The sequence below is a fragment of the Silene latifolia genome, chromosome 7 (genome assembly GCF_048544455.1).
Source record: "Silene latifolia isolate original U9 population chromosome 7, ASM4854445v1, whole genome shotgun sequence".
Classification (NCBI taxonomy): domain Eukaryota; kingdom Viridiplantae; phylum Streptophyta; class Magnoliopsida; order Caryophyllales; family Caryophyllaceae; genus Silene; species Silene latifolia.
This window is the reverse complement of record NC_133532.1, coordinates 15582029-15709373: the sequence shown is the minus strand read 5'-3', so window position 1 is coordinate 15709373 and position 127345 is coordinate 15582029. Positions and strand designations below refer to the sequence as shown.

The 127345-nt window shown below is 41.4% G+C and overlaps 4 protein-coding genes, 24 non-coding genes and 1 pseudogene across 29 annotated transcripts; 2 read left to right on the top strand and 27 right to left on the bottom strand.

The window, feature by feature from the left end:
- Positions 1 to 43549: 43549 nt before the first annotated feature.
- Positions 43550 to 43656, bottom strand: LOC141593380 (small nucleolar RNA R71). The gene has a single exon (XR_012521468.1). It is a non-coding gene; the product is annotated as a small nucleolar RNA R71 (small nucleolar RNA).
- A 12712-nt stretch (positions 43657 to 56368) lies between these two features.
- On the top strand, positions 56369 to 63402 carry LOC141591840 (protein PHR1-LIKE 1-like). 2 transcript variants are annotated; one of them, XM_074412323.1, is made up of 8 exons: positions 56369 to 56539; positions 58696 to 59382; positions 59676 to 59886; positions 59984 to 60060; positions 60174 to 60213; positions 61346 to 61403; positions 62189 to 62258; positions 62775 to 63402. In XM_074412323.1, the coding sequence occupies exons 2-8, from the start codon at positions 58735 to 58737 to the stop codon at positions 63123 to 63125; spliced, it is 1455 nt and encodes a 484-aa protein (XP_074268424.1). In that variant the 5' UTR covers positions 56369 to 56539; positions 58696 to 58734; the 3' UTR covers positions 63126 to 63402. The 2 variants fall into 2 exon arrangements, with proteins under 2 accessions (XP_074268424.1, XP_074268425.1); XM_074412324.1 differs by having other exon boundaries at positions 58691 to 59382.
- An 846-nt stretch (positions 63403 to 64248) lies between these two features.
- LOC141591839 (cellulose synthase A catalytic subunit 4 [UDP-forming]-like) lies at positions 64249 to 69459 on the top strand. The gene is made up of 12 exons (XM_074412322.1): positions 64249 to 64344; positions 64535 to 64733; positions 64829 to 64932; positions 65011 to 65068; positions 65338 to 65509; positions 65947 to 66559; positions 66653 to 66790; positions 66913 to 67038; positions 67301 to 67513; positions 67629 to 68144; positions 68241 to 68591; positions 68698 to 69459. Exons 1-12 carry the CDS (start codon positions 64315 to 64317, stop codon positions 69277 to 69279), a joined length of 3102 nt encoding a protein of 1033 aa, XP_074268423.1. The 5' UTR covers positions 64249 to 64314; the 3' UTR covers positions 69280 to 69459.
- Positions 69460 to 69866: 407 nt separating this feature from the next.
- LOC141589777 (uncharacterized) lies at positions 69867 to 73755 on the bottom strand. The gene is made up of 2 exons (XM_074410401.1): positions 70536 to 73755; positions 69867 to 70291 (listed from the first exon to the last, which is right to left on the bottom strand). Exons 1-2 carry the CDS (start codon positions 73753 to 73755, stop codon positions 69867 to 69869), a joined length of 3645 nt encoding a protein of 1214 aa, XP_074266502.1.
- A 3050-nt stretch (positions 73756 to 76805) lies between these two features.
- Positions 76806 to 77024, bottom strand: LOC141593421 (small nucleolar RNA U3). The gene has a single exon (XR_012521504.1). It is a non-coding gene; the product is annotated as a small nucleolar RNA U3 (small nucleolar RNA).
- Positions 77025 to 81427: 4403 nt separating this feature from the next.
- Positions 81428 to 81623, bottom strand: LOC141593670 (U2 spliceosomal RNA). Its single transcript, XR_012521741.1, has one exon. It is a non-coding gene; the product is annotated as a U2 spliceosomal RNA (small nuclear RNA).
- A 1469-nt stretch (positions 81624 to 83092) lies between these two features.
- Positions 83093 to 83288, bottom strand: LOC141593634 (U2 spliceosomal RNA). The gene has a single exon (XR_012521708.1). It is a non-coding gene; the product is annotated as a U2 spliceosomal RNA (small nuclear RNA).
- Positions 83289 to 84802: 1514 nt separating this feature from the next.
- LOC141593870 (U2 spliceosomal RNA) lies at positions 84803 to 84996 on the bottom strand. Its single transcript, XR_012521928.1, has one exon. It is a non-coding gene; the product is annotated as a U2 spliceosomal RNA (small nuclear RNA).
- Positions 84997 to 85593: 597 nt separating this feature from the next.
- On the bottom strand, positions 85594 to 85759 carry LOC141593823 (U2 spliceosomal RNA; annotated as a pseudogene).
- A 1382-nt stretch (positions 85760 to 87141) lies between these two features.
- LOC141593847 (U2 spliceosomal RNA) lies at positions 87142 to 87336 on the bottom strand. Its single transcript, XR_012521906.1, has one exon. It is a non-coding gene; the product is annotated as a U2 spliceosomal RNA (small nuclear RNA).
- A 1518-nt stretch (positions 87337 to 88854) lies between these two features.
- LOC141593622 (U2 spliceosomal RNA) lies at positions 88855 to 89050 on the bottom strand. Its single transcript, XR_012521697.1, has one exon. It is a non-coding gene; the product is annotated as a U2 spliceosomal RNA (small nuclear RNA).
- Positions 89051 to 90579: 1529 nt separating this feature from the next.
- LOC141593740 (U2 spliceosomal RNA) lies at positions 90580 to 90778 on the bottom strand. Its single transcript, XR_012521808.1, has one exon. It is a non-coding gene; the product is annotated as a U2 spliceosomal RNA (small nuclear RNA).
- A 1521-nt stretch (positions 90779 to 92299) lies between these two features.
- LOC141593728 (U2 spliceosomal RNA) lies at positions 92300 to 92495 on the bottom strand. Its single transcript, XR_012521797.1, has one exon. It is a non-coding gene; the product is annotated as a U2 spliceosomal RNA (small nuclear RNA).
- Positions 92496 to 94023: 1528 nt separating this feature from the next.
- LOC141593657 (U2 spliceosomal RNA) lies at positions 94024 to 94219 on the bottom strand. The gene has a single exon (XR_012521730.1). It is a non-coding gene; the product is annotated as a U2 spliceosomal RNA (small nuclear RNA).
- A 1524-nt stretch (positions 94220 to 95743) lies between these two features.
- LOC141593705 (U2 spliceosomal RNA) lies at positions 95744 to 95939 on the bottom strand. The gene has a single exon (XR_012521774.1). It is a non-coding gene; the product is annotated as a U2 spliceosomal RNA (small nuclear RNA).
- Positions 95940 to 97468: 1529 nt separating this feature from the next.
- On the bottom strand, positions 97469 to 97664 carry LOC141593610 (U2 spliceosomal RNA). The gene has a single exon (XR_012521685.1). It is a non-coding gene; the product is annotated as a U2 spliceosomal RNA (small nuclear RNA).
- Positions 97665 to 99186: 1522 nt separating this feature from the next.
- Positions 99187 to 99382, bottom strand: LOC141593645 (U2 spliceosomal RNA). The gene has a single exon (XR_012521719.1). It is a non-coding gene; the product is annotated as a U2 spliceosomal RNA (small nuclear RNA).
- Positions 99383 to 100907: 1525 nt separating this feature from the next.
- LOC141593788 (U2 spliceosomal RNA) lies at positions 100908 to 101101 on the bottom strand. The gene has a single exon (XR_012521852.1). It is a non-coding gene; the product is annotated as a U2 spliceosomal RNA (small nuclear RNA).
- A 1532-nt stretch (positions 101102 to 102633) lies between these two features.
- LOC141593598 (U2 spliceosomal RNA) lies at positions 102634 to 102829 on the bottom strand. Its single transcript, XR_012521672.1, has one exon. It is a non-coding gene; the product is annotated as a U2 spliceosomal RNA (small nuclear RNA).
- Positions 102830 to 104347: 1518 nt separating this feature from the next.
- LOC141593835 (U2 spliceosomal RNA) lies at positions 104348 to 104540 on the bottom strand. The gene has a single exon (XR_012521895.1). It is a non-coding gene; the product is annotated as a U2 spliceosomal RNA (small nuclear RNA).
- Positions 104541 to 106059: 1519 nt separating this feature from the next.
- On the bottom strand, positions 106060 to 106251 carry LOC141593800 (U2 spliceosomal RNA). The gene has a single exon (XR_012521862.1). It is a non-coding gene; the product is annotated as a U2 spliceosomal RNA (small nuclear RNA).
- Positions 106252 to 107770: 1519 nt separating this feature from the next.
- Positions 107771 to 107959, bottom strand: LOC141593858 (U2 spliceosomal RNA). The gene has a single exon (XR_012521917.1). It is a non-coding gene; the product is annotated as a U2 spliceosomal RNA (small nuclear RNA).
- Positions 107960 to 109471: 1512 nt separating this feature from the next.
- Positions 109472 to 109667, bottom strand: LOC141593587 (U2 spliceosomal RNA). Its single transcript, XR_012521661.1, has one exon. It is a non-coding gene; the product is annotated as a U2 spliceosomal RNA (small nuclear RNA).
- Positions 109668 to 111198: 1531 nt separating this feature from the next.
- On the bottom strand, positions 111199 to 111392 carry LOC141593776 (U2 spliceosomal RNA). The gene has a single exon (XR_012521841.1). It is a non-coding gene; the product is annotated as a U2 spliceosomal RNA (small nuclear RNA).
- A 1527-nt stretch (positions 111393 to 112919) lies between these two features.
- Positions 112920 to 113115, bottom strand: LOC141593693 (U2 spliceosomal RNA). The gene has a single exon (XR_012521763.1). It is a non-coding gene; the product is annotated as a U2 spliceosomal RNA (small nuclear RNA).
- A 1516-nt stretch (positions 113116 to 114631) lies between these two features.
- Positions 114632 to 114825, bottom strand: LOC141593764 (U2 spliceosomal RNA). Its single transcript, XR_012521830.1, has one exon. It is a non-coding gene; the product is annotated as a U2 spliceosomal RNA (small nuclear RNA).
- A 1528-nt stretch (positions 114826 to 116353) lies between these two features.
- Positions 116354 to 116546, bottom strand: LOC141593812 (U2 spliceosomal RNA). The gene has a single exon (XR_012521873.1). It is a non-coding gene; the product is annotated as a U2 spliceosomal RNA (small nuclear RNA).
- A 1470-nt stretch (positions 116547 to 118016) lies between these two features.
- On the bottom strand, positions 118017 to 118208 carry LOC141593752 (U2 spliceosomal RNA). Its single transcript, XR_012521819.1, has one exon. It is a non-coding gene; the product is annotated as a U2 spliceosomal RNA (small nuclear RNA).
- Positions 118209 to 121925: 3717 nt separating this feature from the next.
- Positions 121926 to 124991, bottom strand: LOC141591838 (heterogeneous nuclear ribonucleoprotein 1-like). Its single transcript, XM_074412321.1, has 2 exons — positions 124618 to 124991; positions 121926 to 123192 (listed from the first exon to the last, which is right to left on the bottom strand). Exons 1-2 carry the CDS (start codon positions 124837 to 124839, stop codon positions 122224 to 122226), a joined length of 1191 nt encoding a protein of 396 aa, XP_074268422.1. The 5' UTR covers positions 124840 to 124991; the 3' UTR covers positions 121926 to 122223.
- Positions 124992 to 127345: the final 2354 nt, after the last annotated feature.

The window sequence follows — 127345 nt, the reverse complement described above, 5'->3', positions numbered from 1 at the left end:
GTTCACGGAGATCTGGAGTAAGGGGTGAGGGTACGTATTAGGAAGCTCTTTTGATCGAACACCTAATCCCGCCCGCCTCGATAGCGGCCTCTACTAATGATTAGGGAAGTTATTCGTACTTGATATATCGTCGGCTATATGCATGCAATGCAACATCCAAGTTTTAATCCTAACATGTGAAGATTTAACTAAGTCGGTGGACAATTAGTTATCATACAATTGGGTCGAAGTAGGATTTAATGCTCAATTACATGTGAAAACATTCAAACAATAAAAGAAATATAATAATTATAAATTACAATAATGAAAATTACAATAATTACATTGGATTAGGCGATTTATGTCGAAAATACCTTTAAAACGGATAATTTGAGAAAAAGAATAAAAAAGTTAACGAACAGGAATTAGGGCGATAATACGATTAGTAGTTAATTAATACGTAAACTAAATAACTAAGTCAAAGCAACAACGGAGTTCAGGGACAGAAATAAACCAGGAACAGGCGCAGCAGAGCTGCGTCTCTTGGAAGAGGCGCAGCAGTTGTTGCGTCTGTTCCTTGGCTCAGTTCTAGCTGTGAAGCCGGAATTGCAAGTTGTTAATATTCGTTGGTTAATTTAACGATGGATTTAAATTATTTAATCGGATGAAAGTGATTAATAGGTTATTTACATGTGATTAATGGGTCATGAAAACAGCAAAACATGGATGAGACGGAATTAAGATGGATTAATTACAGGAGTGAACAATATTAACAAACTAAACAAATTAATTGGATGAAACATGATGAATTAATGAATAAAATATGATGATAAACAGATACAAATATACCAATGATGAATTCCAGAAACTCAATATGAACAAATCGAATTTCTACAACCCGGATTGCATTTAATGACGAAAACCCGCAAATATGAGATTATTAGGTATTTAAGTCGGATTTAAAGACGAATTAAACGTGTTAATGATGATAAATAATATACATGTGAGATTATTATGCTATCATGCCAAAGAATTAACAAGAAACAAACGAAACAAATAAAAATTGAACGAATTACAGAGGACGAAGGAAGAAGAAAGGAAACAGGAACTGCGGCAGCCTCACGAAGAGGCGCAGCAGGAACTGCGCTCCTTCGAAGAGGCGCAGCAGTTGCTGCGTCCTTTCTCGACGTTTGCCTACTGAAAATCCGTAAAAAAGGTTTTGAACGTGGTTTTAGAAATCGGTTTTAATGAGGTATTTTCGACATAAACCTTACAATTGATGATACAATAATTAAATACAATAAATAAAAGAGAGATTTACACCCTCAGACTTACATGTTTGACGAAACGAGAAGGACTAAGATATCGATTAGTGATGCTCGACGCGAATGCAAAGAAAGTGCCCTCGTAAGAGGAAAACGATTAGATTAATTAAGTTGATTGATGTGGAGTTGGTCAAATTGGTCGGTCATGCAAACGAGGCTGGTACTCAGAAGGATCCGAGCTTACGTGGTCGAATGTTCAAGCACGTAGACGCCAAAAAGTAAGAACAAAGGTCTCGAATGCAAAGAGAGAAGAGAAGGGCGGACACTCGCGTGAGAAATATGAGGAGCGAAGGCTCCTATTTATACTAATCACGTGAAGGAATTAGGGTTTTAGAGACTCTTTGGAAGTGAATCTCGGAAAGATATGAAAAAGATACGAAAATGACGCAGAAAAGGACCTGGGAAGAGGCGCATCAGCCACTGCGTCTCTTGGAAGAGGCGCAGCACCTGCTGCGTCTGTTCCCAAGGGGTTTCCTCCTGCGGAAGAAAGATTTCCGTGTTTAAGTTATGGTAGGACGGAATAATTTGATTTTCCTTAATATCTTATGTGAATATTACGGGAAATTGTTTACCAAAGAATAAAAATTATGAAATATGGAATAGAAATATCCGGAACATTCCAGAATATTCTGACTCGGGATTTAACGGTTATCAGAAAATGGAGACGGTTTTAGGTCCGGACTCCAAATGTACTCTAATTACTGTCAAAACGACCGTATCGGCACGTAGATGACAACTAAGAGGTAGACATTAATGTTTGAGCAATCACTTGACGATAATGTTACGAATTGTCACAAATCGTTCCGCATAGCAAACATGCGGCCCAATCATCACCGGGTGGTTTGCGGGAGGTGCAGAAATGAGGTATCTATAGAGCCCCCACTTTGACTGAGGCTTGGACAAGGCGAAAGTCAAAGTATAGCCATCAGGTCAATCGAAGATTACAACCTGACGACTATGGCGACGCGAGGCGGCTCAAGGGGTCTGAGCCAAGGACCTGTCGTCGGGAACATTTTAGAGTCTGTCGACTATCGGGGAGGGTGCGTAGGAGCTAAGGTTGAGCATGGGAGCTAAGGTTGAGCATGAGAGCTAAGGTTAAGACCTAAAAGATATATAAGGATTGTGCTAGGGTGTGGGGTCCTAAAGGAAAGCATCGACGGGAAGGAGGCCAAATATAAATTCAACTTAAGGAATAACTAAAGCTTGGGTATAGGAACTCTATTGGTTTGGGAACTTCTGGAGAACGACACCTTTGTCGAACTCCGCGGGGAAACACGAAATATTGTGAGTAGCAGGACACAGGCGGGAACTGCTGAGGGAAAACTGCTTGGGTAGTCTTCGAGAAATAATTGCGAGTAGCAGGACACATGCGGGAACTGCTGAGGGGAAATCTGCTTAGGTAGATGTCAATCCTCATGTCTTGAGAAGGACAGTACATCCGCTTACTCTCGCTGGAGACATGATTGGGAATTATTCTTCGTGTCATGAGAGGGAAAGTATATCCGCTTACTCTCGCTGGAGACATAATGAAGGCGTGTCGAATTCTGTGAAGGAATAAATGCTCGTTGCGACAAGCAAAAGGTCTTGGAAGAAATAAATAACGTGCGACAGTCTGCTGCTGGCTTGGAAATGCGGGCCGGAACGAAAGAAAATCGTCAAACGGACCAAAAGGATAAAATAGCATCGGGGAAGAGGCGCACCAAAAATGGGCCCACAAATAACGAATTCATAACGAATTTTTGAAAATCCGTATGGAGGGAACACAAGGAAGAGGCGCAGCAAGAGCTACGTCTCTTGGAAGAGGCGCAGCGCCTGCTGCGTCTATTCCCCAAAGTGTTATTTCTGCGTAAAAACGCGATAATCAGAAACTTATGTTCATTATTTCGAAACACAAATTACACAATTTCTCTCTCAAATCTTCACCATTTCCACCAAGGTTTGATCCAAAAAATTGCATTAATCATGACTAATCGAGGTATGTGTCTCATTCTCGCATTAATCGTCTATATTTGTCCAATTTTGAGCCGAAAAATTAGGGTTTATGACCTATTTGATCGAAAATTTGGGCATTTTCCCCCAAATGCATTTGCCTTGTCAATTTGACATTAGAAATGGATAATAGGTAATATTAGGAACATAACCATGTATTTTTCTCGAATTTTCGTTGAGTTTTGAGCCTTTGAATGAATTTTGAGACGGTTTCACAGCTAAACCGTAAATTGCTTCGAAAATAGCCTTAGGATTGCCCATTTGCGATGAAACTTGATATTTGGAATCCTCGAAGGATGGGTAAACCTTCTACCATCTCATAATTTTGGTTTGTGACAGCTTTTTCAGGACACTTTTCTAGGGCACAATCGCTGTCATAACGAAATGCGGCCGAAATTTTGACTCGAACCCGGAACTAGGCTTCAGATTAGGCTTGACTTGACCCAAATTACCACATGAGTGATCGGGTTGGTGAAAATAGGGCCGAAGATGGCGAGAAAAGAGCGATTTCAGGGCTTCCGAAGGCTCGAAAATCCCTTAACCAAGGCTTGTCGTCACGTGACGCGACCTAAATTTGCTTTAATGTTGCAGGTGATGAGGCTTCTACTTCTGAGAGAGCTCCCATGGAGATAGATGTCTACTCATGAGAGAGGCTTTAGAGCAGGCCTTCACCGCTGCGGTGATGGCTGTTGGGGACGAGGTTCACGAGGAGGAGGCTGTCGAGGAGGAGGAGGCCCCGAGACGGGCCAACGTTGGGCGAGGAGGTCGTCAGCTGAGAGGAACTCCTGCGTGGGCTGAGACTTGGGAGAGCAGGCACCTGATGTGGGCTGCAGAGGGTCACCTGTATTACAAGACGGTGAAGAGTTTGGTAAATAGGAATTCACTACTCATTACTCATCCTATTTCATTCATTTGTTCAAATTCCTTCAAATTTTATTCAAAACTAAAGATAGCTTTCGTTTCAAATTACAATAGGAGGCCGGGAACATCAGGTCGTTCTCGGGTTACACGACAGCGATGGAGCACTACGAGCGGCTGTCGGCGGAGGAGCGGGCCATGATCGAGCGTGGCGCGTTCGGTCCTTTGGTGGAGGTCTGGAGAGACATCGCGAAGAGGAAGCTGCGGGCTAACCTTAGCTTGGTCCGCACTTTCTTGGACCGATTCTGGGATACGACTTCCACGTTCCACATGCCTTTCAGTGAGGTGGGAGTCACTCTGGAGGACTACGGCATGATCTCTGGTCTACCGTGTGGGGCCAGGGAGGTGGAGTGGCCGAGAGAGCGCCATGAGGGTGGACTCGGCCGAGGCGAGGAGATTGATCGGGTGGAACTTGTCGCCGAAGGCTGTCACAATGCTTGGGTTTGATACCCGCTCCTACGTTTGAGATTACTTTGCGGGAAAGATCCGGCGGCGGTGACGATTGACGGGAGGGAGACGGCTCCTTCTCCTGTCTGTGAGCGGAGAGGGCTCGTTTGTGGCTCGTGGTTTCGTCTTCGATTTACCTCGGAGACAAGGGCGAGAGGTCGTCGACGAAGCTTCTTCCCTTCCTTTCGACTGAGTTCCCTAGGGCGTTGGGACCGGGTCACTTTGGGTTTTGCGGTCCTCATCCGCTTCATGAGGGCCATGGTTCGTCCGGAGTTGATGGAGAAGGGGACTTCTCCTGGTGCTGTCGGGCCTGGACTACTGCTGGAGGTATGAACCTTCCTTTAGACCAAAGTAAATTCCTTTCTTTATCAAATCATGAAATATCGTTATGGATTATTTTTACAGGCGTGGGTGTACTCCTACTTCCCGAGCCTCGCGCCTAAGAGGACGGAGCCGCTGGAGAAGGCATATCCCGTGGTGAGGGATTGCGTGATGTGCAGGACGAAGAGCAAGCGTTCTTCTCACAGTGTCTACCGGCGGGACGTGAACGCTCTTCAGTTGGGCAGCGTAAGCATCTTACTTATGTTCATGTGCTTCTTATATTGTCTTTTAATTGATTATAGGAATGATCCTTGTTCGTTTTATCACAGTGGGTGCCAAGACCTTGGGAGGAGTACGCTTGAGCGCCTCCTTTCGTGGCTGAGGTCCTTCGACCCAGGAGCTCGAGCCGTCTGCTGTTGAGGACGTCGATGGGTCCTGTGTGGTACTTGGGCGAGCGCTTGGCTCGTCAGTGCTCTCGGGACGTGTTGACGGTTCCCGTCGATCCTCCCAGGACGATGTTTAGGGAGCCTTCTGAGGCTGAGAGGGAGGCGGACTTGGCGGGTGCCAGTGGTGACGCCCTTCTTCTTCCTGGCGAGGACTACTCGGCGTTTCTTTACGGGAGGTTGGCGTACTGGCCGGTAGTGGTGAGCATCTTTTATTTTTCCTCTTGATTTGATTTTGAGAATTATGATGAAAGATCATCGATTAATGAGAACCATTTGTCTTTGCAGGAGGTCGAGGCGGCGGGCATCGAGCCCCCAAAGTACCCCGAGACCCTCGAGTACACTGACGCGACCAGGAGGACGATGATCTCCGAGTTGCGTGACTTTGACGTAGCTGTGACGGATGCTGGCCCGGACGTTTGGCAGCATCTGATTCGGAGGGTGAGCCTCTAACTTGTATAACTTTTGTGTAAGAACACATTTGATTGAGTTTGTTCAATTGTTGAGAATTTCTTTTTGAAAATGCAGGTTGTGCCGTCTCGGTTTGTGGCGTTGTGGAGGGTGGCCAACCGGCTGCGAGCTACTGCCGTCGAGGCACTTGTCGGCGGTCGAGGTCGTCAGGTATGAACCTTGCGCCTATTTCATTTTTGATTTTTGATTTTCCGGTTTTGCTTGAAACGATTGACATGAGCCAATTTTGTTGTTTACAGGGTGACCGCGAGCTGGAGCGAGAGTTGACCCAGTCTCGAGAGGAGACAGTTCGCTTGTTGAGGGAGCTCGAGGTTCGGGACGCCGAGATCGCCGTTCTTGCGGCAAGAGTTGCAGAGTTGGAGGGCGACCAACAGTAGTCTTGTGTAGCTTTTGTAGACTTGCACATTTGGACGTTGATTTTGAACATTTTTGGACTTTGTTTGGGGCGAGAGCCCCCAGTTTGTTGTACATTTCCCTTTCTGGTTGGTATATATGACGGCCTGAGTGTCTTTGCTGCTGGGTTGTGTTGCTTGTATCTGCAGGTTAGCTTTGAACAGGTTTGGTAGATGACGGTTTACGCCGTCATGCTGCCTAAATTTACATAGAAAACACGCAAAGCACGCATTTATATATACATATGGCCTTAATTAGCGCAAAATGAGAGACTCAAAAGAATGCAAAAAATGCAAAAATTTTGCCGGAAATGACCGGACGGTAGGGAGGGTTACCCCCTAAAAAAAGAAAAAACAGAAATCTATAAGTTAGAAATGCAGAAATGAAATTAAGAAATTAAAAAAATTAATATATACGTTGAAATTCGGTAGATTGCGAATCATCTTCTAAAATAAATGAATTAAATTAAGAAATGTAAAATTAAAATGAAAATTATTCCCTAAAATGACGAATTAAAATGAAAATTACTTCCTAAAATGAAAATGTACAAGTGTGATAAAAATGGCGAAAATGTCGATGTCGCCTCGAAATGCGTGCCCGCGAAATTAGGAAACCTGAAACATGGTACTCTTCACGTATTTGCCAAAATAATAACCCGTAGGAATAGGAAATTATTCGTCATGGAATTAGGAAAGATCCAACGCGGAAAATCACAGAAGTGAGGTGAGGAAGAGGCGCAACATGAGTGCGTCCTTTGAAGAGGTGCGGCGGGTCTTTGCGCCTTTGTTCCCAAGGTGTTACTCTCGACGGATTTTTGGAAACAGAAATTAGTATAAATAGAAACGTCGATGGAGCTTTTATTCACATAATTCTTCCGTCTCTTCTTCGTCTAATTTCATAGAATTCTCAAAACAAATTTTCATCATGAATACTTTGGAGATCCGCTTGAAGGAATGGACCAACGAATTTTCGAATATGGAGAAACATGATATGGGCTCTTATAATTTTGGGTCATTGTTGAGTTTAAAACTTATCAAGGTTGTTAAACCGTTCTTGGATGCTTGCCTTGACTATTAGGACCCGAATTACCATGTTTTTGCGTTCCCTGGAGGTGATATTTGCCCATTTCCTGAAGAAATTGCTGCTGTTGGTGGGTGGGATCCCGAACACTTGCCTGCCATTCCTTCTACTTCGCAAGGGTACAAGAGCAAATTTAGAGACTTGCTTGGATTGACTAGACTTGAGGTGGACCGTCTAGTTACCTCGAAAGGCGTGAGAATGATGGACTTCATAGATCGATTCATCAATAGAGCCGACCCCACCGTTTCTCATGCTGCTAGGCGGAGGGCGTTTGGCTTTTGCTTGTTGCATGTGTATGTCTTCCAAGGGCATGTTGATGAAGACTTGAGAGGTGACCCCCGTCTTCTGGGCCTTGTTGAGCAAATGGAGCTGCGCAGGAGCCCAGCTTGCTTATGCTTAGGAGAGATGCTTTTGGGGTTGGATAATAGGAAATCCAACCGCGACCTACCGTATTTGGGAAGTCCCGTCATTCTGCAGGTAAAGACATTTTTCTTTTTGTTTTCTTCTTTTTTTGTTTTCGTTTTTTTTTTTTTTTTTTTTTTGTCTAATACCCGCTTTTGGTAGGTTTGGCTTATGGAACGGCTCCGATTGATCGAGCCCCAGTTCACGTGCTTTCCTATCATGCCCGCTCGATTGCGATGAGGACGAGGTTGTACATGGTGGACTTCACTCGGGTCTGTGATTACTGGAAGAACAAACTGAAGAGCGACGATGGTCCCTTGATTAGGTGGGTTGTACCGTGGTGGCACCTCAAATTTGTCACTGGAGTGTCTTCTTTGGATCCTACTAGGTTCGTGCGCATTCCTGGATTGGAGTTTATGGTGTGCATCTTCCCGGAAAGGCTGATGAGACAAGTTGGGCTAAAGCAGACAATCCCGAAACTTGATACCGTCCCGCAGACTGCTATGGCGCTTACTACGGAGAGCCGAAGAGAGTGGGCCATTAAATGGGCCCAAAGAAACATGTGGTACTTGAATTTCTCCGCCAATGCCTTGTGGGTGTCGGATTCTTATCTGAGATGGAGAAAGGCTACTACTCCGGAAGAGCGCGAGAGACTGAGGAAACGCGAGCCTATTGACTACAAGGTACACGAGGTAGAGAAAGAGAAAGAAAAGCATCTGACAGAGGGAGAAGAAGAAGTCGGGTTTCAAGTTGTTCATCCTTCGAAGAAACCAAAGACTACTCCTGTCGCGGAAATGGTGATTGGCAAGAATGGAAAAGCTAGGCCTCGAGAAAGACCGTTGGTGATTAGGTCTGAAGTGGTGCAAGAGCGTCTAGCTCGAGGTCGTGACAAGAAAATATGATAAGAATGACAAGGGCAAGGGGAAGATGGAGGAATAGCCCGAGTCTTTAATTATTATTTGATTATTGTTATTATTTATTGTTGTAATAAAAGGTGGGGTTTTTAGAATCCTAGCCTATTCTATTTTTATTATGTAGCGTACTATTATTATTAGAAAATGGATGAAATAAAAAAAGGTTGAATGGTTATGAAACCGTTGTGATTTTCTATTTATTATTCTTGTCGAATTCCAAATGCAATGCAAATGTCCTTCTATTTACATTTTAGGTATAACGGGTTGAATCCTGCGAAGGATTGCCTACGTATTCATTTTAAAAAAATGAAATCAAACCCTTGCGCGTAGTTCGAGTAAATGTAAAAGAATAATTGTTCTAACCAAGAGCTTGTAATGAACTTAGAAAATAAGCATGAGCTTTTTGCTTACTCCGAAGGTGCGAATTTAGTTTATTTGATGATACGAGGATGACAAATTTGTCAAAATGCAAGAGCACAGTGACATTAGCTTATTTCAGCTTGGCCAGGGGCCGTTTATTTAGTGCCACAAGAGCGACACGTGGGGTTACGCGAGGCGCGTTTTCGTTCCTATTCTAGGCATAGTACCGTTTTAGTTGGTCGAGGTTTGTTAGGGTTGGAAAACTCATTCCCATCTAGGTCCGTTATTCTAACCGCACCCCCTGGAAGTATGGATTTGACTAGAAATGGTCCGGCCCAATTAGGTTTAAATTTTCCCCGTGGGTCAACAGGTAAAAGAGCTCTAACCGATTTAAGTACTAAGTCTCCCTCTTTGATGTTTCTTGGCCTAACCCTTTTGTTGAAAGCTCGTTTGATAAGTTCTTGATATGTTTGGACATTATGCAAGGCGCGTAGCCTACGTTCATCCAGGAGGATGAGTTCTTTATATCTATCCCTCTTCCAATCGGCTTCCGGAATTTGGCTTTCGAGTAAAATACGCAGGGATGGTATTTCTAGCTCGACTGGTTGTACAGCTTCCATGCCGTAGGTCAAATAGAAAGGAGTAGCCCCGGTGGGCGTCCCTAACGATGTACGATACCCCCACAAAGCAAAGGGTATCTTGCTTGGCCAATCTCTATAGTTGTCAATCATTTTCTTGAGAATCGTGACAACATTCTTGTTTGCCGCCTCTACCGCGCCGTTAGTCTGTGGTCTATATGGCGAAGAGTGGTGATGCTTAATCTTGTATTTGGCTAGCAATTGCTCGGTCTCGGCTTGGAAATGTGATCCGTTATCGCTAATGATTTCATGTGGGCAACCATATCGACAGATGTTGTTTTGTATGAACTTTGCCACATTTTTAGCTGTAAAACTAGTGTAGGAAGCCGCTTCTACCCATTTGGTGAAATAGTCAATTGCTACTAGGATGAAACAGTGACCTCCTATTCCGGCTGGGGTTATCTTCCCGATTATGTCAATTCCCCATGCAGAAAATGGCCAAGGAGATGTCATTGTATAGAGCAATGAAGGAGGGACATGTTGTACATTCCCGAAGATTTGGCAATTATGGCAATGTCTTACGTATTTGATGCAATCGGATTCCATTGTGGTCCAATAATACCCCAAACGTGTGATTTTCTTTGCCATCATGGGCCCACTTATGTGAGGACCGCATTCTCCATCGTGGACTTCTTCCATCACCTTTCGTGCCTGTGAATGATCAAGGCAACGTAGGACTACACCAAGAGGTGTTCTTTTGTATAATTCTCCTTGCGTGAGAACGTATTGGGAAGCGAGCAGGCGTATAGCACGTTGTCCCCTCTTGTCCATATCCGGTGGATAGGTACCATTAAGCTTAAAATTCAGGATTGCTTGGAACCAGGGTTCCTGCGCGATTTCCACTTCATCGGTGATTTGGTGGAGATAAGCCGGCTCTGACCGTCGTTCGATGCACAAAGGCATTTCCACCATGTGATCCGGTATATTAATCAAAGATGCAAGTTTCGCAAGAGCGTCTGCAAATTGATTTTCTTCCCGAGGTAGGTGTAGGTAGGTTACGTGATCAAAGAATTGAGCGACTTGGTCTATTCAAGCCTGATAAGGTGCGAGGCTTTCGCTTTGGATTTTCCAAGATCCTGTAACTTGGTTGATAATCAGTGATGAATCCCCATGTACTCGGAGGTTTTTAATGCCTAAGCTCACTGCCGCTTGTAGTCCAATGAGACAAGCTTCGTATTCTGCAGCATTGTTTGTCACCTCGAAGTCGAGTTTGACAGCAATTGGTGTGTGCTCGCCTTTAGGAGAAGTGAGCAACACTCCTATTCCATATCCTCTTAAGTTTGATGCTCCATCAAAGTAAAGGTCCCAGGAGTCTACATCGGTTTGGAGTATATCCTTGTCTGGAAATGACCAAGTATCTATTGTTTGTGCGTCGTTGATGGGATTTTCTGCGAAAAACTCGGCGACGGCGCGACCTTTTATAAATTTCAGTGGCACATATTTGAGGTCAAATTCTGAGAGTATTAGGGTCCATCTTGCTAGGCGTCCGTTGAGGACGGGTTTCTCGAAGAGATATTTGACTGGATCCATTTTGGAGTATATCTTGACGGAGTAACTAAGCATGTAATGGCGTAGCTTCTTCGTTGCCCACACAAGAGCGAGGCATGTCTTTTCGAGTTGTAAGTATTTGCACTCGTACTCCAAGAACTTCTTACTAAGGTAGTAGATAGCCCTTTCTTCAATTCCTACAGTTTGAGCCAGCATGGCTCCCATGGCTGTTTCGGTTACTGTGAGATATAAACCAAGAGGTTCATCTCGTTGTGGTGGTATGAGCACTGGTGGTTTAGCCAATATCTCCTTGATTCGGTCAAATGCTTTTTGACAATCATCATCCCACATGGTGTGGTCCGTTTTCTTGAGTTTCTTGAAGATAGGCTCACAAATCATTGTAAGTTTCGATATGAATCGACTTATATACTGTACTTTTCCCAGAAATCCTCTGACTTCTTTTTCTGTTTGAGGTTGTGACATTTCGATCAGAGCTTTGATTTTGGAAGGATCTATTTCTATACCTCTTTGACTAACGACGTATCCCAGGAGTTTGCCAGATGTTACCCCGAATGTGCATTTCTGAGGATTGAGCCTCATGTTGTACTTTCGTAGCCTTGCGAAGAACTTGCGAAGGTTCGCAATATGTCCCTCTCTTTCCTTGGACTTGACAATCATGTCATCTACGTATACCTCAACTTCTTTGTGCATCATGTCATGTAAGAGTGTAGTTGTAGTGCGTTGATATGTAACTCCGGCGTTGATCAATCCAAACGGCATGACCGTATAACAATAGGTTCCCCATTGAGTGACAAAGGCGGTCTTATGCATATCTTCCATGGCCATTTTGATTTGATTATAACCCGCATATCCATCCATGAAGGATAGTAACGCGTGGTCAGCAGTATTGTCCACCAATATGTCGATGTGAGGTAGAGGGAAATCGTCTTTTGGACTTGCTTTGTTTAAGTCCCTAAAGTCAACACAAACACGGATTCTCCCATCCTTTTTGGGTACAGGTACTATGTTGGCTACCCAGTCAGAATACTCGGAAACTTTGATGAACCCGACTTTGAATTGCTTGTCCACTTCTTCCTTAATCTTTAGAGCCCATTCTGTCCTCATTCGTCGAAGCTTCTGTTTCACAGGTTTGAAACCTGGCTTAATTGGAATCCTATGTTCGGCGATATCCCTATCGATCCCTGACATGTCTTTGTAGGACCAAGCGAAAACGTCTTTGAATTCGTTTAGGAGGTCTATGAAATCGGCCCTTTCGGTAGAGCTCAAGGTAGTCCCTATCCTAAGTTCTTGGGGTTCTAGTTCGGTTCCTACATTGATGGGTTCGGTGTCCTCTATTACTGGTCCCCCTTCCCCTTCCTGTAGTATTTCTTTGGCTACGTAGGGAGGTATTTCGATCGAGTCTGGGTCTTGGTCATCCTCGGTATCATCGTAAACAGAATTGCACTCAAGATAACACAAAGAGTAAGCAGAACCTGATTTATTCATATTAAAATTTGAGTAAAGTTGAAACAAAGAAGCCAACTGATCCATGGTCAGTGGCGGCAAAGGGACAGTGGTTGGGGCATTTCCCAAACTACTGTGACTACTCAAGGCTAAGCTAGGAGAAACAAAGGGAGTGGGGATGACAACAGGAGTAGACTCTCTAATGACTTCTCTAGACTCCGACTCTGACTCCGACTCCGACTCGAACTCATCGTCTTCTGGTTCTCCTTTGAACATCTCTCCTTCTCCAGTGGTGAGCTTGAAGAGTCTTCCTTGATTGTTGGTCCACTTGATTGATTTTCTCCATCCTTTCTGCTGTCTTGCGTTTCTTCCTGCAGTCCCAAGCGTGGCAATGATCTCATCTATGATGCTTTCGGCGCTTTTGATTAAGGGAAGATCTTGGAGATAGACGTCCTCCTCACTATCCGTACATATCCCATTAATGACCTCTTATTTCGGGGAGATGAGATGCGAGCAATCTAAGGTAGATTCGTCACTTGTAATCACTAGAACTCCAAGAGGATTCTCAGTGTTGTTGGGTTTACCTCCTGGTGGTATTGGCAATCGACCATCTTCAATCATGTCTTGAAGCACGTTTTTAAACTTGTAGCACTTTTCTGTGTCATGCCCCTTGCCCCTATGGTATTCACAGTACGAGTTCTCGTCCCAAAATTTGGATTTCCTTTCGGGTTCGGGAGTAGGCCCAATGGGTTGGAGTTTACCTTGCTTCATTAACCGTTTTAGAGCGTTGGAGTAAGTGTCCCCAAGATTTGTGAATTTCCTTGGTGGGGTACTTTGCTTGGATGGCTCGAGAAGGTTAACTTCGTCGGTCTTGCTAGTAGAGCCGTATGAACGACTCGTTGAGCCTTGATATCCTCGACCTACCGTTTTGGACAAGAGTCCTTTACGGATGTCATCTTCAATCCTTGTTCCTAGCACTGTTAAGTCCTTGAAAGTCTTGATGTTTTGGTATCTCAAATGATTGGCATAGATGGGTTTGAGATTATCCACAAACTTCTCCACAAGGGTAGCCTCATCCGGGCGTTCAACTAGTTGGGTGCTAGTCTTCCTCCACCTACTTAGGAAGTCGGTGAATCCTTCTTTGTCATTTTGGGTAAGAACCTCTAAAGTGCGCATGTTAACTTGGATCTCGGCATTATCCGCATATTGTTTAGAAAACTCGATTGCAGCATCTTCCCAAGTAGCGACCTTCTTATGATCTAAGGAGTAGAACCATTGCTTTGGGATAGTGTCAAGAGATGAAGGAAAGATCCTTAAGAACATCTCAGGGTTGATGCCTTTGATAGACATGTAATCCTTGAAGGTATGGATGTGGTTCAAAGGGTTCTCATGCCCCTTGAATTTAGGGATATCCGTCATATTGAAGTTAGTTGGCAATTTGGAATTGACGGCCTCATACTTGCGATTGTTCTCCCTATAAATGTCATCCCCCTTAAGGTACATCAATTGCTCCTCTAAGTATTGGAGTCTTTTCTCAGCTACAGTCATTCCCATGAGAGGATTTTCATCCTTGGATTCATTATCAGAGTCACCCAGTACTTCACTTTCATGAGGAGGCAACATTCCCTCTACGACATAGATACGACCCTCGATGAGTTCAAGGCGGTCATAGACTTGGTCTTGGGTAACTTGCATTTGGGCTAGCGCGGCTAGGATTCGATCATTACCATCTTGAATTTGGTGGAGGTTTATTTCGCTGGATCCAGGCATCTTGAAGACTGGATAAGAGATCGGCGACGAATCAAAAACATGATCGATCATTCTAACACACTTGCTAAGAGAAGAAATGTTTTGACTCGTGAAGTGGGTGTGTGCCACTTGTGTTGAGTGAGCTTTGAAGAAAGACAAGGTTTTTGAAAATGTGTGTCCTAGTCAACTATAGTGTAGTTGTAGGAGTGGACTCGAAGTGAGGTTTTGAAATGGGCTTGTGGCCCGAATTTTGACATGACAAACGGACAGAGTTTTGACCGGATTTTGCGCTAATTGAAAGCCTATTTCGAAATTTTGTTTGAAAATGGGTTTTGATTTTTGAAAAAATCGTCATGGTTTTGTTTAGAAGTGGTGATCACGTAAGGTACAAACATTTATACAAGCATTATAACGGGATGCTGAGTGCATTTAAAAGGGTTTTGGTTTAAAGGGTGGGTTGCCATACCGAACCATCAAACCCGAAGTCTGTGGAGAGGCTCGTACCAAACAAGAGTAAGGCCGATTCCTAGTCCATTTCCTCAAGTAGTGAAGGCCCTTTATACAAACAAGAGTAAGCATCATGGTATGGATGACGTCAATCGCTATCCATCCTTAGGCCCAAATAAGAATTAGGACCGTTTAGACGGGACGATTGGTCGAATGGGATGGGTTGGGCCTAGGAAGGCCGAATAAAACGGTCTAGGAAGACCAAGTTATGAAAACCGACAATTGTCTTGTACAAACTATTCCCTAACCTTGTTCAAGTTTCACCCTTTCTACACGTAAGTGTATTATCCCCATCGGAGTCGCCAAACTGTGGACAGCGGGGGCCCACGGGGGCGCTTGGGAGGAAAAGAGAAACAAGCGTTTGCATTTTTGTATGGAGTCGCCACCAATTTTTATGGGAAATTGGAACCGTTCGAGTACCTCGTGTCATGTCAATACACAAAGTAGTGACATGAACACTAAGCAATCGTTACCCTTAGCATTCTATGTCTAGAATGACTCTCGTGGATGCCAATGAACACGGGTGTTCACGGAGATCTGGAGTAAGGGGTGAGGGTACGTATTAGGAAGCTCTTTTGATCGAACACCTAATCCCGCCCGCCTCGATAGCGGCCTCTACTAATGATTAGGGAAGTTATTGAGTTATTCGTACTTGATATATCGTCGGCTATATGCATGCAATGCAACATCCAAGTTTTAATCCTAGCATGTGAAGATTTAACTAAGTCGGTGGACAATTAGTTATCATACAATTGGGTCGAAGTAGGATTTAATGCTCAATTACATGTGAAAACATTCAAACAATAAAAGAAATATAATAATTATAAATTACAATAATGAAAATTACAATAATTACATTGGATTAGGCGATTTATGTCGAAAATACCTTTAAAACGGATAATTTGAGAAAAAGAATTAAAAAGTTAACGAACAGAAATTAGGGCGATAATACGATTAGTAGTTATTAATTAATACGTAAACTAAATAACTAAGTCAAAGCAACAACGGAGTTCAGGGACAGAAATCAACCAGGAACAGGCGCAGCAGAGTTGCCTCCCTTGGAAGAGGCGCAGCAGTTGTTGCGTCTGTTCCTTGGCTCAGTTCTAGCTGTGAAGCCGGAATTGCAAGTTGTTAATGTTCGTTGGTTAATTTAACGATGGATTTAAATTATTTACTCGGATGAAAGTGATTAATAGGTTATTTACATGTGATTAATGGGTCATGAAAACAACAAAACATGGATGAGACGGAATTAAGATGGATTAATTACAGGAGTGAACAATATTAACAAACTAAACAAATTAATTGGATGAAACATGATGAATTAATGAATAAAATATGATGATAAACAGATACAAATATACCAATGATGAATTCCAGAAACTCAATATGAACAAATCGAATTTCTACAACCCGGATTGCATTTAATGACGAAAACCCGCAAATATGAGATTATTAGGGATTTAAGTCGGATTTAAAGACGAATTAAACGTGTTAATGATGATAAATAATATACATGTGAGATTATTATGCTATCATGCCAAAGAGTTAACAAGAAACAAACGAAACAAATAAAAATTGAAAGAATTACAGAGGACGAAGGAAGAAGAAAGGAAACAGGAACTGCGGCAGCCTCACGAAGAGGCGCAGCAGGAACTGCGCTCCTTCGAAGAGGCGCAGCAGTTGCTGCGTCCTTTCTCGACGTTTGTCTACTGAAAATCCGTAAAAAAGGTTTTGAACGTGGTTTTAGAAATCGGTTTTAATGAGGTATTTTCGACATAAACCATACAATTGATGATACAATAATTAAATACAATAAATAAAAGATAGATTTACACCCTCAGACTTACATGTTTGACGAAACGAGAAGGACTAAGATATCGATTAGTGATGCTCAACGCGAATGCAAAGAAAGTGCCCTCGTAAGAGGAAAACGATTAGATTAATTAAGTTGATTGATGTGGAGTTGGTCAAATTGGTCGGTCATGCAAACGAGGCTGGTACTCAGAAGGATCCGAGCTTACGTGGTCAAATGTTCAAGCACGTAGATGCCAAAAAGTTAGAACAAAGGTCTAGAATGCAAAGAGAGAAGAGAAGGGCGGACACTCGCGTGAGAAATATGAGGAGCGAAGGCTCCTATTTATACTAATCACGTGAAGGAATTAGAGTTTCGGAGACTCTTTGGAAGTGAATCTCGGAAAGATATGAAAAAGATACGAAAATTACGCAGAAAAGGACCTGGGAAGAGGCGCATCAGCCACTGCGTCTCTTGGAAGAGGCGCAGCACCTGCTGCGTCTGTTCCCAAGGGGTTTCCTCCTGCGGAAGAAAGATTTCCGTGTTTAAGTTATGGTAGGACGGAATAATTTGATTTTCCTTAATATCTTATGTGAATATTACGGGAAATTGTTTACCAAAGAATAAAAATTATGAAATATGGAATAGAAATATCCGAAACATTCCAGAATATTCTGACTCGGGATTTAACGGTTATCAGAAAATGGAGACGGTTTTAGGCCCAGACTCCAAATGTACTCTAATTACTGTCAAAACGACCGTATCGGCACGTAGATGACAACTAAGAGGTAGACATTAATGTTTGAGAAATCACTTGACGATAATCTTACGAATTGTCACAAATCGTTCCGCATAGCAAACATGCGGCCCAATCATCACCGGGTGGTTTGCGGGAGGTGCAGAAATGAGGTATCTACAATTACTTGTATGAAAGATAAAATAATTTCATCCTCAAAACATGATATCTCATTCGCTCCAGGGAATGATTTGAATCGATTTGATATGATTCTGAATTTTCAAAAATGTCGCATAATTTGTAGACATCCATGTATAAACACCGAGTTCATTCTCAATATTGATACTCAAAATAATACTCACTAAATGAAATGTGAGAATTTATAAACACTGTAAACTTCAAGGCACGGTTTTAATATCTGCAAACATTATGAACTCTATGTCATAATTCAGTAGATGTAAACACTATGAACTTTCGACATAGTATGAATATCAAATTTTCAGCTCGTATATCATTTTTTTTCTTTTCTCATATTAAACTCTTGCATATACGAGTCTCATATTCTCATATGACTTTTTATGAGATATTTTCATTTCTTTCAATGAATAAATTTGGCTCAATAAAGTCATATCATTAAGCTCAATTAATGCCTCTTTACTTGGCTCATCAAATGCCACATTATTAGGCTCAATTAAGGCCGCAACATTACGCTTATCATAACGCCATATTCTCGATCTCTGCTACAGGCAGAGTCTTTATGAGATGTCACATTCACTTCAAGGAATGGATCAAATTTCATATCTCATTATATTGTTCAACTTCAGGTGAACAATAATCCATTCGTAAATAAATTTGCCTTTTATAAAGACCACTTTAAATTGAACAGCGGTTCATATACTCATAGAGTGGACTTCTGACCACTTACACTTATACAATATGAAAATATTGTACAGATGAGACGGTGTTAAATTACTACAGACCTTTAAAACTTTGAATTTTAGGCCAAAGTTATAATATTGACTTATATGCTCATCTTTATAAATAAATATTTTGGAACTTCAGGTCCAAAATTATATAATATGTCATTTTTCAAAACTTGTTGACAATAAAACAATATATTGACGGTTATTTATCAAAATTGATGTTATCTTATATCATGATAAGCAAAACACAAATTAGACATCACTTTAGTAATCGATCTAAGGTGGTAAGAGATCAAATTCATAAGTATGAGTCAAAGCAAGAGTAAGAATCATGATTACGCCACCATATTTAAAGCATATGTACGAACTAATGTTAGTGATGCCACGTCTATAATCACATGTCAACTATTAAAACCTAAACAAATTACATGGTAATAGATGAACCATATGTTGTCTACACTTTTCCATCTAATGATTAATTAGTTCATGTTAAAAATTCATAGTGGCGGGATTAGATTTAATGCTAACCGGATTAAAGCGTAAATATAGTGTCAAATTCAAGAAATAGTAAGAGATGCTTATAATCAACTACCATTTGAATTAAAGTTTATATACATGAATTGTTGCTTATTCAAGATCCAAAAACAACATTACCAATATTAAATAATTTATCTCCATGTAAACTGTCTTGACAAGTTTATATTTATTGCATATCATTAACAAATCCGTATACAGTATACCTTACCAAACAAAACTCAAACTATAAAGTTATAGCCAACAAAAAACAATTCTTAATAACAGGACATATCATACCACAAGATGTATGATCCAAGACATGTTAACATTTACCTGCTACAGAGTATATGGTTTATATACACATGTTCTCTTTAATTAATCAACTTAGTTGTTCTCATCTAACTATGATTTAAATCAAACCATGATTAAGGCATGTAAATACATAAAACAATAATTCAAGCATTCATAATTATCTCATACGTTCGTGTCAGTCATTTGACAAACATGTGTAGGACACTGATAATTTGAAAAATGAATAAAACATCATCATACTAGTTAATAAACTCATATATCATCATTAACCACTAAAACAACATAACAAGACTAATTTCAAATTCGGCTAAAATCAATACTTCATCATATATTCATATGTGTGTCTATCTCTTAATTTGTATTATACGCACTATCTTATGAATATAAATAATTGATTGATTCTTTTGAATTTAGTACAAATGACCATGTGTAGTTTAGAGGATTATATCAAGTACGGAGAATCATTTTGATATTTTCTCTTCGCTTCCCTGGAAACTTGATAGAGTCATTTTGATATTTTCTCTTCAACTTCCCCATTTACGCCAATAGTATATTAAATATTTAGGGATATTCTCTCGTATACCCCTGAACTTTTTCGTTTTCTAAGGTGTACCCCTCGTTTTTCACAAAAAAAAAACTTTGACTGACAATAATTCTCTGTTACGAGTTCATAAAACGGTGAATTTTTTTTAAACCTATTATTTAGTCAAGGCCTTAGAGTTGAAAAAAATTCACCGCTTTTTGAACTCGTAGCCGGTAGTTATGGTTGGTTAAAGTTTTTAAACGAATAAACATTGACCGACCATAATTCCCGACTACGAGTTGAGACGTCGATGAATTCTTTTTCAAACTGAAGACCTCTTAAAGACGGTCAATTTGAAAAAAAAAAGTTTATCCTATTTTGAACCTGTAGCCAAGAGTTATTGACGGTCAAAGTTTTTTTGCAAGAAAAGAGGGGTACATTTTAGAAAATGAAAAAGTTAAGGGGTACACGAGAGAATATTGATGAGTCATAATTATATACATATTTATGCCTCCCCTTAATTGCTTTTGATACGGTTTTCGTGCTAAATTATATTATTTATGTAATACCACGGTTTTCTAAGTCTGTTACTCGGCCGAGTGTGGACAGCGGGCCGCCCACGGGGGCGCTTGGTGAAAAACGAAACAAGCGTTTGCATTTTGTATGGAGTCGCCACCAATTTTTATGGGAAATTGGAACCGTTCGAATACCTCGTGTCATGTCAAGACACAAAGTAGTGACATGAACACTAAGCAATCGTTACCCTTAGCATTCTATGTCTAGAATGACTCTCGTGGATGCCAATGAACACGGGTGCTCACGGAGATCTGGAGTAAGGGGTGAGGGTACGTATTAGGAAGCTCTTTTGATCGAACACCTAATCCCGCCCGCCTCGATAGCGGCCTCTACTAATGATTAGGGAAGTTATTCGTACTCGATATATCGTCGGCTATATGCATGCAATGCAACATCCAAGTTTTAATCCTAACATGTGAGAATTAGACTAAGTCGGTTGACACGTAATTTATCATGTAATTAGGTCGAAGTTGGATTTAATGCTCATTTACATGTGAAAGCATACAAGAAATAAATAAAAGAAAATTACAATAATGAAAATTACAATAATTACAACGGATTAGGCGATTTATGTCGAAAATACCTTTAAAACGGATATTTTGAGAAAAAGAAATAAAAGAATAAAAGGGATAAAATTAATGAACAGGAATTAGCGATATTACGGATATTAGTTAATTAATATGTAAACTAATTAAACTACGTCAAAGCGTAAAAGGAGTTCGTAGGCGTAACTCATCCTCGAACAAAGCGCAGCAGATCGCGCCCTCTAGAAGAGGCGCGGCGATTCTTGCGCGTCTGTTCCAAGGGTGAATTCTCGGGCCGTTTGTGCCGAATCGCAAATCGTTAATGTCAATTGATGATTTTAATGGTTGATTGATAAAATTTACTCGGATGAAAGTGATTAGCATGTTAATTACATGTGAATGATGGTCATAAAAGCGATAAACATGAATGAGACGGAATTAAACGAATTAATTACATGAGATTAATTAATGATGAAAGATCGAATGATTAATTAGTGACATCGGTGAATGAAACAAACTAAACATGATAAATTAATGACAAATTAACGACGAACATGTGAATGAACAGATGAAAACTATATCAATGACGAATCCCAGAAACTCAATATGAACAAATTGAACCTCTAAAATCCGGGTTTGAATTTAATGACGAAAACCCGTAAATTTGGATTATTTAGGATTTAAGTCGGATTTGTGATGATTAAAACAGGTTAATGATGATGATTTATATACATGTGATTATTAAACTATCATGTGAAAGAATTAAAGAACAAACAAATACGAATCAAATACGAACAAGAACGAATTACAGAGGACGAAGAAGAAGAAAAGAAGCAGGAACTGCGGCAGCCTCACGAAGAGGCGCAGCAGGAACTGCGCTCTTTCGAAGAGGCGCAGCAGTTGCTGCGTCTTTTCTCGACTGTCAGTCTACTGGAAATCCGCAAAAACAGAGTTTTAAAGCACGGTTTTAGAAATCGATTTTAACGGTATTTTCGACATAAACCTTACAATGATGATACGATAAATAAAATACAATAAATAAAGAGAATTATACACCCTCAGACTTACATGTTGACGGAACGAGATGAACTAAGATATCGATTAGTGAATGCTCGACGCGAATGCAAAGAGAGTGCCCTCGTAAGAGGAAAACGATTGATTAATTAAGTTGATTATTGTGTAGTTGGTCAAATTGGTCGGTCATGCAACGGAGAGGCTGGTACCCGGAAAGATCCGAGCTTACGTGGTCGGAAGTCCAAGCACGTAGGCGCCGATTAGTAAGAACGAAGTCTAGAATGCAAAGGGAGAAGAGAAGGGCGGACACTCGCGTGAGAAATATGAGGAACGAAGGCTCCTATTTATACTAATCACACGACGGAATTATGGTAAGACTAGGATACGGAAGGAAAGATCCGGAAATAACCGACTTAGGTTAAAACACGGAAACTTGGACAAAAAGAAAGCCCTGGGAAAAGGCGCAGCAGAGCTGCGTCCCTTGGAAGAGGCGCGACTGCTTGCGTCCTTTCCCGGGTAGGTTCCTCTGCGCGTAGAAAACGCGTTTGACAGCCTGTCGTATTTTAGGCATAACTTTCTCTACAAGACTCGGATTAAGGTGATTTTGGTGGCGTTGGAAAGCTAAGAAAGAGATCTAGAACTTTCTATGAAATAGGCCTGACCCATAAAACACGTTATGACCTCGTAAAACGGGCCTAAAGGTTGGGCTGTCATTTTAACTAAATGAAATGCACATTTTGTAATGTAAACTTTTAGTTTAGCCTAATGAAGTGACATGAGACTCAAAATGAGATATAATCTCAACATTTTATGACATCCTAACCTTAGGTAGACAAGCACATTGCTTTGACTCGGGATTTGACGGTTTTAGGAAATGAAGACGGTTTTTGACCCGGACTCCAAATGTACTCTAATTACTGTCAAAACGACCGTATCGGCACGTAGATGACAACTAAGAGGTAGACATTAATATTTGAGCAATCACTTGACGATAAACTTACTTTAATCATGTCACAAATCGTTCCGCGTATCAAACATGCGGCCCAATCATCACCGGGTGGTTTGCGGGAGGTGCAGAAATGAGGTGTCTACAGAGCCCCCACTTTGACTGAGGCTTGGACAAGGCGAAAGTCAAAGTATAGCCATCAGGTCAATCGAAGATTACAACCTGACGACTATGGCGACGCGAGGCGCTCAAGGGGTCTGAGCCAAGGACCTGTCGTCGGGAACATTTTAGAGTCTGTCGACTATCGGGGAGGGTCGTTTAAAGTCCATTAGACCACGTAAGGAAGCTCGCCAGCCATAAGAAGAGACCATACCTGAGACTTCTTTCTTGAGATGCTTCCGGGAGTGCGTAGGAGCTAAGGGTAAGCGTAGGAGCTAAGGGTAAGACCTAAAGGATATATAAGGATTGGTGCTAGGGTGTGGGACCCTAAAGGAAAGCATCGACGGGAAGGAGGCCAAATATAAGTTCAACTTAAGGGGGTAATCAAGGTTTTGGTGTTGGAACTCTAAGAAAAGGTGATCCTAAAGGAATATGATCCTAAAGGGAAAAGGTGATCCTAAAGGAATATGATCCTAAAGGCTATAAGGTGATCCTAAAGGAATATAATCCTAAGGGGTATAAGGTGATCCTAAGGAATATGATCCTAAGGGTAGAAGTGTATGAACTCTATGGAGTTTGGGAACCTAAAGAGCTAGGCGTGTGAACCTGGGTGTACGAACCTAAAAGGACGGCTGGTATGGGAACTTAAGGGCTCATGAACCTAAAAGGAATGGGGATCCTAGGGTTAAGTTTAGGAACTATTGGGTTACTAATTCTTGTTTTAAACGCGTGCACTTAAGCTTTCTGAGGTATGAGAACTCCAAAAGAATTTATGGGTTTATGAACCTAAGGATGTTGGGATCTAAGAATCTAGGGGTAAGAATCCTAACTTTGGGTTTATGAACCTAAGGAAGGAGGCTTTGGTTTGGGAATTTCTGGAGAATGACACCTTTGCCGAACTCCGTGAGGAAACAATAATATCGAGGGTAGCAGGACGTCGGTAGAACCTGCTGGGGAATCTGCTTGCGTCGGTCTCAAGCGAACTCTGGCAAAAACTTGAGGTTGAATCTGCTTGCGTCGGTCTCAAGCAAACTCTTGTTGGGGAGTATATTGACGATTAGGAACATCTTGATCGCCATGGAAGAAATCTTGAGTGAGCAATCTTTGAAAATCTTTTTACTGGGGACAAATATTTTGACGACTAGGAACATCTTGATCGTCATGGAAGAAATCTTGAGTGAGCAATACTGCAAAATACTGTTGCGCTGGGGACAAATATTTTGACGACTAGGAACATCTTGATCATCATGGAAGAAATCTCGAATGAGCAATACTACAAAATACTGATGCGCTGGGGAGAATGAAGACTTGGGTGAAGCCTCCAGTCGTAGCGAGCACTGCTTCTGATACTTACCTGCATGGTTAGTAGCCACACAAGAATGCAATCTAATATATGCACGTAAGCGATTATCACATGGACCTGGAATAAGGAAACACATAGGTTTTGCAAATGTCGTTTCTTTTTAAAAGTCATTTAAAACTTGTTCAAAGAAGTTTGTCGTTTGTAATGCGTTATGCATATTCAATGGGCTTTAGACACGTGACTGACGCGGCGTAGACCTTATGCGGACGTGACGCGAAATGTAGACTTAGGTTTGACTGACGCGACATTAACTTAGATTTGACGTGACGCGGGGATAACTTTGACAGACTTTGCTTAAGTGTGCGCAACCCCTAGCCAAGTGTGGGTGATAATGCGTATCGGTTCCAAAGGTATAAGAATTGCAAGAATGATTGGGGCATATAAAAGCAAGGCATGAGACATAGATCAGTTGTCTACTAGGACATCTTTCGCCACCGTTTGCTGTAAAAGAGACCCCTCTTGAGGCACGACGACTTGGAGAATCGATCTAAGACCTTTGTTATTGTCCGGACCGAGTACTAGCTAGACCCAAATGAGAGAGGAATAAAGGAAGGGTGGCATCTTGGAAGAGAAGCCCCCAGGATGAGAAGATGACTCTGGACTTTGGTAAAAAAGAGGCTGGGCGACAATGAGGAGCCCCCAGTATTGGAAGGGATGTTAATTGAGATGGAAGGTTGAAAATTGGGATGGTTGATAGTTGAGGTGGTTGATAATTGAAAGTTGGAAGTAGGGATGGTTGTGTCCTTGAGGACTGCCTACGTATTCACGTGAAGTGAAATCAAACCAGATCGTAGTTCTGAGGTTTGGTTAATTTTGTTTGGGTGTTGTGGTTGTATCCTTCTTGTGTAAGAAAAGACTGCCTACGTATCCACCTGAAAAGGTGAAATCAAACCATGCTCGTAGTTCAGGTGTGTGCCTAAGCTAAGTTGTCAGGGCCTTAAAGTGCAGGGGTCACAAGGGTAATATTCCTTTGGTGACTCGAAGAATCGATTTGAGATAACTCCCTCTGATCATAGACCAAAGAGGTATAGTTAAGTTTGTAAAAATTTCCTTGTCATGTGAGCACACCTAAAAGTGGACCCTAAGGATGATATGGGTATGTACCGTTCTGGGTAGCAAAGTATTTGAAGACTCCGTGTCTGGGTCAAGGTGAAACTGGATTGGATGTTTGGAATGTGGAGCTCGGTAATAAGAGGCTTTGATGAAACAAAACTCTGGAGCTTTGATTTTTGTGGAGTTAAGGCTTGATGGCATTATGGCTTGTAATATGGCTTGGAAATGGAGTCTCTTGGCTTGATGTAGCCTGAGCACATAAAGGGTAGGTTAAAATGATGTGGGTTCAAGTTTCCGTGTCTTGGCCCTAAAGGATGGGTATATTTGACGAGCTTGAGGATTCTCAAAATTCCTAACTATCTCCCCGTAACGGTCTCGAGAAGGACTTAGGGTGTGTGATGTGTGAAAGGCTAAATGAGGGTGCTAGATGACCATCTTGATTGATGTCTTGATTCTATCTGGACTTCAGCAGTATTCCATACAGTATTTGATTCCATACTCGTTCTTGATTCAGACTCGGATTCTTGGTCTAGGGTATATCTTGGATTTCTGCTCAGATTCTTGATTTCGTTTTTTGAAGATAACTTTGTCTTTGGATATTGACTTTACTTGCTTGATTGAGCCTTCTTCTTTTGACTCATTTGTCTTGGATTACGCACATAACTGCGGCCTAGGAATATTGATCTTGGCCATTTATCTTGATTGAGCCTTTGTCTTTGATCATGGCTCGTATCGTCTTGGATTTTCTTGTTACCATGGATTTGGGTTAGACTAGCACCTTTGGTGTGAAACGGGTTGGTCTTTAGTAACATGGGTTGTTTATTGTGGGGAATGGGCTTGCCTTCCGTCATGGATTGTTAACAAGGGAGATGGTCTGGATTCGTCCTAGAATCTCTTGAGATATGCTCGTCCTAGACTAGGGTTATATTGTGGTTTCTATTGCCAGACATGGAATAGGTAAGAAAAGAACACGGAGTTTCAGGTCCTCTACAACTTGGAATGGAACATCATCTAAGTGTACTCACATTGACTGTCATATGTTGTTGTTGTTCATTTTAAAATGTCTCAAATCAATTCTTGTTGTCACAGGAAAAGGGTAGAGAAAGAGATATGATAGAATATGTGGATTGAAAAGTGTGCTTTTATTGAAATGGATAATAAATGTATTTAACATAGACTCGAGAAGACACGTGACTCATGGGACAGCCCCCAGGTTGCCACTAGAAATGGAAATGAACACAAAGAAAGATACTAGAAAAAAATATGAGATAGAAAGCCTAAGACTCGGACTCGGACTCGGACTTTGACTCGATCCTAGAACTAGACTCGTAATCATCGGCCCACGCTTGAACATTTTCTCTTCCAGCAATGGGCTTCGACATCCGGCTTTGAGCATTTACCCATTTGAGCACCCCGTCCTCATCATTGGGAACATTAGAAGGATAACAGTCGAGAAGAGTTTCTTGATAATTGGTATATCTATGAGGATTGCCTAAGCTACCTTGTGGGTTAAAGGTTGAGAGGGACAACCTCCCGCTTTCGATCATATCCTGAATGACATGTTTTAATTTGTAACATTTCTCTGTATCATGCCCTTTGCCTCTATGGTACTCGCAGTAGGCATTCTCATCCCAGAATTTAGATTTCCTCTCTGGGTCAGGTGTAGGACCGATTGGCTTCAACATTCGTCGCTCCATGAGTCTCTGAAGGGCGTCGGTGTATGTAATACCAATGTCGGTAAATTTTCTAGGAGGTGTGCCCTTATTTTCGGAAGCCTTTGTGGGTGACCTTACAGGGTTGTTAGGTTTCTTTGACGAAGGATCCATGAGGATGCCTTTATTGATTTTGATTCCTCGATGAGAAGAACTAAGAATGGATTGCCCACTTGTTGCTTTCTCCTTAGGACTGTCAAGTTGAGGGTTTGTCTGGACACTTTTCATCTTGAGAGGTTGGGCATCAAGCTTCTTACCCATTTCGGCGAACTGGTTTTCAATGTTGGAAAGCCGAGAGTTTAAGCTATCAATAGCTCCCTCTATTTTGGAGAATTTATTGTCGAAGGCTATGGAAAGCATGAGCATTCCATTTTGGATATCGTCGTCTTCAAGCATGTTGACATCTCCGTTGTCATGAGGATCGAGGAGATGAGAACAGTCTAGAGATGATTCTTCGTCATGTTTAATGATATTAGACCCAAGAGGGTCGATTTTCTTAGATTTCTTGACAGAAGGTGGCTCTGGAAGCATGCCCCCTTCGATCATATCTTGGATGGTGTGTTTCAAGAGAAAACACTCTTCAATATCATGACCTTTACCTTGGTGATATAAGCAATATTTGTTGCCCTTCCAGAGGTTCACCTGTTTCTCTAAAGGTGGATCCGGAGTCGGACCTATTGGATGTAGCTTGCCTTGGGCAGAAAGTCTCTTCAAAGCATCGGCATAAGACATGCCTAAATCGGTAAGCACCCTTTGATGCCTCCCCGGTTTCCTTTCAGCTGTTTTCGGCTTTCTAGAACGATTGTTATTACAAGAGGTAAGCTTTGGATGACCTAGACTAGAGGTTTCCCTAGTTGGGATGTTCTTTTCCACCATTCCATTCTCGAGGGTGAGGACGCAAATGCTCAAATTTTCCACTGTATCTTGCACTCGTAGGACCATGGCATAAACATCTTGGAGAGACACAGTGATTGTGGCTTGAACCGCTTCGTGACCTTGCTGATTGACAGAACTTGCTGGATTCCTACTCGACAGAAATGACGTGCATTACAACTCGATTCGACATGAGATCACGCATACTAAGGCAACAAACAAAGGAAGGGACAAGATGATACATCTTGACTCGTGAACTCGTGAAATGTCGTGAGCAACATCTCGTGTTTGGACTCATGGTGTTTTGACCTTGACCTTTAGACTCGAGTGTTGACTTTGACAGAGTGACATTTATACAGTTGACCTTATTGACAAGATTGATGACACGTGTTGATTCTAATTTGTGTGTTTAAGACAGACTTGACTCAAGGTTCGGGTATGCGTGTCCCGAACGGGTACTAGGAGAATTCAAGAAACGGATATGGGAATGACTCGATGTGTTAGCCTCGAGTGTGTGAGTCGAGGTGTGGAAATGTTTAGATCCTAACTGAATTGGGGTAGGGAGTCCAAAATAATGGCGTGACGCCTTAGGACTTGACTTGAACGTTGAAAAGACCAATGTAAAGGAAGACGGGTTTATGACTTGACAGAGTTCCGACTAGGACATAATCGGTTTGAATCTTGACTCTAACTTAGCCCAATTGAATTTACATATTTACATTTACATGTTTGAAAATATTTTGAATAAAACGTTTTTTTTCCTTTTTTTTTGTACTCTTTTTTGACGTTTTTTTTTTTCGTTTTTTTTTTTTGTTTTTACGTTTTTTTTGTATTTGGCTTTGAAATGGGTTTTAGGCCCGAAGTTTGACTCGACATACGGACAGAGTTTGGACTGGATTTTGCGCTAAATTTGGCCTTTTTCGAAAATTTACATTTTAAAAGAGGTTTTGATTTTTACCAATTTCGCCATGGTCTTGTTTAGAAAATGGTGATCACGTAAGGTACAAACATTTATACAAGCATTATAACGGGATGCAGAGTGCATTTAGAAGGGTTTTGGTTTAAAGGGTGGGTTGCCATACCGAACAATCAAACCCGAAGTCTGTGGAGAGGCTCGTACCAAACAAGAGTAAGGCCGATTCCTAGTCCATTTCCTCAAGTAGTGAAGGCCCTTGATACAAACAAGAGTAAGCATCATGGTATGGATGACGTCAATCGCTATCCATCCTTAGGCCCAAATAAGAATTAGGACCGTTTAGACGGGACGATTGGTCGAATGGGTTGGGTTGGGCCTAGGAAGGCCGAATAAAACGGTCTAGGAAGACCGAGTTATGAAAACCGACAATTGTCTTGTACAAACTATTCCCTAACCTTGTTCAAGTTTCACCCTTAGCTACACGTAAGTGTATTCCCCAGCGGAGTCGCCAAACTGTGGACAGCGGGCCGCCCACGGGGGCGCTTGGTGAAAAACGAAACAAGCGTTTGCATTTTGTATGGAGTCGCCACCAATTTTTATGGGAAATTGGAACCGTTCGAATACCTCGTGTCATGTCAAGACACAAAGTAGTGACATGAACACTAAGCAATCGTTACCCTTAGCATTCTATGTCTAGAATGACTCTCGTGGATGCCAATGAACACGGGTGCTCACGGAGATCTGGAGTAAGGGGTGAGGGTACGTATTAGGAAGCTCTTTTGATCGAACACCTAATCCCGCCCGCCTCGATAGCGGCCTCTACTAATGATTAGGGAAGTTATTCGTACTCGATATATCGTCGGCTATATGCATGCAATGCAACATCCAAGTTTTAATCCTAACATGTGAGAATTAGACTAAGTCGGTTGACACGTAATTTATCATGTAATTAGGTCGAAGTTGGATTTAATGCTCATTTACATGTGAAAGCATACAAGAAATAAATAAAAGAAAATTACAATAATGAAAATTACAATAATTACAACGGATTAGGCGATTTATGTCGAAAATACCTTTAAAACGGATATTTTGAGAAAAAGAAATAAAAGAATAAAAGGGATAAAATTAATGAACAGGAATTAGCGATATTACGGATACTAGTTAATTAATATGTAAACTAATTAAACTACGTCAAGGCAGAAAAGGAGTTCAGAGGCAGAACTCATCCTGGAACAGGCGCAGCAGGACTGCGCCCTCTAGAAGAGGCGCAGCAGTTGCTGCGTCTGTTCCAAGGGTGAATTCTGGCTGTGAAGCCGGAACTGCAAATCGTTAATGTCAATTGATGATTTTAATGGTTGATTGATAAAATTTACTCGGATGAAAGTGATTAGCATGTTAATTACATGTGAATGATGGTCATAAAAGCGATAAACATGAATGAGACGGAATTAAACGAATTAATTACATGAGATTAATTAATGATGAAAGATCGAATGATTAATTAGTGACATCGGTGAATGAAACAAACTAAACATGATAAATTAATGACAAATTAACGACGAACATGTGAATGAACAGATGAAAACTATATCAATGACGAATCCCAGAAACTCAATATGAACAAATTGAACCTCTAAAATCCGGGTTTGAATTTAATGACGAAAACCCGTAAATTTGGATTATTTAGGATTTAAGTCGGATTTGTGATGATTAAAACAGGTTAATGATGATGATTTATATACATGTGATTATTAAACTATCATGTGAAAGAATTAAAGAACAAACAAATACGAATCAAATACGAACAAGAACGAATTACAGAGGACGAAGAAGAAGAAAAGAAGCAGGAACTGCGGCAGCCTCACGAAGAGGCGCAGCAGGAACTGCGCTCTTTCGAAGAGGCGCAGCAGTTGCTGCGTCTTTTCTCGACTGTCAGTCTACTGGAAATCCGCAAAAACAGAGTTTTAAAGCACGGTTTTAGAAATCGATTTTAACGGTATTTTCGACATAAACCTTACAATGATGATACGATAAATAAAATACAATAAATAAAGAGAATTATACACCCTCAGACTTACATGTTGACGGAACGAGATGAACTAAGATATTGATTAGTGAATGCTCGACGCGAATGCAAAGAGAGTGCCCTCGTAAGAGGAAAACGATTGATTAATTAAGTTGATTATTGTGTAGTTGGTCAAATTGGTCGGTCATGCAACGGAGAGGCTGGTACCCGGAAAGATCCGAGCTTACGTGGTCGGAAGTCCAAGCACGTAGGCGCCGATTAGTAAGAACGAAGTCTAGAATGCAAAGGGAGAAGAGAAGGGCGGACACTCGCGTGAGAAATATGAGGAACGAAGGCTCCTATTTATACTAATCACACGACGGAATTATGGTAAGACTAGGATACGGAAGGAAAGATCCGGAAATAACCGACTTAGGTTAAAACACGGAAACTTGGACAAAAAGAAAGCCCTGGGAAAAGGCGCAGCGAGAGCTCGTCCCTTGAAGAGGCGCAAGACCGCTGCGTCCTTTCCCGGGTAGGTTCCTCTGCGCGTAGAAAACGCGTTTGACAGCCTGTCGTATTTTAGGCATAACTTTCTCTACAAGACTCGGATTAAGGTGATTTTGGTGGCGTTGGAAAGCTAAGAAAGAGATCTAGAACTTTCTATGAAATAGGCCTGACCCATAAAACACGTTATGACCTCGTAAAACGGGCCTAAAGGTTGGGCTGTCATTTTAACTAAATGAAATGCACATTTTGTAATGTAAACTTTTAGTTTAGCCTAATGAAGTGACATGAGACTCAAAATGAGATATAATCTCAACATTTTATGACATCCTAACCTTAGGTAGACAAGCACATTGCTTTGACTCGGGATTTGACGGTTTTAGGAAATGAAGACGGTTTTTGACCCAGACTCCAAATGTACTCTAATTACTGTCAAAACGACCGTATCGGCACGTAGATGACAACTAAGAGGTAGACATTAATATTTGAGCAATCACTTGACGATAAACTTACGAACTGTCACAAATCGTTCCGCGTATCAAACATGCGGCCCAATCATCACCGGGTGGTTTGCGGGAGGTGCAGAAATGAGGTGTCTACACCGAGTAAGGGTGTCGTGTGTTTCTGGACAGTTTACTGCCCAGGAATACTCGACCGAGTATGAGAATACTCGACCGAGTAGAGGATACTCGGCCGAGTATACTCTGTACTCGACCGAGTATCCGGTCTGACGGATATTATTTTCCGCGGTTTGATTTAGAAAGGATTAGAGTTATATTAAGACGTGTTTTACAGTTTCTAATCATTTTACAAAACCTAAACTACACAACGTAACTCTAATCCTCTCCAAATCTCTCTCTCAATTGCGTGGATCGTTTGTGAGTCTAGTTCATCTTTCCTTACGTCAATTGTGTCGGTAAGCCTCTGATGTCATAAGTTTCATTAATTTGTATTTTAGGGTTTTGCCCTAATTTGTGATTTGGGGGAAAGGGGTTTTGGCATGTGGTAATTGGAATTATGTGATTATTGTATGTAGGTGACGGTGTCATGGATTATTGCTATTGATTGCTTGTGTGTGTGCTTGGATTGCGGAAAGGTAGGGTTTTCCTACTCGGTTTACTGTTTAATTGATTTAAGATTATGTTTGTATTGTGTACGATTGATTATCTGTTGATCATTGTTGGAGCTGGTGTGGTTGTTGTGATGGTTGTTGATGATGTTCGCGAGGTGCGTCCTCGACTGAGTGGAGTCACTTGCGGGAGTGGCTTCACGCCCTAGTTTCACCCTCTGTGGAACCCACCACAGAAGGGAATGTGCACATTAATGAACAGGGTTATCGCTCGTTGATGAGCGAGGTTTAGGTGGGGATTGGCTGCGGTCCCGACTGGCGGTGAAGATTACCTGTTGCGATGGGTAATCTGCCAAGGCTACACACTTCTGTGTGTAGTCGGTTACTATGTGAGATCGGGAGTTTGGAGGTGGATGATGATCAGCTGGTTGCCTTTTTGTACTTGTCTTATTTTGATTATGCATTGAAATGACCCCGTTGTTGTTGTTTTGTAAACATGTGGTGATCCATTCGGGGATGGTGAGCAGATTGTGACAGGTGATGGGTGCCTTTAGCTACGGAGACGAGATGGGATGTCATCACTTCGAGTCTAGCTTCAGCTGTTACGAGTTTAGCTGTCTTTGATTTCAGTTGTATTGAGATCTTAATACTTTTCTTTTGAGTTGGTTTGAGATAATGTAATCGTTAACTCTGTACACTTTAATAAATGTTGTTTTGGAATAGTAACTTTGATATACTAACCTCGGGAAACCGAGATGGTGACAGTCTCTCATGCTAGGATGGTCCTGGTAAGGCACCTTGGTGATACCCGTCGTTGTGAGTACCAAAGATAAAATTTATATTTCCTATTAAGACTAACCTAGGCTAGTGGTAACAGGGTCGAACCACAAGGAGGCAGATGTAAATTTTAGTTGATTTATGTTCAGTCTGAGGTAACTATTGTGGGGGTTGGATTGAATTGGTCTACAGCTAAAAGTGAATAAAGGTAATGAACTAAATAAACGATTTAAACAGATAAAAGAAGGGTACTAGGATGTTCGGTTCATTATAGCTTCGACGGCAGCAAACTAAGTCGGTCTGAATCAAACACAGGTAAGGCGGGAGATAAAGAGGTCATCTCGGTCCACTCTTAACAAATAGCATCTTTCGATCTCGCTATAGGTCCCTAATGTCACTAATACTAAGTTTCGTCCTAAAAAGTGACTAACGGTCTAAACTATACCTATCTTTCGATCTTAGCACAGTTTAGTCGATTTAATTGATGGTCAAATAACTTTCCCTATCTTTCGATCTAATGGGTCAGTCATAAATTAGGTATCTAACTGGTCGCATGCATTCGATTCGTTAAATACAACATTAAAACAATTAAAACGAATATAAAACCCTACGAGGTCAGTCGATCGACCTACAGTGTCAGTCGATCGACCAACACGCGAGACAGTCCGTGTATGATCTATTGCCGCCTATGCCATAAATCGCCTACATCCTAGCACTATAGAATTAGCTACTCATGCTAAGGGTAAAAACAACAATAAAACTAATAACGATTACTGAATTCATGCTTAAAGTAAATAACAAATAGCGATAATACGATAATTGGCTTTTGGGATACTAACTAGCAAATCTATACTAATGATGAAAATAAAACAATAAACTGAAATTAGGGCAGAGAGAATACCGAGATTTCAGAGGAGAGATTAAGAACAAGAACAGAAATCCAATGCTAAAACGATGTTCCAAACCCTAATTACTCGAATGAACAAAAACTGAAAGTTACTGTATTGAAACTTAGATAAAAACTTCGATCCTAAACTGAATGTTTTATGTTACGTTATATAGCAAATACGTAACAATTATTATCGAAACCTAAAACTTAATGGGCTTCAAGATTCACGGTCTTTCAATTCACGTCTGGAATAGCAAACTAGTCGATCGACTGATAGGACTGGTCGATCGACTGCTCCTCAGCAAACAGTAGCTTCTGGAACCCGAACATTGGTCGATCGACTGAAGGTGATGGTCGATCGACCACTTGAGCTGCTACTTGACTTCTCAAAACACGTGGACTTGTCTTTTGGGCCTCGAATTGCGCACCAAGCTCGTTCCTTAAGTGATTCCTTTACGTCAAATGCAATGCAGATTACTCGGGGACGGATTTGGCTTGATTTCCCGTTGAATTCTTCACATTTCTGCAATAATGTACAAAATACGGAAGTAAACGGAAATAGGGAGAAATGTAGCATAAACTACAAGAATGAGCTCTGAAATGCGTGTAAAATGGGATGTAAAACATCATATAAAAGACACGCATCAAACTTCCCCAAACCGAATCCTTGCTTGTCCCCAAGCAAGAACTAGACTCGATCTAATGACCTAATGGAACGAGTTCAATCTCAGAGCGAAATGCAAACTGTTAAGCCTAAACCGAATTTAATGCACAACCAACAATCAACTAGCAAATGAATCATGCAAACGAGTTATGAAGCCGTCAAAAACTGCTGAACCGTCAACTGTAGAGACTTATCAAATTGGACTCTCACGGGTCGCTCAAATCACTCAATAAGTACGGGTGAATATTTATAAGATATAAAGAATTAATTTTGTAGTGACTCTCACCTAACTACGACCTATAAGAACATGCCAGCAATAAAATATGAAAATGATCTCTATGACCGTACATATGCATTCCAACCGAACAGATGACCAATGACACATGCCGAGATATATATGGGATATGTGAGGTATGGGTAAGAAGAGGCAAAACATTTCATGGTAAAGTGGAGGTACAGGTGATCAAGCTAGTACCAAACGGAACCAAGTGGCAACATCCAACTTCTTGCTCATAATCAAACGAAACAGTGCTATAGCAAGCACAAAACTCACAATCTCCAAACTAACAAATCAATAAACTCCCCATAGGATATAAATGAAACATGGGAGCAAAAATCGCCAAAAGTTAAGGATTGAATTATGCGAATTGACTTCTTCTCCGAATCTCAGTCGATCGACCAAAAGGGGCAGTCGATCGACTGCTATGAACAGTACATAACCTCTTTTTCTATCTTTTTCGAATCATTTTTTTCATTTTTTTCTCTTTTCTTATCTTTCCTTTCTTTCTTTTTTTTCCTTTCTTTTGTTTCTTTCTTTCTTCTCATTTTCCCAATAACGTCTCAACAGAGCATATGCCACCAAAAATGAGTAACAACCCCAAGAACACAGACTACTAGCTTGACAAAGGACAGGCTAAATGTAGGATGTAGTAAATGGGACAAAAAGGGATATTTTTGGCAGTGTGGAGCTTATGGGTAAAATGAAAAAAAAAGGAAACCTCTACCACATGTGTCAACAAACCACAGACCGAATGCATACAGGTATTAAGTAGATCGAATTCATATTTATGCACATTAAGGAAACATGTCTCATAAGGAGTACTACTCACATTCCTAGATAAACCGGTCATGAACGTCACCAGTTATAGGCTCTAATTCTCAGAATATATGATGTAGCTTGCCAATTTTCTAAGTCAAATCTCAAGTTCAGCAAGAATGTAACGAAAACTCGTAGATATGCATTTACGATTCTACTAATAACATGTTAATCTAGCAAGGCTCAGGCAAAACAGGTGCAAATGCAAAATCATCATGGAAATACTAACGTTCCGACTCAAACTATATGCTAAAATAAACGTGCATTTTATGGAAATTTTTGAAATTTTTTCTATTTTTTTTTTGATTTTTTTGTATAAAATGAAATGAACAATGCAAAATAGAATGTAAACGTGAATGCAAGCAAATGATATGCGACGCAAAACCCTTCCCCAAACCAAATCGCACAATGTCCCCATTGTGCAAAATCATGTAATGAAGAAAAGAGAAATGGGAATTTGCGAGAAATGAAATAAAAATATGACTTAAAGTAGACGCAAGGAACTCACAAGACTTTAAGCGCAGCAAAGGAAACCTCCCCAAACCAGCGTGAGCTAGGAGGTTTCAGTAGCCAGCAGTGCTACCATTAAGTACCTGAAAGACAGAAAATACCACGCATAAGATTGAGAAAACAATTTTGAAGCGGTAAAATTGTGCGTAAATGAGAGAACAGAAGAAATAAGTAATATGACGGAAAGTAAAGCGGAGTAGAAAACTCCCTTAAGTCCGCATATCGACCAAACATAGCAGGAGAGAGGTCGTGAACAAATACAGCAGCAACAGCGGTCGATCGACCACGAAGATCAGTCGATCGACCAAGTGAGCGTGAACAGTAGCTCCTGTAAACCCGCAGATCAGTCGATCGACCAAGTAGGTCGGTCGATCGACTGAAAATACTGCTGCAAAGTCTTATTTCTTCGTATTAGCTCAATAACTCGAGCTACCAAGGTCTAAAAACCTGCAAATGCACAATAATACGCGCCCAAAATTGCGCAAAACCCAGAATAAAGCCTAAAGTGCATAAAAATCCTAAACAAAACGAAATAAAGGCGAAGTTTTCGCGCACACAAAAAGCAATAAAAATGTCTTAACAAAGCAAATAAAATGAAGTTTATAACGAGCTCGGTCAACTAATAGTTGATCAAGAAGGACCACGGTATGGCCCACTTCATCGGCTTCTGGCTACTAGAGGTAGCCTCAATGGTGCTCATCTCGTCAGCCGCACCCTTCTTAGCTTCGACAGTCGGAGAGCTCAACGGATCAACTTCGTCATCTCCCCAATCAAGGACTTCCTTGGAATCGTCGGAATCCAAATCGGCCCATCTCACCTTGGTTGGCTCATCTTCCACTTCCTCATCAGTCGCATAGCTAAGGCATCCAAGACCTCCTCTTGAAATAGTTTGCTCTGTCGCGGCGGAAGTACCATGCAGCCTTTCCTTCCCCAAACCAGCTCCTACAATGTCTGAAACAATGAGTTTTTCCTCCTTATTGCTCCCAATCTGGGGCGGAGGGGTCAGCACAGGAGCAGTAATAGAGACAGGTAACTCAGGAAGCACAAAGTACGATTTCTTTTCAGAGACCGTATTACAAGTAACAGGCCACATGGGGTCCTTCTTTTTAGCAGGTTGGGCAAAAATGATAGAGTGTTTCCCAACTTTGAAGGTCAAAGTTCCAGAGCCTACATCAATGACTGCACCAGCAGTGTGCAGAAACGGCCTACCTAGGATGATAGGTATATGGGCATCCTCAGGCATGTCAAGGACAACAAAGTCAACAGGGAAGAAAAACTTCCCTATTTGGACGGGTATGTCCTCTAGGACTCCTATAGGCTCGACCGCAGATCGGTCAGCCATCTGAACTGTCATGTATGTGATAGCAAACCGGGTCAGCTTAAGCTTCCTAGCTAAACTCAAGGGCATGACACTTATACTAGCCCCTAAATCACACAATGCCTTCTCAATAGAGAAGGTACCTATTTTGCATGGAACAGAAAAGCTACCCGGGTCCTCTAACTTAAGGGGTGCAGTGTGAGACAGATAGGAGCAGGACTCCTTAGTAAGTGCGACAGTGTGCACTGTTTCAAGTGACCGCTTTTTGGACAAAAGTTGTTTCATAAATTTAGTATAAGCGGGCACTTGGTTTACTAACTCAAGGAAGGGGACTTGTACATTCAGACTACGGATAACTTTTTCAAATTTGCTGAAAGATACCTGTTCCTTCGTTGGCACGAGCCTCTCCGGGTAAGGGGCTGTAAGAAGTACCTTAGCCCTCTCCTCCAATTCACGCGCGCCGGCATCCTTGGACTTAAGCTGAAAGTCCGTCACCTTCTCTTTGTTGAAGCTAGACCCCTCTTCAGACCGTCTCAAATGAGAACCATTAACCGTCATTGGATCGAACTTCGGGACCGGGACTGACCCATCAGCGCTCGGGTCTGCCCCCAAAATTTTCGGGACCGTGGTACCCCGAAACAAGTGGTCTCGCAGATTATTTGGCATTAAAGGACGAAATTCCTCGGATCGCGCCGATCTCGGTCGATCGACCACCGTCCTCGGTCGATCGGCCGAGATGTACGATTCCGAAGCTCACGTACCCGTGCCTCGGTCGATCGACTAGGTATATCGATCGATCGACGATATACCCCCCCAATAGACTACTTTTTTTTTGATTTATTCGTTGAAGCTTTCTTTTGAGTTGTTTCCGGCTCATCTTTTTCAACAGCGTCCTCGACCATGACAGGACCATCAAGGGTGGACCCGCTCCTCAAAGTGATGGCATTTAGGGTCTCCTTTTGTTCAGGTTGAGTCGGTAAGTGTCCGGGAGCTCGAGTGTTACTTTTGCTAGCCAATTGAGCTATTTGGCTCTCTAGTAACTTCATCCCGACCTCTCTTGCTTGGGACTCCTTTAGCAACAGATTCTTAAGCTCGGAAAATTCAGAATTCTGCGATTGTTGCTGCTGCGGCACATAAGGAGGTTTCTGATATTGTTGTTGCTTTTGATGAGGGGGCACATACGGTTGCTGCTGCAGCGGAGCTTAAGTTGGATTTAGGACATTTTGGCTTCTCCAACTCAAGTTTGGGTGGGTTGGCTCGTAGTAGGTGTTGGTCTGCCTATAGTGTTGAAAGGCAGCACAAGATTCAAAGGGACTAGGGCAATTTTTCGAGACATGGCCCTCACCTCCACACCTTTCACAAACGAAAGGACCGTCTGACACAGCATTGACTTGGTACATCCCACCTTTAGAAGCTCCTCCTAGCTCATACTTGTCAAATCTCGCAGTGAGAGCCTCAAGTGCAGCAATAGAGGAGGATTCAGCAGCTCTCCTCTGGTTCCCTCTAGAATTCCCATACTCGGCCTTGTGGGTAGCTAGATCGTCAATGATCTTCCACCCCTTGGTTGCTCCCAAAATTTCAGCGAATCTTCCATTGGCTGCAGCATCCAAAATGGCCCTCTGGTCGTCGTACAACCCATTGTAGAAATGATTGCACAAACTCCACTTTTCGAACCCATGGTGCGGTATGGTTCGCACCAACTTCTTGAATCGAACCCATGCTTCGTGGAAATTCTCATCTGGCCCTTGTTTAAAGCCCGTGATTTGAGCTCTAATAGCGATCGTCCTTGAAGCAGAGAAGTACTTCTTGTAGAACGCCAATGCCAATGAATTCCAGTCAGTAATCCCCTGAACGGCTCGGTCCAGATCTGTATACCACTCCTTTGCAGCATCACGAAGGGAGAAGATGAACATGGTCTCCTTGATCTGGTCCTGGGTCACACCGGCTGGTGGGGGAATGGAGCAGCAGTAATCAATAAAGGTCTCCATGTGTTTAGCTGCATCTTCATTTGCAGCTCCCCCAAACTGGTTTCTCTCAACCATGTTAATGTAAGAAGGCTTTGGTTCGAACTTCCTGGCATCTCCTGGTAGTTCGAACCCCTTGTATAAGTTTTCGTCTGTCGACTCAGAATGACTAGCTATACTCGCTTCCTCGGCCATGACTGGAATTTCAGGAGAAGTAACTGTCTCGGCTGAAGAAGTGGAAACGGGTGAAGGCTGTGGGTCTTCTTCGAACAGATTGTTCTCGTAATAGCTTGACAGAGTACTCAGCTCTTCCTCTGTCGGTAGTACTCTTTGTGTTCGTCTCAACTCGCGCAAGGATCTTTCAAGCTCAGGGTTCAACGGTACTAATTCTCCACCCTGTGACCTGCGCATAAGAAGAAACTACAAAAAGAATATAAGAAAATTTTAAGGAACGGATGTCCCTTAAACTAAGAAAGACTAAAAATAAAAACAACTAAAATTAGGACTATTGCCTCCCCGGCAACGGCGCCAAAATTTGATACCCGTCGTTGTGAGTACCAAAAATAAAATTTATATTTCCTATTAAGACTAACCTAGGCTAGTGGTAACAGGGTTGAACCACAAGGAGGCAGATGTAAATTTTAGTTGATTTATGTTCAGTCTGAGGTAACTATTGTGGGGGTTGGATTGAATTGGTCTACAGCTAAAAGTGAATAAAGGTAATGAACTAAATAAACAATTTAAACAGATAAAAGAAGGGTACTAGGATGTTCGGTTCATTATAGCTTCGGCGGCAGCAAACTAAGTCGGTCTGAATCAAACACAGGTAAGGCGGGAGATAAAGAGGTCCTCTCGGTCCACTCTTAACAAATAGCATCTTTCGATCTCGCTATAGGTCCCTAATGTCACTAATACTAACTTTCGTCCTGAAAAGTGACTAACGGTCTAAACTATACCTATCTTTCGATCTTAGCACAGTTTAGTCGATTTAATTGATGGTCAAATAACTTTCCCTATCTTTCGATCTAATGGGTCATCATAAAATTAGGTATCTATCTGGTCGCATGCATTCGATTCGTTAAATACAACATTAAAACAATTAAAACGAATATAAAACCCTACGAGGTCGATCGATCGACCTACGATGTGTCGGTCGATCGACCAACACGCGAGACAGTCCGTGTATGATCTATTGCCGCCTATGCCATAAATCGCCTACATCCTAGCACTATAGAATTAGCTACTCATGCTAAGGGTAAAAACAACAATAAAACTAATAACGATTACTGAATTCATGCTTAAAGTAAATAACAAATAGCGATAATACGATAATTGGCTTTTGGGATACTAACTAGCAAATCTATACTAATGATGAAAATAAAACAATAAACCTGAAATTAGGGCGGAGAGAATACCGAGATTTCGGAGGAGAGATTAAGAACAAGAACATAAATCCAATGCTAAAACGATGTTCCAAACCCTAATTACTCGAATGAACAAACACCGAAAGTTCTTCAGTATTGAAACTTAGATAAAAACTTCGATCCTAAACTGAATGTTTTATGTTACGTTATATAGCAAATACGTAACAATTATTATCGAAACCTAAAACTTAATGGGCTTCAAGATTCACGGTCTTTCAATTCACGTCTGGAATAGCAAACTAGTCGATCGACTGATAGGACTGGTCGATCGACTGCTCCTCAGCAAACAGTAGCTTCTGGAACCCGAACATTGGTCGATCGACTGAAGGTGATGGTCGATCGACCACTTGAGCTGCTACTTGACTTCTCAAAACACGTGGACTTGTCTTTTGGGCCTCGAATTACGCACCAAGCTCGTTCCTTAAGTGATTCCTTTACGTCAAATGCAATGCAGATTACTCGGGGACGGATTTGGCTTGATTTTCCCGTTGAATTCTTCACATTTCTGCAATAATGTACAAAATACGGAAGTAGACGGAAATAGGGAGAAATGTAGCATAAACTACAAGAATGAGCTCTGAAATGCGTGTAAAATGGGATGTAAAACATCATATAAAAGACACGCATCACTTGGTATGTCGGGGTGTCACAATTTACATGCCTTTTATGTTAGACTGTTGATAATTCCGCTATTTGATGTTTAATGCAGGAATAATGCATTTGAGGAGCAAAAGAATGAAATGGGCATCGCGGAGTGGGCATGAAGGAATACACGAAGCTTGGCATGGGAATCCATAAAAATAATGAAGGAAGAGAAGTTAAGAAAAAAACACAAAGAAAAGAGCAGAAACAAGTGATGCCTCGATCAACTGGAGCTGGGCTCGATCGAGCACATTGGTGAGTCGATCGAGTACATTGGGGCTCGATCGAGGAACCACTCAGTTCTATATTTTCCGCAATTTTCTTTAAGTTGGTTATGTTTTATTATAAATACCTATTATCGTATCCTAGCTTATTTATGCTTTATTTTACTTCGAAAACCCTAAAAACTCTTAGTTTAGTTTTAGTTTAGTTTATTGTTCGGATCTAAGCATTCCTTTATTACGGTATCAATCTTTCTTTAATATTTACTCAATCATTATTGTTCATCTTATTATGTTCTTAATTATGCTTTCTTGTATTGTTATTGTTGTTCCTCCCTTTAGTATGAGTAGCTAAATCTTTTATCTAGGGTGAAAGGGGATCTAGGTTGTTAGAAAAGGGGTTACTTATGAATTGATTGTTAAATTGCTTTTAATTGTTGTTTAATTGTTGTCTTAAATCTAGTTGATTAATTATTGATCAGAATTGACTAATTAGTCTTGCATAAATTAGGATTATCACCGACAGGGTTTAGACTACTATAGGCTACGATAATTGAATTAGACCGACTTAATAATAGCGATTACATGTTAAGTTAGATCTAAAAAGACATATTAGAATTGACAGATCATATGACTTTCAACAATATAAATTGCTCAATTAATGAATTAAATCCTACCCTTTGATGACTAACTAGTGAACCCGATCCCTAGACTCTTTAATATTATTGTTATTCATCCTTTATTTACTTTGCAATTAGCTGTTAGAAATCAAACCAAACAAACCCCCAAAAATTGGTTACTTGAAGACACTTTAAATATTAACAAACTAGAATAATTACCTCGTCTCCTTATGGATTCGACCCTTCTTACCGCTAGCTATTAGTTAGTAGTAATTTAGGTTTACTTTGATTAAGGTGATACGACTTCAGCATTATAAAATTTGGCGTCGTTGCCAGGGAGGCAACAATTTTTCTGTTTGTTTTTGTCTATTTTTGTCTTTTGTCTTAGGGAGCATCAGTTCCTTAAGACGGTTTTATCTTTTATTGTTGTTTTCATGTATGCCCAGGTCTAACAGGTTAGAGATTATACCTTTTGATCCCAAGCCAGGAAAGACTTTTCGGTACAGACGGAAATTTCAAAGAGAAGTAAGTCAGGTGGAAGACTTGAGTACACTTGACTACGAGCAGTATACTTTTGCAGAAGATTCATCCTTTAAAGAGGACACACTTATTTCTGCACCTGTGGTTTCTACAACATCAAAGATGCCGACCTTGGCAAGTCATTCCGAACCCACGGTTGCTTCTATTCCTAAAGGCTTCAAGCTCCCTACCACTGATAAGAGAACTTTTGAGATCAAGCCTTTCTTAAGCTTAGCAGAGAGAAATATGTTTGGAGGAAAAGCTGGAGAGGACCCCGCAAAGCACATGGAGAAATTTGTTACTTATTGTTGTTCTATTCCTTTGACAGCCGGGGTGACTCAAGATCAAGTGAAACAAACTCTCTTTCCTTTCTCTTTGAGAGATGATGCAGCTAAGTGGTTACAGGACTTAGATATGGAGACAAACGCAATCACCAACTGGACTTCATTAGCTCTTGCATTCTACAAGAGGTATTTTCCACCACAGAAAACTAATGCTCTCAGAAGTCAGATTACAAGTTTTAAGCAAGGTCCTATTGAGGATTTTAATGAAGCTTAGATTCGTTTCAAGAGGCTAGTTCGGTCCGTCCCCCACCATGGTTTCGAAATTTGGTTCCTTTGCAACCAGTTTTACAACGGGTTGTATGACGATCATAGAGCCTTGCTTGATTCAGCTCCTAATGGGAGATTCCAAGATAACACTAATGACGGTAATGCTTGGAAGTTGATTGATCAGATAGCCACTCACACAGCTGAGTATGGTAACCCCAGAGGTAGTAAGAAAGGAAGTGGTTCAGATAGTGATGTCGTAGCACAGTTGGAGACTATACTTGCTCAAATAGCCGAGTTAAAGACTACCCAGTCTTTGGGTAATAAGCAAGAGATAGTTCACATGGTTCAACAAGAAGTGTTATGCGAGAGATGTGGGATAGATGGCCATACTGCGGCCAAGTGTATGAGTACCATTGAGCAAGTTCATGCCTTTCAATCTTTCAAGCAAGGCACTCCATATTCTAACTTCTTCCCTGAAAGGAGTCGGAATGCTTATGCTCAAGCCCCATCGCAAAATACTTACATAATTCCTCCAAATCGTGGTAACCAACCACAAGGGAATTTTGTTCGGCAAAATCAAGGAGGGTTCCAACAAATTCAACCTCCTTCTCAAGGTCCAAATAATGAGATGGCAGAGTTGATAGCTCTCTTACAACAAACTTTGTCAATGCAACAAAACCAAACGGCTCAGATCTCCGAACTCATGGCTCACAACAAAATGTTGGATACTCAAGTTGCTCAAATGGCGGCTCAAAATCCTTCAAAACAGCCCGGCCTTCCTCCTCAAGGTAAACAAGCTCATGATCAAGTTAATGCTATTTCTTTGAGGAGCGGTACTACTTATCAAGGTCCGGACATGCCCATTAATGAAGATAAAGTTCCCTATATGCATCCTAAAGGATTGGGAAATCTCGAGTTGAGCGATGACGAGAAAGAAACTTGCAAGGATCAAACACGGGATAAGCAAAAAGGCGGAAAAAGGGGACTGGCGTGAGTACTCGATTGAGCCAGCAGAGGATTGATCGAGGAACTAGCGTGCTCGATCGAGTGCTACATGGGCTCAATCGAGGCACCTTTCCTGACAGTGATTTTTTACGTGTTTCAGCTACGACATTGGACAAAAATAGGTTTCTCGATCGAGTGACTACTGGACTCGATTGAGTCACCTCTGGAACTGACGATGATGCTTCTAAACATACTTCTACAACTAAAGAAGCCGAGCCGATAAAAATTCAACTACCTTTTCCTCAAAGATTGCAGAAATCCAAACTTGAACAACAGTTTGGAAGGTTCATGGAGGTAGTAAAGAATCTTCAAGTGACAGTGCCATTTAATGAATTGGTAACTCAAGTGCCGGCTTATGCTAAGTTTTTGAGAGAAATTTTGTCAAAGAAGCGGTCTTTTGATAAAGTGGAGACTGTCGCGTTCACTCATAAATGCTATGCCGCATTACAAGCCAATTCTCCACCTAAGCTTAAGGATCCGGGAAGTTTTTATATTCCTTGTACTATAAACCCTTTAACTATTGACAATGCTTTATGTGATTTAGGAGCAAGCGTCAGTGTCATGCCGTATAAAATTTACAATCAATTAAACATGACTAAGCTTAAATGTACTAACATGACTATTCAATTGGCTGACAGGTCTATTAAGCACCCTATGGGTATCTTAGAAGATGTGCTAGTTAGAATAAGCAAATTTTTCATTCCAGTCAACTTTGTAGTGATAGATATAGCTGAAGATTCTCTTGTTCCTATTATTCTAGGATGACCATTCTGGCATACAGCAGGGGCGGTTATAGATGTTAGGCATGAGAGTCTTACGTTCAATATTGAAGATGATACTATCACTTTTGGTCTTGACAAAGCATCACGTCCTCCTGATTTAAAACCTTCTTGTCATATGATTAATGCTCTTCATCCTACTATTCATGATTCATTTGCTTTATGTTTCGACAGGAATCCACCTGACGCCCCTACTGTTGTGTCATTTCCATGGAGCAAGGAAGTGGATGAAATAGAGAAGTTGATTTATGGAGATGAACCTCCTCCTGAGATGATTTACAGCTGTGATGAGAATGTTGACATAGAAGCCGAGTTGGATGCTTTAGAAGCTGAGATTTTCAGAGAGGAGCCAGTCAAAATTTTTGATGAAGCTCCTATGACGGATGAAGTGCCCCATCTCCTACCAAGTGATGATGACTTGAAGAACGCTGAACATTGCTCATATTTTACATTAGACTTTGAGTTTGATGAGCAAGAACTTTATTTGTCATTTAATTTCTTTTGGACTATTTATTGGTGCTACTTATGCTTGTGTGTAGCACCTGCGCTACTTTTTTATTTACTGTTACGCGCTTTAAGTTGTTTTGATTGTGAATTGTGTGCGCGTTTGTTTTAAATGCAGAATTTATGCTCGCACAAGGTTCCTCGATCCAGTGACTTGGGGCTCGATTGAGCACCTCTTCTCTTTGGGTATAAAACGTAGCCAGACAATGACAGGAATTGCGTGGTTGATTATTTTCCCTATTTTTGTAGCTGGTTTAGGGGAATTTCTATGCTCTTACCTAGTATTCTCTTCCCTTGTATCTTCTTTAATTGTATTATCTATTTCTTTCCCATTCCTATTGTTAGATGTGCCCTTTAGGTTGCTGAAGATTTTTTTTGTGATTGCTATGCTGTAGGCGTCACAATGAGGACACTGTGACATTTAGGTTTGGGGGAGGAGTCTTTATTTATGTTGTGTGATTTAATTATGTTGTGTGCTTTTATATCAAAAAAACCATAAAAATTAAAAATTTCAAAATACAAAAACATGTTTTTCCTTTATTTTAGGCCGAGTCTTGGTGAATTTAAATAACAATGATGTTAAATTGCATTGTTTTTGCATTTGAATCCCAAATAGTTGTCCATGTACATTGTTTTGACCCGTTAGCCATGAAAACAAAGCTCATAATTCATGTATTGACCGTATTTTACATGCCTTATGCTAATTAGATTTGACACAATTATGTTGGTAAACTACTTAAATTCCGAGGTCTATAGAGCTTCCTAGGCCAGGAACATCATCAATAAACTGGTCTCATTATCAATTAGGCTTGAGTATGGTTTCTCCATGTGGAATGTGTAATATCAAACTGCATAAGTGTGACATTGATTTCTTGATACTTTTATTGCTTTCATTTGACTAAGTACATGTGGAAAGGCGGTTCTTACCAATCAAATAAGCCTTACATTACCCTTTTGTTTAGCTCGTTTGAACCTTTGTAGCCATTCTATATCCTACATTTATTAGCTACAATCCAAGAATTTGCCTACCTTTTCGGGACAGTCGCAGTTGCATGTTTATCATGTCTATTTTACTACTATGGTTGGGATTGAGACTATTATTTTCAATTGTGGGTGTAGTAGAATCATTTAGCAATTGTGTTGTATCCTTGTGTTGGAAAAAGAAAAATTATGAAGCAAAAGAAAAAGAAATTAAAAAAAAAGGAGAAAGAAAGAAATCGAAAAGAATTGAAAAGAAGAAAAGAAAGAAATGGCTTGTTTCATTTGGTTTTGTCAAGGATCAAAAGGATGGTCGCTAGAGTTTAATGCATATTTGGAGAGTACTTCATTCACTCTCATGTGCTGTAAAGTTGAGATTATTTCTCTAAGTTGGGTTCATTTGTTATTATAAGATTTGGTTTTGGTTTAGCGCTACGACTACCGTCTTAGCTCCACATATCCATAACGTGCTTTGGCACAAACCATTTCTATCCCTTTAACCCACTTGCCACCCTTATTGTCCTTGATACATGTACTTTTGTCTACATTTGGTGATTGCATATTAGTTGGGGAAATCTCTATCACATTAGATTGCATGCATGATTCATAAGTCGAGTGAGTGTTTCTACTTCTTTCTATCTTCACATATAACTCACCCTTACATACTTATGAGTGCATGAGTGAAATCCTCGAGAATCCGACTAATTTGTCTTGCAAGATCGAAAGGTATTTGGCATTTGTCTATAGTATGGTGACTTGAGACTTGAGCTACATTACTATTTCCCGTACCTTTGAACTTGTTTTATTGGTACACTTTGGTCATTGCTTTGTTACAGATATGGATAGCTTGAGATTTGTATGTGCATCAACATTAGCTCTGCGTTGTTTATTCGCCATTTGTATGATTGCCTTATGTAATTGTGTGATGCTTTGCTTGAGGACAAGCAAAGAGATGGTTTGGAGGAGTTTGATGAGTCATAATTATATACATATTTATGCATCCCCTTAATTGCTTTTGATACGGTTTTCGTGCTAAATTATATTATTTACATGCCTTTTATGTTAGAATGTCGATACTTCCGCTATTTGATGTTTAATGCAAGAATAATGCATTTGAGGAGCAAAGGAATGAAATGGTCATCGAGGAGTGGGCAGGAAGGAATACACTAAGCATGGCACGGGAATCCATAAAAAAATGAAGGAAGAGAAGTTAAGAAGAAAACACGAAGAAAAGAGCAGAAACAAGTGATGCCTCAATCAACTGGTGCTGGGCTCGATCGAGGACATTGGTGACTCGATCGAGTACATTGGGGCTCGATTGAGGAACCACTCAATTCTATATTTTCCTTAAGTCGGTTATACTTTATTATAAATACCTAATATCGTACCCTAGTTTATTTACGCTTTATTTTACTTCGAAAACCCTAAAAACTCTTAGTTTAGTTTTAATTTAGTTTATTGTTCGGATCTAAGCATTCTTTTATTACGGTATCAATCTTTCTTTAATACTTACTCAATCATTATTGTTCATCTTATTATGTTCTTAATTATGCTTTCTTATATTGTTATTGTTGTTCCTCCCTTTAGTATGAGTAGCTAAATCTTTTATCTAGGTTGTTAGAAAAGGGGTTACTTATGAATTGATTGTTAAATTGCTTTTAATTGTTGTTTAATTGTCGTCTTAAATCTAGTTGATTAATTACTGATCGGAATTGGCTAATTAGTCTTGCATAAACTAGGATTATCACCGACATGGTTTAGATTAGTATAGGCCACAATAATTGAATTAGACCGACTTAATAATAGCGATTGCATGTTAAGTTAGATCTAAAAAGACATATTAGAATCGATTGATCATATGACTTTCAACAATATAAATTGCTCAATCAATGAATTAAATCCTACCCTTTGATGACTACCTAGTGAACCCGATCCCTAGACTCTTTAGTGTTATTGTTATTCATCCTTTATTTACTTTGCGATTAGCTGTTAGAAATCAAACAAAACAAACCCCCCAAAATTTGTTACTTTAAGACACTTTAAATATTAACAAACTATAATAATTACCTTGCCTCCCTGTGGATTCGACCCTTCTTACCGCTAGCTATTAGTTAGTAGTAATTTAGGTTTACTTTGATTAAGGTGATACGACTTTAGCCTTATCAAATATCCCAAATATTTAATTAGTATCATAAAACCTCAGTTAATCGTCCCTTTTCGACTTCCTTATAAACTAGTTTTATACCCATGCAAAAAATGCACTGGTTTGCTTTAAATTTCTAATATACAAAATATTATACACAATTATAAAAAAAATTACAAATCTGATATTATTCTGCTGATACAATACTTTTTCTCTAACTTTTGTAAAACTTAATATCTGAAGAAATTATACAATCAATAATACTCTCTATATGACGATTACTTGTTCGTTTTTTAAAAATAAAAGTTAATTAAACCAAATGATTTTTGAAAGTAATTAATGATTTTTGAGTTGTTTACTGAATTGAGAAGGAAAGATTCAATGAATCAATAGAGAAATAGAGGGTGGAGGAGAGAAACTAATTAATTAGCTTGATGATCATGGGGGGCCCTACATTAACAAAAATCATTTTTTTTTTCCAAAATTCAACCGTCAATCACAATCCCCTAAATGTTTTAGCCTTTATAGATAGAGAACTTCATACCGTTAACAAATCCAACAAATATTATGCAATAGTCTAAACGAGTTAATATACAATATTCACTGCAATACACAAGGTTTAGAACTACTAAAAGATACATTTAGATTAATATAATAGATTAACTTAGTACTTAACAATTGCATCACAAAATATATCGTGATAATCATCACGCTTAAATTTACTTCTTCAATTCCACACGATTCTATCACTTTTTGATAAGGTAAATTCCAGCTTAATTTGTTCATCTCTGTTTAAGGTCGGACTTTTCTAACAAAAGGACGAACGTAACCTTTAGAACATGTACAATAGAGAGGATTGACCATTCTCCTAACACTCTCTTTCTTTTAAGAGGGATCCTTCTCTATTGTGGGACTTTTATTATACATCATATTAGTAAGAGGAAGATAACTTATTCTTATAATTTTAGAGGAAAGTAAATATTGGCCCGTATGCGAACTCACTAGTTAATATTTACCATGTGGATATATTTTTATTTTATAAATATTGGAAAAATTAATTAAAATAAGAAAAATAACCTATAAGAGGATCATCCCTAATGTAGAGAAAAATAGAGAAAGAGGAAATAAATAGGATGTAATTAGTGGAAAATGAAGTGCATGTAAAAGAGTACGAGGTGTCAAAGATATAGGAGGGAAAAAATTTAAGAGGATAAAATCGTCCTCTCTTTTTATACATGATCTTATAATTCGATTTCCTTATTCAACTTATACGGGCCCATAACCAATTTCTTTACAACTTACAACTTACACCTACCACCGTTTACTCTTTTCTTTAGTGTCATTTGTTTGCACGTACCTATACATTCACTCGTTCATTTATTCTAAACAAATCATGTACTCTTCATTACTTATTCCTAATTTGAGTCGGGTTCAATACAGATCCTTTTGAGTCAACTTATTTTCGATACCCTATCTATCGAGTCGTTCAATTTGGACCATGATTGTCTCGATAGATGACGTGGTTGATAGGTAAAACAATGAAGTTACTTAAGCTAAATACACAATTCGCATAATTCCATGATTCAATTAGAGAAATCATGACCCAAACTGACTAGACCAAGCTGGCTTACTTAACCCCATTTTTAACTCTCAATAAATTACGAAAATAATACAATTAATCTTGCCTTAATTATTAACCCGTTTACCATGTCTAATCTCTAGATCCATTGAATGACGATATCATTAAGAAGATGCTAGCATAGGAAAATAATACGAGTATACGAGTATTTGTAATACAGACTCGTAATTTATGAAATTAAGAATTGTAATTTATACGATCGAGACTTGTAATTTATGCGATCAAAACTTGTAATTTGTGCGATCGAGCACATTACCTTTTTTTAGTGGGTTGCAAAATGAACCGAAATTTCCTTTAGTTTTAGTCTGCCAATAGCCCAATACCACCCGCCTCGGTGGAATTTTTACTGTACATTTAAATCCGGATCAAATCTGGTTTCCGAAATCTGGATCTCCGATTTTCCGGATTCCAGATTTTCAGATATTCAAATTATTCAGATCGGATGTGGATCAGGAAAAATGATAATTTTAAATTCGGATATCCAATCCGATTTTGAAATCCGGATCGGATATCCGGTTTTGCTCAGCCCTAGCAAACGCATCCAATGGTGTTTGTAGTTCACATTCCACAAAACACCAGTCAGAACCTTATTCTCCGACGAGCTCCTGTGGGGCATAATAGTACTACATTGTCAATAAGGTTGAACAAAAAGTGGCTCAGACCGACAAACCGAACCGACCGGTCCGGTCTTCGGGTCCCTAGAAATATGGTGACCGGTCTCTGGTCAGGTCCACTTTAAAAAATAAAACTCAATTTACTTTGTAAATTAGTATCGGTTCGGTCCAAACCCGGAAAAAACATGACCTAAAGGGTTCCGGTCCGGTACGTATCCCCTCCTAACCGGTCCGGTCCCCGGTCTTAGGGTGGGTGGTTATCCGGTCCGCGGTTTCATCCGGTCCGATCCGATTTTGGACCGGTGAACACCCCTAATTGCCAAACTCCTGGCCCTGTCAAGTCACGGTGTTGGCCGATAACACATATGGTCTAGTTGAAGATCGATGCAAACACGAAAAAATCGTCACCCCCGTACCCCACATCCAATTGTGCACCCCACAACCACTCTCCTGGGCGAACTTGACCCTACTCAAAGTAAACTCATACCGTGACAAGCTTGTCGGCGATGGGGCGGTATCTCCCCACAACTGTCTTTAGACATCAAAGCATCTCATGTCCCGTACACACCAATCCCACATCTGAAGGAAGTCACCTTCTTGCCCCCGTAGAGCATGTGATATCACTCAAAATCCACAATGAACATCATCTCGAACATCTACCTAACTGTCGAAGCGGCTCCATAGATCCTCTTAGGCACCGTATCTTATAGTCCAAGATGAGAAAAGACAAGTGGTGTAGTTCATCTCCAATGGAGCACCGGCCGCTCCTGGAGGAAAATTACCAAGGCTAGGTTGTGTAGTTGTTGATCCATCGGTGCTTGGCGTCTCGAAATTTCTTTAGCTGTGCACAAAACCCGACTTGCTCCAAGTAGTAGAACTTCTGGGTCGGATTTTTGGGTTCTCTCTAATAGAGGGTGCAAAACATACTCGTCCTCTGGATGAAGGAAATCATGCATCTTCTCTATGAATGCCCTCCGATGGGTCGGGTCGCTCTTTCTCGCTTGCTCCACTAGTTCGTCAAATACATCATTGTCAGTTTTCGGCATTTGATAATCACGGTTGTATACCAAGGTCTTCCAAAACCTATGAACGTCCTCTAGATGGCCTCTCTTACCCCTGATATTCAAAGAAACTGATTGACATGCACCTACAAGGTAATCTATGAGTCTTCGTAGCACACATCCACATCTAGCCTCCAACCTCGATACCCAAACCAATCCCTCTCTTAAGTTCTTCCTCCATTATCTCTATTGCCTTAATAGACACGATTCTTGCAACAAGGAAAAAGTACGACCTGTTATCCGAGGTCTACTTCTTAATTGTTCGAGCTCCTTTCTGATTTTGGAGTGTTGAGCTTCGATACGGAACCACATGGTATCAAGTGTAAGATGTGCACTTTTCAACCACGTATTTAATAGAGAATGAGAGGACTCAATACGGAATCTTGCCGTGTTACCTAGATAAAAGTAGTCGTTCATACAACATAGTACAAACTTCCTCGCGTACTGAGCCCATGCATTCTTGAAATAAGTTGCCAAAGGCACCCACTTACGACTACAAACCGTCCAAGCTTCTCTAAACTGTTCCTCGGTAAAAGCATCGATCACTCTTCTCCAATCGCTTTCTTCATTGTTTATGACATGGTTTCTGTACCACTCATTCTTCCAGAATTCGAGTGTTCGGGCCTCGATGGCACGGTTCATGTGCCATCAACACAATAAATGATCAACGCCGGAATATACCGCCTTAAGAGCGGCGATCAAACCCAACTCTCGATCGGTGACATAAAGGGATGTACCGTTGCACTCAAGAAGGGTACCCAACTTCTTTAACAACCACGTGTACCCAACTTCAAACTTAAAAGGAAGAAGCAAACATGCGATTAAGAACGAATAACTGTACACCTCCTGAACAACTATTTAGGTATAACTGTTTTATTTAATAATTCATTTTGTTTGATACAATTTTTCCCTAACCCTCCCGCTGCAACAACAGAAAAAGTTTACAACAACAGTTTGATATATAACAGCAAGACAATAATTACAAATGACGTAAGATATCTTGATTGGATTGCTGATATTTTCACGGCTGCCGGGAACGTTTTCTGGACTTGCTAGTCTCTTCATTAACCCAAATACCTTCATCATGATGATGATCCCGTGTATATATGTTTGGAATGTTAACATTTTCAACATCATTACCAAATTGCGATATAGCACTGTGATCAAGTCCTTCAAATTCGACGTCTTCATCATCTGGAATTCGGCGATGGCAAGATAGAACAACTGACCACTTCTTATCCATAGGATCGGTAACATAAAACACTTGTTTTGCTTGTGACGCTAATATAAAAGGATCGTCCTTATTTCCAAGCTTGTCAAAATTTACTAATATGAATCCTAAATCATCCTTTCTAACACCATTGTTGTTGTCAAACTGGGGGCTATCTGCCACCTACCGAACTAAGCACTCCTTATCCTTTCGATCGGAAAAGAAAAGGAGCAACATGGAAAACAAAGGAGTAACAGCGGAAGCAGAAGTGGTTACCATGACGGTAATACCTCGTTCCTACTTCCTACTCCACGACAAAAAAGAAAACAATGTCTGACAGACTTCGGACGACATGACAATCAGGAATTGTGACTCAGTGCATCATCCCGGCGTTGACAGTTGAAAGTTGTCAAGTATTGAAATGCCAAACATAAAAAAAAAATGGCAAAAAGAAAGTGTTCTCAAATGTCAAATGCCACAAATTGGGGGGGAAAAACAACAACAAAAGCAAACTCCCATATGAAACTCAAATACAAATGATCCCTTTATCCATCGAATCCACTTTTGTGCATGGTAGAGAGGGGACTACCCTTCTTCTTGTCTAGGCAAGAAGGGGAATTCCGCGATCCTCTAGTGTTTCTAACACCATAGGGAGTCTACTCTTGACGAAAGCATTTAACAATTGAGGACAAAGGTACCCTAACTTGACACAACTTGGAGGTGATTTATTGGTATCCTCCTAGGCTTAGTAGTTTGAAGAAACCGTATTTATAATGGAATGTGTACCCTTAAATTACTTCCCTTGTAGATAATTTCCGCCACTTAGATGAGGAAAGTGGCTATTCTTTTGTAGATGCATCCATTACTTGTTTTGTGTGCTTAATGCTTGGATGTGTCGCCATTTTGGCAAGCCCCACCTTGCCTTGCAAGAAGGCACCTTACCTCATGGATGTCTTGTTGTGAGTTGAAGGGGCGGAGTGAGACCCGCTAATTGTCTCACATCGGTTATATTACTAAGATAGTTTAAATAAAGGTCTAGTTGATCTAGTCACCTCTTTACTCGGGACGAGTAAATGTTCGGTTTGGGGATGTTTGATGTGACTCTTATTTGCGCACATTTAGTCCCATAATTGAACCTATTTTGCATACTAATATAACATTTCATGGCCATTTTATCCGTCAATTCCTTCATATTTCACTTTCCTATTGCATTGTATATGTCTTGTAGGAAAGAAGATAATGAGGCGGAATTCCCGTCTCCCGTGCATATTTGGAAGCTTGTTGAAGATATTGGATGGACTAGTATGAAGAGGAGGCAAGAATGATGACCAAGGATGTAGGAATAAGGAGTATGCAAAGACTAAAGGCCGTGAAGCAAGGATCACACTGTGCAATAATCCGAGCGGCTTAGGCACGTAAATTTGGTATTATACGTCGAATCCATGAGTACCATGTAAGGATAATCCCGGAACATCTTCATGGCTTCCGGATGGGACATGAATACATGCGTGATCTCGCGTGTCTCATGATTTCTCTCATTCCAATGCATATAATGGTGTTCTAAGGCTAGAGCCAACATTTTTTGAGCGGTTTTCCTTTCTCCCTCAATTCCCACCTAAGTTTACTTGTCTCGCTATAGATTTGGGTGCTTGAAGGTTGAGGTTTATCAGGGGTTTTTCTGGTGAAAATTGTTTTTAATATCCCTCAGGAGAAACCCAGCCTGATATTGTTGCCTCCCATATGCTTTCACCTCGTCGTTCAATCCCGTAAAGTGGCGATCCCCGTCCTTGTACTTGACTAGCTAGATCGTGGTTATGAGTTCCGAACCCCGGGGTGATGACAAATTGACAATGTTCCAAATTACCGTGCTTTTATAATCTTGAAAAGGGTAATTTTGCACAACTCGACTACGGAACTGACAACTACATTTAGTTGATTTCTGCTTCTTTTTTGGCTTGTCGGGATCAACCTTTTCATCAGGTCGGTCATTTCTCGAGCAACGAAAGTAGGAAGCCAACAACCCGATTTGTTTTTTGTTTTTTGCCCCGTTATTGCTTTTACCAAAGCAAACCCGTTTTCGAAAGCTATCCTTTGAGCCCATTTAAAAACCTCATCATGCGTTGGAAACCGTGTATTCGTGACAAATAATAGGTTGTAATCAACGCCATCACCATCAAAATTCTCAAATGATACCTGTTTAATGCAATTTGAATTATAATTAGGTAATAAAAAATACAAAAAATATAATTACAATAAGTAAAATGACCTAAAACCAAATAAATTCAATTAAAAATGTCCGACCGCGGAAGGAACCTTGATACTCAAAGTTCGGTCAATGGTTGGATGTTGACAATCAACGTCCTATCCATGGATGGATGTTGAATATCAACGTCCAACCATGGATAGATGTTGATAATCAAACCATGGCTGGGCGTTGATACTTAACTTTCACTCTATGGTTGGATGTTGGTACTCAACGTCTGTCATGTGGACGGACTTTGGGTATCAAATGTCCAACTATGTTCGTATGTTGTCCGAAATCAGATGAAACGTAAGCTAATTAAATTTACGCAAATAATTAATTAATACAAAAGCCAAAACGATAATTACATAATCTAATACGGATTCGGAAACCAAAAAATATAACGTATTGGAGATTCTGGTTCCGTCATTAATTTCGATTTTGCTAAATGTCGATCCAAACCCATACTCCGTACTTTCGTATATGTGTAGGACTAGAAGTACAATACTACAATGGTAAGTCGCACTCGCATAGGATTAGCCTGGGGAATACTCTCTTACGTATATATACACACTCGTAGTTTTAATTGCTTTAGAATTTTAATTTTAAACCAGAAAAACCAAACCCATATGACTCACCTGTGATCCTTCACTCATTTGGGTCTCCGGTGATCACTTTTTTCTCACATCTTTCAATCTTAAACTTCATTTAATTCATCCCCTCATTTCTATTAATTCATGGGTTTCCATTAATTTCGAGGTATAAACTCTTCTCTAATCTACCCATCTTATAAATTTTCATTATTTTGTTGGGTGTTGAAATTATATGTTTATTTTGTGTATTTTGATTGCTTAAACATGCAAATGATTTGATTTTTGTAGGTTTAATGATTTGGGCAATTAGGTTTAGTTTGAATTTGTTGATCTTGATTAGCTTTTGATGGGTTTTTGAGATTGATTGCCCTTTGCATGGTTTTTTTATACTTTGAATGTGTTAATTGTTATGTTATGTCTGTGTGTAAGAAAGCTTGAGGGTTATGGAAGAAATTGAATTGCAAGTATTTGGCTCAAGTGTTGATGTTATTTTATTAGTTTTAGGGTTATGGATGATGGGATTCTATATGTTACTCGGACTCATTTAGAAGTATCCGACACTAGCGTATGTCCAAGTGTCAGACTGGGATGTTTTTATGAAAAATATGCATATTTTGGCTTAAAATGAGGTGTCCAAGTGCCGTACCCTTGTCCGGGTGTCCGACACTGATACGCGGGGAAATAAGAAGATTCGGAGTAACATAGTAATGTAGATGATATGTTATCTTATTGTGGAAGAAAGGTATGATTTGGAACTTGGGATGAGTGTCTACTGTTGCATTGGCAATTCATATTGGATGCGGTTCGTGTCTCCGACACATGTCATGAAACTCTATTTTAGAACAAAACATGAAATTTTTTATAAAAAAGAGTGTGCTACACACTTACAGTCGAGTCAATGTTACATAGGCAAAAAGAGTGGCTAATATGGTCATGTAGAGGATTTTGTTGATAGAATGTTATATGATCAATTGTTCATTTACAAGGCACATCTGCAACAACATTACCCAAATGCCTTGAGGACTCCTACAAATGGTGAACATATGGAGATATTGGGGGGGGGGGGGTTGGTCGGCTGTGCCACATATTTGGAGATACTATTGCACAGATTTGCTTAATTTTAGAAGCATAATACAAGTTTAATTGAACTGGTGAAATGTGACCAGTTCCAATATGTTTGTTCTATTCTCTTCACGGTCTTTAGGGACATAATCTGGACTCCTTGGTTAATTTTTGCATGGAGGTCCTTTTGGAGAGAAAACTACCATCTATGTCTGTGTCATCTTTATTTTCTTTGTGCTGCCATCGATTTAGCTTCTTAAAAAGCAAATTTGGACCTGCAAGGCTGCAAGTATAGGGTAATCAGTTGTGTAATGATATAGTCAGTTGAAGTTCTTAAGTAATTTTCATCTGCTAGAATACTATACCAGCGCTAGTGTTTTTTAACATTTGAATCCTGAAACTAATTTCCTTTGTTGATCCGTTTGTGTTATCTGGAGCTTTTGGGCTGACTTTGGGTTATGAGGTACCTAGCAGTTTGTTAAATTATAAAAGGTTTGTTTCGTTTGAAGCATAGAAGAAGGGTCTCACACAACCTGTTATGCATTCAGTAATAGTTTCTTTAGCCTTGAAGTGCAGTATTTACATCATAATATGGGTTTTAATCATTCGGATAGGTATGTAACTTACGACTTGTCCCCTTGAGCGCTCGTCGTCTCAGCCCCTGTTATAACAAACATCATTATTCATGACTAGTTTCATTGGAGCTTTATCCATTTTGTCCCTTCTTTTGGTTTTTTTGTTTGCATTTCAAATTTAACAATTTTCCCTTTTATTGTTGATACCCACTTTTACCCTTCACTTTTGATCTGTCAATATTGTTGGTCTAACTAAAACACTTGTGATGCTATTGGGGTACAAACGGCTCATACTGTATGACTATCATATTCATTTTACTCGACTGATCAGAATATTTGGGTATGACATGCACTGAAAGATTAACTATAATTTGGTTCTATACTATGATAGAATAAAACAACTTGACCCACTAAACTAGATTTGCCTCTTTTTATTGTGAAATGTGAAGTGCTGGTTATATGATATATTCTCCCTGTATCTTCTTTTCTGCATCTTGGGTCATCAATGGTCTCTGTGTTGTAAAACCACGTACATGGTAGTATGTTACATCTGACCCCCCTTACACTGCCATCTGCTCCCTTGAAGCATTAGGGGTAATGTTGTTATTGATATGACATGCAGTCTCTTAAATATCTCTCTGTCTTTCATGCTCTCTAAACTGATGTTGTCCGCTTATAAGTACAGGGACTGTATAGTGGCTCTAGAATTTTTTTGAAGGCCAATATGGATGGACGCCCTGCTTTATCTCTTCAGAGACCTAGTGCAACACAGTTTGGTGCTTCTGGAGCTCTGTCTTCATCCTTACCTGTCCTTTCAAGCAACTTCGGTGATAAGTACCCTAAGTTGCCAGATTCTCAGCAGGTCTCAATGGAAAGGGAATTTGTTGCCGATCCATTGGTCTTCCATTCTAATTCATTGCCATCCAATAGTAAAATTATGGTTCATAAGTTGCCATGTTCGTCGGGGTACTCTACCGGTGCTCCTTTCTCTTCTGTCACCCTTGAAAATCATTCAGCGAACTCCTCATATATTACCCCATCAGCACATAACGGATCATCACTAGCTCTAGAGGCTTCCGATTACTCCGATTTCATAAATTCAACAGCTTCAAGTTATACTAGAGGTACCCACCTCCCGTGGGGCTCAGATACAATACCTGGGTTTTCAAATTTTCCGTCTCATCCTCCTATTCAGAATGGCCATCTCTCGATAAACAATAGTTGTGTCAGTAATCTTATGACAGAGGAGGAGCTCGGCAAGCGAAATGATTGGCAGGATTGGGCCGATCAACTAATTACCGACAATGAACCTTTGAGTTCTAACTGGAATCAGCTGCTTCTTGATACAAACACTACTGATCAAGGACCAAAGGTCTGTATGCTGTATTAGGTCTATACTGATGGGGAGCAAGTACATTATTTAGTCTTTTTTAAGATGGCCTCATGTTAATATGATGTGACTCACAGTCGACTAATAATTCTACCCGTATACATACCTATTAAAAACGAAATAACTACCCCATTTATTAGAAATTTTAGATCCGTCTCAGGATAATCTTAATATGTTATTGTGAGACCGTCTCCAATGAATAGTTGGGCAAAAGTATTTCTGCGCTTTTGTTTTACCTAGACCACTATTGGTCGTTAAGTGTTGTTTTGGTGTAGATGTCAAGCCAATTAGCTACACCATCTTCGAATTTGCCTATGAAAGCGGTACAAAGTCATCACCAGGTTTCCGTGCCATCACCAGAAGTGGCTGCTGTTGTCAGCCCGTCTCCTTCAGCATCTGGCTCCCAAGCTAAACCACGCATGCGCTGGACCCCAGAACTTCACGATGCCTTTGTGGAGGCAGTCCACAAACTTGGTGGCAGTGAAAGTGAGTTGCTCTTATTCGAATTTCGACCTTTTACATCTGATGAATTGCTCTTATTCGAATATGACATCTAATTTAATGCGAACATCCTTACTTTCAGGAGCTACTCCAAAGGGTGTATTAAAGCTGATGAAGGTCGAAGGCTTGACAATATATCACGTAAAAAGCCACCTACAGGCATGTCTGACATTGTCCTAACCTCAACTTTCAATTCCTCTTTTTGTTTTTCAAGCAAGCTGTGCATTTATACCTTCTCAATACCCGTTTTGTTCAAATAAATGTGAATGCAGAAATATAGAACAGCAAGATACCGGCCAGAGACTTTGGAAGGTCAGTTTTATGGCTCTCCTCTTTCTTTCCCCATCCCTTCTCTCCTGTTACTGTTTTTTCTCTTTTAGCTAAAAGAACTGTTCAAGTGATGGACATAGTGGATCCTGGACAATTAAGGATGCGGACGAACACTAGAAAGCTTAAAAAAATAAGCACCATATATAAGAGTGTCACATCCTGTGTGCATTGCGTCAGTTTGATATAATAGTCTCTGGACGCAAGTTTTCCGAGTTTTTCACGATTGTTTGTGGTGGTTTATTATTAAATTTCAAATGTTGTTGAAGGTTCACTATTCCTTGGCTTTGAAATAAGATGAAATGAAGTAAAATGGCTCACTAATATAATTGCGCCTCTTTAGTTTTGAAGTAGCTATCAGTCAACTTCCACCTCGTAATAGATGTGAGCATTTGAGACAATGGGGTCATGTAGCTGTGAACCTATTGTTGTTTATTTGTTATCTTTATACCAAACATTTTGTCAGTGTAAAGTAGCCTTTTATGTTTTGAAATTTACTTCAAATGTCCAGTGTCAAGACACTTGACAGTGTTCTTTTGATTTCACTACAGAATTCGGAGCTTCTTGTTTGATTATCATCATGTTGTACTTTTTTTTAAAAATAAAAATAAAAAATACCTGGTGCCAGAGCCTTATCTCAAGGCTTGGTAGGTGCTTGATATCTTATGATGTTTCTTTAGCTCGACTTTTTTGTGTCTTTTGGTGATTGTTCCTTTTCTGTTGTACAAATGTAACACGATCATATGATCCATATCTGCCTTGTATCGTGTTAATGTGGTTTGGCCCATTGATGATACCTTGGATAAATGACTTTTTTGTTCTCATTTAACTGTTTGTGTTTTCCCTATCATTTACTTGGCAAACTACATTACCTATACTATATCGTTTACGTATATCTCAGTTTAAGGAAAAATATAGAACAGGTGCTTTTGTTGTCTGACGAGGGAAGCATTGCACCTAATGCTAATTTTATCTGTTTTAGCTTTCCGTTTATGTACATTGGATAGTTTGCTGCAGTCCTTTATGATATCCTACCATGTTCACCTGTTGATTCTAGTACTCACCCTATCAATGACTACTAAAGTCTCATGAGTGTCATGTTTTTTTTTGCCTGCAGGATCATCTGAGAAGGCAACAACCGCTCTTGCCGATTTGTCTTCTCTAGACTTGAAAGCGTAAGTTATATATATTTGATCATTCTCTAAGCTATCATTATTGGTTCCTTTCATGTTGCGGGATCGAGAATTTGGATCAGGCAATCCCCCCCACCCACCCCTGCCTGTTTTTTTTTTTTAGGTGTGTGTGTGATTCATATGGTTTTGAGGTTCGACTAGCATTTATTGGTTTTTGGACATAGAAAAACATAAATTGGATCAAACTATCAAATGCTTGTTAGGCCGTCTTACATAAGACATAAACAACACGTAACAAAGCACTACGGCAGTCTTGTGAAAGGCGACGTGATTTATTTTCTAGTGTTATGGTACCGCACAATTTTATTAGAAGGGTCATGTTTCATGATTGAAGGGTCAATTGAAGTGGTCTTGAACCAACTCAGTTGAAGCCTTAATAGCCATTCAAGCATGCAGCTGGAAATCATGATCTAATTACTTTTACAGTGATCTGTTATTTGTGTTGACGATTTTATTAAGCTACTAAAAGTCTAAAACACTTGATACTTATTTTCTGGTCTCAACTATGCTTAGTAAACTTTGGCCTTACTGCAGCATATAGTCAAGCGATAACAAACAATTTTACACCAGTTGAATCAATTTTTCCGAATGCATCCTTTGATTGATGCTGCCCGGCTGATCAACCTTAACTCAATGATATATACCTGGCAAATTCCTAATCTCTTGATGGTGGCCCTAGGACCTAGGGATGGGCAACGTCCGTTTGAATAGTAGGTTCTTGCTAATTGACATGGTAACACTGAATACAATTTCTTTTTCCATTACAGGGGCATGGATCTCACAGAAGCCCTGAGAATGCAGATGGAAGTTCAGAAGCGTCTTCATGAGCAGCTTGAGGTATACTTTTGTCTGAAGATATATTATGGCCTTGAGTGGTTTTCTAATCTCAAAGGATAGTTAGCTATTAATATGCTATGTTGGTTCAAATACTTTTTGTTGTCTATTTAGTGAAAGCATCACTCTGTTAGATATTTAGTATAGGGTGAAATATGGCGAATAGCTGCTAATCTCATTTTAATGGACCCAACGTAAGGGCATGTGAAAATGTGAAATGATGGACCCAACATAAGGGCATGTGAGGGGGCGGTACTGAGATTCGGTAAAGGATTCGTACATCTGATGATTAAACCTCGCTGTTATCATGGTGTAATGAACGATCAATGATGAGGTTAAAGCATTCAAGGAATTTGTTGGCACTTTACGATTAAACTTGTTGTATTTCATGTACTTTAATTGTTTAAATTGAAAAGCAAGGAGCCTATGGTCACATGCAAGGAAGTTTCCATAGCTAAATTGCCCCATAGAAATAGGGCGTCCTTAATTTATGACCCATCCTGTTGCATTTATCTGCAGATTCAAAGAAACCTACAAATGCGGATAGAAGAACAAGGGAAATACCTCCAGAAGATGTTTGAACATCAGTGCAAATCTGAAGGTCAGAAGCTCCCGATTGATTCTTTGACAACCGATGACCCTTCTGCCGTTACATCACCGAAAAGAGATCTTGAAAGACAACCCGATGGTCCCTCAACTCCTAGAGAAACTACTGAGAGGGCGAGAGAAAGAGAGGAAAAGGCACATTCGCCAGTCCCCGAGAATCTAGATGTTTGTGATAAAGACTTAGTCCCCAACATCCGGCCATCAAAGCGGGCGAGAGACGTGGAGTCTGATTCCTCTTCGACACCAATCCCGCCTATAGACTGAAAACATGGTGTGGGTTGAACGGTACTGTTGTTGTTGCTCTTTATTTAGTGTGGTAGATCTGCTAGGATATATTGGTGATCTATATACTCTGTACCATCTAGTTTTACTGATTTAACCAAGTTTGAAACTTTGTAGGTCTTCTCTTCCCTTTCCTTGTCAAAGTTCCTTATGAGATAAATGAAACCTGGGCTCACTCTCTAATCTGTATTGCACAATACCTAAGCAAATCCAGTAATCTTTGCTCTGGCCGGGGTCATGTACCTCCTTTTTTTCCGGCTCAAGTCGTGTCATCTTTTTCTTATAATAAAGCCCTCAGCCCCTTGTACAGTAATGACCTTATGGAATTGAATGAGAATTTTTTTTTTTTTTTGATATAAACCGAATCTTTAGATTTGGACTATGATGGAATGGAACCTAATAGCTCACTAGGCTGACTGGTTGTATTTTTATCGACTGTGAAGTACCCATCCTTCGGTGCAATTATCTATACAATGGTCATCAAGGTTATCTGGATACAACCCCGCCATTTGCAGAAGCGCTTGCTGCAAGCTGTTGTCTCCATCAAGTTCCAGATTCGGGGATTGGTGAAATTGATTCCAAAGAAAAAACTGTCATTAAGTTGCAGGGTCAGTTGTCACAATGTTGAGTTCATCAATCTACTGTCAACCCAATTATATATGTGTGAAAATGGCTTCTAATCTACCATTTCTAAATCTGTAACTTCCGTTTAGAGCTCCCTTCAAGTGAAACACCCTCTTATCTTCCCAAATATCGGACTAACATTATCGTATTGGGTTAAGGACTCCCATAACAACGAGATATAATTTGTCAGATGTACACAACTTTACCCCGTATTCACCATGATTTTAAAAGCACCCAAGAATATTAAAATAATATAAAGAAACAAGGGTGAGTTAGAAAAATGGCGCCAACTCAAGATAAAACTTGGAAACAAAGTAATGAACAGCAAAGGCTGATGAACCTACTTTACTCATTAACATGGAGATGATCACAATCTAACTTCTCTTTGAATCAAACCTATGACTTCTCAACTATCAGTTTGGTAGCAAATCACACTTTCACATCCTTCACTACCTTTCCTTAGTTATGACTTCTTCTTTAAAACCCGTCTTTTCTTCATTTCTTCCTTCTTCACCGACTATTCTTTCTCGCTTTTTCTTCCTTTTCCATGGCTGGTCATCTCCATAGCACCGACGAGGTATGTGGTTTGGTTCTGTCTGTGTGGAATCGACACGTATTTTAACGAGTTATTCTGCTTTATTCCATCATACTACAAATTCGAAGTATGGTTAAATATATGCATTGCAGCTGTTTTTTTTCTTTTGGGTTCAGCTTACAGTTGATTTCCTGCATCATTCTTCCTAAAAATATATTTTAATGAATGACAGAATCGTCCTCCAACTCGACAATCTCTAGCAAAGATATGCAAGGTTTGTGGGGATGGAGTAGGAGTAAGGGAAGATGGAGAGCCTTTTGTAGCATGCTATGAATGTGGGTTTCCGGTCTGTAGGCCTTGCTATGATTATGAAAGGAGTGAAGGAACTCAATGCTGTCCTCAGTGCAATTCGCGCTACAAGCATCATAAAGGTTATCCCTTTAATGCTTTTATTTCCTCAGTCTGCTTCTTGCTTCTCACATGATAATATATTTAAAGTTTTATTTTTTGGATTTCGGTGATTTAGGGAGCCCTAGAGTTGAGGGTGACGATGAAGAGGCCTTTGATGCCGGTGATTATGATGATGATTTCAAGATTAAGAACAACCAACATCATGATACCACACAATCTGTAAGTCAAACTGCAGATATTTATGAGAACTGAATATTTGTGTCGGTGTGATCGTAATAAAGGAAGCTAATTGTGCAGGAAACTGGGGACTATAATCACGCCAACGCCCCTGCTTTCTCTTCCACCGCTAGAAGTGGTAAGAGGTTTTCCTATTTCTTCGTAATCTTGAGGTCTACGCCCTCCTGTCATGTCGATTCACTATATTTGCTATTGGACCAAAATTTTAAATCCTGAAAATATGTTCGAGAAAATTGTGGTCAACAATTTTTTTGTGAGTTATGCAGTGAACTGATTTGAACGACTCAAAATGAAAATTTTAGTTAATCGAGATGAATGGAGGTAGTAGTTTTATATGATGTTCATTTTTGTTTTCTTGATTCGACGTTGAATGATTGGTATAACTAGTTACTGGTAAGGATCTGAATGGGGAGAAGGATTATGAAGCGGAAAGAGACGCATTTACGAACAGTGATCAGTGGAAGGAGAGGGTAGAGAAGTGGAAAACAAGGCAAGAGAAGAAAGGGTTGGTTAACACCTTTGAAGCCGAAAATGATCAGGGCGAAGAAGATGATTTCCTGTAAGAACCAACCCTTTTCTTTGATTTTAGTTTTTTCTCCTATTCTAATTTGTGTTTATAGATCCTCAAATCCAAAATCTGCAAAAAAATTCTCATTCTCATAAGTGATTAGGTAGAAATATGATGGGAAAGTTTCTGAAAGCCAAAAAGTGTTCATTTTTTAGCCTTGATTTTGAAAATGAGTCCTGTGTTTGCAACAATATCCAAATCTACAACAGTCTGCAGGTGTCAACTAGTTTAGTCGGTAAAGTCATTGTGTGATGATACTCGTAACATGGTTTCTGAGACTGGTTAGCCACATAGAGACTGGTCTGCAGGCTGGAAGCACTAATGGTTCCCTAGTGTTTCTCAGGCACACTTCCTGTCATAGTAGCATTTGATGTAACATTTCTGAAAATGGTCGAAAACCGTACTTAAATTTCTTACTGCTACTCCAGGATTGCAGAAGCAAGGCAACCACTGTGGAGAAAAGTCCCAATCTCATCAAGCAAAATCAATCCATATCGAATTGTAATTGTCATGCGTCTTGTTATCCTCGCCTTTTTCCTCCGGTTTAGAATCTTAACCCCAGCAACTGATGCCTACCCATTGTGGCTCATCTCTGTTATATGTGAGATATGGTTTGCTTTCTCTTGGATTCTCGATCAGTTTCCCAAATGGTTCCCCATCAATCGTGAAACTTACTTGGATCGCTTGTCATTGAGGTTTGAAAGAGAAGGAGAGCCTAACCGGCTAGCCCCGGTTGACTTCTTTGTCAGTTCAGTGGACCCCCTCAAGGAGCCACCCATTATAACTGCAAACACTGTTTTGTCCATCTTGGCTGTTGATTACCCTGTCGAGAAGGTGAGCTGTTATGTATCAGATGATGGCGCATCTATGCTTCTATTTGATGCACTCTCGGAAACTGCTGAGTTTGCGAGGAGATGGGTCCCGTTCTGCAAAAAGTATGCCATTGAGCCAAGGGCTCCGGAATTTTACTTTAGTCAGAAGATGGATTATCTCAAGGATAAGGTCCAAGCTACATTCGTCAAGGAACGCAGAGCCATGAAAGTTAGTAAATGATCTTTTATCTGTCACTTATATATGTTATGCTAGATTCGACAAATATGCCTTAATAAGTTCCCCTTTCTGTTTTGAAACCAGAGAGAGTATGAAGAATTCAAGGTAAGAATAAATGCATTGGTGGCAAAAGCACAGAAGAAACCTGAAGAAGGGTGGGTGATGCAAGATGGAAGTCCTTGGCCGGGAAATAACACCCGCGATCATCCTGGGATGATCCAGGTTGCTATTCTTAACTGAGCTCTGATTCAAATAGACTATGATTCTAGTTAACCCTGATCTTTGCATCTTTCTGTTTTTCTCAAGTCGTTCAGGGAACTGACTGGTGTATCGTATATGTGCAGGTTTATCTAGGAAGTGAAGGGGCCCTAGATGTGGAGGGTAAGGAGCTGCCAAAGCTGGTTTACGTCTCACGTGAGAAGCGACCTGGATATAACCACCACAAGAAAGCTGGTGCAATGAATGCATTGGTAAGGGGAATCAATTTTCAACAATTTCCTTTTTATTACATTTTTTTAGGCTACTTCATCCTGTTTAGGTCCTGATTCGAGCCAGACAGGACCACAAGGGCGATAAAGTTCTCCCTTTTGAGTTTTAACGCTGCACATTACCAAGGAATCAAACTTGAGATTTCTTACCGATTGATCTTAAGTGTTTAGGGGTTTACTGTAGTTTATTTTGACAGTTTTGTAATGATTTATGACCTGGTTATTCTCTGATTCCTTTTAATAGGTTCGTGTCTCAGCAGTTCTTACGAATGCACCATTCCTGTTAAATCTTGACTGTGATCACTATGTCAACAACAGCAAGGCTGTAAGGGAGGCTATGTGCTTTTTAATGGATCCACAGTTTGGCAAAAAGCTCTGTTATGTCCAGTTTCCTCAGAGATTTGATGGAATTGACAGACATGACAGATATGCTAATCGCAATATTGTTTTCTTCGATGTAAGCTCGAACTCTTTTCATACAATTTCACTTATACAAACCGAAGAAAGGCTTTATCTGCAAACAGGATGTGTATTTTACTGATGCATTAGAAATTTTTATTTATGTTTATTAGATCAACATGAGAGGCCTCGATGGGATACAAGGACCGGTATATGTAGGAACAGGATGTGTATTCAACCGCCCGGCTTTGTACGGATATGACCCTCCAGCATCTGAAAAAAGGCCTAAAATGACATGTGATTGCTTGCCTTCTTGGTGCTGTTGTTGCTGTGGTCAGAGGAAGAAAACCAAATCAAAGAAGAAAGGACTTAAAAACTTGCTCAGTGGACTGTACAGCAAGAAGAATAAGATGTTGAACGGGAAGAAGTACTCGAGAAAGACTCCAACTCCTATCTTCGATCTTGAAGACATAGAAGAAGGATTGGAAGGTTACGAGGAATTGGAGAAATCATCTCTAATGTCTCAGAAGAACTTTGAGAAGCGGTTTGGTCAGTCACCGACTTTCATTGCTTCTACCCTTATGGAAGATGGAGGTCTTCCTGAGGGCACAAACTCTACTGCTTTGATTAAGGAAGCCATTCATGTTATTAGCATTGGATACGAAGAAAAAACGGAATGGGGAAAAGAGGTAAGCGTCCGAGTTTTTTTTTTCCTAAAGAAAAAATCTTAACAATACAGTAATTTTAAATTTTTTTTTTTATTCTTGTGATGGTTTGGGTTGCAGATTGGATGGATATATGGTTCAGTGACAGAGGATATCCTGACAGGATTCAAGATGCACTGTAGGGGATGGAAATCAGTGTATTGCATGCCTAAGAGACCGGCTTTCAAGGGATCAGCTCCGATAAATCTGTCAGATCGGTTGCATCAAGTTCTTAGATGGGCTCTTGGATCAGTTGAAATTTTCCTCAGCAGACACTGTCCTTTGTGGTATGCTTATGGAGGGAAGCTCAAGTGCTTAGAAAGGCTTGCTTATATCAACACCATTGTCTACCCTTTTACCTCTATTCCTCTGCTTGCTTACTGTACTATACCAGCTGTCTGTCTTCTCACCGGAAAATTCATCATTCCAACTGTAAGTCATTTCTTTTTACTGTAAATTCCGCTTACTGACTAATTATGTAGTACCATGATGTTATCACATTGACATTGTTTTCCGGTTCCTGTTCTGTCTGTTATAGCTTACAAACTTGGCGAGTATATGGTTCTTGGGTCTTTTTATCTCCATCATAGTCACGGGAATTCTGGAGCTACGATGGAGTAATGTAGGCATTGAGGACTGGTGGAGAAACGAGCAATTTTGGGTGATTGGTGGTGTCTCTGCCCATCTATTCGCAGTTTTCCAAGGCCTACTAAAAGTACTAGCAGGAGTCGACACAAATTTCACTGTCACTTCAAAAGCAGGCGATGATGGCGAGTTTGGAGAACTGTACCTCTTCAAGTGGACTACCCTTCTCATCCCTCCCACAACCTTGATCATACTCAACATGGTCGGAGTTGTGGCGGGTATTTCTGATGCCATTAACAATGGGTACAACTCATGGGGTCCACTGTTTGGGAAGCTCTTCTTCTCCTTTTGGGTGATTGTCCATCTGTACCCTTTCCTGAAGGGTCTGATGGGAAGACAGAACCGGACACCCACCATTGTCGTTCTATGGTCGGTTTTGCTTGCTTCGATATTCTCTCTTTTGTGGGTTCGGATTGATCCTTTCCTTCCTAAGCAAACAGGCCCTATCCTCAAACAATGTGGGGTTGAGTGCTAGCCTAATGATGCTTGCTCTAATTCTTTGCTCTTTTGGATTCCCCGTTCTTGTTTCGATTTATATGTTGAAAATTCAGTGATTTTGTAAATAGGAGTAAGAAATTCAGATGATGTATTTTGAAGAACATGCTATACTTGAAGTGAAATGATATTAATACACACATTAAAGCCATTCTCAGTATACTTTAGGCACCAAAGTTGGCTGGTGTGAGCGATTAAGGGCTCTCATCTCTTAAACGAGTGGCCAGGGGTTCGATTCCTGACTCTTGCGAATGAAAAAGCCAAACTTGATCAATACCAAAAAGTATACTTTAAGCCTGCTTTATTTATACACTGAAACTCTTAAACTGTTCTTATAGTATTGGATGGCTCATACAGTTCACTACTTCACTACTAGACCAGACAAAGTCGACAGACCCGATAAACCAGACTTGTGAGGCTGTGACCCAAAATTTGACCTGAACAGAATAACTTGAAAGTAACCTGAAAAGCCCGAATGATCACTGATCTGATAACTGCATTATATATCCGAATTTACTCTGACTTGCACGTGACCACGATGGGCCGTTGGCCAGGTACGTAGCGCCCTTATCTGCAGGAAACCTCGACAATATCCTCATGTGCTTCTTCCAGTGTCTCCGACTTGTTCTTTCGTTTGAGATTTACGAGCATTCCAATGGTCAGTGAACCAAAGGACTCCAGAAAAGGTGCCTGTTTTGTCAATGTCTTTGTAACACAGAGCATGCTTGGTCTTGACTCTGGTACTTGACAGGTGCATTCCAAGGCCATTGCAACTACTCGTGCCACGTTGGCTTCCAATTTTGCAGCTGGTGGCTTCAGTCTTTGATCTACTACATCTTTCAAGTACAAATCATGAGTGACAGCTGATTTAGTGCCGGAATAGAGCGAGGATAAAAACTCTCTTGGGTGTTTTCCCATCATAACCTCCAATGCGACAACCCCAAAGCTGTACACATCAGACTTCTCTGTTATCTTCATTGTGAAAGCAATCTCTGCACATTCACAAACCATACATTTAGTTCATTAACAGTGTGAACATTACGCATAAAAGACTTGACAAACGGATTATTTTGGGTCAAGTCATTATTGGTCGGTTCTGTTATTCCCTCCGTCCCAGTGAATAGTTTATGCTTACTTTATTCCCCTCACAAAATAAAGTAAACGTAAACTATTCACTGAGACAGAGGGAGTACTAAATATCGAGGATTTAGGAATTATCTGAAACTGTCATCCTACCTGGAGCCATGTAGCCATAAGACCCAGCAACTGTGGACCAATTAGATGAACCAGAGACCAACAGCTTAGCAGTGCCGAAATCAGAAAGCTTCGCCTCAAAATCCGAGTCAAGCAGAACATTATTGATTGATATGTCACGATGCACAATTGGCGGAGAACAGTCATGGTGCAGGTAACAAATTGCATATGCCAGTCCCTGAACAATTTTCAGCCTGAGACCCCAGTCCAAAAGGGACCCTTCCTCACTGTACAAAACTCTCCCAAGACTACCCTTTTCGACATATTCATAAACTAGATACATGATCTTGGTCTTGGTGCATGACCCGTATAGCTTTATGATATTCCGGTGCCTGATTTGTGTCAGTGTTGTGATCTCATTCTCGAAGCTCTTACGATCAATTGATGACATGTCACTGGAGTCTGATTTTTTTAGACTTTTTACTGCAAAAATCCGACCTTTTGGCAAAGTTGCCTTATAAACAGTCCCAAAACCTCCGGTTCCAATACAGTACTGCTCATCGAAGTCCTCTGTGGCTCTAACCAAGTCTCGGAAGTTTAATCCCTCCTTTCCTGATCCCCAAATAAGCTTGTCAAAGTTGTCATAGTAGCATGGATTTTCCATAGTATCGTCTTTTTTGTTTTCCGCCTTTTTGACCTCTTTACCTCTCTTGTAGAGGAACCCTACCAAAGCACTTGCAAGAAAAATAAGGAAACAAAGAATGATGCTTTCTATCAGGGATTTTCTGCTGAACTTACGCGATTTCTTGTACTTACATACAGGCAAGCCCTTTACATTTCCACACAAACCCGAGTTTCCAATGAATGCTTTTGAGGGTGCTCTTTGAAAGACCTCAATATCAGGAACTTGCCCATTTAGCTCATTGTAAGAGAAATCAATGCTCTCTAAGCTAATCATCTCGGAAAATGTCCCGGGTATTGCTCCTGAGAGATCATTATCTGACAAATTCAGAAGTTGTAGTAAGGACAGTGATCCAAGACTTTCAGGAATGGTTCCTGAGAGAGCGTTTCGACTAAGGTCTAAGTAATAGCGTAATTGTGCAAGTTCCCCGAGTTCATCTGGAATTTGGCCAGAAAAACTATTTCGGCTCAAATTCAAGCTTGATAATGCCGTGCAATTTGCTACCTCAGCAGGAATTTTTCCTGTCAAAATGTTCCCTGACAAGTCGACGTCCCTAAGATTAGTCAACTGGCTTATACTTTTCGGAACATTTCCTGTCAAATGGTTTTTGCTCAAGCTAAGTTGTTCCAAAAGTTGCAGTTGTCCAATTTCTGAAGGAATTTCACCAAGAAATTCATTTGAGTTCAGATTTAGAACTACCAATTTGGTCAGTCTCCCTAATGAAGCCGGGATTTTGCCAGAAAGCTTGTTTCCCTCGAGCTCTAACCGGGTAAGATTATGGAAATCAAGATTAAGAGATCCTGAAAACTGATTATGAGCAAGGTTAAGAAAATCAAGGTTAGGATGAGCTCCAAATGCTTTGGTAAAATCGCCACTGAACTCGTTTCCTTCAAGCCATACTCTATTTAGTCCCCTGCAATTCCTGATGCAGTCAGGAACTAATCCTGTAAACTTGTTGAAATGAACTGTAAACTCTTGAAGACTTAACCCTTTGCACAACTTTCTTGGCAAATTACCTGAGAAGTTGTTATATGCAACACGAAAGTTTGTCAAGGAACGGCTTTTGCTTCCAAAGTTTCTCGGAAACTCCCCGAAGAAACTATTGGAAAACAAAGACAGGGTTTCTAGGTTCACAAGATCAACTAAGGTATCAGGCAACTTTCCTACAAATTTATTGCTGTTAAGATCGAGAATGGTCAGCGCTGTCAGTTTACCGATCTCAGATGGTAAAGTTCCATTGAGACTGTTGTTGAAAAGCTGTAAGACAGTCAGACCTGTCATATTACCTATAGATGAGGGAATAGTCCCTGAAAGTAGATTACTAGAAAAGTCTAACTGATCCAAAGCTGTTAGTTTTCCTATCTGTTTAGGAATTGAGCCGGAAAAGTTGTTGTTATACAAGAAAAGGGTGTTAAGATTTGTCGCTAAGGCGACCTCAGGTGGGATAATCCCACTGAAATGATTGGATTGAAGCTGCAACATGACTAAGTTAGTCCAATTTGTGAAAAACTCGGAAGAGACGGTTCCTGTAAGAGAATTATTTGAGATGTCTATATTAGAAATCAACCTAAGATTAGTCAAGGACGAAGGGATTTCCCCGGTGAATGAATTTGAAGCCAAGGCCAAATATGATAAGTTAGTGCATAGGCCAAGCTCAGAAGGAATGGTTGAGTTCAGCTTGTTCCAACGAAGGTCGAGTATTCTAAGCATCTTGAGGTTCCCTATAGATGGAGGGGCATTCCCTTCAAATGAGTTGTTATACAACTCTAGTATTTGAAGGCCTTTTAGTAGACCTATGTTTTTGGGGATCAACCCATTAAATCGATTATTTGCTACGCGAAGATCCTCTAACATAGTGAGCTTGGATATGTTTGATGGCAAAGAACCATAGAAGTAATTTGTTGTTAGGTTGAGATACCTAAGCTTAGAAAGATTGGTAAATAATGAAAAAGGTACTAAGGAAGTTAATGAATTTTGAGCCAAGTCTAAGTAAGTAAGGTTTCCACAAGACGGTATGAAACTTGGAAACTCTAGATCAAGGTCATTGAGGTAGAGACTAAGGTGAGTGAGTGATGGTAAGGGAGAAAACCTCGACCAATGAGACGATTCTAAGTAGTTCGCGCCAAGGTCTAAGTATTGTAACTCGAGAAGATAGCTTAGTTGGTAAGGGATTTTCCCTGAGAGAATGTTGTCACTCAAGTCTAAGGAAGTTAAGGTAGAGATGTTGCCTATACTAGATGGTATTGTACCACTTAAGTTGTTTTGGCTTAGATTAAGGATACTAAGTGAGGTAAGTGAAGTGAAGTTTAGATGAATTAGGGTTCCGGTTAGGCCGAAATTAACAAGGTTGATTGCTAGAACACCATTGTTGTTCTCATTACAAGTAACTCCATCCCATTTGCATAAATTGTGAGTATTTGAGAGAGACCATGATGGAAGACTTGAAGAAGGATTGAGGGTGTATTTCCATTTCAAGAGTGCTTCTACTTGAGGTTTTAGTGATGAAGTTTTGTTTAGGAGTAAGAGGAAAAATAAGATTGTGTAGAGTAGGGAAGCATTGTTTTGTAGAAATTGCTTCATTATGGAATAATTAAGAGATGATTAATGATGTTTATGATCAAGTAGTGAGGGATTAAATATAGGTGCACTACATGGTGGTATTTTGGTAAATTCGACTTAAATACCGAGGTTAAATTAATTTCACTCTCGTAACTTAAGGTTTGATCGAACTATTTATTATGCTTTTGAGTACTCTTTATTTGAATACAATATTTCTTTGTGAAATTAAGCTTTTGATCAGAAGAGTGAAAAACAACTAAATCAGCACGATTCCCATATTTCTTCTAGGGAAACTCCTAAAAAAACTCGTATCGGAGTCCACAAAGTAAAGTCTCGGAGCACCAAAATAGATTTTGCCTAAAACTGAGGCAACTAAAGGCAAATTTTTTTTTTTTTTTTTTGACAACATCAGGAGAATAACTTACAATGTTCTAGCAGCAACAACGTAAGCTACTCGACTAGGTAGCACCAGAAACCCGACAGCTAAATCTAGCACTACAAAGTCATACCTAATCAAAGCATAAAAATTACGTAAAGCTAAGACTACCACATTAAGATAAGCTAAATCCGCGACCATGGGATGGAGGAGGGCGGAGGAATGGCCACGAACAGCCGAACCCACTTCAAAAGCACACTTGACTAAAACTTAGATTTTAATCAACCAACGGTGTTTAACATAAGACATGTATTCGTGTTGAGTATTATTAAAGTTGTTACCAAGTCAGGGTAATTAGTAATAACAAATGAGAAATTAAGGGCAGCAATATCACTAGTAAGTCTTCCATAGTAAATTAGTAATACCATCACTAGCTAGAATTAATGAATGCTTGTCCAACTAAAAAAAAACTAATCATAATATGGTAGAAATTTTTGACTACTTTTTTTAGTTTTAAGTAGGTACTCAAGATTGACGGATCCTAATTAAGTAGATCAATTGGTGAAAGTAGTGATGATTAAGTTAATGTTAATTAATAACACGTCTTATGTTTTAGTGCTTCTTTTATTGAGGACACTCATCATTGTTACTCATACAAATACACCTTTACATGGATGGACCTACATATTAATCAAGTACTATACTACTAAAACACATTATTGTTTTAGACTGCCATTTTTTGTCTAAAACTTCAAACGAGTATATGGAACCATTTTATGATTAAATGTATCATAATGATACAACGAGTCTTACAACTTATGGTAACTTGTTTTTCAATAATGGTCACAAATACACCTTTACATGGACCTACATATTAATCAAGTATAAATCTAATAAAACACTTTTTTGTTTCAGACGACCACTTTTTATTTGAAGCTTCAAACGAGCATATATAACCATTTTATAATAAAATGTGATCATAATAGTACAACGAGTGTTATAGCTTAGGTACAACTTGTTTTGCATTTGGCTGTAAAATGGTTACAAAATCTCGTCCTATTATTTCAGACAAAAAAAACTCGTCCGAAGAGAGACCAACTGATCTAATAATGGTTAAGAACAAGGAAATAGTTAATATAAAAGTGGAAATTTCACATGGTACCCCCTGACATAATTTTTTTACAAAACTTATACCACAAATACCTGAATCTTATAAACTTAATACCAAATCACAACTCCGGTGAAAAAAATGATTGAATTTCGGCGGAATTCAAATTTTAGACATAAAATGTAATGTTTGTTTCCAGTTTTACCCTTCTTCTAGCTTTTATACTAACTTTTGATGATGTTCATCTAGTGTTCTACATTTTGCACATTCTTCTTCTCATATTAAACTAATTTGATTTGATTCTCGAATTCCTTATCAATAATGTCAACTATTAAGGTAACTTCTATAAATTATATCCCTCCTTTAACTATTTTGCTCTCTCTTTCTCTCATATTTCATTACTTATATCGAATTTGGGGTTAATTAAGTCTAACCGGAAGTCCCAAATTGAATTTGGGTCAAGTGTAAATGTGCAAACTCCTCCCAAAGTCAAGGAAAAGCGTGGATTTGGCATTCCTTTGTTCTAATGACATCCTACAAACAATGAAAATCACCAACTTAGGATACAAGAATCATAAAAACGGGCTAAGAACACTTACAAAATTAGGGTTCTGCTAGAGTACTAGAAGCTCAATATTTATTAATTGTTCAAGATTCATTAGTACTCAAAAAAAACCCCAATTTCGCGTTGTAATTATGCAAAGTAGGCGAAAATATAACCTTAACTATTGTACGTACCTGATAAGTATTGATAAGAGACGCACGTAATACCTCCATCGATTAATTGAAGAAGATCGATTAATTGAAGATTGATTAAGATAGACTTGATTAGGGGATTTATGGTTTTTAATTTGAGGATTTGTTTTTTTTTTTAATCTGGGGATAGTAAATTGAAAAAAGAGAGGAGTACAGTTAAAATCAAATTTGGGTGGGTGTTTAGTTGAAGGGTAAAACGGTCAGTTTTTCATTTTTTTATCGGAATTGTCATTTGGTATCAAGTTTATAAAATTTAGGTATTTGTGGTATAAGTTTTGAAAAAAAAAATATGTTAGGCATAAGATTTGAAAAATTGTATTATATAAGGTATAAGTTATCAATTTACCCTTTTTTATATACGAGAAATTTTAAGGGACCATGACTCGTGTTTACGGGTTCATAAAATGACGATTCTTTTTTTCAAGTCGATAATCTTTCCGGGAACACGATTTGAAAAAAAAAAAAAAAAAAAAGTGTGTTACATTTGGATCCTGTGGTTAGGAATTTCTGTACGTCAAAATTTATTGGGTTGAACTGACCAAATGTCTCGATCACTAGTTTCAAACTCGACTATTTTTGTTTTTTCAAATGATGGTTAACAGTTTTAAAATAGCTAACTCAACCAGTTCAAACAAAAGACTTCTCAAACCTACAAAATTTTGGGCGTAGTAAATTAGGATTCCCCAAAAAGAAGTTGGATATAAGGTAGGGAGGTACTCATTCTCAAGTTGATGTTGGAATAATGGCTCAAGTGTATTCTTTTCTAGTCCCACATCGGTGGAATAACGCTTAGATCAATGTAAAGTGGACGAAAAAATAAAAAGGGAGAAAAGTGTGTCAGACAGCCATGTGACCATCCCAAGCCCAGTAAAGGACTAGGGAACGATCATCTACAGCAAGCCGAACAATCTACCGATCGCTGGCAGCCGTTAATCACGCTATGATCGCATGGCTATTGATTCATCAACCACACATTGTTTCCTGCCTCTGTAGATCTCAAGGATACAGAGGTACGAGCCTATAGAACAGATCCTGTTCAAGTAAGGTCGTGCTAATTACTATGCGCTTCACATATATAAATATCAGCATAGTATTGTTCTTTGTCGATGTGGGATGATAGCTTGTTTATGCTCTTACATTTAGAACTATATGAAGTATAACATTATATCTAATCAAATTAGCCTGGTATCGATTAGCTAAGAAAAAGCGTACATCATTCTACAGAACAGCTTTCCGGTCCACGAATCAAGAGATGGGTGCACTACATGATTGCAGTATCGGAAAATTGGCGACCGTGGTGGCACTTGAAGGCGGTTGAATTGGAGCAGAGGAAGGTGGTTGCTTTTGTACTATTATCAAAAAAAGAAAATCTCTTCTACGATAACTGGTAACATTTAGATTATCTTGTAAACTCAAAGATGAGAGTTGCGAGACCCAGCTCAAATTCAAACTAAACAAGACAATACAAATTAAAAAGAATTCTCCTTTTGAGAATAGCTTACGTTCATGATTCATATTTTTCTTTTTACAGAATCATATGGGGTTTGATTTCTTTGTATAATCATCATATGCTGAAATAATGAGGAAACTGAGAATTTGTGCATTATAGCATACGATAATTCAAGCATTTAATCACTTACCTCCACAAACGGCTAATATTATTTCCGTTCCACTCATTTATTTTCATTTGATTTTAATTTTCTTACAAAAATGAAAAATTAAACAAATAATAAGACAGAAAATAGCTCAAGCATATGAAAAATAAAATGATAATCTCTTAACATAAAACCGCAAATTTGTATAGTATAACCCAAAAATATGATTAGACTAATTTTAGAGGTGGCAACCAGGTCACTCGGGATGGTTAAAGTTCGGGTCAAAGCGAGTCGACTCATATCAGGTTCGGGTCAGTTACAGTTCCAACCCAACTCAACCAAACCAAACCAAACCTGAATATGTATTGTTCCAAACTGATTGTTATCCCCAAATAAATTGATAATAATTGACCCAAAAATGAACTCGAAATAGCCAACCCGGCCTGAACTCTACAAACCCATAATAACCCGTCCAAAATTGACAATTCTCAAACCCATCAATTGACTCGTTTACCAGGTCTACCGAACCCTCTATTGCTAGTGTCCTAAGAAGTAAGGTTGAGCAAAAAATCCGATTATCCGAACCGATCCGATTTTATCGCCGATCCGAAAGTCAAGTTTTGATCGGATATCCAATCAGAAAGTTTTGGTATTTGAATCGGATATGGATATTAGAATGAAAGCGTTTGGATATCCGATCCGATCCAAAAATATATTTTTCTAGTATTTTCTGTTTTTTCTTGCCATTTATGACCAATTTTTTTAAATTAAATGAGCGTGTTTAGATTGTATTTCTTATACTAGGGTGTTTAGAATTTTATCCTACGTTACAGTTTGAACTATAATTTTAAAATCATTCCATTTTTTTCGTGTTATTTTTTAAACTTTTAGCGTTTTTTAAATATACTTTTTAAATAGCACACTTTTATTAAAAAATACCAAAATTATGTTACTTGTACCTAAATTTTATGTCGAGATCATTGGAGTAAATAAAACAAAATCATTATGGAAGACGATGATTTCGATAGCGTCCTAAACTCAATTTTTAAGTTTAAAAGTACAATTATCTGCATCTTATCTATTTTGAATACTCGAAACATTGGATATCCGGAAGATTTGGATCAGATATGAAGATCTGCCTTAAGAATTTTCCAATCTGAATATCCAATCCAAAATAACGCATTGGATCGGATATCCGATACATACCCTACCCTTTAGTAAGAAGTACATTTGGAGAGCCCAGCAAGCCCAATGGGGTAAGCTTTTTTACTTGGGGAGTCCACCAAGCCAGTTAGTACTGGATATGGATATACGGTTTGCCCCAAAATATAACGTTGTTACTTGTTAATGTTTATGCGTTGTCGATGTGGGATTATTTTGGCTGTGATTTGTTTTCTTTCGACAGCAAGTATTATGAAAAAGACAAATACTCATTTGTGACTGTAATACCCGTCAAAATGGTTTCATGATTTTCTAATATGTCTGGATGATTTTCTAAATTGGAGCAGATATCAAACATACATTACATGGTAAGTGGAACGATTGGCAACATCTAAAAAGTCCTATCAAGAGGACATACTGAACATGTAAAATTGTAAAGTCAAATTTCGGGCCGAGTTAGAAAATTAAATTTGATTAGTAAACTTTCTTCTTTTATTCTTTAATATCTTTGTCGATGTCTCATGTTTAGAGATTTTCGTGTGGTCAAAATTTTAAATTTTAACTACTTATTTAAAATTGAGATAGCGAGTGCTACCCCTTATGCAGCTCCCCCCAACTATGGGTGCACCATGTTTTTGTACTTCGTAATTAATGAGAATTGAGAGTTACTTCTCTTGCCTAAAATTTTACATTTTATTAATGGAAGCGTCAACATGTTCAATATCCAAACTTCTCATTCGTTTGATTTACATTTGCAAGGTAAAACCAATGATATATAATGTTCAAAAATTCCCTAAAAATATATATTACTCCATTTATTTTCTTCATATAAGTCATTCTCACTTTTCGAGACACTTTCTTCACTCTTCAATATCTCTAAAAATATAAGGAAAAATATCATGAAATGGATACTCATATAAAAGCCTTTTTCAATTTGACCAAAAATAAAAATAAAAGCTATTTTCAAAAGAAATATAAAAATATAAATTTTATAAATTTTGAACTACTGTAAAAGTTACAGTCAAAGAGTCGCCTTAAAAACAAAAATATCATATATAAAAAAAGGGACATGATATTGTCACTGTGAGTTTTGTTAATGCCACGAACAACCCTCTAATAACCAAAAGCATGCACTAACTACACATGCACTAACACTTTCGTGGCATTAACATTTTTTGTCGTGGTAATATGTCCTCCCTAAAAAAAAGAGGGAGAACAATCACGAAGGATATGGAATGGTTCGAGAACACATTGGAAAATTGTGATTCAAATGGACTTTTTTCAACCATAAATCATTCATTAAAAAAGTGTCAAGCGGAGGCTTAATAATGGTTAAAACTTATCCATGTTTCCTCGATGTGGGATTTATTTAGCCCCGTTATACGTTTTTCTTCCTTAAATAATCTACATGCCCGATACGTAAACCTTTCTTCCCCGCGGTGGATACGTCATGGAAAATACCCCATTATCATGGGAGCCTTCGACATTTCACGGTAACTAAGTATGGGAAAATCTCGAAAAATACATATTTTGTTTATTTTGCACGCGGTTGACCGACCAAGAACGAAAATAAGGGAAGTCACATATACATTTGGATAATTCTGTTCTGGCCGAAGTAAAAAACGTGAGACCAAACTGAACGAGACATGGAGGGGTGGTGAAAAACGCGAAACCAAAGTGGACTAGATATGGAGGGGTACGCCTGGCCCGTGCTGTAGTGCAACGCACGAGAGACGCTTAAAAGCCCCAATAGCAAGCATTATTCTGTATTTCCTTTTTTTTCGGATTTATTTTTCAAATGTGCGAGACTGCCGTCGGCTCGGTATTATGAATAACAAGCTCTTTTTTACTTAGCAGCGAAAAAGGCGGTGGTTCTCGTAAACATCCACTGCGGGGTGGCTTCGCTTAGCTTGTTCGGTTAGTAGCTTCTCTTTTAGTTTGTTTTTCCCCCATCGTGAGGGACTGTCAAAGAGCGTCGTCGGGCCTCTCAGGGGGTCGGGGGTTTGAGAAAAAGAAAAGAAAAACGAAGTACTAATGGGCCCGGGCAGCACCGGCCGTTATCCTTCCAAGGACGAGAGCGGGAGGTGCTCGTTGCTCTGTGAAACTAGCATCACGCGGTCCCCTCCACTCTAGGGCCCCGTCGACTCGGCCTTTCGGCCGTGCCTAGGGCACCGACTCCCAACTTGGAGAGGGCGAGCAAGCATACAGCTGACCCAAAGACCCGGCCCAAGCAGCGGAGTCCATGTTCCGTCACCTCGGAGCCCCCACTCGGGTTACAAGCTCATGTTACTGAGCTCGGCAATAATCAAGTGTCAAGCAGGGGCTTATTAACGGTTAAACCTATTCATGTTTTCTCGATGTGGGATTTATTTAGCCCCGTTATACTTTTTTTATTCCCTAAGTAATCTACATGCCCGTTACGTAAACCTTTCTTCCCCGCGGGGGATACGTCATGGAAAATACCCGAATATCATGGGAACCTTCAACATTTCACGGTACCTACGTATGGAAAAATCTCGTAATATACATATTTGATTAATTTTGCACGCGGTCGACCGACCAAGGAAGAAAATAAGGAAAGTCACATATACATTTGGATATATTATTCTATTCTAGCCGAGGTGAAAAAAGTGAGACCAAACTGAACGAGACATGGAGGGGTGGTGAAAAACGCGAAACCAAAGTGGACTAGATATGGAGGGGTACGCCTGGCCCGTGCTGTAGTGCAACGCACGGGAGACGCTCGAAAGCCCCAATAGCAAGCTACTGTGGTGGACTTTCCCCCTTAAAAAATTAATTTAATATCGTGTGAGCCATTGGTCCACATATCAGATATTAAACTGATAAGAACAGATACTACACTTGATCTTAGCCAAAAGGCCGAGAAAGGTATGCCTTATTCCTATGCACTTATGGCTCTTTGTTATTATATATGACAAGGCAGGTAGTTTCTTGTATACGGAATCGACGATCTTGCTCGACGTTGGATATGGTTTGTGAGATCAACATTTTCTATTGGTATAATAATGTAGACTATTAACATTAGCCGCATTATTCTACTACCACCGCCAGGGGACGTAGCTCAAAAACCATGAATAGCTAACAAGTAATAGGCTTACTATACGGAATAGGCAACACGTTGCGACGGCGAAACCCATAGAAAAATTCGGGCTTTTCGAGACCAACTTACGAAAATTATTGTGTAAATAAATAAATAAACATCTTCGCACGCCTGGCCATAATTTTTTGAAGAGTAGAATTGACGGTCTTTCACCCATATTAACTCCTCCCTACAAAATGGCCACCCTTTCCCGGGTTGTAGCTATTCCTTTGAGATTCAAATCGTTCGTTGTCAATAGCGCGCTATACGGAACGGGCTCGTTTACCCGATTTTCTGTATTTCCTTTTTTTTTTTTCGGATTTATTTTTCAAATGTGTGAGACTGCCGTCGGCTCGGTATTATGAATAACGAGCTCTTTTTTACTTAGCAGCGAAAAAGGCGGTGGTTCTCGTAAACATCCACTGCGGGGTGGCTCCGCTTAGCTTGTTCGGTTAGTAGCTTCTCTTTTAGTTTGTTTTTCCCCCCGTCGTGAGGGACCGTCAAAGAGCGTCGTCGGGCCTCTCAGGGGGTCGGGGGTTTGAAAAAGAAAAGAAAAAGGTGGTGGTTCATTGGAGATCTCAGCTGAACAGGTACTAATGGGCCCGGGCAGCACCGACTCGTTATCCTTCCACTGACGAGAGCGGGAGGTGCTCGTTGCTCTGTGAAACCAGCCTCACGCGGTCCCCTCCACTCTAGGGCCCCGTCGACTCGGCCCTTCGGCCGTGCCGAGGGCACCGACTCCCAACTTGGAGAGGGCGAGCCAAAGATGCACCCGTGACCCAAAGACCCGACCCAAGCGGCGAGTCCATGTTCCGTCACCTCAGAGCCCCCACTCGGGTTACAAGCTCATGTTACTGAGCTCGGCAATAATCAAGTGTCAAGCAGGGGCTTATTAACGGTTAAACCTATCCATGTTTTCTCGATGTGGGATTTATTTAGCCCCGTTATACTTTTTTTATTCCTTAAGTAATCTACATGCCCGTTATGTAAACCTTTCTTCCCCGCGGGGGATACGTCATGGAAAATAGCCGAATATCATGGGAACCTTCAACATTTCACGGTACCTACGTATGGAAAAATCTCGTAATATACATATTTGATTAATTTTGCACGCGGTCGACCGATCAAGGAAGAAAATAAGGAAAGTCACATATACATTTGGATATATTATTCTATTCTAGCCGAGGTGAAAAAAGTGAGACCAAACTGAACGAGACATGGAGGGGTGGTGAAAAACGCGAAACCAAAGTGGACTAGATATGGAGGGGTACGCCTGGCCCGTGCTGTAGTGCAACGCACGGGAGACGCTCGAAAGCCCCAATAGCAAGCTACTGTGGTGGACTTTCCCCCTTAAAAAATTAATTTAATATCGTGTGAGCCATTGGCCCACATATCAGATATTAAACTGATAAGAACAGATACTACACTTGATCTTAGCCAAAAGGCCGAGAAAGGTATGCCTTATTCCTATGCACTTATGGCTTTTTATATCTGACGATTCAGCTTTCTCTTGTTTCACGGCCGATGTGGGACATTTCTCTTTGTTATTATATATGACAAGGCAGGGAGTTTCTTGTATACGGAACCGGCGATCTTGCTCGACGTTGGATATGGTTTGTGAGATCAATATTTTCTATTGGTATAATAATGTAGTCTATTAACATTAGCCGCATTATTCTACTACCACCGCCAGGGGACGTAGCTCAAAAACCATGAAGAACTAACAAGTAATAGGCTTACTATACGGAATAGGCAGCACGTTGCGACGGCGAAACCCATAGAAAACTTCGGGCTTTTCGAGACCAACTTTCGAAAATTATTGTGTAAATAAATAAATAAACATCTTCGCACGCCTGGCCATAATTTTTTGAAGAGTAGAATTGACGGTTTTTCACCCATATTAACTCCTCTCTACAAAATGGCTACCCTTTCCCGGGTTGTAGCTATTCCTTTTAGATTCAAATCGTTCGTTTTCAAAAGTGCGCTATACGGAACGGGCTCGTTTACCCGATTTTCTGTATTTCCTTTTTTTATTTTCGGATTTATTTTTCAAATGTGCGAGACTGCCGTCGGCTCGGTATTATGAATAACGAGCTCTTTTTTACTTAGCAGCGAAAAAGGCGGTGGTTCTCGTAAACATCCACTGCGGGGTGGCTCCGCTTAGCTTGTTCGGTTAGTAGCTTCTCTTTTAGTTTGTTTTTTCCCCCGTCGTGAGGGACCGTCAAAGAGCGTCGTCGGGCCTCTCAGGGGGTCGGGGGTTTGAAAAAGAAAAGAAAAAGGTGGTGGTTCATTGGAGATCTCGGTGAACAGTACTAATGGGCCCGGCAAAGACCGCTCGTTATCCTTCCACTGACGAGAGCGGGAGGTGCTCGTTGCTCTGTGAAACCAGCCTCACGCGGTCCCCTCCACTCTAGGGCCCCGTCGACTCGGCCCTTCGGCCGTGCCGAGGGCACCGACTCCCAACTTGGAGAGGGCGAGCCGATACTGGTGACCAAAGACCCGACCCAGCGGCGGAGTCCATGTTCCGTCACCTCGAGCCCCCACTCGGGTTACAAGCTCATGTTCTTGAGCTCGGCAATAATCAAGTGTCAAGCAGGGGCTTATTAACGGTTAAACCTATCCATGTTTTCTCGATGTGGGATTTATTTAGCCCCGTTATACTTTTTTTATTCCTTAAGTAATCTACATGCCCGTTACGTAAACCTTTCTTCCCCGCGGGGGATACGTCATGGAAAATAGCCGAATATCATGGGAACCTTCAACATTTCACGGTACCTACGTATGGAAAAATCTCGTAATATACATATTTGATTAATTTTGCACGCGGTCGACCGACCAAGGAAGAAAATAAGGAAAGTCACATATACATTTGGATATATTATTCTATTCTAGCCGAGGTGAAAAAAGTGAGACCAAACTGAACGAGACATGGAGGGGTGATGAAAAACGCGAAACCAAAGTGGACTAGATATGGAGGGTACGCCTGGCCCGTCTTTGTAGTGCAACGCACGGAGACGCTCGAAAGCCCCAATAGCAAGCTCTTTGCGGTGGACTTTCCCCCTTAAAAAATTAATTTAATATCGTGTGAGCCATTGGCCCACATATCGGATATTAAACGATAAAACAGATCTACACTTGATCTTAGCCAAAAGGCCGAGAAAGGTATGCCTTATTCCTATGCACTTATGGCTTTTTATATCGACGATTCACTCCCTCTTGTTTCACGGCCGATGTGGGACATTTCTCTTTGTTATTATATATGACAAGGCAGGGAGTTTCTTGTATACGGAACCGGCGATCTTGCTCGACGTTGGATATGGTTTGTGAGATCAATATTTTCTATTGGTATAATAATGTAGACTATTAACATTAGCCGCATTATTCTACTACCACCGCCAGGGGACGTAGCTCAAAAACCATGAAGAGCTAACAAGTAATAGGCTTACTATACGGAATAGGCAGCACGTTGCGACGGCGAAACCCATAGAAAAATTCGGGCTTTTCGAGACCAACTTACGAAAATTATTGTGTAAATAAATAAATAAACATCTTCGCACGCCTGGCCATAATTTTTTGAAGAGTAGAATTGACGGTCTTTCACCCATATTAACTCCTCCCTACAAAATGGCTACCCTTTCCCGGGTTGTAGCTATTCCTTTTATATTCAAATCGTTCGATTTCAAAAGTGCGCTATACGAAACGGGCTCGTTTACCCGATTTTCGGTATTTCCTATTTTTTTTTCGGATTTATTTTTCAAATGTGCGAGACTGCCGTCGGCTCGGAAGCCCCAATAGCAAGCTACTGCGGTGGACTTTCCCCCTTAAAAAATTAATTTAATATCGTGTGAGCCATTGGCCCACATATCAGATATTAAACTGATAAGAACAGATACTACACTTGATCTTAGCCAAAAGGCCGAGAAAGGTATGCCTTATTCCTATGCACTTATGGCTTTTTATATCTGACGATTCAGCTCCCTCTTGTTTCACGGCCGATGTGGGACATTTCTCTTTGTTATTATATATGACAAGGCAGGGAGTTTCTTGTATACGGAACCGGCGATCTTGCTCGACGTTGGATATGGTTTGTGAGATCAATATTTTCTATTGGTATAATAATGTAGACTATTAACATTAGCCGCATTATTCTACTACCACCGCCAGGGGACGTAGCTCAAAAACCATGAAGAGCTAACAAGTAATAGGCTTACTATACGGAATAGGCAGCACGTTGCGACGGCGAAACCCATAGAAAAATTCGGGCTTTTCGAGACCAACTTACGAAAATTATTGTGTAAATAAATAAATAAACATCTTCGCACGCCTGGCCATAATTTTTTGAAGAGTAGAATTGACGGTCTTTCACCCATATTAACTCCTCCCTACAAAATGGCTACCCTTTCCCGGGTTGTAGCTATTCCTTTTATATTCAAATCGTTCGATTTCAAAAGTGCGCTATACGAAACGGGCTCGTTTACCCGATTTTCGGTATTTCCTATTTTTTTTTCGGATTTATTTTTCAAATGTGCGAGACTGCCGTCGGCTCGGTATTATGAATAACGAGCTCTTTTTTACTTAGCAGCGAAAAAGGCGGTGGTTCTCGTAAACATCCACGTGGTGGTTCATTGGAGATCTCAGCTGAACAGGTACTAATGGGCCCGGGCAGCACCGGCTCGTTATCCTTCCACTGACGAGAGCGGGAGGTGCTCGTTGCTCTGTGAAACCAGCCTCACGCGGTCCCCTCCCCTCTAGGGCCCCGTCGACTCGGCCATTCGGCCGTGCCGAGGGCACCGACTCCCAACTTGGAGAGGGCGAGCCGATCTGGTGACCCAAAGACCCGACCCAAGCGGCGAGTCCATGTTCCGTCACCTCGGGCCCCCACTCGGGTTACAAGCTCATGTTCTTGAGCTCGGCAATAATCAAGTGTCAAGCAGGGGCTTATTAACGGTTAAACCTATCCATGTTTTCTCGATGTGGGATTTATTTAGCCCCGTTATACTTTTTTTATTCCTTAAGTAATCTGCATGCCCGTTACGTAAACCTTTCTTCCCCGCGGGGGATACGTCATGGAAAATACCCGAATATCATGGGAACCTTCAACATTTCACGGTACCTACGTATGGAAAAATCTCGTAATATACATATTTGATTAATTTTGCACGCGGTCGACCGACCAAGGAAGAAAATAAGGAAAGTCACATATACATTTGGATATATTATTCTATTCTAGCCGAGGTGAAAAAAGTGAGACCAAACTGAACGAGACATGGAGGGGTGGTGAAAAACGCGAAACCAAAGTGGACTAGATATGGAGGGGTACGCCCGGCCCGTCTTTGTAGTGCAACGCACGGGAGACGCTCGAAAGCCCCAATAGCAAGCTCTTTGTGGTGGACTTTCCCCCTTAAAAAATTAATTTAATATCGTGTGAGCCATTGGCCCACATATCGATATTAAACGATAAAACAGATACTACACTTGATCTTAGCCAAAAGGCCGAGAAAGGTATGCCTTATTCCTATGCACTTATGGCTTTTTATATCTGACGATTCAGCTCCCTCTTGTTTCACGGCCGATGTGGGACATTTCTCTTTGTTATTATATATGACAAGGCGGGAGTTTCTTGTATACGGGCCGGCGATCTTGCTCGACGTTGGATATGGTTTGTGAGATCAATATTTTCTATTGGTATAATAATGTAGACTATTAACATTAGCCGCATTATTCTACTACCACCGCCAGGGGACGTAGCTCAAAAACCATGAAGAGCTAACAAGTAATAGGCTTACTATACGGAATAGGCAGCACGTTGCGACGGCGAAACCCATAGAAAAATTCGGGCTTTTCGAGACCAACTTACGAAAATTATTGTGTAAATAAATAAATAAACATCTTCGCACGCCCGTCATAATTTTTTGAAGAGTAGAATTGACGGTCTTTCCCCCATATTAACTCCTCCCTACAAAATGGCTACCCTTTCCCGGGTTGTAGCTATTCCTTTTAGATTCAAATCGTTCTTTTTCAAAAGTGCGCTATACGGAACGGGCTCGTTTACCCGATTTTCTGTATTTCCTTTTTTTTTTTCGGATTTATTTTTCAAATGTGCGAGACTGCCGTCGGCTCGGTATTATGAATAACGAGCTCTTTTTTACTTAGCGAAAAAAGGCGGTGGTTCTCGTAAACATCCATCTGCGGGGTGGCTTCGCTTAGCTTGTTCGGTTAGTAGCTTCTCTTTTAGTTTGTTTTTTCCCCCGTCGTGAGGGACCGTCAAAGAGCGTCGTCGGGCCTCTCAGGGGGTCGGGGGTTTGAAAAAGAAAAGAAAAAGGTGGTGGTTCATTGGAGATCTCAGCTGAACAGGTACTAATGGGCCCGGGCAGCACCGGCTCGTTATCCTTCCACTGACGAGAGCGGGAGGTGCTCGTTGCTCTGTGAAACCAGCCTCACGCGGTCCCCTCCCCTCTAGGGCCCCGTCGACTCGGCCCTTCGGCCGTGCCGAGGGCACCGACTCCCAACTTGGAGAGGGCGAGCCAGCATACAGCTGACCCAAAGACCCGACCCAAGCAGCGGAGTCCATGTTCCGTCACCTCGGAGCCCCCACTCGGGTTACAAGCTCATGTTACTGAGCTCGGCAATAATCAAGTGTCAAGCAGGGGCTTATTAACGGTTAAACCTATCCATGTTTTCTCGATGTGGGATTTATTTAGCCCCGTTATACTTTTTTTATTCCTTAAGTAATCTGCATGCCCGTTACGTAAACCTTTCTTCCCCGCGGGGGATACGTCATGGAAAATACCCGAATATCATGGGAACCTTCAACATTTCACGGTACCTACGTATGGAAAAATCTCGTAATATACATATTTGATTAATTTTGCACGCGGTCGACCGACCAAGGAAGAAAATAAGGAAAGTCACATATACATTTGGATATATTATTCTATTCTAGCCGAGGTGAAAAAAGTGAGACCAAACTGAACGAGACATGGAGGGGTGGTGAAAAACGCGAAACCAAAGTGGACTAGATATGGAGGGGTACGCCTGGCCCGTGCTGTAGTGCAACGCACGGGAGACGCTCGAAAGCCCCAATAGCAAGCTACTGTGGTGGACTTTCCCCCTTAAAAAATTAATTTAATATCGTGTGAGCCATTGGCCCACATATCAGATATTAAACTGATAAGAACAGATACTACACTTGATCTTAGCCAAAAGGCCGAGAAAGGTATGCCTTATTCCTATGCACTTATGGCTTTTTATATCTGACGATTCAGCTCCCTCTTGTTTCACGGCCGATGTGGGACATTTCTCTTTGTTATTATATATGACAAGGCAGGGAGTTTCTTGTATACGGAACCGGCGATCTTGCTCGACGTTGGATATGGTTTGTGAGATCAATATTTTCTATTGGTATAATAATGTAGACTATTAACATTAGCCGCATTATTCTACTACCACCGCCAGGGGACGTAGCTCAAAAACCATGAAGAGCTAACAAGTAATAGGCTTACTATACGGAATAGGCGAAAGACGTTGCGACGGCGAAACCCATAGAAAAATTCGGGCTTTTCGAGACCAACTTACGAAAATTATTGTGTAAATAAATAAATAAACATCTTCGCACGCCTGGCCATAATTTTTTGAAGAGTAGAATTGACGGTCTTTCACCCATATTAACTCCTCCCTACAAAATGGCTACCCTTTCCCGGGTTGTAGCTATTCCTTTTAGATTCAAATCGTTCGTTTTCAAAAGTGCGCTATACGGAACGGCTCGTTTACCCGATTTTACTGTATTTCCTTTTTTTTTTTTTTTTTTTCGGATTTATTTTTCAAATGTGCGAGACTGCCGTCGGCTCGGTATTATGAATAACGAGCTCTTTTTTACTTAGCAAAAAAAAGGCGGTGGTTCTCGTAAACATCCATCTATGGGGTGGCTTCGCTTAGCTTGTTCGGTTAGTAGCTTCTCTTTTAGTTTGTTTTTTCCCCCGTCGTGAGGGACCGTCAAAGAGCGTCGTCGGGCCTCTCAGGGGGTCGGGGGTTTGAAAAAGAAAAGAAAAAGGTGGTGGTTCATTGGAGATCTCAGCTGAACAGGTACTAATGGGCCCGGGCAGCACCGGCTCGTTATCCTTCCACTGACGAGAGCGGGAGGTGCTCGTTGCTCTGTGAAACCAGCCTCACGCGGTCCCCTCCCCTCTAGGGCCCCGTCGACTCGGCCCTTCGGCCGTGCCGAGGGCACCGACTCCCAACTTGGAGAGGGCGAGCCAAAGATCTGGTGACCCAAAGACCCGACCCAAGCGGAGTCCATGTTCCGTCACCTCGGGCCCCCACTCGGGTTACAAGCTCATGTTATTCGAGCTCGGCAATAATCAAGTGTCAAGCAGGGGCTTATTAACGGTTAAACCTATCCATGTTTTCTCGATGTGGGATTTATTTAGCCCCGTTATACTTTTTTTATTCCTTAAGTAATCTGCATGCCCGTTACGTAAACCTTTCTTCCCCGCGGGGGATACGTCATGGAAAATACCCGAATATCATGGGAACCTTCAACATTTCACGGTACCTACGTATGGAAAAATCTCGTAATATACATATTTGATTAATTTTGCACGCGGTCGACCGACCAAGGAAGAAAATAAGGAAAGTCACATATACATTTGAATATATTATTCTATTCTAGCCGAGGTGAAAAAAGTGAGACCAAACTGAACGAGACATGGAGGGGTGGTGAAAAACGCGAAACCAAAGTGGACTAGATATGGAGGGGTACGCCTGGCCCGTGCTTTGTAGTGCAACGCAGGGAGACGCTCGAAAGCCCCAATAGCAAGCTACTGTGGTGGACTTTCCCCCTTAAAAAATTAATTTAATATCGTGTGAGCCATTGGCCCACATATCAGATATTAAACTGATAAGAACAGATATACTACACTTGATCTTAGCCAAAAGGCCGAGAAAGGTATGCCTTATTCCTATGCACTTATGGCTTTTTATATCCGACGATTCACTCCCTCTTGTTTCACGGCCGATGTGGGACATTTCTCTTTGTTATTATATATGACAAGGCAGGGAGTTTCTTGTATACGGAACCGGCGATCTTGCTCGACGTTGGATATGGTTTGTGAGATCAATATTTTCTATTGGTATAATAATGTAGACTATTAACATTAGCCGCATTATTCTACTACCACCGCCAGGGGACGTAGCTCAAAAACCATGAAGAGCTAACAAGTAATAGGCTTACTATACGGAATAGGCAGCACGTTGCGACGGCGAAACCCATAGAAAAATTCGGGCTTTTCGAGACCAACTTACGAAAATTATTGTGTAAATAAATAAATAAACATCTTCGCACGCCTGGCCATAATTTTTTGAAGAGTAGAATTGACGGTCTTTCACCCATATTAACTCCTCCCTACAAAATGGCTACCCTTTCCCGGGTTGTAGCTATTCCTTTTAGATTCAAATCGTTCGTTTTCAAAAGTGCGCTATACGGAACGGGCTCGTTTACCCGATTTTCTGTATTTCCTTTTTTTTTTTTTCGGATTTATTTTTCAAATGTGCGAGACTGCCGTCGGCTCGGTATTATGAATAACGAGCTCTTTTTTACTTAGCAGCGAAAAAGGCGGTGGTTCTCGTAAACATCCATCATGGGGGTGGCTTCGCTTAGCTTGTTCGGTTAGTAGCTTCTCTTTTAGTTTGTTTTTTCCCCGTCGTGAGGGACCGTCAAAGAGCGTCGTCGGGCCTCTCGGGGGTCGGGGGTTTGAAAAAGAAAAGAAAAAGGTGGTGGTTCATTGGAGATCTCAGCTGAACAGGTACTAATGGGCCCGGGCAGCACCGGCTCGTTATCCTTCCACTGACGAGAGCGGGAGGTGCTCGTTGCTCTGTGAAACCAGCCTCACGCGGTCCCCTCCCCTCTAGGGCTCCGTCGACTCGGCCCTTCGGCCGTGCCGAGGCACCGACTCCCAACTTGGAGAGGGCGAGCCAAAGATACGGTGACCCAAAGACCCGACCCAAGCAAATGAGTCCATGTTCCGTCACCTCGGAGCCCCCACTCGGGTTACAAGCTCATGTTACTGAGCTCGGCAATAATCAAGTGTCAAGCAGGGGCTTATTAACGCTTAAACCTATCCATGTTTTCTCGATGTGGGATTTATTTAGCCCCGTTATACTTTTTTTATTCCTTAAGTAATCTGCATGCCCGTTACGTAAACCTTTCTTCCCCCGCGGGGATACGTCATGGAAAATACCCGAATATCATGGGAACCTTCAACATTTCACGGTACCTACGTATGGAAAAATCTCGTAATATACATATTTGATTAATTTTGCACGCGGTCGACCGACCAAGGAAGAAAATAAGGAAAGTCACATATACATTTGGATATATTATTCTATTCTAGCCGAGGTGAAAAAAGTGAGACCAAACTGAACGAGACATGGAGGGGTGGTGAAAAACGCGAAACCAAAGTGGACTAGATATGGAGGGGTACGCCGGCCCGTCTTTGTAGTGCAACGCACGGGAGACGCTCGAAAGCCCCAATAGCAAGCTACTGCGGTGGACTTTCCCCCTTAAAAAATTAATTTAATATCGTGTGAGCCATTGGCCCACATATCAGATATTAAACTGATAAGAACAGATACTACACTTGATCTTAGCCAAAAGGCCGAGAAAGGTATGCCTTATTCCTATGCACTTATGGCTTTTTATATCTGACGATTCAGCTCCCTCTTGTTTCACGGCCGATGTGGGACATTTCTCTTTGTTATTATATATGACAAGGCAGGGAGTTTCTTGTATACGGAACCGGCGATCTTGCTCGACGTTGGATATGGTTTGTGAGATCAATATTTTCTATTGGTATAATAATGTAGACTATTAACATTAGCCGCATTATTCTACTACCACCGCCAGGGGACGTAGCTCAAAAACCATGAAGAGCTAACAAGTAATAGGCTTACTATACGGAATAGGCAGCACGTTGCGACGGCGAAACCCATAGAAAAATTCGGGCTTTTCGAGACCAACTTACGAAAATTATTGTGTAAATAAATAAATAAACATCTTCGCACGCCTGGCCATAATTTTTTGAAGAGTAGAATTGACGGTCTTTCACCCATATTAACTCCTCCCTACAAAATGGCTACCCTTTCCCGGGTTGTAGCTATTCCTTTTAGATTCAAATCGTTCGTTTTCAAAAGTGCGCTATACGGAACGGGCTCGTTTACCCGATTTTCTGTATTTCCTTTTTTTTTTTTTTCGGATTTATTTTTCAAATGTGCGAGACTGCCGTCGGCTCGGTATTATGAATAACGAGCTCTTTTTTACTTAGCAGCGAAAAAGGCGGTGGTTCTCGTAAACATCCACTGCGGGGTGGCTTCGCTTAGCTTGTTCGGTTAGTAGCTTCTCTTTTAGTTTGTTTTTTCCCCCGTCGTGAGGGACCGTCAAAGAGCGTCGTCGGGCCTCTCAGGGGGTCGGGGGTTTGAAAAAGAAAAGAAAAAGGTGGTGGTTCATTGGAGATCTCAGCTGAACAGGTACTAATGGGCCCGGGCAGCACCGGCTCGTTATCCTTCCACTGACGAGAGCGGGAGGTGCTCGTTGCTCGTGAAACCGCCTCACGCGGTCCCCTCCCCTCTAGGGCCCCGTCGACTCGGCCCTTCGGCCGTGCCGAGGCACCGACTCCCAACTTGGAGAGGGCGAGCCAAAGATACAACTGGTGACCCAAAGACCCGACCCAAGCAAATGGCGAGTCCATGTTCCGTCACCTCGGAGCCCCCACTCGGGTTACAAGCTCATGTTCTTGAGCTCGGCAATAATCAAGTGTCAGCGGGGGCTTATTAACGGTTAAACCTATCCATGTTTTCTCGATGTGGGATTTATTTAGCCCCGTTATACTTTTTTTATTCCTTAAGTAATCTGCATGCCCGTTACGTAAACCTTTCTTCCCCGCGGGGGATACGTCATGGAAAATACCCGAATATCATGGGAACCTTCAACATTTCACGGTACCTACGTATGGAAAAATCTCGTAATATACATATTTGATTAATTTTGCACGCGGTCGACCGACCAAGGAAGAAAATAAGGAAAGTCACATATACATTTGGATATATTATTCTATTCTAGCCGAGGTGAAAAAAGTGAGACCAAACTGAACGAGACATGGAGGGGTGGTGAAAAACGCGAAACCAAAGTGGACTAGATATGGAGGGGTACGCCTGGCCCGTGCTGTAGTGCAACGCACGGGAGACGCTCGAAAGCCCCAATAGCAAGCTACTGCGGTGGACTTTCCCCCTTAAAAAATTAATTTAATATCGTGTGAGCCATTGGCCCACATATCAGATATTAAACTGATAAGAACAGATACTACACTTGATCTTAGCCAAAAGGCCGAGAAAGGTATGCCTTATTCCTATGCACTTATGGCTTTTTATATCTGACGATTCAGCTCCCTCTTGTTTCACGGCCGATGTGGGACATTTCTCTTTGTTATTATATATGACAAGGCAGGGAGTTTCTTGTATACGGAACCGGCGATCTTGCTCGACGTTGGATATGGTTTGTGAGATCAATATTTTCTATTGGTATAATAATGTAGACTATTAACATTAGCCGCATTATTCTACTACCACCGCCAGGGGACGTAGCTCAAAAACCATGAAGAGCTAACAAGTAATAGGCTTACTATACGGAATAGGCAGCACGTTGCGACGGCGAAACCCATAGAAAAATTCGGGCTTTTCGAGACCAACTTACGAAAATTATTGTGTAAATAAATAAATAAACATCTTCGCACGCCTGGCCATAATTTTTTGAAGAGTAGAATTGACGGTCTTTCACCCATATTAACTCCTCCCTACAAAATGGCTACCCTTTCCCGGGTTGTAGCTATTCCTTTTAGATTCAAATCGTTCGTTTTCAAAAGTGCGCTATACGGAACGGGCTCGTTTACCCGATTTTCTATTTCCTTTTTTTTTTTTTTTTCGGATTTATTTTTCAAATGTGCGAGATCGCGTCGGCTCGGTATTATGAATAACGAGCTATTTTTTACTTAGCAAATGAAAAGGCGGTGGTTCTCGTAAACATCCATCAAGGGGGTGGCTTCGCTTAGCTTGTTCGGTTAGTAGCTTCTCTTTTAGTTTGTTTTTTCCCCGTCGTGAGGGACCGTCAAAGAGCGTCGTCGGGCCTCTCGAGGGGGTCGGGGTTTGAAAAAGAAAATAAAAAGGTGGTGGTTCATTGGAGATCTCGGTGAACAGTACTAATGGGCCCGGGCAGCACCGGCTCGTTATCCTTCCACTGACGAGAGCGGGAGGTGCTCGTTGCTCTGTGAAACCAGCCTTACGCGGTCCCCTCCACTATAGGGTCCCGTCGACTCGGCCCTTCGGCCGTGCCGAGGGCACCGACTCCCAACTTGGAGAGGGCGAGCCAAAGATACAACCCCCAAAGACCCGACCCAGGCAAATGGAGTCCATGTTCCGTCACCTCGGAGCCCCCACTCGGGTTACAAGCTCATGTTCTTGAGCTCGGCAATAATCAAGTGTCAAGCAGGGGCTTATTAACGGTTAAACCTATCCATGTTTTCTCGATGTGGGATTTATTTAGCCCCGTTATACTTTTTTTATTCCTTAAGTAATCTGCATGCCCGTTACGTAAACCTTTCTTCCCCGCGGGGGATACGTCATGGAAAATACCCGAATATCATGGGAACCTTCAACATTTCACGGTACCTACGTATGGAAAAATCTCGTAATATACATATTTGATTAATTTTGCACGCGGTCGACCGACCAAGGAAGAAAATAAGGAAAGTCACATATACATTTGGATATATTATTCTATTCTAGCCGAGGTGAAAAAAGTGAGACCAAACTGAACGAGACATGGAGGGGTGGTGAAAAACGCGAAACCAAAGTGGACTAGATATGGAGGGGGGTACGCCTGGCCGTCTTTGTAGTGCAACGCACGGGAGACGCTCGAAAGCCCCAATAGCAAGCTACTGCGGTGGACTTTCCCCCTTAAAAAATTAATTTAATATCGTGTGAGCCATTGGCCCACATATCAGATATTAAACTGATAAGAACAGATACTACACTTGATCTTAGCCAAAAGGCCGAGAAAGGTATGCCTTATTCCTATGCACTTATGGCTTTTTATATCCGACGATTCACTCCCTCTTGTTTCACGGCCGATGTGGGACATTTCTCTTTGTTATTATATATGACAAGGCAGGGAGTTTCTTGTATACGGAACCGGCGATCTTGCTCGACGTTGGATATGGTTTGTGAGATCAATATTTTCTATTGGTATAATAATGTAGACTATTAACATTAGCCGCATTATTCTACTACCACCGCCAGGGGACGTAGCTCAAAAACCATGAAGAGCTAACAAGTAATAGGCTTACTATACGGAATAGGCAGCACGTTGCGACGGCGAAACCCATAGAAAAATTCGGGCTTTTCGAGACCAACTTACGAAAATTATTGTGTAAATAAATAAATAAACATCTTCGCACGCCTGGCCATAATTTTTTGAAGAGTAGAATTGACGGTCTTTCACCCATATTAACTCCTCCCTACAAAATGGCTACCCTTTCCCGGGTTGTAGCTATTCCTTTTAGATTCAAATCGTTCGTTTTCAAAAGTGCACTATACGGAACGGGCTCGTTTACCCGATTTTCGATTTTCCTTTTTTTTTTTTTTTTCGGATTTATTTTTCAAATGTGCGAGATCGCTAGTCGGCTCGGTATTATGAATAACGAGCTCTTTTTTACTTAGCAGCGAAAAAGGCGGTGGTTCTCGTAAACATCCACTGCGGGGTGGCTTCGCTTAGCTTGTTCGGTTAGTAGCTTCTCTTTTAGTTTGTTTTTTCCCCCGTTGTGAGGGACCGTCAAAGAGCGTCGTCGGGCCTCTCAGGGGGTCGGGGGTTTGAAAAAGAAAAGAAAAAGGTGGTGGTTCATTGGAGATCTCAAATTGAGCAGTACTAATGGGCCCGGGCAGCACCGGCTCGTTATCCTTCCACTGACGAGAGCGGGAGGTGCTCGTTGCTCTGTGAAACCAGCCTCACGCGGTCCCCTCCCCTCTAGGGCCCCGTCGACTCGGCCCTTCGGCCGTGCCGAGGCACCGACTCCCAACTTGGAGAGGGCGAGCCAAGATATCAACACCCAAAGACCCGACCCAAGCAAATGGAGTCCATGTTCCGTCACCTCGGAGCCCCCACTCGGGTTACAAGCTCATGTTACTGAGCTCGGCAATAATCAAGTGTCAAGCAGGGGCTTATTAACGGTTAAACCTATCCATGTTTTCTCGATGTGGGATTTATTTAGCCCCGTTATACTTTTTTTATTCCTTAAGTAATCTGCATGCCCGTTACGTAAACCTTTCTTCCCCGCGGGGGATACGTCATGGAAAATACCCGAATATCATGGGAACCTTCAACATTTCACGGTACCTACGTATGGAAAAATCTCGTAATATACATATTTGATTAATTTTGCAGCACGGCGGTCGACCGACCAAGGAAGAAAATAAGGAAAGTCACATATACATTTGGATATATTATTCTATTCTAGCCGAGGTGAAAAAAGTGAGACCAAACTGAACGAGACATGGAGGGGTGGTGAAAAACGCGAAACCAAAGTGGACTAGATATGGAGGGGTACGCCTGGCCCGTGCTGTAGTGCAACGCACGGGAGACGCTCGAAAGCCCCAATAGCAAGCTACTGTGGTGGACTTTCCCCCTTAAAAAATTAATTTAATATCGTGTGAGCCATTGGCCCACATATCAGATATTAAACTGATAAGAACAGATACTACACTTGATCTTAGCCAAAAGGCCGAGAAAGGTATGCCTTATTCCTATGCACTTATGGCTTTTTATATCTGACGATTCAGCTCCCTCTTGTTTCACGGCCGATGTGGGACATTTCTCTTTGTTATTATATATGACAAGGCGGGGAGTTTCTTGTATAACCAACCGCGATCTTGCTCGACGTTGGATATGGTTTGTGAGATCAATATTTTCTATTGGTATAATAATGTAGACTATTAACATTAGCCGCATTATTCTACTACCACCGCCAGGGGACGTAGCTCAAAAACCATGAAGAGCTAACAAGTAATAGGCTTACTATACGGAATAGGCAGCACGTTGCGACGGCGAAACCCATAGAAAAATTCGGGCTTTTCGAGACCAACTTACGAAAATTATTGTGTAAATAAATAAATAAACATCTTCGCACGCCTGGCCATAATTTTTTGAAGAGTAGAATTGACGGTCTTTCACCCATATTAACTCCTCCCTACAAAATGGCTACCCTTTCCCGGGTTGTAGCTATTCCTTTTAGATTCAAATCGTTCGTTTTCAAAAGTGCACTATACGGAACGGGCTCGTTTACCCGATTTTCTGTATTTCCTTTTTTTTTTTTCGGATTTATTTTTCAAATGTGCGAGACTGCCGTCGGCTCGGTATTATGAATAACGAGCTCTTTTTTACTTAGCAGCGAAAAAGGCGGTGGTTCTCGTAAACATCCACTGCGGGGTGGCTTCGCTTAGCTTGTTCGGTTAGTAGCTTCTCTTTTAGTTTGTTTTTTCCCCCGTTGTGAGGGACCGTCAAAGAGCGTCGTCGGGCCTCTCAGGGGGTCGGGGGTTTGAAAAAGAAAAGAAAAAGGTGGTGGTTCATTGGAGATCTCAGCTGAACAGGTACTAATGGGCTCGGGCAGCACCGGCTCGTTATCCTTCCACTGACGAGAGCGGGAGGTGCTCGTTGCTCTGTGAAACCAGCCTCACGCGGTCCCCTCCCCTCTAGGGCCCCGTCGACTCGGCCCTTCGGCCGTGCCGAGGGCACCGACTCCCAACTTGGAGAGGGCGAGCCAGCATACAGCTGACCCAAAGACCCGACCCAAGCAGCGGAGTCCATGTTCCGTCACCTCGGAGCCCCCACTCGGGTTACAAGCTCATGTTACTGAGCTCGGCAATAATCAAGTGTCAAGCAGGGGCTTATTAACGGTTAAACCTATCCATGTTTTCTCGATGTGGGATTTATTTAGCCCCGTTATACTTTTTTTATTCCTTAAGTAATCTGCATGCCCGTTACGTAAACCTTTCTTCCCCGCGGGGGATACGTCATGGAAAATACCCGAATATCATGGGAACCTTCAACATTTCACGGTACCTACGTATGGAAAAATCTCGTAATATACATATTTGATTAATTTTGCACGCGGTCGACCGACCAAGGAAGAAAATAAGGAAAGTCACATATACATTTGGATATATTATTCTATTCTAGCCGAGGTGAAAAAAGTGAGACCAAACTGAACGAGACATGGAGGGGTGGTGAAAAACGCGAAACCAAAGTGGACTAGATATGGAGGGGTACGCCTGGCCCGTGCTGTAGTGCAACGCACGGGAGACGCTCGAAAGCCCCAATAGCAAGCTACTTGTGTGGACTTTCCCCCTTAAAAAATTAATTTAATATCGTGTGAGCCATTGGCCCACATATCAGATATTAAACTGATAAGAACAGATACTACACTTGATCTTAGCCAAAAGGCCGAGAAAGGTATGCCTTATTCCTATGCACTTATGGCTTTTTATATCTGACGATTCAGCTCCCTCTTGTTTCACGGCCGATGTGGGACATTTCTCTTTGTTATTATATATGACAAGGCAGGGAGTTTCTTGTATACGGAACCGGCGATCTTGCTCGACGTTGGATATGGTTTGTGAGATCAATATTTTCTATTGGTATAATAATGTAGACTATTAACATTAGCCGCATTATTCTACTACCACCGCCAGGGGACGTAGCTCAAAAACCATGAAGAGCTAACAAGTAATAGGCTTACTATACGGAATAGGCAGCACGTTGCGACGGCGAAACCCATAGAAAAATTCGGGCTTTTCGAGACCAACTTACGAAAATTATTGTGTAAATAAATAAATAAACATCTTCGCACGCCTGGCCATAATTTTTTGAAGAGTAGAATTGACGGTCTTTCACCCATATTAACTCCTCCCTACAAAATGGCTACCCTTTCCCGGGTTGTAGCTATTCCTTTTAGATTCAAATCGTTCGTTTTCAAAAGTGCACTATACGGAACGGCTCGTTTACCCGATTTTACGTATTTCCTTTTTTTTTTTTTTTCGGATTTATTTTTCAAATGTGCGAGACTGCCGTCGGCTCGGTATTATGAATAACGAGCTCTTTTTTACTTAGCAAATAAAAAAGGCGGTGGTTCTCGTAAACATCCACTGCGGGGTGGCTTCGCTTAGCTTGTTCGGTTAGTAGCTTCTCTTTTAGTTTGTTTTTTCCCCCGTTGTGAGGGACCGTCAAAGAGCGTCGTCGGGCCTCTCAGGGGGTCGGGGGTTTGAAAAAGAAAAGAAAAAGGTGGTGGTTCATTGGAGATCTCAGCTGAACAGGTACTAATGGGCTCGGGCAGCACCGGCTCGTTATCCTTCCACTGACGAGAGCGGGAGGTGCTCGTTGCTCTGTGAAACCAGCCTCACGCGGTCCCCTCCCCTCTAGGGCCCCGTCGACTCGGCCCTTCGGCCGTGCCGAGGGCACCGACTCCCAACTTGGAGAGGGCGAGCCAAAGATACGGGGACCCAAAGACCCGACCCAAGCAAAATGAGTCCATGTTCCGTCACCTCGGAGCCCCACTCGGGTTACAAGCTCATGTTCTTGAGCTCGGCAATAATCAAGTGTCAAGCAGGGGCTTATTAACGGTTAAACCTATCCATGTTTTCTCGATGTGGGATTTATTTAGCCCCGTTATACTTTTTTTATTCCTTAAGTAATCTGCATGCCCGTTACGTAAACCTTTCTTCCCAGCGGGGATACGTCATGGAAAATACCCGAATATCATGGGAACCTTCAACATTTCACGGTACCTACGTATGGAAAAATCTCGTAATATACATATTTGATTAATTTTGCACGCGGTCGACCGACCAAGGAAGAAAATAAGGAAAGTCACATATACATTTGGATATATTATTCTATTCTAGCCGAGGTGAAAAAAGTGAGACCAAACCAAACGAGACATGGAGGGGTGGTGAAAAGCGCGAAACCAAAGTGGACTAGATATGGAGGGGTACGCCTGGCCGTCTTTGTAGTGCAACGCACGGGAGACGCTCGAAAGCCCCAATAGCAAGCTACTCGTGTGGACTTTCCCCCTTAAAAAATTAATTTAATATCGTGTGAGCCATTGGCCCACATATCGATATTAAACGATAAGAACAGATACTACACTTGATCTTAGCCAAAAGGCCGAGAAAGGTATGCCTTATTCCTATGCACTTATGGCTTTTTATATCTGACGATTCAGCTCCCTCTTGTTTCACGGCCGATGTGGGACATTTCTCTTTGTTATTATATATGACAAGGCAGGGAGTTTCTTGTATACGGAACCGGCGATCTTGCTCGACGTTGGATATGGTTTGTGAGATCAATATTTTCTATTGGTATAATAATGTAGACTATTAACATTAGCCGCATTATTCTACTACCACCGCCAGGGGACGTAGCTCAAAAACCATGAAGAGCTAACAAGTAATAGGCTTACTATACGGAATAGGCGAAGACGTTGCGACGGCGAAACCCATAGAAAAATTCGGGCTTTTCGAGACCAACTTACGAAAATTATTGTGTAAATAAATAAATAAACATCTTCGCACGCCTGGCCATAATTTTTTGAAGAGTAGAATTGACGGTCTTTCACCCATATTAACTCCTCCCTACAAAATGGCTACCCTTTCCCGGGTTGTAGCTATTCCTTTTAGATTCAAATCGTTCGTTTTCAAAAGTGCGCTATACGGAACGGGCTCGTTTACCCGATTTTCAGTATTTCCTTTTTTTTTTTTTTTTCTTTGGATTTATTTTTCAAATGTGCGAGACTGCCGTCGGCTCGGTATTATGAATAACGAGCTCTTTTTTACTTAGCAGCGAAAAAGGCGGTGGTTCTCGTAAACATCCACTGCGGGGTGGCTTCGCTTAGCTTGTTCGGTTAGTAGCTTCTCTTTTAGTTTGTTTTTCCCCCGTCGTGAGGGACCGTCAAAGAGCGTCGTCGTGCCTCTCGGGGGGCCTCGGGGTTTGAAAAAGAAAAGAAAAAAGGTGGTGGTTCATTGGAGATCTCAGCTGAACAGGTACTAATGGGCCCGGGCAGCACCGGCTCGTTATCCTTCCACTGACGAGAGCGGGAGGTGCTCGTTGCTCTGTGAAACCAACCTCACGCGGTCCCCTCCACTCTAGGGCCCCGTCGACTCGGCCCTTCGGCCGTGCCGAGGGCACCGACTCCCAACTTGGAGAGGGCGAGCCAGCATACAGCTGACCCAAAGACCCGACCCAAGCAGCGGAGTCCATGTTCCGTCACCTCGGAGCCCCCACTCGGGTTACAAGCTCATGTTACTGAGCTCGGCAATAATCAAGTGTCAAGCAGGGGCTTATTAACGGTTAAACCTATCCATGTTTTCTCGGTGTGGGATTTATTTAGCCCCGTTATACTTTTTTTATTCCTTAAGTAATCTGCATGCCCGTTACGTAAACCTTTCTTCCCCGCGGGGGATACGTCATGGAAAATACCCGAATATCATGGGAACCTTCAACATTTCACGGTACCTACGTACGGAAAAATCTTGTAATATACATATTTGATTAATTTTGCACGCGGTCGACCGACCAAGGAAGAAAATAAGGAAAGTCACATATACATTTGGATATATTATTCTATTCTAGCCGAGGTGAAAAAAGTGAGACCAAACTGAACGAGACATGGAGGGGTGGTGAAAAACGCGAAACCAAAGTGGACTAGATATGGAGGGGTACGCCTGGCCCGTGCTGTAGTGCAACGCACGGGAGACGCTCGAAAGCCCCAATAGCAAGCTACTGTGGTGGACTTTCCCCCTTAAAAAATTAATTTAATATCGTGTGAGCCATTGGCCCACATATCAGATATTAAACTGATAAGAACAGATACTACACTTGATCTTAGCCAAAAGGCCGAGAAAGGTATGCCTTATTCCTATGCACTTATGGCATTTTATATCTGACGATTCAGCTCCCTCTTGTTTCACGGCCGATGTGGGACATTTCTCTTTGTTATTATATATGACAAGGCGGGGAGTTTCTTGTATACGAACCTAGCGATCTTGCTCGACGTTGGATATGGTTTGTGAGATCAATATTTTCTATTGGTATAATAATGTAGACTATTAACATTAGCCGCATTATTCTACTACCACCGCCAGGGGACGTAGCTCAAAAACCATAAAGAGCTAACAAGTAATAGGCTTACTATACGGAATAGGCAGCACGTTGCGACGGCGAAACCCATAGAAAAATTCGGGCTTTTCGAGACCAACTTACGAAAATTATTGTGTAAATAAATAAATAAACATCTTCGCACGCCTGGCCATAATTTTTTGAAGAGTAGAATTGACGGTCTTTCACCCATATTAACTCCTCCCTACAAAATGGCTACCCTTTCCCGGGTTGTAGCTATTCCTTTTAGATTCAAATCGTTCGTTTTCAAAAGTGCGCTATACGAACGGCTCGTTTACCCGATTTTCTCAGTATTTTTTTTTTTTTTTTTTCGGATTTATTTTTCAAATGTGCGAGATCTATCGTCGGCTCGGTATTATGAATAACGAGCTCTTTTTTACTTAGCAAAAAAAGGCGGTGGTTCTCGTAAACATCCATCATGGGTGGCTTCGCTTAGCTTGTTCGGTTAGTAGCTTCTCTTTTAGTTTGTTTTTTCCCCCGTCGTGAGGGACCGTCAAAGAGCGTCGTCGTGCCTCTCAGGGGGTCGGGGGTTTGAAAAAGAAAAGAAAAAGGTGGTGGTTCATTGGAGATCTCAGCTGAACAGGTACTAATGGGCCCGGGCAGCACCGGCTCGTTATCCTTCCACCGACGAGAGCGGGAGGTGCTCGTTGCTCGTGAAACCACCTCACGCGGTCCCCTCCCCTCTAGGGCCCCGTCGACTCGGCCCTTCTTCCGGCCGAGGGCACCGACTCCGAACTTGGAGAGGGCGAGCCAAAGATCTGGTGACCCAAAGACCCGACCCAAGCAAAGCGAGTCCATGTTCCGTCACCTCGGAGCCCCCACTCGGGTTACAAGCTCATGTTACTGAGCTCGGCAATAATCAAGTGTCAAGCAGGGGCTTATTAACGGTTAAACCTATCCATGTTTTCTCGGTGTGGGATTTATTTAGCCCCGTTATACTTTTTTTATTCCTTAAGTAATCTGCATGCCCGTTACGTAAACCTTTCTTCCCGCGGGGATACGTCATGGAAAATACCCGAATATCATGGGAACCTTCAACATTTCACGGTACCTACGTATGGAAAAATCTCGTAATATACATATTTGATTAATTTTGCACGCGGTCGACCGACCAAGGAAGAAAATAAGGAAAGTCACATATACATTTGGATATATTATTCTATTCTAGCCGAGGTGAAAAAAGTGAGACCAAACTGAACGAGACATGGAGGGGTGGTGAAAAACGCGAAACCAAAGTGGACTAGATATGGAGGGGTACGCCTGGCCGTCTTTGTAGTGCAACGCAGGGAGACGCTCGAAAGCCCCAATAGCAAGCTACTGTGGTGGACTTTCCCCCTTAAAAAATTAATTTAATATCGTGTGAGCCATTGGCCCACATATCGGATATTAAACGATAAAACAGATACTACACTTGATCTTAGCCAAAAGGCCGAGAAAGGTATGCCTTATTCCTATGCACTTATGGCTTTTTATATCTGACGATTCAGCTCCCTCTTGTTTCACGGCCGATGTGGGACATTTCTCTTTGTTATTATATATGACAAGGCAGGGAGTTTCTTGTATACGGAACCGGCGATCTTGCTCGACGTTGGATATGGTTTGTGAGATCAATATTTTCTATTGGTATAATAATGTAGACTATTAACATTAGCCGCATTATTCTACTACCACCGCCAGGGGACGTAGCTCAAAAACCATAAAGAGCTAACAAGTAATAGGCTTACTATACGGAATAGGCAAAGACGCGTTGCGACGGCGAAACCCATAGAAAAATTCGGGCTTTTCGAGACCAACTTACGAAAATTATTGTGTAAATAAATAAATAAACATCTTCGCACGCCTGGCCATAATTTTTTGAAGAGTAGAATTGACGGTCTTTCACCCATATTAACTCCTCCCTACAAAATGGCTACCCTTTCCCGGGTTGTAGCTATTCCTTTTAGATTCAAATCGTTCGTTTTCAAAAGTGCGCTATACGGAACGGCTCGTTTACCCGATTTTCTCGTATTTCCTTTTTTTTTTTTTTTTCGGATTTATTTTTCAAATGTGCGAGATCGCCGTCGGCTCGGTATTATGAATAACGAGCTCTTTTTACTTAGCAAAAAAAGGCGGTGGTTCTCGTAAACATCCATCATGGGGTGGCTTCGCTTAGCTTGTTCTTGTTAGTAGCTTCTCTTTTAGTTTGTTTTTTCCCCGTCGTGAGGGACCGTCAAAGAGCGTCGTCGGGCCTCTCGGGGGCGGGGTTTGAAAAAGAAAAGAAAAAGGTGGTGGTTCATTGAGATCTCACCAACAAGTACTAATGGGCCCGGGCAGCACCGGCTCGTTATCCTTCCACTGACGAGAGCGGGAGGTGCTCGTTGCTCTGTGAAACCAGCCTCACGCGGTCCCCTCCCCTCTAGGGCCCCGTCGACTCGGCCCTTCGGCCGTGCCGAGGGCACCGACTCCGAACTTGGAGAGGGCGAGCCGATACACCGACCCAAAGACCCGACCCAAGCAAATGAGTCCATGTTCCGTCACCTCGGAGCCCCCACTCGGGTTACAAGCTCATGTTAATCGAGCTCGGCAATAATCAAGTGTCAAGCAGGGGCTTATTAACGGTTAAACCTATCCATGTTTTCTCGATGTGGGATTTATTTAGCCCCGTTATACTTTTTTTATTCCTTAAGTAATCTGCATGCCCGTTACGTAAACCTTTCTTCCCCGCGGGGGATACGTCATGGAAAATACCCGAATATCATGGGAACCTTCAACATTTCACGGTACCTACGTATGGAAAAATCTCGTAATATACATATTTGATTAATTTTGCACGCGGTCGACCGACCAAGGAAGAAAATAAGGAAAGTCACATATACATTTGGATATATTATTCTATTCTAGCCGAGGTGAAAAAAGTGAGACCAAACTGAACGAGACATGGAGGGGTGGTGAAAAACGCGAAACCAAAGTGGACTAGATATGGAGGGGTACGCCGGCCCGTCTTTGTAGTGCAACGCACGGAGACGCCGAAAGCCCCAATAGCAAGCTACTGTGGTGGACTTTCCCCTTAAAAATTAATTTAATATCGTGTGAGCCATTGGCCCACATATCAGATATTAAACTGATAAGAACAGATACTACACTTGATCTTAGCCAAAAGGCCGAGAAATGTATGCCTTATTCCTATGCACTTATGGCTTTTTATATCTGACGATTCAGCTCCCTCTTGTTTCACGGCCGATGTGGGACATTTCTCTTTGTTATTATATATGACAAGGCAGGGAGTTTCTTGTATACGGAACCGGCGATCTTGCTCGACGTTGGATATGGTTTGTGAGATCAATATTTTCTATTGGTATAATAATGTAGACTATTAACATTAGCCGCATTATTCTACTACCACCGCCAGGGGACGTAGCTCAAAAACCATGAAGAGCTAACAAGTAATAGGCTTACTATACGGAATAGGCAAAGACGTTGCGTGCGACGAAACCCATAGAAAAATTCGGGCTTTTCGAGACCAACTTACGAAAATTATTGTGTAAATAAATAAATAAACATCTTCGCACGCCCGCCATAATTTTTTGAAGAGTAGAATTGACGGTCTTTCACCCATATTAACTCCTCCCTACAAAATGGCTACCCTTTCCCGGGTTGTAGCTATTCCTTTTAGATTCAAATCGTTCGTTTTCAAAAGTGCGCTATACGGAACGGGCTCGTTTACCCGATTTTCTGTATTTCCTTTTTTTTTTTTTTTCGGATTTATTTTTCAAATGTGCGAGACTGCCGTCGGCTCGGTATTATGAATAACGAGCTCTTTTTTACTTAGCAGAGAAAAAGGCGGTGGTTCTCGTAAACATCCATCATGGGTGGCTTCGCTTAGCTTGTTCGGTTAGTAGCTTCTCTTTTAGTTTGTTTTTTCCCCGTCGTGAGGGACCGTCAAAGAGCGTCGTCGTGCCTCTCGGGGGCTCGGGGTTTGAAAAAGAAAAGAAAAAGGTGGTGGTTCATTGGAGATCTCAGCTGAACAGTACTAATGGGCCCGGGCAGCACCGGCTCCTTATCCTTCCACTGACGAGAGCGGGAGGTGCTCGTTGCTCTGTGAAACCAGCCTCACGCGGTCCCCTCCCCTCTAGGGCCCCGTCGACTCGGCCCTTCGGCCGTGCCGAGGGCACCGACTCCCAACTTGGAGGGAGCGAGCCAAAGATACAACACCCAAAGACCCGACCCAAGCAAATGAGTCCATGTTCCGTCACCTCGAGCCCCCACTCGGTTACAAGCTCATGTTACTGAGCTCGGCAATAATCAAGTGTCAAGCAGGGGCTTATTAACGGTTAAACCTATCCATGTTTTCTCGATGTGGGATTTACTTAGCCCCGTTATACTTTTTTTATTCCTTAAGTAATCTGCATGCCCGTTACGTAAACCTTTCTTCCCCGCGGGGGATACGTCATGGAAAATACCCGAATATCATGGGAACCTTCAACATTTCACGGTACCTACGTATGGAAAAATCTCGTAATATACATATTTGATTAATTTTGCACGCGGTCGACCGACCAAGGAAGAAAATAAGGAAAGTCACATATACATTTGGATATATTATTCTATTCTAGCCGAGGTGAAAAAAGTGAGACCAAACTGAACGAGACATGGAGGGGTGGTGAAAAACGCGAAACCAAAGTGGACTAGATATGGAGGGGCACGCCGCCCGTCTTTAGTGCAACGCACGGAGACGCTCGAAGCCCCAATAGCAAGCTACCGTGGTGGACTTTCCCCTTAAAAATTAATTTAATATCGTGTGAGCCATTGGCCCACATATCGATATTAAACCGATAAGAACAGATACTACACTTGATCTTAGCCAAAAGGCCGAGAAAGGTATGCCTTATTCCTATGCACTTATGGCTTTTTATATCTCGACGATTCACTCCCTCTTGTTTCACGGCCGATGTGGGACATTTCTCTTTGTTATTATATATGACAAGGCAGGGAGTTTCTTGTATACGGAACCGGCGATCTTGCTCGACGTTGGATATGGTTTGTGAGATCAATATTTTCTATTGGTATAATAATGTAGACTATTAACATTAGCCGCATTATTCTACTACCACCGCCAGGGGACGTAGCTCAAAAACCATGAAGAGCTAACAAGTAATAGGCTTACTATACGGAATAGGCAAAGACGTTGCGACGGCGAAACCCATAGAAAAATTCGGGCTTTTCGAGACCAACTTACGAAAATTATTGTGTAAATAAATAAATAAACATCTTCGCACGCCCGCCATAATTTTTGAAGAGTAGAATTGACGGTCTTTCACCCATATTAACTCCTCCCTACAAAATGGCTACCCTTTCCCGGGTTGTAGCTATTCCTTTTAGATTCAAATCGTTCGTTTTCAAAAGTGCGCTATACGGAACGGCTCGTTTACCGATTTTCTCAGTATTTCCTTTTTTTTTTTTTCGGATTTATTTTTCAAATGTGCGAGATCGCCGTCGGCTCGGTATTATGAATAACGAGCTCTTTTTTACTTAGCAAAAAAAAGGCGGTGGTTCTCGTAAACATCCATCATGCGGGGTGGCTTCGCTTAGCTTGTTCGGTTAGTAGCTTCTCTTTTAGTTTGTTTTTTCCCCGTCGTGAGGGACCGTCAAAGAGCGTCGTCGGGCCTCTCGAGGGGCCGGGGTTTGAAAAAGAAAAGAAAAAGGTGGTGGTTCATTGGAGATCTCAGCTGAACAGGTACTAATGGGCCCGGGCAGCACCGGCTCCTTATCCTTCCACTGACGAGAGCGGGAGGTGCTCGTTGCTCTGTGAAACCAGCCTCACGCGGTCCCCTCCCCTCTAGGGCCCCGTCGACTCGGCCCTTCGGCCGTGCGAGGCACCGACTCCCAACTTGGAGAGGGCGAGCCAAAGATGACCGACCAAAGACCCGACCCAAGCAAATGAGTCCATGTTCCGTCACCTGAGCCCCCACTCGGGTTACAAGCTCATGTTATCGAGCTCGGCAATAATCAAGTGTCAGCGGGGCTTATTAACTAAAACCTATCCATGTTTTCTCGATGTGGGATTTACTTAGCCCCGTTATACTTTTTTTATTCCTTAAGTAATCTGCATGCCCGTTACGTAAACCTTTCTTCCCCGCGGGGGATACGTCATGGAAAATACCCGAATATCATGGGAACCTTCAACATTTCACGGTACCTACGTATGGAAAAATCTCGTAATATACATATTTGATTAATTTTGCACGCGGTCGACCGACCAAGGAAGAAAATAAGGAAAGTCACATATACATTTGGATATATTATTCTATTCTAGCCGAGGTGAAAAAAGTGAGACCAAACTGAACGAGACATGGAGGGGTGGTGAAAAACGCGAAACCAAAGTGGACTAGATATGGAGGGGTACGCCTGGCCCGTGCTGTAGTGCAACGCACGGGAGACGCTCGAAAGCCCCAATAGCAAGCTACTGTGGTGGACTTTCCCCCTTAAAAAATTAATTTAATATCGTGTGAGCCATTGGCCCACATATCAGATATTAAACTGATAAGAACAGATACTACACTTGATCTTAGCCAAAAGGCCGAGAAAGGTATGCCTTATTCATATGCACTTATGGCTTTTTATATCTGACGATTCAGCTCCCTCTTGTTTCACGGCCGATGTGGGACATTTCTCTTTGTTATTATATATGACAAGGCAGGGAGTTTCTTGTATACGGAACCGGCGATCTTGCTCGACGTTGGATATGGTTTGTGAGATCAATATTTTCTATTGGTATAATAATGTAGACTATTAACATTAGCCGCATTATTCTACTACCACCGCCAGGGGACGTAGCTCAAAAACCATGAAGAGCTAACAAGTAATAGGCTTACTATACGGAATAGGCAAAGACGTTGCGACGGCGAAACCCATAGAAAAATTCGGGCTTTTCGAGACCAACTTACGAAAATTATTGTGTAAATAAATAAATAAACATCTTCGCACGCCTGGCCATAATTTTTTGAAGAGTAGAATTGACGGTCTTTCACCCATATTAACTCCTCCCTACAAAATGGCTACCCTTTCCCGGGTTGTAGCTATTCCTTTTAGATTCAAATCGTTCGTTTTCAAAAGTGCGCTATACGGAACTGCTCGTTTACGATTTTCTCGTATTTCCTTTTTTTTTTTTTTTTTTTTTTCGATTTATTTTTCAAATGTGCGAGATCGCCGTCGGCTCTGGTATTATGAATAACGAGCTCTTTTTTACTTAGCAAAATGGGGTGGCGGTGGTTCTCGTAAACATCCATCACTGGGGTGGCTTCGCTTAGCTTGTTCTTGTTAGTAGCTTCTCTTTTAGTTTGTTTTTTCCCCGTCGTGAGGGACCGTCAAAGAGCGTCGTCGTGCCTCTCGGGGGGCTCGGGGTTTGAAAAAGAAAAGAAAAAGGTGGTGGTTCATTGAGATCTCACCAATGAGTACTAATGGGCCCGGCAAAGACCGGCTCGTTATCCTTCCACCGACGAGAGCGGGAGGTGCTCGTTGCTCGTGAAACCACCTCACGCGTCCCCTCCACTCTAGGGCCCCGTCGACTCGGCCCTTCGGCCGTGCCGAGGGCACCGACTCCCAACTTGGAGAGGGCGAGCCAAAGATACAACGGTGACCCAAAGACCCGACCCAAGCAAATGGAGTCCATGTTCCGTCACCTGAGCCCCCACTTCTGTTACAAGCTCATGTTATTCGAGCTCGGCAATAATCAAGTGTCAAGCAGGGGCTTATTAACGGTTAAACCTATCCATGTTTTCTCGATGTGGGATTTACTTAGCCCCGTTATACTTTTTTTATTCCTTAAGTAATCTGCATGCCCGTTACGTAAACCTTTCTTCCCCGCGGGGGATACGTCATGGAAAATACCCGAATATCATGGGAACCTTCAACATTTCACGGTACCTACGTATGGAAAAATCTCGTAATATACATATTTGATTAATTTTGCACGCGGTCGACCGACCAAGGAAGAAAATAAGGAAAGTCACATATACATTTGGATATATTATTCTATTCTAGCCGAGGTGAAAAAAGTGAGACCAAACTGAACGAGACATGGAGGGGTGGTGAAAAACGCGAAACCAAAGTGGACTAGATATGGAGGGGTACGCCCGGCCCGTCTTTGTAGTGCAACGCACGGAGACGCTCGAAAGCCCCAATAGCAAGCTACCGTGGTGGACTTTCCCCTTAAAAATTAATTTAATATCGTGTGAGCCATTGGCCCACATATCAGATATTAAACTGATAAGAACAGATACTACACTTGATCTTAGCCAAAAGGCCGAGAAAGGTATGCCTTATTCCTATGCACTTATGGCTTTTTATATCTGACGATTCAGCTCCCTCTTGTTTCACGGCCGATGTGGGACATTTCTCTTTGTTATTATATATGACAAGGCAGGGAGTTTCTTGTATACGGAACCGGCGATCTTGCTCGACGTTGGATATGGTTTGTGAGATCAATATTTTCTATTGGTATAATAATGTAGACTATTAACATTAGCCGCATTATTCTACTACCACCGCCAGGGGACGTAGCTCAAAAACCATGAAGAGCTAACAAGTAATAGGCTTACTATACGGAATAGGCAAAGCACGTTGCGACGGCGAAACCCATAGAAAAATTCGGGCTTTTCGAGACCAACTTACGAAAATTATTGTGTAAATAAATAAATAAACATCTTCGCACGCCTGGCCATAATTTTTTGAAGAGTAGAATTGACGGTCTTTCACCCATATTAACTCCTCCCTACAAAATGGCTACCCTTTCCCGGGTTGTAGCTATTCCTTTTAGATTCAAATCGTTCGTTTTCAAAAGTGCGCTATACGGAACGGGCTCGTTTACCCGATTTTCTGTATTTCCTTTTTTTTTTTTTCGGATTTATTTTTCAAATGTGCGAGACTGCCGTCGGCTCGGTATTATGAATAACGAGCTCTTTTTTACTTAGCAGCGAAAAAGGCGGTGGTTCTCGTAAACATCCATCGCGGGTGGCTTCGCTTAGCTTGTTCGGTTAGTAGCTTCTCTTTTAGTTTGTTTTTTCCCCCGTCGTGAGGGACCGTCAAAGAGCGTCGTCGGGCCTCTCAGGGGGTCGGGGGTTTGAAAAAGAAAAGAAAAAGGTGGTGGTTCATTGGAGATCTCAGCTGAACAGGTACTAATGGGCCCGGGCAGCACCGGCTCCTTATCCTTCCACTGACGAGAGCGGGAGGTGCTCGTTGCTCTGTGAAACCAGCCTCACGCGGTCCCCTCCCCTCTAGGGCCCCGTCGACTCGGCCCTTCGGCCGTGCCGAGGGCACCGACTCCCAACTTGGAGAGGGCGAGCCAGCATACAGCTGACCCAAAGACCCGACCCAAGCAATGAGTCCATGTTCCGTCACCTCGAGCCCCCACTCGGGTTACAAGCTCATGTTATTCTCGAGCTCGGCAATAATCAAGTGTCAAGCAGGGGCTTATTAACGGTTAAACCTATCCATGTTTTCTCGATGTGGGATTTACTTAGCCCCGTTATACTTTTTTTATTCCTTAAGTAATCTGCATGCCCGTTACGTAAACCTTTCTTCCCCGCGGGGGATACGTCATGGAAAATACCCGAATATCATGGGAACCTTCAACATTTCACGGTACCTACGTATGGAAAAATCTCGTAATATACATATTTGATTAATTTTGCACGCGGTCGACCGACCAAGGAAGAAAATAAGGAAAGTCACATATACATTTGGATATATTATTCTATTCTAGCCGAGGTGAAAAAAGTGAGACCAAACTGAACGAGACATGGAGGGGTGGTGAAAAACGCGAAACCAAAGTGGACTAGATATGGAGGGGGTACGCCTGGCCCGTCTTTGTAGTGCAACGCAGGGAGACGCTCGAAAGCCCCAATAGCAAGCTACTGTGGTGGACTTTCCCCCTTAAAAAATTAATTTAATATCGTGTGAGCCATTGGCCCACATATCAGATATTAAACTGATAAGAACAGATACTACACTTGATCTTAGCCAAAAGGCCGAGAAAGGTATGCCTTATTCCTATGCACTTATGGCTTTTTATATCTGACGATTCAGCTCCCTCTTGTTTCACGGCCGATGTGGGACATTTCTCTTTGTTATTATATATGACAAGGCGGGGAGTTTCTTGTATACGGAACCGTGATCTTGCTCGACGTTGGATATGGTTTGTGAGATCAATATTTTCTATTGGTATAATAATGTAGACTATTAACATTAGCCGCATTATTCTACTACCACCGCCAGGGGACGTAGCTCAAAAACCATGAAGAGCTAACAAGTAATAGGCTTACTATATGGAATAGGCAAAGACGTTGCGACGGCGAAACCCATAGAAAAATTCGGGCTTTTCGAGACCAACTTACGAAAATTATTGTGTAAATAAATAAATAAACATCTTCGCACGCCTGGCCATAATTTTTTGAAGAGTAGAATTGACGGTCTTTCACCCATATTAACTCCTCCCTACAAAATGGCTACCCTTTCCCGGGTTGTAGCTATTCCTTTTAGATTCAAATCGTTCGTTTTCAAAAGTGCGCTATACGGAACGGCTCGTTTACCCGATTTTCTATTTTTTTTTTTTTTTTTTTTGGATTTATTTTTCAAATGTGCGAGATCGCCGTCGGCTCTGTATTATGAATAACGAGCTCTTTTTTACTTAGCAAAAAAAAGGCGGTGGTTCTCGTAAACATCCATCATGGGGTGGCTTCGCTTAGCTTGTTCGGTTAGTAGCTTCTCTTTTAGTTTGTTTTTTCCCCGTCGTGAGGGACCGTCAAAGAGCGTCGTCGGGCCTCTCGAGGGCCGGGGTTTGAAAAAGAAAAGAAAAAGGTGGTGGTTCATTGAGATCTCACCGAACAGTACTAATGGGCCCGGCAAAGACCGGCTCGTTATCCTTCCACCGACGAGAGCGGGAGGTGCTCGTTGCTCGTGAAACCACCTCACGCGGTCCCCTCCACTCTAGGGCCCCGTCGACTCGGCCCTTCGGCCGTGCCGAGGGCACCGACTCCCAACTTGGAGAGGCGAGCCAAAGATACAACCGTGACCCAAAGACCCGACCCAAGCAAATGAGTCCATGTTCCGTCACCTCGGAGCCCCCACTCGGGTTACAAGCTCATGTTCATCGAGCTCGGCAATAATCAAGTGTCAAGCAGGGGCTTATTAACGGTTAAACCTATCCATGTTTTCTCGATGTGGGATTTATTTAGCCCCGTTATACTTTTTTTATTCCTTAAGTAATCTGCATGCCCGTTACGTAAACCTTTCTTCCCCGCGGGGGATACGTCATGGAAAATACCCGAATATCATGGGAACCTTCAACATTTCACGGTACCTACGTATGGAAAATACTCGTAATATACATATTTGATTAATTTTGCACGCGGTCGACCGACCAAGGAAGAAAATAAGGAAAGTCACATATACATTTGGATATATTATTCTATTCTAGCCGAGGTGAAAAAAGTGAGACCAAACTGAACGAGACATGGAGGGGTGGTGAAAAACGCGAAACCAAAGTGGACTAGATATGGAGGGGTACGCCCGGCCCGTCTTTGTAGTGCAACGCACGGAGACGCTCGAAAGCCCCAATAGCAAGCTACCGTGGTGGACTTTCCCCTTAAAAATTAATTTAATATCGTGTGAGCCATTGGCCCACATATCAGATATTAAACTGATAAGAACAGATACTACACTTGATCTTAGCCAAAAGGCCGAGAAAGGTATGCCTTATTCTTATGCACTTATGGCTTTTTATATCTGACGATTCAGCTCCCTCTTGTTTCACGGCCGATGTGGGACATTTCTCTTTGTTATTATATATGACAAGGCAGGGAGTTTCTTGTATACGGAACCGGCGATCTTGCTCGACGTTGGATATGGTTTGTGAGATCAATATTTTCTATTGGTATAATAATGTAGACTATTAACATTAGCCGCATTATTCTACTACCACCGCTTGAGGGACGTAGCTCAAAAACCATGAAGAGCTAACAAGTAATAGGCTTACTATACGGAATAGGCAAAAGACGTTGCGGCGGCGAAACCCATAGAAAAATTCGGGCTTTTCGAGACCAACTTACGAAAATTATTGTGTAAATAAATAAATAAACATCTTCGCACGCCTGGCCATAATTTTTTGAAGAGTAGAATTGACGGTCTTTCACCCATATTAACTCCTCCCTACAAAATGGCTACCCTTTCCCGGGTTGTAGCTATTCCTTTTAGATTCAAATCGTTCGTTTTCAAAAGTGCGCTATACGAACAGGCTCGTTTACCCGATTTTACTCGTATTTCCTTTTTTTTTTTTTTTTGTTTATTTTTCAAATGTGCGAGACTGCCGTCGGCTCGGTATTATGAATAACGAGCTCTTTTTTACTTAGCAGCGAAAAAGGCGGTGGTTCTCGTAAACATCCACTGCGGGGTGGCTTCGCTTAGCTTGTTCGGTTAGTAGCTTCTCTTTTAGTTTGTTTTTTCCCCCGTCGTGAGGGACCGTCAAAGAGCGTCGTCGGGCCTCTCAGGGGGTCGGGGGTTTGAAAAAGAAAAGAAAAAGGTGGTGGTTCATTGGAGATCTCAGCTGAACAGGTACTAATGGGCCCGGGCAGCACCGGCTCGTTATCCTTCCACTGACGAGAGCGGGAGGTGCTCGTTGCTCTGTGAAACCAGCCTCACGCGGTCCCCTCCCCTCTAGGGCCCCGTCGACTCGGCCCTTCGGCCGTGCCGAGGGCACCGACTCCCAACTTGGAGAGGGCGAGCCAAAGATCTGGTGACCCAAAGACCCGACCCAAGCAGCGGAGTCCATGTTCCGTCACCTCGGAGCCCCCACTCGGGTTACAAGCTCATGTTACTGAGCTCGGCAATAATCAAGTGTCAAGCAGGGGCTTATTAACGGTTAAACCTATCCATGTTTTCTCGATGTGGGATTTATTTAGCCCCGTTATACTTTTTTTATTCCTTAAGTAATCTGCATGCCCGTTACGTAAACCTTTCTTCCCCGCGGGGGATACGTCATGGAAAATACCCGAATATCATGGGAACCTTCAACATTTCACGGTACCTACGTATGGAAAAATCTCGTAATATACATATTTGATTAATTTTGCACGCGGTCGACCGAACAAGGAAGAAAATAAGGAAAGTCACATATACATTTGGATATATTATTCTATTCTAGCCGAGGTGAAAAAAGTGAGACCAAACTGAACGAGACATGGAGGGGTGGTGAAAAACGCGAAACCAAAGTGGACTAGATATGGAGGGGTACGCCCGGCCCGTCTTTGTAGTGCAACGCAGGGAGACGCTCGAAAGCCCCAATAGCAAGCTACTGTGGTGGACTTTCCCCTTAAAAATTAATTTAATATCGTGTGAGCCATTGGCCCACATATCGATATTAAACCGATAAGAACAGATACTACACTTGATCTTAGCCAAAAGGCCGAGAAAGGTATGCCTTATTCCTATGCACTTATGGCTTTTTATATCCGACGATTCACTCCCTCTTGTTTCACGGCCGATGTGGGACATTTCTCTTTGTTATTATATATGACAAGGCAGGGAGTTTCTTGTATACGGAACCGGCGATCTTGCTCGACGTTGGATATGGTTTGTGAGATCAATATTTTCTATTGGTATAATAATGTAGACTATTAACATTAGCCGCATTATTCTACTACCACCGCCAGGGGACGTAGCTCAAAAACCATGAAGAGCTAACAAGTAATAGGCTTACTATACGGAATAGGCAAAGACGTTGCGACGGCGAGACCCATAGAAAAATTCGGGCTTTTCGAGACCAACTTACGAAAATTATTGTGTAAATAAATAAATAAACATCTTCGCACGCCTGGCCATAATTTTTTGAAGAGTAGAATTGACGGTCTTTCACCCATATTAACTCCTCCCTACAAAATGGCTACCCTTTCCCGGGTTGTAGCTATTCCTTTTAGATTCAAATCGTTCGTTTTCAAAAGTGCGATATACGGAACGGGCTCGTTTACCCGATTTTCTGTATTTCCTTTTTTTTTTTCGGATTTATTTTTCAAATGTGCGAGACTGCCGTCGGCTCGGTATTATGAATAACGAGCTCTTTTTTACTTAGCAGCGAAAAAGGCGGTGGTTAGTAGCTTCTCTTTTAGTTTGTTTTTTCCCCCGTCGTGAGGGACCGTCAAAGAGCGTCGTCGGGCCTCTCAGGGGGTCGGGGGTTTGAAAAAGAAAAAGGTGGTGGTTCATTGGAGATCTCAGCTGAACAGGTACTATTGGGCCCGGGCAGCACTGGCTCGTTATCCTTCCACTGACGAGAGCGGGAGGTGCTCGTTGCTCTGTGAAACCAGCCTCACGCGGTCCCCTCCACTCTAGGGCCCCGTCGACTCGGCCCTTCGGCCGTGCCGAGGGCACCGACTCCCAACTTGGAGAGGCGAGCCAGCATACAGCTGACCCAAAGACCCGACCCAAGCAGCGGAGTCCATGTTCCGTCACCTCGGAGCCCCCACTCGGGTTACAAGCTCATGTTACTGAGCTCGGCAATAATCAAGTGTCAAGCAGGGGCTTATTAACGGTTAAACCTATCCATGTTTTCTCAATGTGGGATTTATTTAGCCCCGTTATACTTTTTTTATTTCTTAAGTAATCTACATGCCCGTTACGTAAACCTTTCTTCCCCGCGGGGGATACGTCATGGAAAATACCCGAATATCATGGGAACCTTCAACATTTCACGGTACCTACGTATGGAAAAATCTCGTAATATACATATTTGATTAATTTTGCACGCGGTCGACCGACCAAGGAAGAAAATAAAGAAAGTCACATATACATTTGGATATATTATTCTATTCTAGCCGAGGTGAAAAAAGTGAGACCAAACTGAACGAGACATGGAGGGGTGGTGAAAAACGCGAAACCAAAGTGGACTAGATATGGAGGGGTACGCCTGGCGTCTTTGTAGTGCAACGCACGGAGACGCTCGAAAGCCCCAATAGCAAGCTACCGTGGTGGACTTTCCCCTTAAAAATTAATTTAATATCGTGTGAGCCATAGGCCCACATATCAGATATTAAACTGATAAGAACAGATACTACACTTGATCTTAGCCAAAAGGCCGAGAAAGGTATGCCTTATTCCTATGCACTTATGGCTTTTTATATCTGACGATTCAGCTCCCTCTTGTTTCACGGCCGATGTGGGACATTTCTCTTTGTTATTATATATGACAAGGCAGGGAGTTTATTGTATACGGAACCGGCGATCTTGCTCGACGTTGGATATGGTTTGTGAGATCAATATTTTTTATTGGTATAATAATGTAGACTATTAACATTAGCCGCATTATTCTACTACCACCGCCAGGGGACGTAGCTCAAAAACCATGAAGAGCTAACAAGTAATAGGCTTACTATACGGAATAGGCAACACGTTGCGACGACGAAACCCATAGAAAAATTCGGGCTTTTCGAGACCAACTTACGAAAATTATTGTGTAAATAAATAAATAAACATCTTCGCACGCCTGGCCATAATTTTTTGAAGAGTAGAATTGACGGTCTTTCACCCATATTAACTCCTCCCTACAAAATGGCTACCCTTTCCCGGGTTGTAGCTATTCCTTTTAGATTCAAATCGTTCGTTTTCAAAAGTGCGCAATACGGAACGGGCTCGTTTACCCGATTTTCTGTATTTCCTTTTTTTTTCGGATTTATTTTTCAAATGTGCGAGACTGCCGTCGGCTCGGTATTATGAATAACGAGCTCTTTTTTACTTAGCAGCGAAAAAGGCGGTGGTTCTCGTAAACATCCATCAAGGGGTGGCTTCGCTTAGCTTGTTCGGTTAGTAGCTTCTCTTTTAGTTTGTTTTTTCCCCGTCGTGAGGGACCGTCAAAGAGCGTCGTCGGGCCTCTCAGGGGGTCGGGGGTTTGAAAAAAAAAAAGAAAAAGGTGGTGGTTCATTGGAGATCTCAGCTGAACAGGTACTAATGGGCCCGGGCAGCACCGGCTCGTTATCCTTCCACTGACGAGAGCGGGAGGTGCTCGTTGCTCTGTGAAACCAGCCTCGCGCGGTCCCCTCCACTCTAGGGCCCCGTCGACTCGGCCCTTCGGCCGTGCCGAGGGCACCGACTCCCAACTTGGAGAGGGCGAGCCAGCATACAGCTGACCCAAAGACCCGACCCAAGCAGCGGAGTCCATGTTCCGTCACCTCGGAGCCCCCACTCGGGTTACAAGCTCATGTTACTGAGCTCGGCAATAATCAAGTGTCAAGCAGGGGCTTATTAACGGTTAAACCTATCCATGTTTTCTCGACGTAGGATTTATTTAGCCCCGTTATACTTTTTTTATTCATTAGTCCGTGGTGGTGAAGTATTGTAGGATTTATTTTGCCTCCTACTTTTCAATTTCATAAAAGACACCTGTTTCTCGACTATAATAATAGTTGAAATGTTTAACCAATTCCAACCAATACTATAAGTTACCCAAACTTGATAAACTTGATTACAACAAATACCCATGATTATAAATTCAATCGCGAGTATGGAACTCCTCCCTCCGTTCCATTAACCTGTTTACCATTTTTTTTTAATGAACTTTAATCAAAGGTGATAATCAAAACAGGTGATGTTTTTTTTATGAGGGGTACGCTCCAAAGTAACTTCCTTTATTTTCGCCCAAGTTACAGTATTTAGTAAATGAGCAACTCACCGACTTTGTTTCTGGCTCGAAAAATGTCATCTTAAAAAAAACATCAGTTTCACTAGCACTGCATTTTATTTCGGAGAAAAGGGATTACACAATACACATCGGATATAATACCTCATATCCTTCTGTTGTGAAATAAAGGAAAGAGAGAATTAGAGAGAATTGTAGAGAGGAGTCAGAGCGAAAGTAAGGGAGACAAAACTATATTCTTATTCCATTATGAGGGGTATATATACACATACAATGAGAAGAGTTTCCATAAGATAATATATTCTAGAAATATTCTAAGATATGGACATCCATATAATAATATTTCATAACACCTTCTAGTTTTTGAGTTTATATGTATTTTTTTTTTTAGCATTTAAAATTTATAAGTTTTATAATAATTTTTTGATAGCAAAACTCAAAATTAATTGAATTTATAAGTATAATTTTTGAGCAATGTTGTATTTTTTTCACTTAATGTTTGAATGAATGAGCTCAAAAATTTTATACTAAAAACTTTTATTTTTTTAAATAAAACTCGAAAAATTAATCATAAATTTCAGAAAGTACAAAATCAGATTTACTAACTCTGATGTATAATCTATATATACTGTTCTATTTCGTGTAATTTATTCTATTTTTTTGCCGAAAACTTGCACCATTTTGCTAATTTATACCTATAATTTTAATTTTTCTCGAACCTATCTAAAAGTTGCTCCCATCGTCCCAACCCTGATTTTTGTCATCCATCTTTAGTATCATCCCAATTTTATGATCCTTTTATAGAGACGTTGATCATTAGTATAGTTTGCCAAAATTAAACCCAAAGGTTAAGACTTAACACAATTTTTGCTTTCTTGCGGAGTACATTTAAGGAAGTGTTTTACTATAAAATAAAAATAAGGTAGCAGCTCTTCATAAAATGGCCTAAACCGTAGGTACTCCTTAACAACAACAAAAGGAAACTAATTGTATTTTTTTAGCCTTAAAACACGAAAAACCCTCAATAGAAGGACTATTCTTAAGATTTGTGACTATGTTAAAAGGAAAAACCAGATGTTTGAAGCCCATGAAGCATATTTAGAGTCGCACATTCGTAACTCATGTTTCACGCAGACCCATCCTCAGCGGCCAGCGCGCTTAAGAGGAGCATACAGAGCACTATGAAAAAAAGAGGTCAACCGAGTTGCCACCCTTTCAGGCAAACATCCCCAAGAACAAAAATAGTTCTTGGTACAGCATCGCTTAGCATCTGCATTGCCGGGGATTAATGAATCTGCTGAGAGAGCATGCACAGCAACAGCAAGGGTTACACAAAAAATAACCTATTAAAAATTCTATATAATCCTACCATTCATCCCCTTCTAAACTGCCAACTGCGAGCGTATGACAGGTCAAAGGACGATTCTAGAGATCGCTCACAGTCCCAAAACAGTTTGCTTAAAAAACATTTAAACCTCACTAATAATTGTATCCCTATCTGAACGCTACAAAAACAGAGCTGGGAGAAAAGAAACTAGACGGTACATCTAATCTTCATGTGGGCAAATGTACACATACCATAGGATCAGAGGTCGAAAACTCCAATACCATTTTGACTACCATTCATTCCACTGGCCCCCCGAAAGGCGCCTGATCAAATAATCCCGTTTGGACTACCATTCAATCCCAGGTGCCAACATATATGCCTTCATTTCCCTTCATTCCTGTACATCATCAGGAAATTCATGGCGGAAGAATAATTATGGCTTCATGAAAAGGGCTAATTACTAGTTACTACCGAGTACTATGGCTACAGCTACCCGCTACTGATTACATACTCACAATCTAAGGCAACCACTACTTTACACCTATAAACAGAGCACATCTACTCATCTGCCTCGATCACAGCCAAGAATAACATGCCAAAGGTCCACTAATATATGTGGGACGGAAGGCAGATAAAATCAGTCCGATCAACCCTGAAATTTCATATCTCCCTCCATTTATTACTTCCACTACCAAGTACCAACCGCGGTCACAATATTTAATAAAAAGAATAAACACGGCTAAAGAGCGAGGAGAAAGAGTAAGTCCACTTACGTGACAGATATCAAAGCAAAAAAAAAACTGAAAGATACTAAAGAAACATAGGGAGTATAACAAGGCAAGCAGAAACCAGAAATAACATCACGCTACAAAAACCGAAAGTAAATTATCCCCATCACATAACAAATACCCAAAGCAGTTACTAAGTAAATGGCACAACTCGAAGCTACTATAAGCCGAGTACTATCTGAAGAAATACTGTATACTGCTACTTGGAAGAAAAGCACACCAATTGAAAAAGAAAGAAAAAAAAAAAGAGAGAAGAATGAAAGTACTGGGAAGCAAGCGAGAAAAAAGGCGGGGTCCTTAAATATCTCTAAATATCCTCTGCAAACATAAACCCGAATTTGACACCCTTCGGGTTATTATTGTTGTCCCTGCCATGATTGAGCGTCATAACCACCATAACCTGCATTTCTGTTATTTTCGCCATAACCACTTCCCATGTAGCCACTTCCAGCTGCTGACTGATCTCCACCGTCACCATTGCCAGTGGGCCCACTTCCTCCACGACCACCAACAGACCCATATCCACTAGCTCCATAACCACCGCCGTATGCTTGGTTGCCATACCCAGGACCCCCGGCAGGTGTCTGACCTGTTTGTGCAGAAGCACCACTTCCATACCCTGCAGTGGGGCCGTAACCCGCCCCATACCCAGAAGACCCATAACCAGCAGCTTGGTTGCTCCAGGCAGCTTTCATAGCACTCGCGGCTCCAGCTCCGTAACCTCCAGCTTGAGCTGCAAAAGCACCTGCAGCACCTCCATAACCACCACCATAACCCCCATAACCGCCATAACCACCTGTTGGGCCACCATAGGCCCCGCCATACCCTGCGGCATTATAGCCTGGGTATGACGAAAAGCTCGCACTTTGAGGCTGCATGTATCTATTTCCATCCATACGATTATCATATGACCCTGAATTGCCTCTTGAAGAGCCATAGTTCTGATAACCTCCACCACGGTTGCCGCTACCTGAATTTGCATCCTTTGGGAGAGCCCGTTTAACTTCTACATCCTTTCCATTCAGATCATGAAAATTCTTCTGCAATACCCTGTCAACTGCATCCTCAGTATCGAAAGATATGAACCCAAAACCACGCGGACGTTGAGTTGACTGATCATACATTATGACAGCATCAGTCACCTGCCCAAAATTCTCAAAATATTGACGGAACTCTTCGTCTGTTAGAGTGGGGGGTAATCCTCCAACAAAAATCTTTTTCGTCCTAATATTACCACCACCACCAGAGGTTCCCCTTGCACCCTGAGATGAGTCCTGTCTGAAGGCACTTTGATCTTCCCTAGAAAGAGCCCTTTTAGCTTCCACCTAAAATATGTAAGCACAATACACTTTATTATAATAAAGTTCATCAAGATAAAGAAACAAAAAAGACGATTAAAAAGCATATCACCAAAGGAGGAGTGATTAATTTGATGTATCTAAGAACAACAGATGCAACGACAACCACCTACCCATATAGGCCTATACCAAATCCAGCGTCAAATAATGTACATCAAATCGAGTGTCCTACTAAGCAAGTTTTGTTGCGCAAACCTCACCACCCTTCATCTCAACTCTTGACTCCGTCAATTCACTAGTGAAGAATTACCGTAAGCACACAGACACACAAAGTAATATACCCTAAACAGTGAACAGTGTTCTAGACTCCCTCACCTCAAGGAATTAAACCTTATTGTATCAATATAATGACAGTTTGAAAATATAAAATCCTAAAATATGATACCAGAGTTGCTTGATTTGATCTATGTGACTATGTCACACTCAACCCAGGAAAAACCCCTCAAATGACCACAAAAACTCAAGTTGACTCACCCTACACCTTCGTCACTGCAAGAAAAAATAATTGGAACTAATAGAGTCTATCTCATACTATTACGGATATCAATTGCAGAGTTTCCTCAATACAGTATTACAGTGTATTCACATAAGCAGATTAAACACTTTCAGCTAGCATCCGCATCCAGCTTCCTCCACTACAACACATCATGATGTCAATAATTGAAACATATACATTTCCACACAGAATCCCTAATTCAGTCTAACATTTACAGCATTGTGCCAAGACAGTGAGACACGCAATCAAATTCCCTCAACACCTCAAAAGTAACAACAGATCACTCACAAAAATTCCCAAATATATGTTTCTTCATTATAAAATAATCATGCCCCTACTCTCATACTGCCATACACCCATCTACAGGTTCAAATATAAGAAAAAAAAAAAAAAAAAAAATTAATGACACGGTCGTAGGCAGTGGTGGTGCGAAAGAGACTAGCAAGCTTAGTAAACTTTTGATTTACTTTCAGTGTAGCTCAATTGCTCTACTTTACTGACGCGGGCCCTAAAATATTCAGTCTATGTTTACTTCTCCCTAACTTAAAATCCTGGCTCCGCATCTAGCCGTTGAATCGACTCGTAGAGATTTAGAGGGTTATTAATAAGGTTATCCTCCGAAATTAAACAAGGTTTAACTAATCATTCAATCAATAATACAAACCCTTATTTGCACGAATTAATTATTAAAGAGTTGCCGGAAAACACATCACTAATTCGTTCCTCTTAACAATCCAACCTATTTTAATTCGCCCCTCTAACTTCAAATCCTGTTTCCACCACATCGTCGCCTCGACTCGTAATTATTCAATCCAACAAAGAGGAATAATACAAACCGACAAATCCAAATAAAATAACCTAAATAAATAAATAAATAATTAAAGTGGATGAATTACCATTCTACCATCAATGGTATGCTTATCCTGAAGAAGAGAATCAATGGAAGAAGGATTAGAAAAGTGAACAAAAGCAAAGCCACGAGGACGGCCGGTGGTTTTGTCACGCATGACGACAGCGTTGGTGACGTCACCGTACTTAGAGAAGTGATCTCTCAAAGTATCTTCGGTAGTTTCCCAAGTAATCCCTCCCACGAACAGTTTTCCTTCTTCTGCTTCCATTGTTTTTTAATTTTTGAGTTTTTTCGATTTGGGAATTTTCCTGGAGGAAGGAAGGAAGACGGAAATTAGGGTTTTAGAGAGGATGATTTGGGGGTGTAAGTGTGTAACTTGTAAGAGGGGGGACAAATATCGGGGTTCTTGTGCTTTTGTCTGAAAATTTGTGCTTCGTGACTTGATGTGGCTTTATACGGCGTCGTTTTTACCAGCAACTTTTTTCTTTGGGTGTAAACGGGCGGGCCAAGAGGTGCAAGCCCATTGTAATGTACCCAATTTGAATTATCCGACCCATAACTAAATTGAGGACTCGAATCTTAACAGATACTCAAATTGACTTGACCTTGTTCAACCCGACTCGAAAATTTATTTTCGCATATTGATTATTACTTTCAAATAATTTGACAACACACCACCCGAAAATGACTTGCACCTGAAATGACCCCACCTGACCCAGCCCGAATTCTTACAAACCTAAATCCAAACTGAGTCGGCCCAAACCCCACCCGATTGACCCGTTTACCAGGCCTACATGACACCTACAATTTACACATTTTGCTTCATCAAAAAAGTGTACTTGTTGGCCTGTTCACTCTCTCACATAGCTTTCTCCCTTCACCATTTTCACTTTCTCATAATGGAGAGAAACTGAGTTTAGAAGTTTAATGTTGGAGAATTGTTGAGTCATCCGCAACAGGCTTATAAAATTAGTGCATGAAACCGGCCCACAAGCAACTGAGGTTTCATCTTAAAATTAATTGGTGATAGGAGTAGCTCGCTTACTTATAAGCTAGTCCCTTCACTATTATTCAATCGATGTAGAACAATACCCCTCACACACATATGAGAAGAGGCCTCAACAATCTCTCCCTTTCACATGTGTGTTCGCTGAAACTCCCCCTCACTTGGCGCTACTCCGCACCCGACACAACCCTGCGTCCGGCCGACCAGGCTACTCCGCACGATGGTCAATTAAAGGAGAGAGTCCAACGGTGGTGTTACTCCGCAACCACGACACTACTTCGCGCCATCTCGAGCACCGTAACCACATCGCACCTTGTGGTCCCAAGCCGAACCGTGGGCTCTGATGAGTCCTCCTGTAACACCACGGTTTTCTAGGTCTTGTTACTCGGCCGAGTAGAGTGTCGTGTGTTTTCTGGTCAGACTATTGTCCAGGAACACTCGGTCGAGTAGTGTAATACTCGACCGAGTACTCTTGGTACTCGACCGAGTAACCGGTTTGACGGGATTTTATTTCCACAGTTTGATTAAGGATGATTAAATGTTATATAAATCGTGTTTTTACAGTTTACCTTCATTTTTACCAAAACCTAATTACCTTCCACACTCCTCTAATCATCCGTAATCACTCTCGAGGCATTTGATCGTTTGTTAGTCTTTCGTTCATCTCTTTCGCGTCAGTTCGTCGGTAAGTCACTAGTTTCACATCTTTTGTTTAGAGTTGTCCTTTAGGGTTTTGGCCTAATGTTTGGATTTAGGGAAAAAGGATTGATTGGCATATTTGTGATTAGGTTGTTCTGCTTATTGTTAGGCGAATAATTCGAGAGGAACGTTTTTAGCTTCCGATGTATACTCGTGATTCGGATCAGTGATAAGGTAGGATTTCCCTACTCAGTTGCTTGTTTAACTGATTTAAGACGGTGTTAATTGTTGTATTAGCATGATTGGAATTACTATTGGAATTGTCTTTCTTAGTTGATGGAATTGTTGTTGCTTGTCTATGTTTGCAAGATGCATCCTCGGCCGAGTGGAGTTATTTTCAGGAATGGCTTTACGCCCTTGATTCGCCCTTTGTGGTTCATGTCACAAAGGGGGGATGTGCACATTAATGGACATGGGTTATTGCTCGTTGCGAGGAGCGGGGCTTAGGTGGGCAAGACTGCGTTCTCCCACTGGAAAGTGAGGATTACCTGTTGCAATGGGTAATCTGGCAGAGCTACACACTTAAGTGTGTAGCCGGACACTGGATATGATTGGAGTTGGAGATTGGTTATACAGTTGTTGCCTTGGTTGTTTATTTGTGATTAGCTTATCTTGATTATTCAGTGAACTGACCTCGTTATATTTTATAAAACTGACTTTGAGTCTAACTTTCGCAGTTACGAGTTTAGATACTTAATAATTGTTCTTCCACCACCCGGGCGTGTGGTGGTTGATGTTGCTCGGCGCAAATGCGCCAAGTATCCGGACTCGGGTTCAACGATCAATTATGGTTTCCTACCCTTTTATTTCTCTTCGTTGGGGGAGTTGGAGGCGGATGCCATTGCCTTGCACAAGTGGATTCAGAAATTTTCTGTGTCTCAAGCAACAATAATAATAACGACAATAATAACAATAACAATAATAACAATAACAATAATCACAATAATAACAACAACAACAACAACAACAACAACAACAACAATAATAATAATAACAACAATAATTACAACAACAATAATAATAACAACAATTATTATAATAATAGGCTTAGCTTTGTTATTGCTAAGGG

Bases quoted from the DNA above. Each gene is read 5' to 3' on its own strand.
- LOC141591840 (XM_074412323.1), top strand. From the start codon at position 58,735: ATGGATGGACGCCCTGCTTTATCTCTTCAGAGACCTAGTGCAACACAG. The intron at 60,214-61,345 runs GTCAGTTTTATG...TTTTGCCTGCAG, and splicing joins CCGGCCAGAGACTTTGGAAG to GATCATCTGAGAAGGCAACA. The intron at 61,404-62,188 runs GTAAGTTATATA...TTTCCATTACAG, and splicing joins TCTTCTCTAGACTTGAAAGC to GGGCATGGATCTCACAGAAG.
- LOC141591839 (XM_074412322.1), top strand. From the start codon at position 64,315: ATGGCTGGTCATCTCCATAGCACCGACGAG. The intron at 66,791-66,912 runs GTTGCTATTCTT...GTATATGTGCAG, and splicing joins ATCATCCTGGGATGATCCAG to GTTTATCTAGGAAGTGAAGG. The intron at 67,039-67,300 runs GTAAGGGGAATC...TCCTTTTAATAG, and splicing joins CTGGTGCAATGAATGCATTG to GTTCGTGTCTCAGCAGTTCT.
- LOC141589777 (XM_074410401.1), bottom strand. From the start codon at position 73,755: ATGAAGCAATTTCTACAAAACAATGCTTCCCTACTCTACACAATCTTA. The intron at 70,292-70,535 runs GTAGGATGACAG...GTGAATGTGCAG, and splicing joins TTATGGCTACATGGCTCCAG to AGATTGCTTTCACAATGAAG.
- LOC141591838 (XM_074412321.1), bottom strand. From the start codon at position 124,839: ATGGAAGCAGAAGAAGGAAAACTGTTCGTGGGAGGGATTACTTGGGAA. The intron at 123,193-124,617 runs GTAATTCATCCA...TACATATTTTAG, and splicing joins ATACCATTGATGGTAGAATG to GTGGAAGCTAAAAGGGCTCT.